Raw genomic sequence first — 132,656 nt, 5'->3', positions numbered from 1 at the left:
ACAGTTTTTCTAATTCTCAGAATTATTACGAAATGTGGTTAATTAAACAAAAATGATAAATGTTATGTGTGAATTCGCTCAAACAATGCCAACTCACTAACATGCAGAGTTTCGTACTGGGGGCTGAACGCCGGCGCTAGAGGTTCGGTAATGCAAGCATTTCAAAGCGAAGATACGCTAGCGTTCAGTTCATCTAAAATTAGATCTTCCGCTCAGGTTAATTTGCATATGGTGGGAAATTTAAAGTTGCATGGACTTTATGTTATATGTTGCAGCAAATACTTTACATTTACACTGTTAATTACACATGTCCAGGCAACCTTAATAAAGACAATCGAATTGTTATAATGCCCTACACATGAGCCCACTGTAAGGTTAATGTTCCATAAGTTTGAAAATGTATGGAGCAAACCGGTTACAAAAAAAAAACAATTTTAAGGACTTTTGCAGCCTATCACTCTGAAAAAAAGAAAAGTCTGAGCTGGCGAAGACAAGTCTGGCGAAAGAGGTAACGTTCAGTTAAATCCACATTTTAGTGAATTTGCAGAGTAACATCCATTCTCCAGAGTGAATTGTCGCCTGGCGATAGAGTGTGAATTACCGCTAGCGCCCGTCTCTTTCGCTAGCGAATTGGCGACTCCGCCAATAGTAAATTGCTGATGTGCCTGTGGGCGGTAACACTAGCAAACCTTATCTACCTGTGAGCCACATTCATATGTAAAAAGAGTTGGGGAGTAGTGATGAGGGAATTTTTTCACTAACCATGGATTAGCAGCAGAATTTTGAATTTCAACATCTGCTTATTTTTTTGAGAAATTGCAGCAAAAATCCAACACGACAAAAAAGAAAAACGCCCATTAACTATAATGCATTTGGAGAAAAAAGTCGTCATAATAAAAAATACCCATTGACTTTAATACATTTGGACAAAAAAGTCGCAGAGACAAAAAGTTGCCACGAGAAAAAACTCCCATTGACTTAAATGCATTTGGATCAAGAAAAAATTGTTGTACGCATAAAAAAGTTGCACTTTTTTTTTTTTTTTTTTTAAAGTAAGATTTTAAAAATTTTTCGCCATTTCATGAATTATTTCTACGTTTCAAAAATTTTGCAACTAAGTGAAATGGGACAGATTCACTCATATCTATTGGGGACTAATGCAAGCATAAAAAATGTTCCTGCGTGGTGCAAAATAAATGATATGAGTAGTAATTTGGTAGCCTCTATGTGGACTGACAGCCACAAGAGGGTCTGTTTGGCATTACACTGGGTTATTATGCAACAAAAACTTGCTTCCAAGCCAGAAATTGAAGCCCTGAATTATTGGTTATGTCAAATGACTTCTTGCTATTATAGGGTACCACCATGAAATAGAAATCTTTGTGACTCATATACAACAACTTGCACCATTTAGGTTGTTGTTGACTTCCCTTCTTCTTCTCAACAGTAAGCTCATAGTCTAAAAATACCTCTGTGTGAGTACTAAATCCACTTATGTATGAATACACGAGGAATGATTTTCAGGGCCTGATCTGTCTGGTTTAGACCTGCCACAGAAAGGTCTTGTTCTATTTTGAATTTAGTTTCTCTTTCATGTGCAGGACTTCATTACAAAAAAATATAGAACTTTGTTTTGCTGTGCCATGCAGATTGTACAATGTAGTATCAGTTTTAGGAATGAGCTATAGGGTTGGCCTATGACTTCTTTCTTCACTTAATGATGACTGGAAATATTAGCCACCAATATGTCAGTATCAGTTAATTACAATGAAATTTATAGAAAAATCGTGGACCAAATTATGCTGAACCATTTATTTGGCTCTCGAGCCATTGATTGTATCATAAAAGAAACCTATGTAGGTTTGCCAGGAGAGGATTTCATCAATAGCCCCAGGCAGTTCCCATCTGATGGAATATACAGACCTTCCCAATAGGTATCTGGCCAGTCCCTGACCACTTATTAGTCTCACAGCTGTTGTTTTGGACTCATGTAAACACCTATAAACTATCATGTTAAAGGTGAACTAAACCATAAAGTTAAAAAACCCCTACCCCCTACCCTACATAGACCCCCTCGCTTCTCCCCCCCAAGTGTTACTGCGGGAAAATGCCCCTAAGTCTTTACTTACCCCACCATGCAGATTCTATCCAGCGGAGTTCACGTACGCCATCTTCTTCTCTTTGGTAATCTTTGCTGTAGGCGACAATTTGCTAATGAACCATCACTAGCGTTCATTCGCACTCAGGTTCCCTGGACAAAATGTAATAAAAAGTGGCCACTCAAGCATTTGCACAAACATCTCTAATAAAGATGTCCATATGACTTTAATGTACTGCCCTATTCAAATTGACCAAAGTGTTAGAGGACCAGCGAAAAGTCGCCATATGTTCAGCACCCAGGACGCAACTTCACATTTTAGTGAATTAGTGTAGTGATAATGAATTTTCTAAGTGGGGCGAAGTGGTCGATGGTGACAACTTGCCTTTTAGTCAATCTGCCCCTATGGGAAACTGCCTTCCTGTAATTAGGCTTTCTGGATAATTGGTGTCCAGATAATGGATCCTATACCTGTACAATACATAAAACTACACACAGTTATATAGCTGTGTAGTCATTTCCAAGTGTAAAATCCCAAAGTAAAAATGAGGTATTAACTTAGGGAAAAAAGCTAAATGAATATCACTGTTGATGTTTTTGTACTGTTGCACTGTTGATGATATTTTCCATAGTTCGGTGTAAAAGAAAATATGCATCTCTTATAAAGGGTGACTTCAACTATCAGAATGCAGCGCATTATCTGATACATACAGACTCCCTTTTTTGGTGGAAAATAAATAATTATATATATGTGTACAGTTTGCTGTTTTATATCCATAATAGACTTTTTAAAAGACAGTAGGAATGCATCTTTGGCACACATGATTAAAAAACAATCTGAGTAATGTGTAACACTGTAGAAGGAGAGATTTTTGTTCAAAATTTGCATATTTTCCAGGGATGCTGAACAAAGGGATTTGCAGCTAATGACAGAAAGCAGACAGTATCTGTTTAGAGACTATATAAATGTGCTTATGTCATTATCTTGCCAGATGGACTGTCGCCTTTCAGATTTTTCCATGGATTCTCTTTGAACTTTATTTTGAGAGACCAATGAGTGTTGGTTAATTTTCCTAGTTACTCGTGTTTACTAATGATGGCTTCTGTTTAAGTTACGAATAACTATCTTCATTGTCCTATTTATCTGTTTTCAATTAAAATCCAAGGAAAGGGGACTCGCTGCTCAGGAAAGAACCGAAATAACATCAAAATAGTAAAAAAAAGAGTTGCATTTTAATGTTATTGATAAATTCTGGTGATTTTATTCAATTATTTTGCAGAAAATGTAGGTCAAGCTTGGTAAAGAATTGTGAAATTGTTAATAGAATGATGTGCTACAAATTAGGTTTTCATAACTACTCATATTAGGAAAAAGAATACAAATTATACATTTTAATTTTGTTTGTCATTTTGGTGTTAACCGAAAAACAGATGAAAAGCGAGGCTGTCTCTAAGGCTTCCCTCCTTCTTACCTTTTCAACAAATGCCAAACTGCTAGGAACAGTCGTGTGTTTGAAGGAAAATAGATTGTGATCTCCGTGATTATTCTATACACAGTACATAATGTTTCACTATGGATCAATATAAAGTCACTGTACAATTTATTGAAACTCTTGAACAAATTCTAATCTCTAATTAAAGTCAGCTCATCAACTGATCTTCTGAAAATCAGGACCTGCAGAGCATATGTGTTTATTGTATATTGGAGGTCAGGACTTCATCCTAAATGCATCCAATCAGATAAACTGAGGGTTCTGTATAATGTAAGTTTTATGTTATATAAATGAATAAACGGTCATAAGAGTGTCAATGACTCCCTGTAGGAACAAGGTTTGTACTCATTTATTTCTCCCTGGAATTAGTATTTAGGTCATGAGAAGTCCCATAAGATGAAGTATCACGGGAGCCTACAGTGCGTTTAAGCAAAGAGAAATAAAATCAATTGTGCACAGTGTGTGACTGAGGTTAGTGCTTAGCCTGCCATCCAGTTTAGCTACTGAGACTCTAGGGAGTTATTTATCAAAGTCCGAATTTATTTCCTGCTACAAACTCCGATCAAATCCACTTGGATTTTTTACGCTTATTTATTGTTACATTTTCCCGAAAATTTGCTTTGCCGGAAAAAAAATCAGGTTTTCAAAATTTTTTGGGATTTTTCACCCACATTTCTTATGCTTTTTTGCCTGAAAACTCCGGGGTACTGCACGAAACCCAACGCACATCAAAAAATCATTGGGAATTCTCCTGCAACCTTGACAGGCCTGAGTTGCAGGATTTTCTTATTTGGACTTTTACATCCGGAATTCGGAAAAATTTGTGTTTTTTTAAAAGTCCAATTTTATAAAAAAAAATGATCAGTGTAAACCAAGAGAGCTATAAAGCAGGAAGTAGAGTTCTGGCTATTATGTTAGATATCCAGTCACTCCAGCCTTTATAGCAGGCCCGGACTGGCATTCTGTGGGTTCTGACAAATGCCAGAGGGTATGCTGTAAGATGCAATAGACCAGAGGCGGGCCAGGCGGGCACCCTAGGCAACCCAGCCGGCCAACTCGCCCTTCCTTCCTCCGTCACGCAAGATAAAGTTGCGCATGGAGTGATGTCACGCGTGAGTACACAAATGCAACGTGACGTCGCGCGTATGCGAACACACATGCGCAGTGACGACGCACACATGTACACACAAGTTCAGTGGCAGGTTAGTCTGGTCTAGGGGTAGGCAGAAGAGGTATCTGCCCAGTGCCCCCCAATTATTGTGCCCTAGGCAGCTGCCTCTTCTGCCTACCCCTAGTTCTGGCCCTGCCATAGACACTGAATATTTATTGGGCTGGTGGGGGGCTGTTTGAGCCTTTATGCACTTGAAATGCCTATTTTGATTCCCAGTTCAGACCTGCTTTATTCATTAAATTTTTGGCTAACTATTTACACAGTTTTTACTTTTATACTGAACAATTCCTTTAATTCTTCAAACCCATGGGGGGAATAGAAAATAATAAATAATACACTCATAAAAAGTGGAAATATAAATTGGACCTTTAAAAAATCTCCCCTGTTTGCCTTATTATATTGGCCTCAAATTGCTATTTTTATCCCTTCACGACTACCACACGTATATGAACTTTCCAGTAATAGTACTGTACCAATGCATTGCAAAATTTTACTAGCTTTTTCACAGAGGTTATATTACCCATGTTGGGGATGAGAAACAAAACATCTCCACCGTCGTCAGCATGCTTGCAATGGATTCTGGTATATGTACAGGAGAAAGTTTTTGAAGAAATTAAGCATGAAGCCATTAAAGTAGAAATAAAGATCTATTACCGAACTTTAAACTGCACTGGCCTTGGGTATTTCCGTAGAAGCTGATCGTCGCCATCTTCTTGCACTTCTCCCCATCATTCCAATTCAGGCAGGAGCATGTGCAGTGGAGTGAAAGCCAAACCTAGAAGCAAATAAGCTTGCTTTTCCATCATACTGTGCATGCACCTGCCTGAGCCTGAAGAAAGAAGGCAAGAGGAAGCAGATTGTGGCAAATACTGTATATTCCTACTGATGATAAACACTGGGGGTGTTTAACATTTTACCATCCAACAAGGGATTATACCTTTTCATCTGCTTTAAGGATGATTCCACATTTCGGCATCTGCAAATTTTCCTATGAAACTGCGGCAATAATTTGCTGTGGAAAAATTCCCCATGACAAAAAAGTATCCAAGACAAAAATGTTGCAGAGACAAAAATGTCGCCAAGACAAAAAAGTCACCATAATAAAAAATCATTGACGTTAATGCAGTTGGACAAAAAAGTCGCCAGAAGAAAAAGTGCCCATTGACTTTAATGTATTTGCACAAAAAAGTTGTCGAGACAAAGAAAGTCAGTACAAGAAAAAATGCCCACTGAATTCAAATTCAATTTAGGGGCACATTTACATAGCTCGAGTGAAGGATTAGAATAAAAAATACTTCGAGTTTCAAAGTTATTTTTTGGCTACTTGGACCATCGAAGTGGCTACTTCGACCTTCGAACGATTCGAACTAAAAATCGTTCGACTATTCGACCATTCGATAGTCGAAGTACTGTCTCTTTTAAAAAAAACTTTGACTACCTACTTCGCCACCTAAAACCTACCGAGCACCAATGTTAGCCTATGGGGAAGGTCCCCATAGGCTTTCCTAGCTTTTTTTGATCGAAGGAAAATCGTTCGATTGATGTATTAAAATCCTTGAATCGTTCGTTTTTCCTACGATCGTTCGAACGAACGAATTGCAGTAAATCCTTCGACTTCGATATTCGAAGTCAAAGGATTTTACTTTGACGGTTGAATATCGAGGGCTAATTTTGACGCCTATTGACTTCACTGCATTTTGCAAATTTTTCACCTTTTTCACAAATTTCACTCATCAATACACATAATATAAAAGTTATAACTTTTCTGATGGGAGAGGGACATGAATGGTGAAGAGGGTTTTTTTTTTAAGGATTACATTTTTAGCCATTAGATAAAAAAACAATTTGAACAAAATGTCTGCTGTAATCAAAGAAATGAAAATATTCATCACAATCAACTGATTTTTTGAACTGGCTGTGAAGATAAACAGAATAAATGTATAATAAATGTTTTTAACCTATTTTCTTCTGGGTTTTTGATGTGGCTTGCTTCTGACGTCATCGCGCATTGGCATGAAAATTCAAATATTTAAAGCGCCGGGGTACTCTGTGTCATTGCCCAACGCAGGTCTACTCTGATAGTTCCTGGGTGCGATTTCTAGTTTGTTATTCCGTGTTTGACCTTCCCTGACCCTGATTCTTGTCCTGATTGCTGCCTGTCCTGACTCTTGCCTGTTTTCTGACCATTCTTCCGGATCCTGATTTTGTTCCCGCTACCATTGTATACCACTCAAACTGTGACCCTGATTACGCTTCTGTTTTTCGATTTTGTACTGCGCTGCATGATTTGGTATTTTGACCCTGGCCTGTGACCCCAACTAATTTCCTTTCCCTAGATTGTGTACTGCATATTATCCAGCTTGGTATTGACTCGGACTTCCCTTGACTATGCTCCTATTCTCTATTCCAGTGGAACGTACGGTTCCCTTGCTCTCCCAGAACTCTCTCCCTTTATCCCGCATTAAGACCTGGCCGCATCTTAGTAGCGGAGGGCTCCACCCGAGGCAAAAGGCAGCTGCTACAGGCAGAAGAGGGGGCATAGACCCGAACTTTGGAGTTAGCAATGGTTTTGGGATACCTAACGTCACACTGCCACTGGTGCATGATTTCAGCTTCCACTGTTGGAAAAAGTTGGTCCAAATTGACCAGTCATAAATCTGCCCACCGATTTACTTTCACATAAACATTTCATTTGTATTATCCATATGACAATTCCAGGTTTTTATCTACACTTTTTATATGAATTTCAAGGTTTTTGGATTTTTTCCGATCACTCAGAGGCTATTTTTGTTCAATTTCAGATCTTTTTTTTTTTCAACTGTATTTTTTATTGAAAATTACATGAAAAAGTAAGTGGTACATTTTCAAATCAACACAATATCAAAGACATGACACAGGTTTTGAGGTGTACAAGAGAAAAGCAAGCCATATAACATCATTGGTCAAGATATACATCAACCGTAATTCTCCATATCAGAACCCCAACGACTGACAACCTAGAGGGTCCAAGACATTCTTCGGGGGGGGAGGGGGCTAAACGGAAACCCGCTTTTTATACATAGGTGAGGAACAATTCTCACCCCCCCACCTCCACAACTTATCCATGTTAACCTTGAGATTCTAGTAGTTCTCGGTAACCGTTCCACATGAACCAGTCTTCTTCAGACTCCAGCATCTTATCATGAGCCAAGGCCGTTAAATATTCCATTCTCCTAACATGTTCTATCCTATTAACTAACTCCCACAGGGATGGGGGGGATGGATCCTTCCATTTTGCAGCAATCAAACAACGAGTTGCCGACAGTATGCAGTTCAGAATTTTCTGAACCCTTTTCCCCACCCCGCAAACTGGATGTCCTAATAGATGAGTTAAGGGATCAGCTGGAAGGTCCAGGCAAGTAGCCTTCTTTACAATTGTCCTAACTATAGACCATAACGGAGAAATCAGGGGACAGGACCAGAATACATGGACAAGATCTCCAGCAATTTGGCGACGTTTCTGGAAAGAGCCTCTTTAGGAGAGCTGGGGTATGATACCAACCAAACAGCACTTTATAAATATTCTCCTTAATGGAAACACACATAGAGGACTTTGCGGCATTTATCCAAATACGGTTCCATTGTTCTATCGAAATGCTCATATTTAAATCCCTGTCCCATTTCAACATGTAGGAGTGAGGCTTTACTTCTATGGGATAAGAGTTTAGGGTCCTATACAATTGGGATATATGACCCACTCTTTCCCCAATTTTAACCCCCAAGGTTTCAAATATAGTCAATGCTGGCATTTTCATACTAGGACATAATGACGTAACATAATGCCTTAACTGAAAATACATGTAGTCTTTAAAACCACTTAAATTATAGCCCTCAATCAATTGTTGTTTGTCCAGAAAAGTTTTAGTTCGCTGATCAAATAAATGCACAATCTGAAAGGCTAATGTGTCCTTCCATAAACTGATAAAGTGCGCCTCTTGGCCTAAAGGAAATGCTGCATTATAGGAAAGGTGTAAGGGGGGCAAGCCTATCTTTGGGGCACAGTCGGTCCTTACATCTTGACCATATATTCAGAGTAAAATGAATCGTACGGGGGGCTACGTGTCTCAGTGGCCCATAGCCCTTGGTCCATAAGAGTGTACTAGGGTGTATAGGAGCTAAAGACAATTTTTCTATTTCCATCCATTTGGTGTAAGCCAATTTAGAGGACCACTGTATAGTCTGCCACACCTGAGTAGCTAGATAGTACGTATAAAAATCAGGGATGTCTAGCCCTCCTTGTGATCGTTGCCGCTGCAGGACTTGTCTACTTATTCGCTGTCTCTTCCCCCCCCATACATATCTGTAGCAGTGATTTTGGAAACTTTGAAACGCTGGCCGTGGGACTGCCACTGGAAGGGTCTCAAAATAGTAAAGCAGGCGGGGAAGGGCAGTCATTTTCAGTGTGGCTATTTTACCGAACCAAGACAAATTGAGCTTTCCCCATCGATCAATATCTTTTGACAAAGCACTCCAGAGTGCCGCATAGTTTGCTCTATATAAAGTGTCGTAACTTGTAGTGAGACGTATACCCAAATACTTAAGACTGTCAGTCTGCCAACGATAATTAAAATTGAGCTTTAATAGCTTTAAAGTGGCCGAGGGCACATTCAATGGTAACACTTCAGTCTTGTCATTATTGATCTTATATCCCGAGTATTGGCCATAAATATCAATTTCCCGATGTAGATTGGGTAGAGAGGTGAGAGGGCGTGTCAACGTGAACAAAACATCATCCGCATATAAACAAATTTTAAACGATCTGCCATGTAGGGAAGTCCCATGAATATCCGGATTATTTCGTATTCTACTTGCCAGTGGTTCTATGCTAAGTACAAACAGCAGTGGTGACAGGGGACACCCCTGCCTGGTTCCGTTATGAATTGAGAAGGCGTTGGAGAGTAGCCCTGCTGACTTAACCTGTGCTAAGGGTTGAGTATACAATCCCCGTATAGCCTCTACAAAAGGCCCCTGAAAACCCATCTCCTCTAAGGTAGAAAACATAAATCCCCAATTTAGGCGATCAAACGCCTTTTCTGCATCCACACTTAGAACTAAGGTGCAGGTCGATTCTCTGTTCAAAATATCTATCAAATCTATGGCTCTACGGGTATTATCCCCTGCTTGTCTGAATTTGACAAAACCCACCTGGTCTTTGTGGATCAACCTGGGAAGAATCTCATTTAATCTATTTGCTAGTAATTTAGTGAAAATCTTCAGGTCAGAGTTGAGCAAAGAGATCGGCCGATAGTTAGCGCATTTAGTGTGGTCACGTCCTTCCTTAGGTATAATCGTTATGAAGGACCGCAATGTGTCCCTGTGAATGGGGTTGCCGTGTAAATAAACATTGTAAAGATCACACATAGTAGCATGTAGTTGGGTAGGGAAACATTTATAGTATTTATAAGTCAGGCCATCAGGGCCAGGTGCCTTTTTGGAAAGAAGATCTTTGAGGATCTGAGTTAATTCCTCTACCGTAACCATGGCATTCAGTCTAGATAGTTCCTCCCTAGTAAGGGTGGGCAACCTACTCTGTCTAAGGAATTCTTTAAGTGCCTGTTGATGTTGCAGCTGATAGTTCAGGTGGTGTGGCAAATTGTATAACTTCTCATAATAACTCCTGAAACACTCTAAGATCTTAGCCGGCTGCGTCTCCTGCCTACCTTTACACTGAATTATGAGAGGTCTATTGAGCGCCCTGTGATCTTTTAATCTATTCGCCAACATAGTATGGGCCTTATTGCCATATTCGTAATATGTAAGGACTTTTCCACATCTTGGACTTGGATCTTTTTGATATCATTCCTGATTTGGGTAATTCTTGCTAGCTGGTGGACAGTAGGCCATTGCGCAAATCGACGCTCCAAGGTGTTCAGTAAATCACGTAAAGTTTTTAGAACAGTTAATTTATCACGCTTTAACTGACTCGCTAAGGATATCAATTCACCCCGAAAATTTCAGATCTTTTAATACAGGGGTGCCCAAACTTTTTGCAACGAGGGCCGAATTTGGTGAGCTGAAAATGTGTGGGGGCCGACCATTCAGCCGACATTCTTTGAACCATTAACATTAAATTACAGGAATCGAGTAGCCGTAGCAGTAATATTTGGGCACATTAGTGAAATGATCTGCCCCTTAGTCTATACTGCAGCCTGTGTTCTGAAGGTGTTAACAATAGACACGTACTGGAACGTAGTGACGCCATACTTCTTTAGTTTACTGTACTGGCACGTCAGTACGTCTATTGACACCTTCAGCCCTAAAGAAGTATGTGAGATCGGTGCATCACTACGTGCCAGTATGTGTCTATTGCTAACACCTTCAGCACACAGGCAGCAGTATAGACCAAGTGGTAGATCATTTCACTAGTGTGCCTTAATATTACTGATATGGGATTCCCGTTCACACTGTGCTGGGGGACCTCATTATTATTAATTTCATGACGGAGGCTGAGGGCTGGTGTAAATTTGAAAACAGGCCGCTTTGGACATGCCTATTTTAATAACTTTCATGTCATTCATGGTTTTAGAGAAAATGAGTTTAATTGTGGTTTCAGCTCTAATAAAGAAGCTTTTGTGGTTTTTACACTCGACTTCTCGACTTTTTAGAGCGTTTTAAAAAATTAAAAATTTGTAGAGATTTGTGGGATAAAAATGGAAATTTGATTGTTAGTAAATGGGCCCCCATGGAATATATAATATGTCAAATCTATCAAACCAAACATTTATAGGTTTTGGAGAAGTTATATTATGTCTGACTGGTTCAGGCATAACATATGACAAATCGAATTGTTGAATGGATTTTGTCTAATACAGGTATGGGATCCGTTATCCGGAAACTTGTTATCCAGAAAGATCTGAATTACGGAAAGGCTGTCTCCCTTAGACTCCATTATAATCATATAATACAAATTGTAAAAAAATTATTTCCTTTTTAATAATAATAAAACATTAGCTTGTACTTGCTACAAACTAAGATATAATTAATCCTTATTGGAAGCAAAACCAGCCTATTAGGGTTATTTCATGTTTAAATGATTTTCTAGTAGACTTAAGGTATGAAGATCCAAATTACAGAAAGACCTGTTGCTCACCCCTCACCCCTGTTTATCCTTTTAGCAGCGCACCTAGAAGCAAATATATCATTACAGAGCTAATGATAATGTCATAGCGCTGTTTATTAATCTAACAACATGAATACTTTACAGTTCGCAATAATAGCACATAATTTGTCTGGAGCATAGTAACACTTCACATTATTCACAGATATTTTAAGCAGTGTAAAGAAGACATCTAATTAGAGAAATTATGTTTTATTTTAGCTTCTGTTGTACAGAGTTTCAAAAGAAGACTATAGCTAAAGTTGTCATGTATTTTATGATTAACTTAAAAAAAGAATCCCAATGTAAAAACCAAAGAAGTTTTTTTATTATTATCTCACCGGTAATACGTGGGGTCTGGGTACTCATGCTCCAGACTTAAAGCTTAAGGTGGAGGTATCCAACCAAAAGAGAAGAACGGCAGGCACTCACAGATCCCACAAACAGGCTTGTAACAGTACTGAAAACTTTATTTAAGCCACAAAAATAGAAAATGACATAGCCTTACGTGTTTCGTGCTAATAGGCACTTAATCATAGGCTGTACCTCTTGGCATGAAACGCGGAACGCTATGTAATTTTCTATTTTTGTGGACTTAATAAAGTTTTCAGTTCTTTTACAAGCCTAGATGTGGGATCTGTGAGTGCCTGTCATTTTTCTCTCTTGGATGTATTTTATGATATCTTTAAACACTTTTTTTACGCATTTATTTTTCTTTCCCTTGAAGAAGCAGCAGATACAATGTAGGAGCATGAATGACACCCTACGGTGAGTACCCTAGTGAAGAAGAGTGGAAGGACTATGACAGCTCCATTAGTGACATCAGTGTAAGCCTGTGCCAGTAGCAACAATTACACTGGGGAATGGTCTTATTGATTCTCTTGGATGGTAGTTGTGTAGCTGTTGATTGGGCATAAGTTGTGAATAAGGGCCCTGGGGAATGAGCAATATTAAAGGTTAAGGGGTGAGTTCATAAATTGGGATAGTGTTCCGTATAGCAATTAGTTGTGCTCATGTATAAGAACCTGAGCTCCACCAAGGACTGAGTAATGTAAGTACCCTGGTGATTTACATAAGCCTGGGGACCCAATAGTCCCTTGTTTACACTGGGAAGGTATGATCCCAGTATGATCCCAAACATAAAATACTTAAAGTCCCCTTGTGTAAATGGTCACATGCCTGTTCGTAGGTCCACTCTGCCTGATATTGTATGTACACAGCTGAATTTTCTGATAATCACTTGATTCTTGATACTCCTGAACACTGCCTGCTTACACTGACCTGCACCTAGACCTTGGCTCCAGATTTTGTTTACCCCTTGGCTCCTTGCCATTAAACCTTTACCAGCCTTGCCTCTCTGTCTATGCCTACCTCCCTGACTTGCTTGTACAAGTTCCTGTTTCTTGTACCTACCTTTCCTACCCTATATGTTCCAATGTCTGTTTGATATGCCCACCTTGTTGAACCTGCCTGTGCCTAAATTAAATATAAGCCTGCTTTCCAAAACCTCTTCTGTCTGTGCTCTAGTTCCTGCGCTAGTTCCTGTTTGTAAAAAGAGTAACCTTCCAGGAGATTCGGGGGAATCTAAACTGATAAGTGATGGGCAAATTTGCGCCGAAATTCCCGAAATGGGAATGGCGAAAAATTTGCTTCTAGTTTTTGACGGTGGCCTCCGTTTTTGACGGTGGCGTCCGTTTTTTTTTTGTCACCGGCACACATTCGTCCATAAAACGGACGCCAGCGTCCATTTTTTTTTTGACGCCGGCAAATTGTCGTCAGCGAATTTTCGCGGCCATTTCACGAATTTATTCGCCAGCAGCGAATTGCGCTAATTCACCGTGAATTTGCGCTTGCCGAATAAATTCGCCCATCACAAAAACTTATATAACTGTGAGCATCAGTCATTTATAGTTATTTTATCATACCTAAGGTCTGGAAGGTCAGAAAGAACCCCTTTTTTTGGGGGGGGTCTAATATTATAAATCTTCCCTTTTCACAAAGTCTTTTATTCATAAGATTTGGTGTTAAATAGAATTAAGAGAAAAAGGACATGATTCTATTCAATCTGCAAATCATTTTGGCGCAATCTTTTGTTCGTTTTTTGTTGTTGTGATGTTTTTCCCACTGAATAAGAAAAGTGATATCAATCACATTCATTACAAAGGCTAAATAATTATCATCCTCACACACCAGCACTTAGAAACCTAATCAGCTTAGACTCTTTCTCTGCAGGCATTAGGGCCTAATTCTGCCATAGGATGCCAATGGGATTAAATCACCATCTGTGTTTTGAGGTCATATGCTCAAGTGATACATGTGTAATGTTGGCCTGTGTTGTTATTTCGTTTTAGGTACTTCTCCGCACATAAATAAACAACGCACATGGCATATGTAGGCAACCAGTGGGCAGCAAGGTTAGTCTGTATTTTATAATCACAGTGTAAAGATTAAAGGGTGCAGGACTTGAGATTTGATATATAATGACATATTAAATGTTCAAGCTTGCCTGTAGTCATTGGATACCCATTGTAGTGTCGCTAAAATTACCTGGCATATGGAATCATTTTAGTCAAGTAGATGCCCATTGCAGCATCTCTCGCATTAACTGCCATAACAATGTTTTAGTATTTAAGTGCCAAGCCCTACTGGCATGTGTATAAATGAGTGGCACAATCACTCTTTGATAAAGGTCATTTACTCTTGCACATGGCTGCCCTTCTCTGACATCTCCAGTAAATAAGTAACTCCCCAGCGAATGAGGTAGAATCAGAGTGCACAGACTTGACTGGCATGTTGGGGCTATAGATCTCCTGCCAAAATTGTGGACCAAACCTGCCTGCTTGCACGTTCAGGGCAGGCCTATGAAACATTAGTGTTGAAACTCTGCATGCACCCAATAAATAATTTACCCTGCTGAGCGCTATAATTGGCTTTTATGTGATCAGGTGACAGTATTACAGAACTGCTCAGGAACTGGGGGCAGGCTTTGAGTGTTAAGTTTTGATCTCCGGTAGCTTTGGCCACAAATGGGAAATATGCAGAATGGCTGTTATCTCCCCATAGTTTGATCATCCACATTGTGGGGAAAGTTGGAGGAGGACTCACAGATCAAATTCATTTTGTTTGGAAATTATATTGTCCTGTTTGTTTCTAGCTAATGACTGAGCTATGATAGACTTTCCAGGGACTGATAGTTGGGAGAGCATTTAATGTCACCACTTCACTTTTGCAGGCATTTGCTTTTCAGCCAGCCAACAGAATATATTCCTGTAGGCATTTCGATTCCTGTAGGCGTCTGCATGCCACCATTATTTTAGACTGTAGGAGTCTTCTATACCTGCCTAGTCTTTAGGATTTAGGCAGCCTCCCACCACATTAACAAAAGAGTTAGGGCTCTAAAGAGTAAGTGTGAGGCCAAAATAACATTACAGCACTATTATAACTAATGGATCATCTCATTGCTCATGTAGCTTTCACCATAGATTGCAAAATCATCTACTGAGGGAAAAACGCCCCAGAGGTTGACCAACCTTTTGTTTTTTACACGTCATATCATGTGGTTGCAGAATGATTTCAGTTGACGGCTGTTAACCAATGACACATTTAGCATCCAAAGCTGACTAAGCATCCCTGACTCTTTAAATGTCAGCATTAGGAGGACAGGGTTTAAAGCTCTGTAATTGTTGTGTTGTAATGAGATTATATCATCAGCACCAGTTTTCCTTCTAGAGAATGAGTACATAAAAATAATAAGCAGCATTATTCATTTACACTTTTTTATTAAAATTTGATTACAAAACATGTGGCTAATATACAAATAGTAATGTTTTTGATCTGAATATAGCAAAACATTTGTTCAAAGGAACCATAACCTTTCTTTTTAATCTTAGTTGTGCTAGAAAACTGATCTGTGAACTGTAAAGCATAATTTGTTATTGTTATGCAAAGAAATACTCACGAGGAACAAGCAACAGCAGGTGGGGCAAATACAGGGGTAGACAATATGGGTCTTTTAGTTTAAAGGCTAAGGAACACTGCGTTACTTTGCATTGCTGCCAATGGAAAGTGACCCATCAACTAGTACAGCTAACTGGGAGACCTATAAACAAGGTCATATTTTTACCAACTGATGCAGTGTTTGGCAATAATTACACAGTGCTGTGTATTGTGCTGATTTGCACAGTAAAAACATTTTTTTTGTTAATAAACATGGACCATATTGCTTGACCACATGTACAAGGTTCAGGCTGACATTTGGCCTGTACTAACAGATACATGTATCGGACTTCTCACTTCTACAACAAATGTCTGTGGTTTCTGTGCCTTTAAAAAAAAATACTTATCTTCTCATTCCCTTAAAACCCCAACTCTTCTAAATAATCATCAACAGATAAGAAGTAAACCCTCTCCAGACAATTTACCCCGTAGCGCCAGTGCACAGCCATCCTGCCTTTTGAAAAACCAAAACTGTTCCCCTGTAGTAGAACCAGAAATGGCAGAACTGCACAGCTGTATTGGTGATGTCTGTTCCACTCCTGGATTGGATGTCAATTATCAGAATGAGAACTGTCCAAGGCTGGTAAAAAGCATTATTTCTGAAGATATATGGGAAGATTTTCAAATAGAATGATTGTATATCAACATATTATATATATATATATATATATATATAAATATATATATATATTACATATACGTATATAGTTGAATTCAATTTAACATTTACATATTCACAGTTTAATAATGAAATACACAGAGGTGTGTCCTTTTTGCCATATATACATTTTAGACATTATATACTTCTTTAATATTGTACATCATCTTAATGTATATACATTTTCAGCTCTAATAACAAAGGAAGCACATTGAGAGCTAACATATATATGTTGTATATTATTATTTGTTTAGAATGTATAAGGTACTAGAAGTGATCTACCAGCAGACAAGGGATCTATCTGCTTGTGGCTTGAATGGTGTCCAGTGGTGGTGTCCTTTTGCAGATCTTTATTTTCTAAGGACCATAAATTAACATTTCTAGGAAAGTTAGTGAATTTACTAGCAGCAGGAGATGCTGGAGCTTTCATTTTAATTAGCTGGAAAAGCCCTGCAAAGTATCTTTTTGTGAAAAAGGGTGACACTTCCCTTTTCATTTATCTAAACTTTTAAAATAAGCTGAAATAAAAAAAAAAAATCATGAAACTGGAATTAATAACAGTTCTTGTTTTTTAGCTTTCATCCACATCATTGGAGATGATTTTTCCAATAATGGCAATATAGAGACCATGGCAGATTTAGAAAGGGTGCCCCAATAATGTTGGAACGTTCAGGCACTAACAATATTAAACACCCTTCATATAAAATTCCCATCTGAACAACAAACAGTAAACTGCTAAACCCATGATGAAGGGTACAAACATCACAAGGCACACACACAGTATGGACATTTCATATAAGGATTTATCAGTTTTAGACTAGCTTTTTCCAAACTTGATCGCAAAAATTTTTTTCAAAATTACTAGCATATTTGCGGAGAACTAGAAACTTGAAAAACTCCATCATGCTAACTTGTGTTTTAAAATTTTGATTCCAATAAAAAAATGCATTTTCCATTCACTTTTAAAAATTAGACTTATAAAAATAAAGCTTGCCAGTTTTATTTTGCAATTTTTTTAACAGAATTTTAAATTTGTAAAATAAGAATTTAAAAAATCACTTTGTCACAATTTTCTTGAATTGTGTAAACCGTTTGATCATAGGACCTTAGGTTGCTATGGGTTATTGCCCAGGTGCAAATTTGCCCAGTGTTTATAAACGAGCCCCAATGTGGGCTATATTTTCAACATTCAACAGATTTTATTATTGTAATAGAATTTTAAAAAATGCAATTTTCATTGAAATTCATTTTTTTTCCATTAACTTAATGCAATCAAATTTCTGTATTCCATTTTTTACATAAATATGCTAGATTCTAGCTAAACATATAGATTTTCTGTTTTAATAAGTCTCCGGTGCCATTGTGCCCCATTGACTTTTATATATGGTGGTTGCCAAGGTTTTTTTTTTATTGAAAAAACCTGAAAATTAGAATTTGGAAAACTTGAATTGAAAAAACGTAGACCGTTTATTTTGGCAACGATTTTCTTGAATTGTGGAAAATACATGTTCTTGAAGTTTTATAAATAGGCCTCCTAGGCGTCAACTTTAAGGTCATTGGTACCTGTGGCTTTTAAAAACAAAACATTACTGTAACTTGTGATAGTTGAGCAGATACCATCAATACTTTTGTTCTAGCACCTGAAAGTCGACAGATGGTTTTGACGTACTTTGATTCATTTCTATACATGCTGTGCATTCTCCAGCTAATAAAATAGACCACAACATAGATCTCTAAGGTTTTTGATATGGACAATGGTACAAATAAATCACTGAACCAGTTCAGTAGTCCTTTAAGAAACATTGCACAAATGTGTTACCATTGCTTCACACACTGGCTGGAAGACTTCATATTTGTAACTGTGTGTTGGTTTAAAGATCCTGTGTTTTATAGTCAAAGTGGGTTTACTCACCATTCATCACTTACTATTGGTTAAAGTGGTGATCAATTCATACAGTAAACCTAGGATCTTTATGAGGATACCACTAGATTGTGTCATGAACTTTCACTGAAGGTAGAGAAGAGAAGGCTTCCCCCGATGGTTTTCAGTTCAGTTGGTTCATAAAATAACAGAATCATCAATCTGAAAGTCATTGGATTTTAGATCTTCAAAGGTCTCCTCTATTGTTTCACCCATTGTTAAACCACCGTCACTACTCTCTGACACACTTCCTCTTGCAAAATACTGGACAGGTCGTTGTGGGTTCAAATCTTTAATCACGTTGACTTTCACATTAAGAAGCTGAACACTACTGGGACGCTTGTCTTCTTGGTAGAACCCATTTTTTCTGATGATCTTGTTCCTTGGGGGTTTTGAACTTTTTGACTGATACTTGACCGTGTTGTCAATGAAATAGCTTTTGCATGGAAAATAATGTAACAGGAAGAGGTTCCATTGTTTCCGCAGCTCTGTACGTACCTGTTAATGACGAGGAATATGTTAGCCCAATACTTGCCAACAACTCAGTGCTACAATTTTCATCAAAGCTTTTCTTTGCATTTTCCTGTTTTATCATGTTATTTTGAGAGAACTGATGCACCCAAGAAAGAAAGACATTTGCCTGTTGCTTCTTCTTGATAAACTTTTGCTCATTATCGTATGTGACATTTTAATTGTATGGTAATTTAAAATAAAAAGAACTTTGTTATCATTAAATGCATTATTTCTTTTGTGTGGATAAGAAACTACTCAAGATCTTATTCTATTGTAGTGAAATAATATGCCACACAGGCTCTCAGAAACTCTGAGAAATCAATGTGCCCTACACAAAGAAAAGGTCTTAAGGTCTTAGCAAAAAAAGAACCCTATGAACCTTATGAAAGTGAAATGTTGTTTTAATTTGTATGTTTTCTGCAATGAATGCTAAGAAAAAGCTCCCACTGACAAGAACCAGGATTTATTCTATCCACATCATAAAGGTCAATGAGTTATATGTGAAAGAGAGTAAAACTATCAATTACATCATTTCCATAGTAGAATTTACCTTTAGAAAGAGGGCATAGGAACATTGTAGTCTAATATTTTTGTATGCTATAGGATGGTTAATTCTAAGCAACTTTTAGATTAGTCTTCATTATTTATCTTTCATAGTTTTTGAATTATTTCCCTTTCTTCTTCTGACTCTTTCCAGCTTTCAAATGGGGGAGTCCCTGGCCCCATATTAAAAAGAAATGCTCTGTAAGGCTACAAATCTTAACAAATGATAATTTTTGATTCTCATCTTTCTATTCAAACCCTCTCCTATTCATATTCCATTCTCTCATTCTGTATGGTTATTAGGGTAATTTGGACCATAGCAGCTAGAATGCTGAACCTGCAAACTGGAGAGTTACTGAATAAAAAGCTAAATAACTCAAAAACCACAAATGATAAAAAATGCTAATTGTCTCAGAATATCACTCTCTATGTCATACTAAAGGTTAACTCAAAAGTGAACTGTCCCTTTAACTGGTGCAACGATGTGCCCCTTACAGTTCATTCAAAGAGCACTTCTTTCTTGGGTATGGCTGCATGTCACACCAGACAAATAATGTGGCACAAGGTGCAGATCCTTGTCCTAACCGTCCGGTATAGGATAACACTCACTGCATGTTTCAGTGGCTTTAGCAGTTGCAGTCCAATGGGGTTCACTAACAGTCTTCAACATATCCAACAAATGTAGAACACTGCAGCAATCTGGGATATGTATATATATGTCTATATGTATTTAGTGGTCACAGCCTCATTGCACCCTCACCTAATGGCTTTAAAAATTAGTGGAGAGCACAACTTTCCCTTGTTTGTTATAGTATATACAGGAGCAGTGACCAGCTCCATGTTGTAGCTCCCACCCTTACCAGCTATAGTCAGGTGATCCCAGTGGTGACCAATAAGGGCAACCATGTTTGGGAGTTTTAACCTTGAAAGCAGCAAGTAAAGTGGAAAGTGAAAGTAATTGCTTGCCCCGCCTCCATGCCTAGGCATAGAGGAGAGGCAGGCAATATTTGATTGACAGCTGATATTTTTAAATTACAACAGCTATGAATGCATTAATAAAAAAAAGAAATTGGATTTCATATTTAATTTGAAAAGGACTTGTATTATACAGATTTTTATGTCTGGGTGACGGGTCCACTTTAAGTTGCAGGAAAAACTTAGTCCCTGTGTAAAATGTATAATGAAGCAATAGAATTCTTAATGAATCAGATGAAAATTGAGTGTAGGACTGGCCAGACCAGGGATGAATGACTTATTTATAGCCAGGAGTGCTTCAGTGTTCTACCTTTACAGGATAGACAGTAAGTACAGGGTCACATTGCATCCACAAACCTGGCTCGGTGAGAGCAGGGGACATATGATGTATTCAGTATACTCACAATGGATAAGAACTGAAGTATGTACTTACCTCTGCATTGGTAAAACAATAGAATGTGGCCACCAGAAATCCCTAAAAGAAAAAACATTATTCCCTTAGTTCTGACTTTGCTCTCCTTCCTTTTCCTATTTTACAGTGTAAGAAAAGAAAAAACTCTGAAAAACAATCTGCTGATTTCTTATCTCCAATATGTGTTATGATTGCAATTTATTATGTTTAGTTTTAATCTAATGAGTATTTAGGCCGTTACCTGAAATGAGCCAAATGTCAGCTGAATGAAGAGCCAGATATGTCGCGTCACTCCCTCTACCTGCTCATCTGTAATAAACATGAAGACAACCTGGTGCATCCCCAGCAGTGGTATCAATGCGAGTGTGGCTCTCGCCAGTCTGTGGCACAGAATAAAAACAATACAGCAACTTAACTATGTTTTTGTTTTAAATCAAAAAGCAGGAAATATCAGAATATTCCATAGTCACATCTCCATCCAACCCAACGGTTTTAGAAATATTTTTTTAAACTTCTCCAAGAACCTCTCCAATGCTTTATTATCTTTTTGTTGTTCAGGCAGAGGGGGCTGGCATTGACACAACAGGAACGACTACCTGTGGATTTCCTTATTTACGGGGGGGGGGGGTCTGACCATGGGTAAAAGATAAAATCAGAGCTCTGTACCTGGTTAAGTTCTAGGGAGCTTTGATTTATTTACCCAGAGAATGGCTGAAGTGTGCGTGTTGTATTCTCATCATTGTCTCGAAAGGTATCCAAAAAATTCCAATCCCATCTTTAAAATAAACTGCTCTTGCACCTTACCTGTACTTGCAATCCGTGTACCTCATTTGCTGAGCTTTCAGTTTGGAGTACAGGAGTTTCAAAACTTTGATAAATATAAGAAAATTGATCTGCAAAAAGAAAGGTTTCCTTAAATAAACACTTTTTTATTATTCAGAGCAGAAAGGCAGAGGGTTTTTTTTTTTACAGGTCAGACTGATTTTATTCTTTTCATCTTTCATTGGAAACAATAATAAAAGTCTTAAGCTGCATAAAACGTTGCAGGTTTAAAGAAATAAATACACATTTTGCAGATTCGTACTGTTTAGAAAATAATTAGCCTGCCCTGAACAGTTTATTTTTGCATAAATATTCCTAAGATCTGCTAAAAGAATCCTTTTTTTGTAAATGATTTTTCCAATATTTTTTTATGGGGACTGATATTTATATAGCACACATTCCTGCATCGTTTTACAGAGATGATACATCATTCTGATCAGTCCCTGCCCCAGTGGAGCTACTATATTTATGTACAATTGCTGGTTCAGTAAACAATTTTGCATTATGTAAATTGCTGCTGTATTAAGTCTTCTTTTTTTGGATGCAGAGATGGTAAGCAGGTCTATGTAAAGTGCCATGAATATTTCAAAAGGGCTGCCCCTGCATAGTTGTTACACATAGTGATGGGCGAATACATTTGGCACGAATTTGCGTTGAATTCCCGTGAACGAATTTGAAACTTCGGCAAAAATTCATTGGTTGAAAAATCTGCTGCGTCCAAAAAAATTTGGCTCGCGTCAAAATTGGCACACGCATAAAAGTTGACGCCGGTCAAAATTATTCAGACGCCCATTGACTTTAATGCATTTGAACAAAATAGTCTCACTTATAAAAATTGTCGCTTGCGGCGAAATTGACATGCGCCAAAATTAATTTGAAGCCCATTGACTTGGCGTTTTGCAAATTTTTCGCTGTTTCGCGAATATTTCGGCAGAGATCGCCCATCACTAGTTACACAGGCCCTTTGCCTACCAGCTTCTAACGCAACCTGTTCCCAGAGTATGAAGGTCATTAGACGCATAGTTGAGATTTCTTTAACAGCACCCTCTTGTCACAGGCAGGTGGCAATATCTAAGTTACTTATGTGGAGAGAGCACAGTATTGGCTCTGTGCCTTATAAATGAAGGGTTGTTCATATGTTTATGACAAAAATACTATCACGCTTTTGGGTGGAGCCAAGCGTTCTACCAGGTGATAGAGTAACACTGGCACATCTAAAATAGCACTTATCCATTATCCATACTTTCTGCCCCCATAATACTGAGCATGATGGGAAATACAGGCCGGATTAAGGTCCCTTAACTAATCCAGCAGTTTTAGTTCATACAAACTCCTGTAGTAGGTTATAAGGTTTCTATTCATTTTGTTTCACTGAAGCAATCACGGAAAAACTAGTAGAGTTTTTCCTCATGTCAATTGCATTGGAGTGGATTGAAGGTTTTTGTTCTATTGTTTTTATCATGCCAAATGCTTTGAAGTCAAATACATTCTGAGAGTCAATGGTCATTTTTGCTCATGCCACATGCATTGAAGTTAATAATAGGCAGATTTATCAAGGGTCAAATTGAAAATTAGAATTTTTGAATAACAATTTTTGAATTTGAATTACAATTTTTGAGTTTTTTTATGGCCAAAACTGTCAAATTCCACTAGGGAATTGTTAAAATTCAATTCAAGTTTTTTTTTTAAATTGAATTAGATTTTCTAAATTTATCATACACTGGCCCTTTAAGAATTCGAATTCGACTATTCGCCACCTTAAACCTGCCAAATTTCTGTTTTAACCAATGGAAGAGGTCCTGGGATCAATTTGGAGTTGCTTGCAGCCTTCCTAACATTTAGTTTGATTCTTATCAAATTTGATTCGAATTCGATTAGAATTCAATTAGAATTCAATTAGAATTCATTTCGAATTTGCGGGTCGATCCTATTCACCTTCGTTTCAAAAATTAGATTTTTATAATAAATTGCATTTGGTCAAATTTCGAGTTTGTGGGAGTTTAAAATAACTCCTATGAACTCGAAATTGACCCTTGATAAATCTGACCCAAGAGGGGTTATTTACTAAACTGAATTTTTTTTTTATAAAATTGGACTTTTAAAAAAACACGAATTTTTCGGAATTTATTAAACCCCTAGGATGGGAAAGTCAGAATCTGAAAATCCGGCATCTCAGACCTGTCGAGGTTGCATATAAGTCAATGGGAGAAGTTCCAATGATTTTTTGATGTGCGCTGGGTTTCGTGCAATTGCCTGAAGTTTTCACAGTTTTCAAGTGAAAACCCGGAAAAAATAGTGAAAATTTGATGAAAAAATCAGAAAAAATCTTGAAAATTTTTTTGCCACAAAGCAAATTTTTGGGAAAATGTAATAATAAATAAGCATAAAAAAAACAGCCGAACGGATTTTATCTGAGTTTGTATCAGAAAATATTGAGATAAATTTGGGCTTTGATAAATAACCCCCTTAGTGTTTTCTCTCATGGCAATACAAAACGAATTGCAAAATTTTAACACAAATTTGCAAAAATGAACGCCACTCGCAAAAAATGCAAATTTCACAAATCTTTTCCAGGCTAAATAATGTGCTCATCCCTAAAGGTTACTAATGTAAGGAGGCCTATTTATTAACATTTGAGATTGAAAAAATCATGGTAAAAACACCTGATCGTGATTTTTTTTTGTATATGAGTTTTCAAATGCATCTGCTAAGAAAAAATCTCAAAATTTCAAGTGAAAATATTTGGGAGCTTCAAATCAATGGGAGGTATGTTTTCAACCTTAAAATCTAATTTTTCAGGGTTTTTTCCCCAAAAATATTTGTGATCAAGAAAAAGAATCAGGTTTAATTTTTTTGATCAAAAAATTGCTAAACTGACTTACCATACTCTTTTGACTCCTCAAGGCTTCCCTTATTCCAAGATGGGAGGCTTTTTGCAGTCAATAAATATTTTCCCCCTTACACAGCTTAAGAACTAGAAGATAATGGTTTTACTTGGGCAAGTTTGAACTTGATGGACGTGTCTCTTTTTTTTTATATACATAATCTGCATAAACCCTTAAAACATCTTTGTTTCATACAGTTGCACGGGGACTCCACAGGAACCCTGAATACATACCAATATACAAAGCAGCACTGGCCCACGGATTATCCACCAGATTCCAGGACTTTCATTCATTCCCCAGCATCTACAACACATAGTAAACTATGGGGAAACTTTAATTTTACATATGCCGCTCTGAACTTTAATTTTCATAGCACCATATTATTAGAGGAAACCAAAGCAGCAAGAGGAAATTTTCACAAATATAGGAGAACATACAAACGCAATGCATATAGTTCCTTGGTCTGAACTGAGCCCAGGCAAGAATTCTAAATATACTCACCCTTTCTGCACTATGTGCACCAGCTGCCTTGCAGGCAGGCTTTGAGCCCTTTGCATACTGCCATCCTTTGGTGGATTTAAGACAGAATTCTTAATATGATTTGTAAATAGTGATGGGCGAATTTCAGGCGAAATTCGTGAAACGGAGAAAAATTATGGAAATGGCGCCGCATCTCATTTTTAAACGCCGGCGTCTGTGTTTGACACTGTTTTTTGGATGCCGGCACCTGTTTTTTTTAAGGCTTGAATTCATGCCTGCCGAATAAATTCGCCCATCACTAGTTGTTAATCTACACAGAAATCTTTGCCATGTCTCAATATCTACAAGATATTTTCTGTGCAGAAGGAGAACAGAATGGAGACAGTGCTCCTCTATAACAGTGTATTGTAGTGTACTTCTTCCTATTAGCAGGGGCGATCCGCCAATGAGGCGAGCTGAGGCGCTCGCCTCAGGCGGCATCGCCAGCTAGGTTTCCAGGGGCGGCAAAAAGCCGCTCCTGGTGCCTTTAAGAGCCGAATTTCCGGTTTTTGAACCGGAAATTCGGCTTTACTAGGGGGAGAGAGCGCAATTGCGCTCTCCGCACTAGCGTTGCTGCCTCCCCCCCGGAAATCGAATCGGGCTGGGGGGGGCGGCATTACTGGAGCCGCCTCAGGCGGCAATGCATACCGAAACGGCGCTGCCTATTAGTATCATAGGTAACCTCTAAATAGCAAAGTATGACACATCCATATTCTGCTGAATGTAGTGTCACTAAGATAGAGTATACTTTTTATTTCCCATGACACTCATTAATAGAACAATATTGGAAGAAACACTGGGGGGCTATTATGGTCAGATGATGCTGTTTGCAGTATAGATTCTGCCCACTAGATGGTGTTTGAAAGCCCAGGAACCCTCTCCCGAGTTCATACTGGATGACATGCTGAATAAGTGTATCTACAGGGGATAATTTTTTTGCCCTGTGTAATTTGTTCTCAGTAAGTAATTGTGTAGCAGATACAAGAGGTGAGACTGGGCTGGGGCCACCTTCTTACATTAAGACCCCAGAGCTCTAACAGTGCTTCTCATCTCTGTGTAATTATTTTGGGTGTGGTCTCATACCTATAGAACCACTGGGGATATCACAATCTTCCTTGAATAGGAAAACCACAAAATTAGATGGCAATTCTGTTAGTTGTAGTAAATCAACTGATGACACATAGGGGGTTATTTACTAAGCTCTGAATACCCGAAATTCCCCCAAAATTATTTTTTTATAAAATCGGACTTTTGAAAAAATCATGATATTTTCAGAATTTATTAAACCCCGAGGGCTAAAAAGCCTGAATATAAAAACACGGCATCTCAAACCTGTCGAGGTTGCATAAAAGTCAATGGGAACAGTGTCTGGGGTTTCGGGCAATTTCACTATGTTTTCTGAGCTTTTCGGGGAAAATTCATGAAAAAATCGTGAAAATCTGAGCTATTCCTGCAAAGCAAATTTTCGGAAAAATTTTATAATAAATAAACGTTAAAAACCCGAGCGGGTTAGATCGGAGTTTGTAGCAGACGAAATTGAGATAAATTCGGACCTTGATAAATTACCCCCTAGGGAAGGGACGTTATGCTCTTAAATGTACCGCCTTGATTCCAAAGTGGATAGCCTGATTGCTGATTATTTTGCTATTTCTCTAGTCTGTTGTGCCACCAAATGACTGATGGAGAAGAAGGCTACCGATCAATCATTACAACATGCAAATTATTGTATTTAAATCACAGCAACAGCCATAAATATAGATAGAGTGTAATCCTATAACCCTGAAAGTGTTGGGGAGGGGAGTAGAGGGTTTTCCCTGAGGAATAAATGAGGATCTATCAGCAACTAATTGACATATAATCAATGTGACTCAAAATAAAGTGCTCAGTCTAAGCGATATGTTAACGATCCCTCACTGAAAACAAAAAGAGCTGAATGTCCCAGGAATTTTTCTAATTGGTTGCTAACAAAAGCCAGTCAGTTGGTATGTGCATGTGACTTTGAACCCAAGTGTATTTGTGTCTTTCCCCAGTGTTGAAAGTAATAACGATTACTATTAATGCTATAATAATATATACCAAAGTTGGGTGTTTCATTTTTTGCATTCAGTGTGGGGAGGGACTTCCTCTGTTACACAGGAAGTGACCTGGCATCTGTTAAAGCTCTCAGCCTGTGCATCAAAGCACAAAGCACACTTTTAAATACTCAACAGAACAACCTGTCGGCATTTATATATCATGATCGTTTATAGGGGTCAGTATCATATTGTTTGTCTACATACAGCATAGGGATATATTTTTTTAAAATCTTTGTCACATTTAAATATGTTACATGTTAGACATTTGAATCATACAAAAAAAATCTATTATTTCTGACTTACCTGATATTTTCATAGTATAGTCTTGCTATTACCCAGGGTATAACAAAGAGGAGTGGAAATACTGTAGAGAAAAAGGGGGTAAAGTGAGTAAAAATGGTCACTCAATTCATTTTTTGTTTTTTACAGAAAATCATTTTACACACATGCCCATCCATTTTCCCCTGCAATCACATACATGTCAGGTTATGGGGGTACACAAACTAATTCTCAAAAAGTTCCTCTACACACAGATAAGTACTAAACTAGTACTAAACTAGAACTAAAAGGAGTGAGTGTTTTTATCACTCTAAACTTCACTTAAAATTGGTGAATCATTAATTTCAATAAGTCTGAAAAATCTCGAATTAGTCTCAAAAACTGGAATTTTAAAATCACTTGAATTGAAGTCCCAATGACTAGAACATAAACTTGGCAGTTTTGGAGCTTTTTGCATTTGCTTTTGTAAAACTTGAATTTGAACGTAGTCATGATAGCTGTATTTTTGGCCGCAAAAAAACTTAAGTTGCGTTAATAGTCAAATAGCGGTAACTCATCTTGAATATGTTTACTTCTTCAGTTTTGTTCAGTGGTAGGGAATTCCCTGGCATTTTATTAGCTAATATAGTGTAGAAAATTCAAATTAGTTATAAATGAAGTTGTGGTTAGCAAGTAAACTGAGGGGCATGACTTCCACTGCATTTTCATTTCACAAACTTTCTTGTATTTATGCCAAAGGAAACAAAGAATTTTTCGTAAAAATAAAAAGGCACAAAAGAAAGGATACTTGGGACCAAGTCTTGGGTTCCCAAAGCAAATGTTGCTATAGATACAATAATAATCATCATCAGTCACCAGTGCGTGATGTGGGAACTGAATGCAGCATTTTAGAGTATGCAAAGGGACAGAAGGGAGAAGATAGCAATGGCAAATGCAAATGTATATATTTATATATTAATATTTAAATGAAAATAGCAAATGCAAGCGCAATATTATTATGTTATAAATTACTAAATCTAAAAAATGTGAAATGCCATTGGGTCATTTAAGAAGATCATTTGAAGTGAACGTTTAGGGTTGTTTTGGGATGGCAGACTTATCAAGACTTCACAGGCCTAGAGGTGGTGATTGTAGTTAAATTTTTTTAGACCTGAAAAGTTAATTTATTGAAAAAAAATCCTGTCCTCCAATTTACTGCGTGGAAAGTTTATTTTTATTCCCTTAGAGACGAAACTGGCTGTCTGTCTTGGTTATGTATTTTGCTGCATATTTGCCTTCTTCAGCTATTTCTTAGATGACTTTACTGTCTACACCAGTATATTTAAAAATACATTGTATTCAATATAAATATGAAAAGTTTTTATAACTCTTCGGACATGTTTGAACTTCAACAGAGTCACTTCAATTGTAGAAGAGAGAAACTCCAATCATTTTTAATTCAATAATTACATTAAACTACATACTCCCATCACTGTATTATATCAAACAAATTAACCTTTATACAGATTTTTGGGATTTATCCCAGACTCCAAGTTTTACACTCTAAAAAAAGTTTTAAAATTCCCATGTTGCTAATAATTCATGCATATATTTGTCACTTTGTTTGAGAGAGAATATTCTTAGAAGATAAAGAGGCTTTAAATGTCAAAGGCAAATAAGACCTCTAGTTCCATGTTTGCTTGGATTTTTGTATTTGACGCACACTATTAACTCAACTCAAACTATGAGACACTATTTAGTTTCTTGCCTCTTAATGATTGTTGCCATCCTTTCCCTAGCTGTTTTCCCTTGACTTTGTTGATTCGCAGCGAATTTCCGTGTTTCGCCGCCAGCAAATAAATTCACAAATCTCCTGTGAAAATTCGCCGGTGAAAAGTCAAAATTTCAGATTTTCACAATTTTTTAGTGAAAACCTTCAAATTTCATGATTTTTGAGTGAAATCCTTTAAATTTCATGATTTTTGAGTGAAATCCTTCAAATTTCAAATTTTTTTAGTGAAAACTTTCAAATTTCAAAATTTTTGATTGAAATCCTTCAAATTTCACGATTTTTGAGTGAAATCCTTCAAATTTCACGATTTTTGAGTGAAATCCTTCAAATTTCAGGATTTTTTTGTGAAAACCTACAAATTTCAAGATTTTTGAGTGAAATGTCCGATTTTCAAGATTTTTTTGTGAAATCCTTCACATTTCATGGTTTTTGAGTGGAATCCTTCTAATTTCACGATTTTTGCAAGAAAAGGTCAGATTTGTACGATTTTTTCATTCAACGTTTCAATTTCAAGATTTTTTCGGGAACTTTCCGATTTCACGATTTTTTGGGAATTTTTTTGCAGTTTTGTGAATTTTGCAGGAAATTTGCGAATTTTTCAGTGAAACGGGAGAAATTCGCCCATCACTAGTGGAGAGGCAAGAGTTTCTGCATCAATGTTATGATTGCAATAAATGCTTTCCTAATTCTTATTTTGCACTTCACCTTACAAACCACTGCTTAACTGTCCACCACTACAGTTGTTAGTTCAAAACAGCTTCTAGTCAAATTAAAAATATTTGTCTGCAGAAATAACCAGAAATATACTTACACCAGCCAATGAAAAGATATTTCAGCAGCAATCCCTTCTCTGAAAGCACTACGGTAACTAGGATCGTGTGGAGGTAAATGCCTTCTACAAAGAGCCAATAGTAATTTGCCCCCACGAAAAAATGCATGAGGACTTGAGCAACTCTGCACGAGGTAGTCATCTAAAAAAAAGGTAAGTGCTTGATTTCATGAGAATCTTAGTTAAGATATATTCAACACAAATAAATTAAACCCAGGATTTGTTTTGGGATTTGGCTAAAGTTTATGTACATGGGTTTAGTGGTTGAGAAAACATTCAGCAGGTGGAGGTTAAGATCAAAAAAGTGACTATTGAGATACTAATTAAAATGACAGTTCACCTCTGATGAAGTGCCAGAAAGAGGCATGAAACGCGTCAGGTGACCACACATGTCATAGAGTAGAAGTACATCTGTAATTGATGCCTGTCATTTTAATTAGTATCTCAATTAAGTCACTTTTTTATTTTAACCTCCACCTGCTGAATGTTTTCCCAACCACTAAACCCCAAATACATGATATTCACTGGAATGGAGACCAGTAAGAGGAGATTTCTATACAGTGTGGAGTGGGCACAATGGAGGAGTGACCTCACGGATGGGGACATGTGAGTTTCTTTTCTCTTTCAAGTTTTGGCTAAAGTTTAGCCAGCTTTTTAGCATTCAAAGAAACCGAATCTAAAACTATAGTATAAGAAGATTATAAATTCCTGACAGCCACAATTTTTTTTCCTATAGATTTTACTTTGGTCAAACTTGAACATGCAAATTAGGGTTCTGGTTAAGTTGGGCTGAACCCAGAAATTCTGCCACAACCCTAGACACAATTACACCTTGTTATGTACTGTATGCTTTCTTGATGTAGGATGTCCCAGACAACTTTTAGCTCTTATTTTCACTTGGCTGTGGCTAAGAAAAGAAAAACAAATTCCCTCAAAAAGCAAATGGGACCTTCCAATGCCCCCTTTTTTTAATAATCTAGTTTTATGTGAAGTGTTATTGAGGTTTTAAAAAAAAAAACTTAAAAGATGGGAAGAGGTTTTCTTGATTGAAGATGAAGCTAGAAAGAGCAGAGGATATTGGATATTGCAGGTATGAGCAAGGAATAGCAATAAATAACAGGCTATTTACCTCTGGCGTATAAAAGGACATCCAACCGATTTCATCCGTATACCTTTTTGAGAAAGTATTTTTGTTGACAATATTTTTTATGAGGACAGCCAACGCTTTCATGATAAAGGAAGCAAACAGGTTCATGTGGATATAATTTCTTGTACAATGAAGTTTTCTGTAGATTTGTAGAAAAAGAATAATTTACACAAATGTGTCATCAGCTGCACTTATATTGTCCCCATGATATATTGACCCCTGAGCAAGTCAAAAATGCTCTCCTATTTATCATGTCATTTTTCTCTAAATTATTTCCTTAATTATAGCCGAGAGTAGGGGAGTTATATTTATTGCCTGTTGTTGAAGAGGAAACTATAAAATGCTCACATAATTAGGATACACTAGTGATGGGCGAATTTGTCCCATTTGAAACGCAAATGTATTCGCCAGCAGCGAAACTCTGAAATTCAACGTGAATTTGCACCTGCGAATAAATTCGCCCATCAGTAGGATACACTGAATGATCTCCTTGGGATTTTTTTCAATTCCATATTTTTTTTTTTGAAGAATTTAAAATGATTAAGACAGACTAAACTGTTACCATTATAACTATAACATACAAAATATCTTACTTTACATACTTAGCTGATTGTTAGTATATACACAGAAGAAAGGTGTACATGGTGGGCTCAGAGGTGTTCTACTGTATAGCACATACTCTGGTACTGCAGAGCATCACACAATATCCAGACAAGGTACTGTGACAATAACATGCTCCATGCCTTTCCATATTAGCATATAGTCTGGAGTGTTACTCAACAATAACCTGACACAGGCCATGGTTTATAAAGCATCACTGGAGTTTCTTGTGTGAAGTAAAATTATTATGGCGACTTCATTTCTTTGTCATACTTTTATATTTCTGATTGTTTCACAGTTGTGAGTACCCACCTGAATATAATGAGAATAACAAGTGCCAGAACCAGTGCCCCAAGTGATATGGAAAATCCAACAGTATAAAAGATTTGTAGAGCAGAAATCAAGGCATATTCTTTTTCCTATAACAGGATGAGGAAAACCTATTTAATACGCAAAACCATATAATTATTTAAGTTAAGTCTAGATTTTTCCAAATGTAGAAGGGTCGTTTGTGCAGAATTCTTATACTCTTAATGGGACTATTTTAAGAATACCTTTGACTGATAAGGACGTGTGAGTACTTGCAGTTGACAAACTTGCCCCTAGAAAGACTCAGTCTAGAGTATAAAGTGCAGTTTTAGTCTGCACAAAAATGGCTTTAAGGAGGGTACAGAGAATTTAGCAATATGAATAAAGGCAATGAGGGATCATGTTTACAAAGATAAGATGACTGAGTTGGTCATGTTTCAGTTGGATAAAAAGAGCTTAAGAAAGGATTAAATTGCTATGCATCAATATGAGAAAGTAAAAGTTTGGGGAGCACCGCCCATCCAGCACAGAGGATGGTGTGCAGGGTCAAATAGTGATAATAGTTACAAGGAGAAAAAGAGCTGACCCACAAAACTGCACCCTCCCATCCATAACCACCAAGGCTTAAGTGAAGCAAACATTAAAGTAAAACTTAACTTTTAATAAATCCTTAAAATCAAGGTCTAGACAGCAACATTAAAAATAAAGGTTAGGTATAGGAGACTGATTGACTCGGCAACACCGGGTTCGAGTGCATCAATATGTAAGGGAACTGAACAATGAACTTTCAGCACCAAAGGAGGGCCTATATAGGAATTATAGGCAATAGCTTTCGGACATATTTCAGTATGACTTTTTTTCACTCTGGTCATAGTTATTGACTCAACTACAAGTTGAATTCAGATCTGTTTCTCTTGACTGTTCATATTCAGAGAACTGATCTTTTGAATACTAACTAAGACGTTTCATTAGTCTTACAGAGTGCTGTCCAACTTCTGTAGTTCCGAGGGCCAGAATTTTTCTGGCCAACGTGATGGAGGGAAGCAAGTGTTGACAGTTCCCTGTTTTTAAACCACAGCCACTTTAAACCCAAACACTTATTACCTCAATAAGTTTTAAGACCATATCCACATTAATGGTGGTAGCACAGCAAAAAAACAAATGATTGGTGCTCACTGCAGAGATATCACTCATCACTCATATGTGAAAAATGTAAGTCATATTAAAACATACCATTAAATCCACATTCCTCCTCCTGTGGATAACACAGCACCCCCCAGAAAAAAACCCTACTAGGCTCATGTCCCACAGAGAGAGTAGAGCAGGCAGAGTATGGCACACACAGGGAGCAAAGGGCAAGCAGAGTAGGGCTGTGAAAAATAGAGGTGTCACCGGTATGAACAATGCAGGGGGATTACAGTCTAAATTTGAGGTGAAAAAATGCACGGGCCAGTCAATCTGAAGACTGATACCTTTTAAAGCTTACACAAGGTAAGCAGTCACAGCAGGCAGACTTTCATGTGGTGGACACACAAGGGGGTTGCAGTCTGGATGAGACCTGCAGGCTGTCAGTTGGGCACATACATACATCTTAAGCTTAAGCAGGCAGTACTAACATTGGTATTGTTTTTCACCATAAAAGATAGAATAAGCACACCTCCAAATACATTCTACTTCCATGTATTTTGACTGTCTAGTTCTCCCAGTCCCAACAGAATCCAGATACACTGTAGAATTTCAACAAGCAAAGCATATAGGATCTTGGGATAACACAAGTTAGAAAGGCACATGGCTTATAGCCACATTTATTGTAGAAAAAGTGTTGCTATAAGCCTTGCATGTGTTGCCAAGTTCCTATATGATTTGCTTGTTAAAAGGGTTTTCACCCCTTACCCACCCTCACTGTTTTAGAGACGTAAATAAAATCTATGGCATAACGCCATGGTTGGGAAGTATGCACTGATGATGTAAGTAACCATTGTTTACATACAATTAGCTAATCAGCAGCCAATCATTACTAGTGACGAATTCTGATAAACTTATCATTCAGTGCTCAGGCAAAAGGCATCTGCTTAATTAGCCATGTTTTTCTAACATATGATCACATTTATATAATTATAATTCCTTCCATCACAGAAATTAGACATTAAAATCAGTTTATGTAGAGGTGCTTAAAACAGTACATTGCTAACAGAACTGTGCCTGTCACAAGTGGGACTATAATGTGTAAAAGGGAACAAAATATTGGATGGGCAGTTGGGCACACTTTTAGAAATGTAAGAAGATTTTCTAAAAATTGCAGATAGGTTAAAAAAAAAATAAGAATATGTAAAATTTAAAAACTTGCTCAAAGGTCTGGAAAAAAAGTCTTGCAATATGGGCTCACATTTTTACAGTCTACATATGGGTTTAAAATTCTTATAGTTTAAAATCTAATTTCAGACAACGCTCACATTATAAATCCTCCTGGCACATCCAGACTGTATACACAAACTGAAAGCAAGAATAAGTTAAACCACTGTCAGAAATTTTGAGGCCATGTCCAGACAATAGTCTTGAGTCTAGAATTCCCTCATGACTAGTAAGTCTAGGCACATAGATTTTTTCCCCTTTTTCATCTATAATTGCCTTACCTGATATCATTTTCTATGCCAAGTTTCTATTCTATATATCAGCATATTATCTGGGCCAACTATCCATCTACCACTGAAGTAATCCTAGAGAGATGGATGTTGGAGAGAAACAAGACAGACTCACAGTTGGTTTGAAGTGAGTATTTTCAGTACATTCCTTGTCATTCCGCCAAATGCTTGTTGAGTTTTCCAACCTTTGCCAAACTCCCTCGTCAGAACAGAATCTGTATACAAGACCGGCGCTTCCTAAAAGTAAACATGTCTTTTAAGATGAAAGGTCATCGCACACATTACATTCATCGTTTATCCTCCAAATGTTCCCTGCTTGTTTGCTTGTTCATAAAAGAAGAATTTGGTCATTTTATTTAACTGGAATTTCCAGCACGGCTTTTTTTTTTTTTTTTTTTTTTGCCTCAGTCACTGGAGTGACGTATAAAGTGTTCTGTACTCAGACTTTAAAGCAAATGACATTACACCCATTAAATTAAGGCTGCTGGTTTCAATTTGCCAGTGGGAAAGAATTCATAACAATACAATGAACACATAACAGAGGATCTCCCAGTGTCTAGCAAGAACTGGTTACTAATAAGCATAACTGTTCTCATTTTTATTACCCAATTTTTCTTGGTGAATTCTACATATACTTCTATCCTTCTATCCTACATATCCTTCTATCCTTTTAAATCAAAACAAAGTCAACCTACCTCCCATCCACAAATGTAACTAATTTATCAAAAAATCAGCTAGAAAAATCAGTGCGGGAAAAGCCTCTAAAAATTTCAAATTATACAACTTTTTTTCCTCTAAGGTCAGAACTCGATGGTGCAGCTCGAGTCGACACGTCGCCATGCGATGAAACGCATGTGGCGTGTCGGATGTCCTGGAGATGCAGGAAGGGAAGGAGAAATCGCCGGTAAGAACTACATTTATCTGCATGCTGCGTCTTTATCCGACAGTCTGATAAATGTAGTTCTTACCTACGATTTCTCATTCACTTCCTGTATCTTCAGGACATCTGACACGTCGCATGTATTTCATCGCATGGCTCAAGCCTCACCGTCGAGTTCTACCCTAAAAATTTGAATTTCTCCCTGAAAAACTCAACCAGAAAAAAACTGAGGCTTCATATATAGGCCCTTAAATGTAAAAATGTAAAATGTGCATGTGGTTGGTACTTTGGGGTAAGTCTGAATTCAGTTCACTTAGGGACAGATTTCTTAAGGTTCAAATGGTAAATTCAAATTAGAATTTTCATATTTGTTTGTGTCAAAACTCACAAATTCAAATTTAAAAGCACCAATTTAAGGGGCAGATTTATCAAGGGTCGAATTTCGAGGTGATGGGAGTTTTTTTTAAACTCTCATCACCTTGAAATACAAATAAAAAAAGACCAACCGAAATGTATTTTTAGAAAATCTAATTTTTTTAACTTCGGGTGAATAGGCTGTATTTGATTGTTCGATTCGAATTTGGATTTTATTTCATCAAATTCAAACCAAAGTATTTTCCAATAAAAAACTTTGTCAAAGTCCACCAAATGACTCCAAATAGGTTAGAAGGTTCCCCAAACAGCAATTCGGAAGCTTTTAGATGGCCAATAGTCAAAGTCAAATTTTTTAAACAAAGACAGTGCATGATACATTTCGATATTTAAATTTTCGAATTTTTTTCAAATACGATTCAAATTTGGACTATTCCCTAGTCGAAGTACACTAAAATTACCTCAAAATTCAATTTAAAAATTCAAATTTCCACTTCGACCCTTGATAAATCTGCCCCTAAATGTAAATTTGAATAGGAGATTTATCACATCTTGACCATGGAAACAATTCTCATTCGAATATGCGTCACCTAAAACCTGCAGAGTTCATTTACAAGACAATGGCAGAGGTCCGTTGAATCATTTGAATATGTTAATTGCCTTCCTGACATTCAAGTTTTTTTTCTAGAGGAAAATTTGAATTGAATTCGGTTTGAATTTGATTAGAATTTTCGGGTTGGGACTATTTCAACAAATATTAGAAGTTCGAGTTTTTTAATAAATAACCTTCCATTCGAGCTGTGAATACATTCAAATTTATAAGCATAAAATAAAATTCACATGAATTTGAAATTCGACCTTTGATAACCCCCATAATGTATTAAACATATGTAAATTTAGCAATATATATTATGTTTCACAATGTTCTATAATTACGCTAAGCTCTGCAGCTCCCTCTGCTGGGAGCCTTTTTCTGTCACGTGCCCAAAATTGAACATAGAAATTAGGCATCTTGAAGACTGAACAAATGGGGGGGGTGCTGATTTACCAAAATGTGAGATTAGAGATCACCACAGAAAGATTTACTTACTTTCCAATCATTAACATGGGATTTTTGAAGTGTATTTATCAATGGGTGAAATATGCAGTTCACCATTTAAAAAATACGCTTCTAAAAATCCAATAGGAATGAATAGAAAGTGGGTGAGTTTTTTGTAGTGAGCTTTAATTTCACACTAATAATTCTGACCCTTAAAGCACATTTAGTTTTTATCCAAATTTCAGCATTTTTTTCTGTTCCTATTTAAATTTACAAATTTTGTGCAACAGAGACTTATTTAGATAGATACTGTATTGTTTTGTGAAAAAATACAAGGTTTAAGCCTTGAGTTCCCTTTGTAAATCTCTGCAGAAATGATCAATCACTGCATGCCAGGTATCTCTATAAATTATACAGACAACGGTTCTAAACTTTTATTGTTGGTTTGGGAATAGTCGTTAAACTTTATGGCCACATTGTAGAACGAAATCTATAATTTTTAAAGGCAACAATTGTTATTATTCTTTTATGGAAGATTTTAATACTTTTTCTTTATGAAAAAATTGTAACTTTATTTAAATGAAACATGAATGCTACTGGCAGTGCAATGCAAAACTTGTAATAAAGTCAGTGTTCCCGCTTGTCTAAATTTATCTTGTATGTATAGCAATCCTGTCATTTGAGTCATAGCTGGTTTTTCTTATGTGGTCACCCTGTACCTGGCTGAATCCAAGGGAGATACCAGGGACATGGAACAGATACATTTCCAGGACGAGAGTGAGGCCAGCAGACAAATTGATCAAATGTTCCATTGCAATGAACACCTAGAAGAAAGCCAACAGGAGTCAATAGCAGAGAAACAACCTTCTATATTAATAGAATAAATAACATGAGAATCTATGTTTGGGCTAGATAATTACTATGGGGCCGATGCATCAAGGGTCGAATATCGTGGGTTAATTAACCCTCGATATTCGACTGGGAATGAAAATCCTTCGACGTCGAATATCGAAGTCGAAGGATTTTGCGCAAAAAGTTTGATCGAAGGATTATTCCTTCAATCGAACGATTAAATCCTTAGAATCGAACGATTCTAAGGATTTTAATCCAACGATCGAAGGATTATCCTTCGACCAAAACAACGTAGCCAAGCCTACGGGGACCTTCCCCATAGGCTAACATTGGGTTCGTTAGCTTTTAGGTGGCGAACTAGGGGGTCGAAGTTTTTTCTTAAAGAGATAGTACTTCGACTATCGAATGGTCAAATGATTTTTAGTTTGAATCCTTCGATTCGAAGTCGTAGTCGAAATTCGAAGTAGCCCATTCGATGGTCGAAGTAGCCCAAAAAACACTTCGAAATTCGAAGTTTTTTTTACTTCTATTCCTTCACTGGAGTTAATGAATTGGCCCCTATATGTGAGGGTAGTAAGCAACGTTCCCTCTAAGTTGCGCGCTCATGTGCCCACACTAACCGGATCTGGCAACTCCCACCTGGCGCACTCCCCTGTTTATAGACCTGCGCCATGCTGTAACATCACAGAAAGGGCTGCGGCACACCGGTGCAAGTATATGAAAAAAGTGTGCGGGAGGCTGAAGTCAGGCAATAGAAGGCCCAAGATCATCATGGGGAAGACAGCCTGAACCTTGCCCGACCCGCTAGTGCTGTGGACTGGCCTGCACATCACTAGCACACATCCAAATTTTAAAGCCAGCACACAACAAGTTAAGGTGTGCACAAAAAATGTTGCACAAAAATAATTGTATTTATTCTAACCTGAGCACACAGTTTTTAAAATACAAACACAAGTTTTAAATGTGTACACAAAATACTTTTTTGTGCACATTGGCATGAAAGGATTCGAGGAAACATTGCCTAGTATCACTGCCTACTCATCCCAGCTCTCTTACTCCCTCTCCAACCAACTGTACCTATTGCAACTACATACACCTCTTTTACTACATCTCCAATCAGCTGTACCAAGTGTCACCACCTACAGCTATGCAAGCTCTTTTTACCTACACCTAAACCCAACTCTTTTACACCCTCTCCAACCAGCTGTACATAGTGCTACAACCTATACCTTATTCAAACTCTTTTATACCCTCTTCAATCAGCTGTACCTAGTATTACAGCCTACACTTAATCCCAACTCTACTATATATTCTCCAAGCAGCTGTACTTAGGGGCAGATTTAGCAAGGGTCGAATTTCAAAGCAAAAAATACTTCCAAATTCGACCATCGAGTTAAAATACTTCGAATATCCAAGTCAAAGGATTTTTTACAGAATTTGGCCATGGAACGATCAAAGTAATCAAACGATTCAAACGATTTTAGCGTACGATCGACTGATTTTACTTCGATGTGTGAAGACTTAGAAAATGGTTGTAGAAGGTCCCCATAGGCTAACATAGCCCTTCGGCAGGTTTAATTTGGCGAAGTATTAAAGAGACAGTACTTAGTTTATCGAACTTTCAAGTGCTCCTTAAAGACCCATCTGTTTAAAGAGGCTTATTCGATGTACCTTAATTAATCATTGCTGTATCAAAAATGACAAAGTGTTTATATAATCCTAATGTCTCAATTGTACCCTAACCTTTTGTTTGTAAACTCTAATCTCTAGGTCCTTCTAACCCCATTGTATTCTGTAATCCTTGTTTTTTATCCACCATTTATTCCCTGTTTGCTATAACTGCAGTAAAGCACTGCGTATCTTGACAGCGCTATATAAATAAATGATGATGATGATGATATTCAAATGATTTTTACTTCGAATTGAAGTCGGAGTAAATTCGAAGTCGTAGTGTCCTATTCGAAGGTCGAAGTATCCAAAAAATGACTTTGAATTTCGAATTTTTTACTTCGAAAATTACCTCGAATTCACTTCGACCCTTGATAAATCTGCCCCTTAATGTCACTACCTACACTTCATTCCAACTCTCTTACACCTAGCTGTAACTAGAAAAGACAATTTCCCTTGGGCACTTAGCATCAAAAGGGTAGGCAAAACATAGATTAAAGTACATAAAACATATCACAAGTATATGTTTATTAACATGTTATTCAGCAAATAAATAATCCACTGTGGTAGAAGGGATAGGGGGAATTGCAAGTCAAGAACAACTGGAAGACTGCAAGTTGCATATCCTTGATTCATGTAAATCTTCCCATTTAGACATTGCTTAGTTTTGTTCTCTGTTTATAGACTCCAGTTTTAGAGCAGAAGTTCCCAAATGGCCCCAAAGCAGTCAGATTAGTGTCCATTAAGACTATATTTTCATACATTTATAAGCCTGCATTTAGCTAATAGGGAGATAATGAGAGTTTTGGAATGCAAATGGGGCTTGGACCACAAATATTTTAAAAAGTTAATTACTTATTTACCATGGACTGTATTATACAATTGTTAAAAATGTATATGTTACATGCAGATCTGTGGATATACTATCAGAAATAAACCAGTGTTTATTGCTCTCCTAAGCCCTAATGCATTACATTGAAAATAAGGACGAGTCGTCTTTGTCTCTTCCCTGTCTGAATGTAACATTTCAACTAGACAGGCTGCTGCTAAGAAAAATGGATAGACCTTGGTCCACTTGGAAAATAAAAGCCAAAACTGTCCCACAACTCTTTAGCCAACAAATAACACTGATCTGTAGAATGAATTAAAGACCCATAAATATAGATATTTTTTTCTCTAAAATAATTTATTGCAGAGAAACTAGACCAGATGTCTGAACAGATGTCTGAACTGTATTTTATGAATTGTGTAAACTAAAAAAAAAGATGATTGTGTGCATTAAAACATCAAGAGCATATATATCTAACAATTGATAAAAAATTGTAAAAAATTGGGATAAAATGCAGTCCTGACATTTCCCATGGTTTTTTTTTTTTTGTAGTTTTTGTAATTCTGTGGTCATGTTTTATAAAAAAAAAACATTGCCTCAAGCGGCAGTGAGTGCGCAGTTACCAGGGGCGGTAAAAGCCCCCTCTGGTATCCTTACAAGGTGAATTTCTGTTTTTTAAAACTGAATTTTCAGCTTCGCTAGTGCAGAGAGCACTATAGAACTCATTGCACTAGCGATCTGGCACCCCTTTGACCTGCTCCGACACTAAGTTTTAAGCACGGAGCGGGATTGGGGGCAACAAAGGCAGGATCACCATAAAGGACTTTACTTTAAGTTTTTATATACAATGCCAGCAACCCAACTTCCCTTGGAGCTAAAGTACTTTAGGCCAGGACTGGGTATTTGGGTGTCTGTACTCCCCAAAATACCATGTTTTTAAATGTCAGAATAAATGTCAGAATAAAGTATGAACATAACACAAAAATTAAAGCATGAAAAGAAAACAAGCAAGAAACAATTTGTCTTTGAGCTTAGCAAAAAGATAGAATTGCAGTTTTAACACAGGAGAACACAAGAAAAAGTGAATGCAATTCTGACTGTCCCGTTAAATGGGAGTTATTATTTTTTTAAATATGTTATTGATATTAAAATACTGTTAATATTAAATTGTTATTCAAGCTAAGAGGGGTTATTTACAATTTTAAATATTTTAAAAATATTTTATTATTATGAAACTATTATAACCTTATTAAAATATTTTTTAAATATTTTAAACATTCAAAATGAAATTCACCCAACTATAGCAGTTGCTTTCCAAACCAAGTGAGAAAAAAAAAATCCTAAAAGTAATAAAATTGCATAATGAAGTCATTGTCTACATCATAATATCTTGCATTTCATTTCTTTTCTTCTTTTTTTTGTGTGAATGTTCTATAGATCTATTCGATCTATTTATTCATCATAAAAAATATGCCAGGTTCCATTCTAAGTCAGCTTCTCAACTTCTAGAAGCATATTTACATTAACAATGCTTGTGCAGAATATTTTAGGGACATAGAAATTCCTTGCACGCACAATGCCCGGCCAAAAATGGAAGCGTAGGGATTGTTTGTGCATTGGAGAGGAACCTTTTGTTTTACTGAGGGGTAAACAGATTGTTAAATAAATGAGGGGATTATCATCTGTCAGAGTGATGCACTTTATACAAACACCAGCAAAGCACCTTTCCATGTATAAATCAGCACAGGGATGAGATCTTGGAGTGCTAATTTATTCCTTTAATGAGTATTCTCCCATAGTGACTCTTTGTATCAACACAGAGAAATATTAATATGAGTCGCATACTGAAAGAGCGGAATTGAACTTCTCAGCCAGTTCAGATATCCGGTACCAACTTTCCATTTGAAACTCACCATAGAATTAAGCTAAAATTGCTATACCTTTATGTTTGGGGTTCTGTACCAGCCCTAGCAGTGAAAATCCCATTTTTCTAATCTTATTAGGCCATTTTGTGTGTGTCAATGACACCACACATGCTCAGTGTACGCATCATAAATTACCTTCAAAAGTTAGAAAACGAAAGTAGAGAAAAAGCAAGAAAAATTATTCTGTAAATGTCTAGAATACAAGTATTTCTCAGTACAGAGTTTAGCATTTGAATAAGTTCATTATTCATGCAGTAAAATAGCATGTCCCTACTCATATCATGCGGCCATGCAGAAAATTCCCACTATATTTGTTGTTTATTTTTTACAAATGAAATGAAATGTGCATTGGTTTGAATGGCTTCCATTCCCATCAATTATCTTTTAATAATACATTTCTATCTCAGACAGTGGCATAACTATAGCTGGGGGGCTAGATGGGGCCAACTCTGTCCCACTATTCACTCTTTGCCTGACTGCACCTGTGGGCCCCCACGACCCGAAGTTTTGCCTGTTTTATCAGAGGCAGCAATTCACAGAGCTGTGCGTATCAGAGTGAAGGCTGGAATGCACAGACGTAAGCAGAGGCCAGTACTCACAATATTTATAGTCTGTTTTCTAAAAGGCTAGATAAGACCAAGCTGTTTGCAGATAAGGATTCTTTATCCTCAAGGAATCTGCAGGGGAAATAGTGCATAGAGATGTAGGGAAATAGTGCATAGAGATGTACAAGTATACATGTTTATGCTTTCTTGTAGAGAATGTGGTTACTACCTGTAAGATCACCAGGCCCTGATTTGTGGGCAGGCCACAAAGGCCCGGGCCTAGGAAGGCAAACTGCTGGGGATGGCATGCTGCCAACTAGCCACATCTGAACTGAGGACTGGGTGGGAGATTTTGACATTTGTTTACTTCTCCTGCCATGTGTCCATGTGAGCGGGTCAGGAAGAGGCAGGCCAGGAGTAGGGAGGTGTGTGAATGGGTAGGGACAGGAGGAGTGTGCAAGCAGGTCGGGTACAGGTGGGGGAGAGCAGGGCAGGAGGTGAAGCGGCCTAGCGGCACACCATTTTTAAATCCAGCCTTGAAGATAAAGCTTAAGTAGCAAGATGTCTACAGCCTGGTTTCCTGTAGGTGGCTTGGTGAAACAAAGACCCCTGTATTATCTTACTGAAAAATTACAAGTGTAATATGATTGGACACTGGACCAGTATTACTGGACTGACAAATATACAATGATATCTGCTCACTAAAATGACTTCAGAATGACTTATCTGTTTGATGAGCAGTAGCCTTGGCTATATTTCAAGCCTAGGCTCTGCCTCTTTCTGCTCTTGTTAAATTAAGGTCTCATTTTCCCTTATCAGCAAGCTTCCTCCTCCAGACACACGGGGTGGACCCTTTTGCCCTGTCTCCTTCACACTTTTGAATATTGTAATGGTACCAACTGCTATCAACATGCAAGATGTCTACCTCCATTTATGTAGGAAGGTGAGTGCTGATTACATGCACCTTCTCCCTTGCACAAACGTTATAACCAACAGAGGGTAAGGTTCTTTCACAGTGTCTCTGTGCAACTGAAAAACTCTAAACATGAGGAGTAATTTTGTGCACATTGTATAGCTCTATAAATGAGCCTTGTACTGTACATTCCGCTCTCAAACACTGAAACAAGAGCTGCCTGATGTGTGTATGTTATTGCTGAAGCATGGATATTGGAAAATGGCTTTTTAATTTAGTTCCTGACATGCAGATATTTGGCGTGTGATGGATTTTCAACTGATTGTTTATCAAGAGCCTGATAAACAAGAGACTAATCCGCCATATTGGCTTGTTTTCGTGCAGAAACTCAAGAGGGATTTTTTTGAGCTTTGCCTCTGTAATTAGATGCTGTCAGAATATAAAACATGCTATTTACATAGTGTACTCTTGTGCAGACTAAGTCTGATTCATACAATTTAGTCAGTTTTCGACCAATTACATCATCTGTACGTGTGATCTCCTGAAACCTCTGGTGTTCTGGTTGACTGGCCAAATGAAAATCTGTATCAGACATGATCCCGTGTACTTCTCAATATCTAGCTGGATCCATACAAGCAGTTCAGTATTAAATATGGTTTGACCAAACATTTAGGCAGGATAGCTACATTTCCACCAAAGTCCTAAATGCACACACACACTCAGGAGAGCCTTACTACAACAGATTGTGAACAGTTATTGTTGTGAATTGACTGGGGAGTGTTGAGTACAGGTCAACCAAACATTTAAATGCAGGAAGCCCCAATTTCTACCTAATTTCCCAAAATGCTCAATCTACACACCAGCCCCATCCAGAAACAGAGCTTGTCTGTCTACAGAAGATAATAAACAGTTACTGTTGTGAATTGACTGGGATACATGGCTGCTGTTCAACTATATCAGTAATGCAAATTGTTGTGGAACAAATCCAGGGCAGCAAACTCAACTGCAATATTCTTTATTGGGAAGCAGAGTTACACAACATGTTTCGGGCTATGCCTTTTGTCAAGTGTAAAGGGTTTACAATTGACAAAGGGCATAGCCCAAAACATGTTGTGTAACTCTGCTTCCCAATAAAGAATATTGCAGTTGAGTTTGCTGCCCTGGATTTGTTCCACAACAACTGATTGATTTGGGATATTGTACACAGGATAACCTGTGGAATTAAACCAACAAGGACTTTTGGTGAGCCGCACTTATTCCCTTATTTGCTGTTCAACACTGTGAACATGTCTCATTTAAAGTTCAAAGTCTGAAAGGCTAGACTCAGGAATTTCCAACATTTTATTACCCATAAGCAAGTCCTGTAATTGGCTGTATGTAGACCATTAGCCTGCAGGAAACAAGAGTCTTGTTTTGAACTAAACACCAACGGTGAGTAACATGTCTCTTGAACCACTAGTTGGGAATCACCGGGCTAGTAAAGTCAAAAGAATTGCTGTCTTTCCGGGGTTATTCATTGTCAACATGTCTCTGTTATTTGTAATCATGTTAAAGGAATTGTTCAGGGTAAAAATAAAAACAGGGTAAACAGATTGTATGTGCAAAATAAAAAATGTTTCTAATATAGTTAGTTAGCCAAAAATGTAATGTATAAAGGCTGGAGTGACTGTATGTGTAACATAACATAACAGAACACAACTTCCTGCTTTTCAGCTCTCTTGGTTTCCATTGATTGGTTGCCAGGCAGTAATCAATCAGTGACTTGAGGGGGGCACATGGGTCATAACTGTTTGCTTTTGAATCTGAGCAGAATGCTGAGGATCAATTGCAAGCTCCCAGAACAGTTGTGTCCCATGTGCCCCCCCTTCAAGTCGCAAATTCAGAGTTAGAGAGCTGAAAAGCAGGAAGTAGTGTTCTGTTCTGATATGTTAGACATCCAGTCACTCCAGCCTTTATATATTACATTTTTGCCTAACTATATTAGAAACATTTTTTATTTTGCATATACAATCTATTTACCCAGTTTTTATTTGTACACTGAACTGTTCCTTTAATATGCAAAATGACTAAACACAATGGTAATAACACCCCTTCAACTCAAGTATTTGCTGCCTTCTAATACTTGTTTTTCTTTGCACAAGGACAATTTGTCTCACACTGAATAAAAATGTGCCTTTTATAAAACAATGAGGCTGGGAGATCTGCCATGCAAAATAAGTAGCATTTGGCATTTGCTTTTCCCTAGTCCTCTCTTTTGTACTGCTCCCACTCAGACAGGTGCTCCATGAGATTTTTTGCTAAAGATATGTAGTGTTTATTCCAGAATGGTATTACTGACTCATTAGTTCTTAATGTATTCTAGCTAGCCAATTCCCAAAAGATTTTAGACACGACAAATCAATGGAAGCCATGAGCAACATTGGAGTCATGATCGATCAGACACTGCAGGGTAGAATTTAGCATAAGTACGGATGGTATCATTGGCTGGTCTTTGACCAGCAAAGGAAAAAGAAAGACCCACTTGAGATACATTTGTTCTTTATCGTAGATCCTAAGATAACCATGACATACTCTAATGTACCTCTCCTGTTTGATCATGCCATACAATGTTAAACTTGTACATCAATCTTTTAAGGATAATTTAAATCCCCATAGGACTACATTTGTCATCAATTGTTTTTGGGAAATGTGAACCTTTCTTCTCCCACAGGGTTACAGTTGCACATAGAGAACTTTGTTGGAAAGAAGGTATGGACAGGGTTTACCAAAAACATTTTAAGCATAAAGCAAATATCACTCACCAAAATAGAAACGTGGCCCAGGTGCTCCAGCCCCAGGCCCTCAGGGAAGAGGACAATCTGTATCCAAAAGCGTAAATGTTGGTGCAGGGCACACTGGCAAACTCACGTATTGATCAGACAAAAAAGTAGTAGATAAAAAATTGAAAGCTTTATTATATAGACATCTCTCGCCTTACGCTTATGCCTATGATTAAGTGTCCTAGTGACACGAAACGCGTCAAGCTTTCAATTTTTTATCTACTACTTTTTGGTGTGATCAATACATGAGTTTGCCAGTGTGCCCTGCACCAACATTTACGCTTTTGTATATGGACAGAGTTTTTGAACAAAGTGCTACTTTGTGGTCCAACGTTATTTTGAGTGGACTGCAAATAGGTTGGTTGCATTGGTAGGTTGGTTTTGTAAACAAATGTATGTGGCAATAAAATATCAAAATAAGTTGGCTTTTTTTCCTTTTTCAGTGAAGGTTTCTGCACCCAATGTTGGCTATACATGGTCACATAGAGCATCTCACTATAATTAGGCTGCTTGATTTGGGACTAGTACAATAAAAACATTTTATACAGTAAAATATCATAACTGTATGGTAATATATGGTAAAGGCAGAGGTTTCAAAAGCATCCATAAAGGAAACACCATATTTTTTATGCTGAATGTGCTAGAGGAGGAAATAGCTGGAACAGCCATATCATTGTGATCTTCTAAAGCTTTATAACTACATACACATATTGGCAAGAACAGCCTCAGATACCCGCACTTCAGACATTAAACAGAATATCTATCGAAAGAAAATAGAACAGCCGCACACCCTTAACATGATACACCTGGTGCTCAGTATTAGAGGATCCGGCAACCTCCTAACAATTAGGAAAGATACTGTCATACAAGACATGAAGTTGCAGGGAACACCCTTGCTTTTTTAATTTGCAGAAATGCAAAGTTTCGGGGCCACGCCCCTTTGTCAAGCATGGGTGTTTCCTGCAACTTCATGCCTTGTGTGCCGGTATCAGGTCCGGACTGAGAATTAAAATAGGCCCTGGCATTTCAGGTACACAGAGGCTCAATCAGCCCACACTGAGGCCCAAACAGCCCCCACCAGCCCACTAAACACTGACTTTCTATGGCACCTTATAGCAGCCCCTCTGGCATTTGCCAGAACCCACAGATTGCCAGTCCGGGCCTGGCCGGTATCTTTCCTAATTATTAAACAGAATGTGACATATAAAGAAGTTCAATTTCTTTAAATTAGGGATGCACCGAATCCAGGATTCGGTTCGGGATTCGGCCAGGATTCGGCCTTTTTCAGCAGGATTCGGATTCGGCCGAATCCTTCTGCCCGGCCGAACCGAATCCTAATTTGCATATGCAAATTAGGGGTGGGAGGGAAATTGCGTGACTTTTTGTCAGAAAACAAGGAAGTAAAAACTGTTTTCCCCTTCCCACCCCTAATTTGCATATGCAAATTAGGGTTCGGATTCGGTTCGGTATTCGGCCGAATCCTTCGTGAAGGATTCGGGGGTTCGGCCGAATCCAAAAAAGTGGATTCGGTGCATCCCTACTTTAAATACAATACACTGTACATTTTGAAGCCCTGGAATACAAAAAGTGTAAGGAGGTATACATTGGCTGTATGTTCATAGACCCCAATCTCACTGAGCAAAGGAAAATGACAGCCAGAATTGATCATATGAAAGATGAAAAGATTGATGTGGTTTTTGATCCAGCGCTGTCTTTGAGGGGAGAGGGGCAGCAAGACTTAATAGTGGTAGTAATATTATCATGTGTACAGGTTACCACCAATGTATAATAATATAACACGTAGAGGCAATGACCATTCCAACATAAAGAAATCAATTTAGTTCATTACTCTCATTACATAGAAGGCAGAAATGCAGCATAGCTAATGGCTATAAGGGAACGATCTGTGTCTGTCTACAATATTGCTTTAGGAGACCTCTGGCTATACCTACATGGGAAAAAATACCTTTATACATAAAAATGTACCTTGAAAATGCAGTGAAGGAAGAAAATGAATTATAATGTGCATTTGGAAGATTTTCAGACACAGGATAACAAAGACAAATGCCTGGAGAAGGTCATTAGAAATGTGTACATAAGCTTAATCCTGGGGTTTTAGAACATGTCAGAGATACAGGTAGTGGAGAATGAGTCTAGAGAACAGGATTCAAGCAATTGTTTGTCACTGAAGGATGAGGTGCGTAGAGATAGAGAACTGCGGCAGACCGAATAGTGGGAGACAAAGATCTATGTGATAATAAGCAGGCACAAGAAACTTCAACATTAAAAGAGTCATGAAAACTGTTACTGTGGAAATAGTGGAGTGTAAAAAGAAAGGTGGACACATCACTTATTATGGGAACAGAACCAGAACGCAAAAATGTTAAATCCTCTAAGTTCATGGTAAGTTTGAGCTGTTTTATGTTTATAGCCAGAATCCTCCCTTGCAGTTGGTATAGTCTCTTATGAGACTATAGGAGGATTAAGTACAAAGAATCTGTAGTTGGATTGCTTTCTGCAAAATAAGATGGCCCGTAGGTGAGACATAACAGGGTAGATCAGCTTCACCTTGACCTCGATACATTTCTAAATAAGGGATAAATTTAAGCAGTAACGTAACTAGAGGGGGGCGTGCCCTGGTGCAGGACGCGCAGCCGGGCCCCCTCCGTACGCCCGGAACTGCGCGGGATTCATTGTGCGCGAGCTGCCGGGGGGCCCTGAGGGGGTGCGGGCCCTGGTCCAATCGCACCCCCTGCTCCCCCGGTAGTTACACCACTGATTATAAGCAATACAATTGGGATATAAATAATATGCTAGGGATTATGTCCAGTAAGAGTCATTGCTGTGACCTTGACATCCTGCAGGTGGGAGAATGCATAAGCATACATATGTATAAGATGTTATGTGTTATGCTCAAAGAGGTCAGGTTTGTGGTGGGGTTGCTTTGGGGAAGGAGAGAACTAGGTGAAGAGATAATCTACTTCTCAGAACATTCACCTCCTTCTTTAATATACTGTAGATATATTTTTACATCCTATCACTTTATTGCAACCAAAGTATAAGATAAAAGTGGGTTTGTGGATATCAACAACTTGGATATTTGTAAAGCAAAGGCATGATTTGTCTGAATGTTTGGATAAACACAGTGTCAGATTGCTAATCTATGACTTTATCTACAGTAATGTTTTAGGCAAAGAATAATATTTTGACAAAATACAAAAAAAGATTGGCATGAAAGCAAGTTCCCAACCAAATCTAAATTGTGCAATGGGATTTCTGCTGTTTATTTAGAATTTAAAGTGAGTTTAATTCAAGATTAATTGTAATAACACTTTATGATCAGAAAGAGAAAGGGAACATAATGGCCCATCATTGTAGACTCTGCAGCTATGAGAGGGCAGGGTTAGGGTAAGAGGTTTAAGAAATGTCAAAGATGATAGAGACAGGCTTACTATGATTTCCCTGATCCACTTATCCAACACGCTGTCTTAGTGGCCAAGATTTCTTTATGGACAAGCCCAAATCAGTTGATAGGGGACAGGTTAAACATAATTTGGCTTGAGGGGTTCCTTCCTGCTCTCTAAATATCAGTATGTTATGTATTGTCCTCACTTATAAAACATGACATATACAAATAGAATTATTGGTAAGGGTATGAAGTCTCTAACAAGTTCTTGTGATGTTAGGGAATTATCTCTTATCAACCATAGCTCTGACCAGTTAGCAGGCCCCTCTCAACTTCCAGCCGTTTCATGCAGTCTTGTTTATACTGAGACCATGTCTTCAAAGTGTCCTCCAGCAGAGACCCCCTGACCTGCAACACAGAAAATATCTTTTAAGAGACAAACTCAGGAATGTCAGGAGGCTAATTACTGAGTTGTGACTCTGAATCTTCATGGGCTGAATGTAAATAAAAGCTTGTTATAATGGATTAGTTGAAATGAAAACTTGGAGTAGAAAGTAGAAAGAAGAAAAAGCTATTTTAGCCTTGTTTCCCTGTGGAACAGAAGAGATTATGTGTGCAATTTAGTGTGGATTATACACATAGGTTAAAAAAAATCAGAGTTAGCACGATCCTCTTTCCTGTACATCCATTAGGACAGGGGTCAGCAAACTATCAAAAGAGCCATTTTGCCCCCTCTTCCACTAAAGAAAAATAGTCTGGAGCCGGAATACATAAAACAGTTTATAAACTTTAATTTATTTTTTTTAAACTATAATTGTTACAGAATACAACAAACAAAAGTGCAGTGTGTATGTGTAGGCCTACTTTGAATTAAATAAAACACTGAATAGCCCTATTAAATGCTAGTGTTCTCATCGGTTTAATGTGATTTCTGTTTCTGAAGCTCTATGCTTATCTTCCCTCTCTTGTCTTGAGTATGTGACCACGGTAAGGACCATGAGGAATCTTGCTGTGGCTCGGTCTTGACTGTCACTCCTGGGACTTCTATACAGCCCTCACACCTGCTGGCGGCTTCCTGAATGTGCGACTGCTGTAAAGCTAACCGTTCGCTTACCGTGGTCACACACTAAAGAAGCCACCAGCAGGTGTGAGGGCTGTATAGACGTTGTGACAGGCAAGACCGAGCTGCAGCAAGCAGGATGAAGAGCCACTGGTTGCCTACCCCTGCATTAGGATCTGTGCCAAGGGAAGTGGATACATGAATAATATTAAATTAGGGAAGATCAGTTGGCCCAGCTCCAGTTATTTGATTACCATAAATCAGTGCTGTCCAACTTCTATGGTACCGAGGGCCGAGATTTTTCTGTCTTACATGGCGGTGGGCCGATAATGGAAGCCAGTGTTAAGCAATCCCTGTTTTTAAACCATACCCATGTTACCACAAGAACTTTTAAGACCATATCTACATTAATGGTTGTAGCACACCAAAAAAAACAAATGGTTGGTGGTCACTGCATGGATCATATGTGAAAAGTCACATTAAAACATACCCTTACATCCATATGCCTCCTTCTCCCCTGTGGATAGTACATCCCCCCAGCACATGAGTAAACATCTTAGAGTCACCTAACAGCAATTTCCAAATTCTAACAAACCCCCAGAACAAACCCTACCAGGCTCACATCCCACAGGGAGCATAGGGAAGGCCGAATATGGCACACACAGGGAGCATAGGGCAGGCAGAGTATGGCACACACATGGAGCATAGGGCATGCAGAGTATATAGCAAAAAACGGAGCATTCGGGGAGATATGGTAAAATCTTCAAATTTTAATCATCAAAGTTAAAAGAAATAACAGCGTGTCAAGTTACATCAGATCATCCGCTTTACGCGTTTCATGGCATCTCGCCACTTCATCAGAAGCGTATAACTGATCACACTCCATAGCCACAATTAAATAGCACCTAGTCCCACCCATAAAATACATTAACCCTTCCATGATACCATGAATTAGATCACATGTTAATCAAATATTCGTTTTGCTAAATATGACTATATATAAGTAAATCCTGTAGCACGAGAATAGATAGTAACATAATATATATCATGTAATTTTATGATTTTGTAATTTAAGCTGTCACATTGATTATTATTGCATAAACATATGGCTACGATATAAGGTATATTTCAGCAAGAATCAGGGCTGTCTGGAAATAAGGAAATACATTAAGGCATAATGGATTTACTAAATATCATCGTACATCCTTATTTCTATATATCGGTATAATAGTTATTGACATTCAAGCTAATCCATTTCATTTGTAATTAGAAAAAACACGACAATTCCCAATCCTTATTCAAACCCCCTTCCCTTTCCAACGTTTGTAGACGATAGATCCAGTATGCTTCATTTCTCAATAACCTTTTATCCGCATCTCCTCTTCTAGACTGTAAAATTGGTTTATCAATAATTTGGAAAGAAACATTTTTTCTCCCCTCATGTTTTTCTAGCAAATGTCTAGAGATTGCGGACCTCTTATCATTTCTATCCACCGCCGCAAGATGTTCTAGGAACCTAGTTCCAGCTTTACGGACTGTCTTCCCTACATATTGGGCACCACATTGGCAAGTTGCCAGATATATTATGCCCTGTGACACACAATTAAGATATTGCTTGATCGGGAAAGAATACCCAGTCCTCGAGCTTATAAACTCTTGCGATTTCTTAATATATTTACAGGAACTATCGTCTACAAACGTTGGAAAGGGAAGGGGGTTTGAATAAGGATTGGGAATTGTCGTGTTTTTTCTAATTACAAATGAAATGGATTAGCTTGAATGTCAATAACTATTATACCGATATATAGAAATAAGGATGTACGATGATATTTAGTAAATCCATTATGCCTTAATGTATTTCCTTATTTCCAGACAGCCCTGATTCTTGCTGAAATATACCTTATATCGTAGCCATATGTTTATGCAATAATAATCAATGTGACAGCTTAAATTACAAAATCATAAAATTACATGATATATATTATGTTACTATCTATTCTCGTGCTACAGGATTTACTTATATATAGTCATATTTAGCAAAACGAATATTTGATTAACATGTGATCTAATTCATGGTATCATGGAAGGGTTAATGTATTTTATGGGTGGGACTAGGTGCTATTTAATTGTGGCTATGGAGTGTGATCAGTTATACGCTTCTGATGAAGTGGCGAGATGCCATGAAACGCGTAAAGCGGATGATCTGATGTAACTTGACACGCTGTTATTTCTTTTAACTTTGATGATTAAAATTTGAAGATTTTACCATATCTCCCCGAATGCTCCGTTTTTTGCTATATTTCCATGGATTGATCCGGATGGGGACGGATGCTACGTGCAGCATGGAGGTGAGAATGTGACTGAGTTGTGATGCTCCCCGCACCTGGCTCGTGTTCATTACAGTTTACCCCAAAGGGTGCAGCACCTTCTCTAAACAGCAATTCAATTATTGTGAGTATTTCTAACAGTGTTTATTCAGCGTGATCAAAGCTAATTATCCACAGCTGGTATATGATGGCGGAACAGCAACGCACACGGCAAGCAGCGTGGGTGTTTGCTGAAACCCTAGATACTAATCCCTTGCCGGAGGAACCTGAGGATGTGGATCCGAGACACCTACTTCGGGGTCTGGAACGTGCCATGAAGAGAGAGGTACGACTTTGGTGGGATGTCTGTTCTCTAGAGAATTATTTAAAATGTGATCGGATCCCGCGGGGACTTAGATTAAAGAAGTTCACTGCCTTCTCTGATGTATCCCCGGAGTTTATTAGCTCTTGGAATAGCATTTTATCAGACTGTTCTAAGAAGTTAATGGAACTGATATTGCAATACAACAAACAAGAGCTAGACCGTGTCAAAAAGGACATATGTTCGATACAACATACTCTAAAGTCACCAATTTTTGAAAATAACGATTTTATTAATTTGGAGTCATTGTCTTCCCAGATTAAACAGTATGAATATACGGTCAAAACCATTAAGAGGGATAAATTCCAACGTGATAAATCCGACTATGATAAAGGACAAGTATATATTTGGAGAAATATTGATCATCCCTTTTTCCCCAAAAGATATAAGGGCCAGTATGATAAATCTCAACAATGGATACCACGATCGATTCTCAAGCCGGGGAAAACGGTACAGTTTATTAAGGAGGATGATACAAGGCGACCAGCTCACTCTATCTCTCCAGGTTCTTTTTTAATGTCGGAGACAGACTTCTCAGGCAGCGATCAGGACGAGGAACAGGATTACCGGAAACGAGGTCCGGACCAGATGACCCAATCAACCCCCAAGAAAGACCCGGTGGGTACCCGTTCTCAAAGCCAACCAAAGCGAGACGGAGAGGGGGCCGTAGGTCAAGGCCCTCCCACCTCATCCAATCATGGGAAATATCCCAAAGGGAAAAAGAAGAAGACGCGGTGGTGAGTATGAATGGGGAAGGCCCTACTGACTTTGTTACTTCAGACATTGATACTGCAATTCCTATGGCTAGTAGTTCGGCCCCACGGAACAATGTAATTAATTTGTCTACAAGGGAACTGTCCACTGATGAACTTAAATTACTATCGCGGGGTCTTAACTATGTGCCAGAGACGAATGGGGATGCTTTTGAGGCGATTCTGGATCTGAATAAATTTGTGAGACTTTTGACACTAAAAAGACACTTTGCTGATAAAACGTTACTTGATAATGAGAATGATACTATGACACATGATATTATGTGCACAAGTTTGGATGTAATTATTACACCGGTTCAAGATGAGGTGGAACAAGCCACATCTGCAGGTGATATGGGTTTGGTGGAAATTGGTGTAGTTCACTCTAAATCAGAAGCATCTTATGAGATGCAAGTCTTGGATTTTCAGGACCTTAACACTATAAATATAATGAATGATCTATTAGATGAGAATGTGACGGAAAGGGATAGATCAGAGGTGATGATAAGGTCAGGGAAAAAGAAACAGTCGGATTTCTATCCTATACATTCTAAAAGTATCCAGATTGACCTTTTTCAGAAACTGGTACAACAAGATATAGATTCTAGTCTGGGCAAACAGGGTCCCAAAACTTGCAGGAATCTGACATGGGGGGAACGTAAGGCACTACAGAGCCTCAAGGAAGACAAACAGTTGGTTATCAAGAATGCTGATAAGGGGGGCTCTGTGGTGGTTATGGACTCCCCGGTGTATGTAGCTGAAGTGATGAGACAACTTAATACTGATACCATGTACAGTCCCCTAGAAGGTGACCCTACGTTCATCTATATGAAATTACTAGATGACCTTTTACAATACGGTATTGATCGGGGTGTCCTAACAGCTGCAGAAAAAGATGGAATGGAGTGTAAAAATCCGGTGATCCCCATCTTTCATGTATTACCAAAGGTTCATAAGTCCCTTAATAATGTACAGGGTAGGCCCATTGTGGCAAGTATAGGTTCTTTGAGTGAAGGATTGTCACAATATGTGGATGTCCTGTTACGTCCGCTAGTGGAAGCACTTCCCACTTATTTGAAAGACACAACGATGTGTATCAATAAAATACAAGGGACGAATTGGAAATCCACATATCGCTGGTTTACTATGGATGTGATATCGTTGTACTCATCGATCGATCATAAAGTGGGTGTGACGGCTATTCAATATTGGTTAGATAAATGTAATTTGATTTCGGAAGCACAAGGTGATTTTATTATTAGATCTATTAAATTTTTGTTGAACACTAATTATTTTATGTTTGATGGCAAATTCTATCTCCAAAGATGTGGGGCCGCAATGGGGGCATCCTTTGCTCCCACTTATGCCAACCTAGTCATGGGTTGGCTTGAGAGACTCCACATCTTTGGAGATACTAATCCTTTTAGTTCACATATAATACGTTTCTTTCGTTATATCGACGATTGCATAGGGATTTGGGAAGGGGACGAATTGTCCCTGACACAATTTGTACAATATTGTTCTCATGTGGTGGAAGGGCTTGCCTTCACCCATGAAACTCATGAAACCAGAATAGCTTTCTTAGATGTTACATTCTTTATAGACCAGGGCCACATTGAAACTGATTTATTCAGGAAACCAATAACACGTAACACTCTATTGCATCACAAAAGCGCACACCCGGGAAATTGCCTGAAAGGAACTCCAGTGGGACAGTTCCTGAGATTACGTCGGGTCTGTTCCACTTGGCAAAACTTCCATGATAGGGCAATGCAACTGTGGGATCGCTTTACTGAAAGGGGATATGATGAGTCAGTAATTAAGGCAGCCTACGATAGAGCAGTATTGAGTAACAGGTCCGAATTACTTTCCAATAAGAGTAATAGAAATAAGCCGGAGAAAGCAGCCCCCAGACTACGATTTTGCACTACGTACAATAGAGGAACATCCTTTATAGAACGAAGTGTACGGAAACACTGGGATATTCTCTTACAGGATCCAGTCTTGAAATTACAACTTGAAAAGAAACCGTCCTTTGTATATAAAAAAGCCAGGGACCTAGGTTCCCATATATCAAAAAGTATTTTTAACTCAAAAGAATCCAATTCAAAAAACTGGCTAAAACACAGAGGTAATTACAAATGTGGTAGGGATAGATGTGGTTCCTGTAAATATATTAAGAAATCGCAAGAGTTTATAAGCTCGAGGACTGGGTATTCTTTCCCGATCAAGCAATATCTTAATTGTGTGTCACAGGGCATAATATATCTGGCAACTTGCCAATGTGGTGCCCAATATGTAGGGAAGACAGTCCGTAAAGCTGGAACTAGGTTCCTAGAACATCTTGCGGCGGTGGATAGAAATGATAAGAGGTCCGCAATCTCTAGACATTTGCTAGAAAAACATGAGGGGAGAAAAAATGTTTCTTTCCAAATTATTGATAAACCAATTTTACAGTCTAGAAGAGGAGATGCGGATAAAAGGTTATTGAGAAATGAAGCATACTGGATCTATCGTCTACAAACGTTGGAAAGGGAAGGGGGTTTGAATAAGGATTGGGAATTGTCGTGTTTTTTCTAATTACAAATGAAATGGATTAGCTTGAATGTCAATAACTATTATACCGATATATAGAAATAAGGATGTACGATGATATTTAGTAAATCCATTATGCCTTAATGTATTTCCTTATTTCCAGACAGCCCTGATTCTTGCTGAAATATACCTTATATCGTAGCCATATGTTTATGCAATAATAATCAATGTGACAGCTTAAATTACAAAATCATAAAATTACATGATATATATTATGTTACTATCTATTCTCGTGCTACAGGATTTACTTATATATAGTCATATTTAGCAAAACGAATATTTGATTAACATGTGATCTAATTCATGGTATCATGGAAGGGTTAATGTATTTTATGGGTGGGACTAGGTGCTATTTAATTGTGGCTATGGAGTGTGATCAGTTATACGCTTCTGATGAAGTGGCGAGATGCCATGAAACGCGTAAAGCGGATGATCTGATGTAACTTGACACGCTGTTATTTCTTTTAACTTTGATGATTAAAATTTGAAGATTTTACCATATCTCCCCGAATGCTCCGTTTTTTGCTATATTTCCATGGATTGATCCGGATGGGGACGGATGCTACGTGCAGCATGGAGGTGAGAATGTGACTGAGTTGTGATGCTCCCCGCACCTGGCTCGTGGGCATGCAGAGTATGGCACACACAGGGAGCATAGGGCAGGCAGAGTATGGCACACACATGGAGCATAGGGAAGGCAGAGTATGGCACACACAGGGAGCATAGGGAAGGCAGAGTATGGCACACACAGGGAGCAAAGGGCAGGCAGAGTATGGCACACACAGGGAGCATAGGGCAGGCAGAGTATGACACACACAGAATCAGAACAAATTTAAAACTTTTTTCTTTAGAGTTTAATTGATATTGGAACCTAAGTAACACACTTTGGGTGGCTTTCTCTTTACCTGCCACTAAAAAGTGGCCTTCCTGAGAAACTAGAAGGTTGTGCATATTATACATTTCTATAGAATATAGAATATTTATAAAATATAAATATTCTTAATTAAACACAGACTTGGTTTCAGCCAACACTACCTACCCACATGCCCATCCAGACAAAGACTGTAATCAGTTTCCCTTGTAGCTCACATCAGCTGCCAAGTGCTGAGCAGGGTATGAGATTCATTATCTGGAATATGTCCCTCTGTTTTCCATAATGATACACGTCAATTATTAATGGTTGGTAATGTACAGGCTGACTTACTCTGTTTCTCATTAGTAGCTTAGAATTCTTCTGCTGAGCCTGCCAAATGCTGTTGCTTTGAGTTCAACAGCTTACAGCCTCAAGAGAATGTTTTGTTCTGTACCAATAATTGGCAAACACCACCTTGCATATTGATTATGAATGACCCCCATAATGCTTGCTAAAAATCTATTTACAGTAAGATTAAACTTTCACAGTAGAAATAAGGGAGAAACCTGAAAAGTGGGAAGACAAGTTTCACTATAAACAGGTAGATTCCTCATTGATGATGAATGCAAATACAGTGCCAGCAACAGCGGGAAAAACAATGGAGAAAACAATGTCAGCCACGGCCCTTGGCATCTGTCTCAAGTTGGACCAACTAAAGACTTTCACCTTCCATTGGAACCAACTGAACAAACATTCTACTCCCTTCAGCTTCCTTAGTCTCAATCATATACAGTAAGCATCTCCTCCGCAATGAGCTGGCAAGGGTGGGTTTGTATAAGCTAGAAATATTAAGAAGAATCTTTCCAGGTATTTAGTTCTGTTCAACATCTTACCCCTGAGTCAAGAAAGAATGATAACTGAAAAGTCTATTGCAGCTCTGAAATGTATATACTTTCATATATTTAAATAACATTAATATCCTGCAAACTAAAAGGTTCCTTTGCCATGTGATTTTGTAACATTTTCAGTTAATGAGGCTTTCCAGAAGCTGTTCTCTTTGTTGTGTCAGTTATGGCTTCTGCATTCCGATAAACAGAATTCTGAAACAGATCTCTAAATTACCAGCTACAGTGCTGCTTTTTGAAGACTCTGTCAAGGAGGTTAATATGACAAAATACTCATTTTGTACATGAAATACACTAAAAGGTGCCTAGCAGATAACTCTAATTACCTTTTTGACAGCCCAAGCTAAGGTGTCCATAAATGGTCTGGTTGGTTATTCTTACCAACTGACCCACAGGTGGAAAAAACAGAGATTGTAGGAGCTATTGTGCTGCTGCTATTACTGGAACTGGTGACACTGATATTGCTGATATTGTTCACGATCAACAGGCCACTGTACATATATTAATAATCATACATTGTTGATATGTATATGGTCAGTTTTATCCAGGGCCTACTGATTTGGAGGGCCTACTGTGCCCCTATGTCTTAAATTTTTAATTGATTCTTTTTTTTTTTTTTTTACGAACTCAAGTGTTCAGTACATATCAGTAATGTGTCATTCATTCTTCTGTATCCCATGTTTTGGATCTGTACTACCTCTTGAGCATTGTAAATTGTGGGCCCTGGACAGTTTTAGAATTATAATATATTAAAAACTAAAAGGGTCATCTTAAACACAAGAAGTCTTATTTGCCCTAATGTATCCAATTCCTGAAGGCAAAGTTGAGCCATTGACCAGTCATCAGGACAAGGACTTACTGTGTGTTGGGCAGCAGGCAATGTGCTGCCAAGAGTTGCCTTTTTGCCTTATGTAAATAACAGAAGCTTTATGGTTTGAATTAAAGCCACAGGATGTTTAAGAACTACGCTTCTGCTTTCATTCCAGCTACATTCTCCTTGAACCAACAGAGCAGCTGTACCCGCAGACTTGTATTTATGTAAGTATTACACAAAGTACTGTACATAACATTTGCATTACATTAGCTGTCACAAGCCTGTGTTTTGGTACATGATGCATCGACTGCGTGTGTGGTGTTCCTCTTCCACTATTTGACACATATTTTCACCCACGCCAGTAGAAGCACATTTTACATTAATCAAGTATTTATAGTATACATGGGGCAGGGGGAAGATTCCTATTTATCAATAGGAATACAGAGATCAGAACAGTCACAACGGCAAAGCAATTTAAATCAATTAAAATCAATTAAAATCCAGTCTTGAGATTTGGATGACTAGTGTCTTTTCCAGTGCATGGAATCCAAGATTTGATTTGTCCTTCAACCATAAGCACAACCATAAATGAATTGTAGAATTCAGGTAACTTGAAAGCACATGATGACTAAAAACAACAAAAACTTTTTTCAGGGGATGCACTTTTCTGCCTTTTTCTCAATGTTCTGGTTGAAGCTTGGGGGAGAATTCGGTACTCGTCCATTGTAGAACTGATTGATGCTTTACATTCCCTAGCTAAACGAATCAACATCTTCAACCATTCCACCAACTACTGAATGCTATAAAATAGGTCCAGTTGCTCATCGTATTACAAGTGGATAAGGGAAAGTTGGCATAAAAGCCACAGGGAAAAGTATCACCAACTTTGGGTAACTGTGAGTGTAAAACTGTACTTGACACTAGGAATGTCCTAGGGTGCTAGATTTGGGCACCACTTTGAATTAGTTGCTTATTAATATCAATCTAGAGAGTGTGACTTGAAGGAAATGGTGATGTAATGAGCAACTCGTTCATCCTTATGTTGGTAAGAAGAGCCTGTTGTTTGCATGTGAGGGTGAGTAAAGTTTGGATAAGGTGTGATTTCAATTATATTTCTCATTTTCCTGCAATCTATCATTTTCATTCCCCTCAATTCTGTGATTATCCTCTACATGTTGCAAAATGGATAATCTTGCACGTATTACCTTTGGTTTTTAAACCTTGAATCTATGTCCTTTACTAATTGCCATACAATGTGGAATAGGTATGGGACCTGTTGTCCAGAATGCTTGGTACTTAGGGTTTTCCTGATAAGGGGTCTTCTGTAATCTGGAACTTCATACTTTAAGTCTGCTAAATATAATTTAAACATGAAATAAACCCAATAAGATTGTTTTCCCACCAATAAGGCTTAATTATACTTTAGTTGGGATTATTATTATTATTACAGGCATGGGATCTGTTATTCAGAATGCTTGGGACCTGGGGTTTTCCAGATAACAGATCTGTCCATAATTTGGACCTTCATACCTTAAATCTACTAGAAAAATATTTAAACAGTAAATAAACCCAATAGGCTGGTTTTGGCTCAAATACAAATTAATTATATCTTAATTTGGATCAAGTACAAGGAACTGTTTTATTATTACAGAGAAAAAGGAAATAGTTTATAAAACTCTGGATTATTTTAATAAAATTGAGTCTATGGGATATGGCCTTCCCGTAATTCGGCACTGGACAAAGGGTTTTCGGATAACGGATTCCATACCTGTATTATTAACAAGTATTTTTAGATACAAAGAAATCCCATGAGTTACATACATAACAACCAGCATTGGTACAAAAGATGAGGAAGGCTTCTGCAGAAGAGTTTACAATCTAAAGGGAAGGGAAATATGTTTTAACATTTTGAGTTGTTAAATTTAAATGGAGTCTATGGGAGACAACCTTCCTGTAATTTGGAACTTTCTGTATTTTAGCTGTTTATCTACCTACCATTTTCCATGACAGTTTCTCAGAACGTTTTCCATGCAAAAGGTTAGCCCTACTCATGTTACATTAAACAGACCGCCAAGCACTTAGCTAGTCCTGCTCATTGAACAATATTCCCATGGTAATCCCAGCAGCAAATAAATCTGGTTTCAACTTTTTCTCCCTCACTATATTAATATTTAACTGGAGCTGTCGCCATGTTGGATGACACTCTGTGACTTGTGCTTGGTGAGTATCAGAAAACGTCTTCTTTTAATTCATAATCTACTACTCACTTTCGTCTCCTCCCCAGTGTGGAGCAAACTCACGATGGTAACTTGGACGTTGGCCATCGGCCATAAAATATTTAAACAGTTTACTAAACTTGTAAACTCCTTTCGGAGCCTGCTTTTCATCAAACTTGAGAAATTTGCTTGCAAAAAATTAAGCAAAGAAAAAAATTCTGGAGGAAGACAATTTAACACAACTGCTACTGTGTAATATTAAACAACAAGAAGATGTGCTGGGGGCTCTGTAAATTTCAGAGACTCTACTGTTATTTATCAAAGGTTGGATTATTTATCAAGGGTCGAATTTAAAGTTTATGGGAGTTTATAAAAAGTTTCATAAACTGCCATAAACTCAGAGAAAAAAAAGACCAATCGAAATTTATTAAAAAATTAGAATTTTTTAAATTCGGGTGAATATAATCAAACTGCAAAGATTCGAGTTTTTTTGACCAAGGACGACTCCAAATTGATTGTAGGAGGTCCCTCATAGGCCAAAATAGCGAATAATCTAATTCAAATTCTTAAAGGGACAGTACATGTAAATTTCGAAATTCGAATGCCATTTTTTTTAAAAACTGGAATCGAATTTGGATTATTCCCTAGTCGAATTACACTAAAATAAATTCAAAATTCGATTTTAATAAATATGCCCCTTAGAGTGTTTTGTGAGCTTTTTTAGACCTCGAATGAACTCACAACTTGAAAGTTTCTAATTTAAGAAAAAACTTGAATCAGCGAGTTCAGGGATTAACAAACCTGAAAACTCAAATTGATCGAGTATTCCATTGGAAAAAACTCGAATCACTCAATTCAAGCAAATCCCTACAAAAAAACTTGAAGACCATGAAGGCTATTAACATCTTCAGATGGTTCATGGGACCTCTGCCATTGACTTCTACATGACCTCGACAGGTTTTAGATGGTGTATTTTCGGATTCCAGCTATTTCCAGGGTCGGTATAATAAATCTCAAAAAACTTTTGACTCAAAAATACCCTTTAAAACTGGAATTCTATATAAGTTTCAAAATATATAATAACAGGATGGGATTGGTAAAAAGTTACACCTATTTCCATCTCTGAACCAACTTTCAAATTAAAAAAGAAACATAAGAAATAAGAATAAAGAAACATCTTTATTTGTTCTTGAATTATTTTCTCACATATGTTTAATATTATTTGAGCCATTGGTGAGCTTCTTTAAATACACCATACATTACATACAGCTGCAATGGATATTTATCAATTTTTTAATAATGGTATTGATAAACCCATGTTTTTACTGCTGCAAACAAATGATGCTGCAAGTCTTTGACTGGCACCAGGAGTTATTGATTCTAGCCTGAGGGAGGAGGTACCAGTTAGTAATATATCTTCCTGGTTTAACTAACTGATTCTTGCACCAGTCAGTGGTTTGGAATGTCCAGCTGTCAAATGACAGGGTTAAGTTATCTGCAGCAGGGTGGAGTTTTTTGGAGCAAGACTGAGCTGTTTGCTTCAGGGTTAAGTAGTTTGGAGCAGGATTTTGTTGTTTTTAGTAGGGTTGAGTAGAAGTTGTTTGCAGGGAGAAGCAAAATATTAAGTTGAAAAAGTTGACTAATAAACCATTTGATATCTTAAAAACATGTTGTATTTCTTGGCTATAAGTCTTTGACAGAACTTCCAAAAATGGTAATCCAACAGCGCCTTTACTTTGTGCGCTGACATCATCCAGGCCAGGAGATAAGATCCATTATGTGGAAATGGGACACATTCTATTTTAAGTTAAAGAGTGGCTGTTTATTGTTTGATCTTGTAATAGTATGAGAGGAAAAAGGATTTCCTTAATGCCTAAATATATATGTGTTGACAGCAGATGATTTATGGTCTGGTTTGATTAACACGCTGGCACAGTGTAAGTTATTTGGCTCCCTGACACTTATCTATGCTCTAGTCAAATATAAAATAATGAATGAGGCTCCAATCTTTGTAATATAAAAATCAACCATGGTCCTTAATTCACAGGGAGGGTAGGGTTTCCTGGGTATCTGGGGTAGGTACTTTCTGTACAGGTGGGAGAGGGGTGGGGATACACAGTTCCTCCCAGTGCAGTAGGTACAGTGGGTTCCTGGGTATCAGGGGTAGGTACTTTCTGTGCAGGTGGGAGAGGGGTGGGGATACACAGTTCCTCCCAGTGCAGTAGGTACAGTGGGTTCCTGGGTATCAGGGGTAGGTACTTTCTGTGCAGGTGGGAGAGGGGTGGGGATACACAGTTCCTCCCAGTGCAGTAGGTACAGTGGGTTCCTGGGTATCAGGGGTAGGTACTTTCTGTGCAGGTGGGAGAGGGGTGGGGATACACAGTTCCTCCCAGTGCAGTAGGTACAGTGGGTTCCTGGGTATCAGGGGTAGGTACTTTCTGTGCAGGTGGGAGAGGGGTGGGGATACACAGTTCCTCCCAGTGCAGTAGGTACAGGGGGTTCCCAGGGTATCAGGGGTAGGTACTTACTGTGCAGGTGGGAGAGGGATGGGGATACACAGTTCCTCCCAGTGCAGTAGGTACAATGGGTTTCCTGGGTATCAGGAGTATGTACTTTCTGTGCAGGTGGGAGAGGGGTGGGGATACACAGTTCCTCCCAGTGCAGTAGGTACAGTGGGTTCCTGGGTATCTGGGGTAGGTACTTTCTGTGCAGGTGGGAGAGGGGTGGGGATACACAGTTCCTCCCAGTGCAGTAGGTACAGTGGGTTCCTGGGTGTCTGGGGTAGGTACTTTCTGTGCAGGTGGGAGAGGGATGGGGATACACAGTTCCTCCAAGTGCAGTAGGTACAGTGGGTTCCCTGGGTATCTGGGGTAGGTACTTTCTGTGCAGGTGGGGTGTGGTATGCAATCACTTTCCCCATTTCACTAGGGATGATTGGTACCCTGGTTAACAGGGGGAATCATAACTGGGGGATAACAAGTGCTTGACGCTATAGAGAAAGCAGACCCCATGTCTGGGCCACCTCTTGCCTGGGCTTCCAATATACAGTAGTTACGGCACTGAATCGTAATCAGTCCTTTTCTTAGAGAACCACTTTGCAAACTGAAAGGGAGCAGATGAGAATACCAATGTTTGTACCTGATAATTTGTGGCTCAGTTTGAGAACAGTGTATCCTGGGACGATGTATGAATATGACTGTCCATTTGTGCAGACACAATAGCCCAGTTTATCACTTGGTGTCACTGCTTGTGGCTCTACATGAGTGACTCTACCACCAGTGCAACTGGAAAGAACTAAGTCAACCACTTAATTGCCGATTACTAAATATCAAGAGCTTTTCCAAATAGATTGTAAGATGAAGTAAATGCAGCAGTTTCCTCTTTGAAGCATCTTATTTTGGACTGGTGTACTGATTTTTATTAAACAAGCTTTTTCAGTTGGTAACTCGTATTCTGTTTAGTATAAAGCTGGGTGAACTACAACCCCCAGTGTCTGACCTTAGGTTTGGATCTGGGAGTTCTGGATCAACAACAGTAAAGAAGCTCTAGGTTAAAAACCCATGATGTAACAGTGAAATTAAAAGAAAAAGAGTCATAGTACACCTAACATTTTGTTTAGGTGCTGTACAGTTGATTCTGCAGTGAATTATTTCAGGTCATGCAATTTGTACTGGATTTACTAAGGGTACTAGAGAGATTTGCTCCCCAAATTATAACAATTTAATTTATGTGTAACCTCAAAAATCATTCTTTCCATATATGCTTCTTAATAATTTTTAAGATTTTCTTTTTTCCCCAGATCTTTATCTCTACAAATGCCATATCATGTATGCCTGCCCCTAGTTCAGGGACCTGGCGGATGCAATTTTTGCTGTGACAAGCAAGGGGTCTGGACTTGTAGACACCCACTCATCACTCTCTAATCATTATGCCATCCACTCATGCCCCACTTTCACAAGAGCGCATATACACACAATCATGGGAGCACACTTGTGCATGCATTGGGGAGTGAGGGTGCACCTGATCAGCAGTTGTCTCTCCCCTCTTGTCTCGGCACTGCTTGCCATAAGTAGAGATGTCGCGAACTGTTCGCCGGCGAACTTGTTCGCGCGAACATCGGGTGTTCGCGCTCGCCGGAAGTTCGCGAACGTCGCGCGACGTTCGCCATTTTGGGTTCGCCATTGTTGGCGCTTTTTTTTGCCCTCTCACCCCAGACCAGCAGGTACATGGCAGCCAATCAGGAAGCTCTCCCCTGGACCACTCCCCTTCCCTATAAAAACCGAAGCCCTGCAGCGTTTTTTCACTCTGCCTGTGTGTGCTGAAGAGATAGTGTAGGGAGAGAGCTGCTGCCTGTTAGTGATTTCAGGGACAGTTGAAAGTTTGCTGGCTAGTAATCGTTTTGATACTGCTCTGTTATTGGAGGGACAGAAGTCTGCAGGGGTTTGAGGGACATTTAAGCTTAGGTAGCTTTGCTGGCTAGTAATCTACCTTCTACTGCAGTGCTCTGTATGTAGCTGCAGTGGGCAGCTGTCCTGCTTCTGATCTCATCTGCTGACTGCTGCAATAACAGTAGTCCTTGTAAGGACTGCTTTTATTTATTTTTTTGTTGTTTTACTACTACTACTACTACTACTACTATAAGAGCCCAGTGCTATTAGTCTAGCAGTGTTGGGGAGTGGGACTGGTGTGCTAATCTGCTGCTCCTAGTAGTTCAGCAGCACCAACTTTAATTTTTTTTTTTTAATATTCATTTTTTTTTATTTTACTTTTTTTTATTTTACTACCGCTGTAGTAGTGTATAAGTTGACCTTTTAGGCATTATTTGCCCTGTAGGCATTATTTGCACACTGTTTTCTTCAACCCGCCATCGAGCTGTGTGACCTTGTTCACATTCTGTCTAAATATCCATAATATTACCGTCTCCAGAAAAAACACCGGAGTCACTTTTTTCAAGCAGCCATAATATATTTTACGTAATCCGTATCCACCGCTGTAGTAGTGTATACGTTGGCCTTGTAGGCATTATTTGCACACTGTTTTCTTCAACCCGCCATCGAGCTGTGTGACCTTGTTCCCATTCTGTCTAAATATCCATAATATTACCGTCTCCAGAAAAAACACCGGAGTCACTTTTTTCAAGCAGCATTCATATATTTTACGTAATCCGTATCCACCGCTGTAGTAGTGTATACGTTGGCCTTGTAGGCATTATTTGCACACTGTTTTCTTCAACCCGCCATCGAGCTGTGTGACCTTGTTCCCATTCTGTCTAAATATCCATAATATTACCGTCTCCAGAAAAAACACCGGAGTCACTTTTTTCAAGCAGCATTCATATATTTTACGTAATCCGTATCCACCGCTGTAGTAGTGTATACGTTGGCCTTGTAGGCATTATTTGCACACTGTTTTCTTCAACCCGCCATCGAGCTGTGTGACCTTGTTCCCATTCTGTCTAAATATCCATAATATTACCGTCTCCAGAAAAAACACCGGAGTCACTTTTTTCAAGCAGCATTCATATATTTTACGTAATCCGTATCCACCGCTGTAGTAGTGTATACGTTGGCCTTGTAGGCATTATTTGCACAGTGTTTTCTTCAACCCGCCATCGAGCTGTGTGAGCTTGTTCACATTTTGTCTAAATATTGATAATATTATCGTCTCTAGAAAAACCACTTGAGTTACTTTTTTTCAAGCAGCATTCATATATTTTACGTAATCCGTATCCACCGCTGTAGTAGTGTATACGTTGACCTTGTAGGCATTATTTGCACACTGTTTTCTTCAACCCGCCATCGAGCTGTGTGAGCTTGTTCACATTTTGTCTAAATATTGATAATATTATCGTCTCTAGAAAAACCACTTGAGTTACTTTTTTTCAAGCAGCATTCATATATTTTACGTAATCCGTATCCACCGCTGTAGTAGTGTATACGTTGACCTTGTAGGCATTATTTGCACACTGTTTTCTTCAACCCGCCATCGAGCTGTGTGAGCTTGTTCACATTTTGTCTAAATATTGATAATATTATCGTCTCTAGAAAAACCACTTGAGTTACTTTTTTTCAAGCAGCATTCATATATTTTACGTAATCCGTATCCACCGCTGTAGTAGTGTATACGTTGACCTTGTAGGCATTATTTGCACACTGTTTTCTTCAACCCGCCATCGAGCTGTGTGAGCTTGTTCACATTTTGTCTAAATATTGATAATATTATCGTCTCTAGAAAAACCACTTGAGTTACTTTTTTTCAAGCAGCATTCATATATTTTACGTAATCCGTATCCACCGCTGTAGTAGTGTATACGTTGACCTTGTAGGCATTATTTGCACACTGTTTTCTTCAACCCGCCATCGAGCTGTGTGAGCTTGTTCACATTTTGTCTAAATATTGATAATATTATCGTCTCTAGAAAAACCACTTGAGTTACTTTTTTTCAAGCAGCATTCATATATTTTACGTAATCCGTATCCACCGCTGTAGTAGTGTATACGTTGACCTTGTAGGCATTATTTGCACAGTGTTTTCTTCAACCCGCCATCGAGCTGTGTGAGCTTGTTCACATTTTGTCTAAATATTGATAATATTATCGTCTCTAGAAAAACCACTTGAGTTACTTTTTTTCAAGCAGCATTCATATATTTTACGTAATCCGTATCCACCGCTGTAGTAGTGTATACGTTGACCTTGTAGGCATTATTTGCACACTGTTTTCTTCAACCCGCCATCGAGCTGTGTGAGCTTGTTCACATTTTGTCTAAATATTGATAATATTATCGTCTCTAGAAAAACCACTTGAGTTACTTTTTTTCAAGCAGCATTCATATATTTTACGTAATCCGTATCCACCGCTGTAGTAGTGTATACGTTGACCTTGTAGGCATTATTTGCACACTGTTTTCTTCAACCCGCCATCGAGCTGTGTGACCTTGTTCACATTTTGTCTAAATATTGATAATATTATCGTCTCTAGAAAAACCACTTGAGTTACTTTTTTTCAAGCAGCATTCATATATTTTACGTAATCCGTATCCACCGCTGTAGTAGTGTATACGTTGACTTTGTAGGCATTATTTGCACAGTGTTTTCTTCAACCCGCCATCTAGCTGTGTGTATTATCGTTTCCAGAAAAACCAACTGAGTTTTTGTTGTTGTTGTTGTTTTTTTAAAAATAATGCCAGGCAAAGGCAGGCCGCCACGCAGAGGCCGTGCTAGGGGCCGTGCTGCTATGCAATCCTGTGGCCCTAGCAAATTTCCCAGTTTTAAAAAGCCAATGACCCTGAACTCCCAAAATGCTGAAGAGGTAGTTGACTGGCTTACACAGCACACCCCATCCTCTACCGTTTCTAACTTTACCACAACATCCTCCTCATCCTCCACTGCTATGGCCACCCCACGTAACACTTCCTCCACCACCGGTGCCCCTTCTTCACTGGGGTCAGAGGAGTTATTTTCCAATGAGTTTCTTGAACTGAGTAATGCGCAACCATTATTGCCAGAAGAAGATGAAGGAGATGAGGACCTTACACCAGATTTAATTCTGGCAGAGAACACGATAGAGATGGACATAATGAGTGATGAGGAGGAGGTCCCCGCTGCTGCTTCCTTCTGTGATGTGTCAGAAGAAATTGATGCATCTGAGGAGAATGATGATGAGGAGATTGATGTTTTGTGGGTGCCTAGTAGAAGAGAGCAAGAGGAGGGTAGTTCAGATGGAGAGACGGAGAGTCAGAGAGGCAGTAGGAGAATAAGACTTAGAAGAAGCAGGGAGGACAGCCCGCAGGGATCAGCAGGGCAACAACATGTATCGGCACCTGTGTTCAGCCGGCCAACGCACCCCCATTGCCGCCAATACCGCCAACTCCGCCAACTTCTACTGTTACCGCCAGATCGCACACTTCCAAAAAGTCAGCAGTGTGGGATTTTTTTAATGTGTGTGCCTCTGACAAAAGCATTGTAATTTGCAATGAGTGCAGTCAGAAACTGAGCCTTGGTAAGCCCAACAGCCACATAGGTACAACTTCTATGCGAAGGCACATGAGCGGCAAGCACAAAGCACTTTGGGAGCAACACCTCAAAGGCAACAGGCAAACTAAAAGCCACACTCCTTCTGGTCCAGCATCTTACTGCTCTACCTCTGCTCTCCTTGACCCGTCTGAACCACCCTCCACTCCGCCTTCCACCTTGACCACCTGTTCCCATTCCCAGTCATCTGCCACCAGCCAAGTTTCTGTGAAGGCCATGTTTGAGCGTAAGAAGCCAATGTCTGACTGTCACCCCCTTGCCCGGCGTCTGACAGCTGGCTTGTCTGCACTCTTAGCCCGCCAGCTTTTACCATACCAGCTGGTGGACTCTGAGGCCTTCCGCAAATTTGTAGCAATTGGGACACCGCAGTGGAAGGTACCCAGCCGCAATTTTTTTTCTAAAAAGGGAATACCACACCTGTACCAACATGTGCAGAGCCAAGTTACCGCATCTCTGTCACTTAGTGTTGGGCCAAAGGTCCATATGACTACTGACGCATGGTCCTCCAAGCATGGTCAGGGCAGGTATGTCACCTACACTGCCCACTGGGTGAACTTGGTAATGGCTGGGAAGCAGGGAATGGGTAGCTCAACAACAACAGTGGAGTTGGTGTCACCGCCACGGATTGCACGCGGTTCTGCCACCACCTCTACTCCTCCATCGCTCTCTACCTCGTCTTCTTCTTCTTCTTACTCTGCTGCTGGGTCCTCCTTCTCCTCCTCCACACCTGTGCACCCCCAGCTCCCCCTAGGCTATTCGACGTGCCAGGTACGCCGTTGTCACGCTGTCTTGGGGATGACGTGCCTGGAAAGCAAAAACCATACCGGATCTGTACTCCTGTCATCTCTGCAGTCACAGGCCGATCGGTGGCTGACCCCACACCAACTGCAGATCGGAAAAGTGGTGTGTGACAATGGAAGCAATCTGTTGGCAGCGTTGAGACTAGGCAATTTAACACATGTGCCCTGCATGGCACATGTGTTAAATTTAATAGTCCAACGTTTTGTCTCCAAGTACCCAGGATTCCAGGACGTTCTCACCCAGTCCAGAAAGGTGTCGGCCCATTTCAGACGTTCCTACACAGCCATGGCACGCCTTGCTGACATTCAGCAGCGCTACAACATGCCAGTCAGGCGTTTGATTTCTGACAGCCAGACTCGCTGGAATTCAACGCTCCTTATGTTGGAACGTCTGCTGCAACAACAAAGGGCCGTCAACGAGTACCTTTTTGAACTGGGTGGTAGGACTGGATCTGCACAGCTGGGGATTTTTTTCCCCCGTTACTGGGTGCTTATGCGCGATGCCTGCAGGCTCATGCGACCTTTTGAAGAGGTGACAAATATGGTCAGTCGCACCGAAGGCACCATCAGCGACCTAATACCCTTCGCTTTCTTCCTGGAGCGTGCCGTGCGACGAGTGACAGATGAGGCTGTAGACCAGCGTGACGAGGAGCTGGAAGCGCACGATTTCTGGTCGGAATCACCAGAACGAACCCAGGCACCTGCTGCAACGCAGGGAGAGGTGCCAGAAGTGGAGTCAGAGGAGGAAGGTGGCTTTGTGGAGGAGGAGGAGGAGGACCAACAGGAGCAGGCTTCCCAGGGGGCTAGTGGTGACCTTTTGGGGACCCCTGGTCTTGTACGTGGCTGGGGGGAGGAGACCGTGGATGATGCAGTCCTTGATAATGAGGAAGCGGAGATGGATAGCTCTGCATCCAACCTTGTGAGAATGGGGTCTTTCATGCTGTCATGCCTGTTGAAGGACCCCCGTATCAAGAGGCTTAAGGAGAAGGACCTGTACTGGGTCGCAACGCTACTAGACCTCGGTACAAGCATAAAGTGTCAGAAATGTTACCAACATACCACAAGTCCGAAAAGATGCGGCATTTACAAACCAGCCTGCAAAACATGTTGTACAATGCTTTTAAGGGTGATGTCACTTCAGGAACTCATCAACATTCCAGGGGCAGAGGTGCCAGTAATCCTGCCACGAGCACACCTGCAAGGACAAAGCCCTTTGGCCAGTCTGTAACGTCAGACATGCAAATGTTTTTCTGTCCAAGGCAGCGCCACAACCCTTCTGGATCCACCCTCAAAGAACGCCTCGACCGGCAGGTAGCGGACTACCTGGCATTAACTGCAGATATCGACACTCTGAGGAGCGATGAACCCCTGGACTACTGGGTGCGCAGGCTTGATCTGTGGCCAGAGCTGTCACAATTTGCCATGAACCTCTTGTCTTGCCCAGCCTCAAGTGTGCTCTCAGAAAGGACCTTCAGTGCAGCAGGAGGGATTGTAACTGAGAAGAGAACTCGCCTAGGTCACAAAAGTGTCGATTACCTGACCTTTATTAAAATGAATGAGGGTGGATCTCGGAGGGTTACTGCACGCCGGAAGACTTGTTCTGACTTCTATGCAGCTGTCCTTCTCTTCAAGCCTCATGACTCCACACACAGCTGTCCTTTAGCGTCCTCCTCCTCCCTCCGCCACCGTTACAAACTAGGGTGCAAACCCTACTGGTTTAATTTTTTCTGGCCTCTGTGCTTCAGTGGCTGCAACCAAAAAAACTGGGCAAACAATGTCTACAAGGTCAACGTATGGCAAAAAATGACTATTTTCAGCATTTATATGGCATATTTTTTCTGGCAACTGTGCTTCAGTGGCTGCGTCCAAAAAAATGCATATTTTCTGCATTTATATGGCATAATTTTTCTGGCAACTGTGCTTCAGTGGCTGCGACCAAAAAAATGCATATTTTCTGCATTTATATGGCATAATTTTTCTGGCCTCTGTGCTTCAGTGGCTGCAACCAAAAAAATTTATATTTTCAGCATTTATATGGCATAATTTTTCTGGCCTCTGTGCTTCAGTGGCTGCAACCAAAAAAATTTATATTTTCAGCATTTATATGGCATAATTTTTCTGGCAACTGTGCTTCAGTGGCTGCGACCAAAAAAATTACTATTTTCAGCATTTATATGGCATATTTTTTCTGGCCTCTGTGCTTCAGTGGCTGCGGCCAAAAAAACTGGGCAAACAATGCCTACAAGGTCAACGACGTTGACCTTGTAGGCATTGTTTGCCCAGTTTTTTTGGCCGCAGCCACTGAAGCACAGAGGCCAGAAAAAATATGCCATATAAATGCTGAAAATAGTAATTTTTTGCCATACGTTGACTCAACGTATATGGCAAAAAATGACTATTTTCAGCATTTATATGGCATATTTTTTCTGGCAACTGTGCTTCAGTGGCTGCGACCAAAAAAATGCATATTTTCTGCATTTATATGGCATAATTTTTCTGGCCTCTGTGCTTCAGTGGCTGCAACCAAAAAAATTTATATTTTCAGCATTTATATGGCATAATTTTTCTGGCAACTGTGCTTCAGTGGCTGCGACCAAAAAAATGCATATTTTCTGCATTTATATGGCATAATTTTTCTGGCCTCTGTGCTTCAGTGGCTGCAACCAAAAAAATTTATATTTTCAGCATTTATATGGCATAATTTTTCTGGCAACTGTGCTTCAGTGGCTGCGTCCAAAAAAACTGGGCAAACAATGTCTACAAGGTCAACGTATGGCGAAAAATTACTATTTTCAGCATTTATATGGCATATTTTTTCTGGCAACTGTGCTTCAGTGCTGCGTCGTCAAAAAAAACTGGGCAAACAATGCCTACAAGGTCAACGTATGGCAGTTGTTTAAAGAGAACAGTAGATTACTAGCCAGCAAAGCTACCTAAGCTAAAATGTCCCTCAAATCCCTGCAGACTTCTGTCCCTCCAATACAGAGCAGTATCAAGCAGATTACTAGCCAGCAAGCTTACTATCATCTGTCCCTGAAATCACTAACAGCTCTCCCCCTACACTATCTCTTCCAAGCACACACAGGCAGATTTTTCAGATACATTTTTGCCCTTGATCCCCCTCTGGCATGCCACTGTCCAGGTCGTTGCACCCTTTAAACAACTTTAAAATCATTTTTCTGGCCAGAAATGTCTTTTCTAGATGTTAAAGTTCGCCTTCCCATTGAAGTCTATGGGGTTCGCGAACCGTTCGCGAACCGCTCGCATTTTTGCGCAAGTTCGCGAATATGTTCGCGAACTTTTTTTCCGACGTTCGCTACATCCCTAGCCATAAGCTCTATATACTAGTTGGCAGAACGGGTGCCACTAGCAAGGCTCCCTTGGTGTGAGAGCAACTACCCTGTCTCCCTCTCTCCTGATTTATGACCTGGATTTTCTAAATAGCTCTACCTATTTGTATAGCAATAAAGCTGTGACATTTATGCCTCCATCCCATGGTATATTTGCTGTCCTAAAGAGTATGTGGTAATAGGACTTGTAATGAAAACAAAATAGTGTATGGGCACCACCAATAAGCCTTCCCAACATCTCACTATTCTTCTCTGCCACCAACCCAACACTTAATTTGTCTCCTTTGCTCTCCATCATCTAAACATCTACCTTGTCTTCTCTTCCATCGTATAATGCCTTTCAGACACTTCACTGTTCTCCAAAACATCTTACTTCACAGCAGTGAATACTAAACCTGTTTGAACATTGTACTAAATAAAGTAAGTTTTATATATATTACATGAGGATGTGCATTAAACAAATCTGATGTTGGATTTACACATGGGTGGAGTTTAATGAAGGCTTTGGGGAGGTTAAGCTTCCCAAAACCAATGGCAATTCATTTTCTACAAAGAGGATGGAGATATTGTACATGGATTTGGCATTGCATTTATCCTGCCATGTGTCCCAGAGTTATTATACAAGAAACTGACACTGTATTTATATTATCATGTGTTTTGTGAGTGTTATATAAAGAACCAACACTGTATTTGTCTATCCATGGGTTCTAGGATGTTTTCTGCTGCATTTATATTTTAATATAATTTAATATTCTGGGGTACTAAATATGAAACTGCTGCAAAATGTTCTGGGAAGTATTTTGCATGAACTTGCCACTGTATTTATCCTTCCATGTGTACTGGGGTATTATACATAAATTGACCCTAGGATACTATGAAGGACTGTGCAGAAAACGTCTTTATTTAGCCTCCCCAAACACAAAAATCTCCCTCCAACTATGGGTTAACATTCACTTTATCTATTAATGCCCTGTATATTCATATATGTGTATATTCATGAGCAGAAATAACCATTATTGTTCAGAAACTGTAGTGTCGTCCTCAAACTCTACAAAAGTAGCGAGTGAGCTCTGTTGGTTAGATGTTCCTGAACCATATAACATATAACCCATTGTTGTCTCTCAGTCGGCTTTGGATATGCTTAATAGGTAGGTATAATGTCTCTGCAGACTTAACTGAACCTCATATTTTTTTTACATTTTAATAATTAGTTCAAATGAGGTGTTGATATGAAATTCATGCATCTTTTCTATGTGTAGCAGCCTGAAAGGCAGTTTGATTAGATTTTAGCATTTCTTTTTTTCTTCCTTGGCTGAATTTAGATCTTATCTCCTGTACATTGTCGGCAAGTGCTTAATGTGAGCTCATGACAGCCTGACCTTTGGAGAGAGGGAGAATATTACACTTTCTGAGCTGTACTGTTCCTGTCAATCAATTTTGCTTTTGTCAATGCTCAAACATAAAGCTAAAGACCCTGTCTAAATCATGTAATCTGTTGTTACTTCCATGAAGCCAGGACAAATCTTTGGAGATGATACCCAGAGAAAATTATTTTGAAGAGAAGAATCAGATGCCTTCTACAAAATGTTTACCAAGTACTTTGTATTTATTATGAGCAACAATTGACATCTTTTTTGGGATTTGGCAGATCAGGAGAAATACTGTAGAACATCACACCTTATAATGAGAGCCATAATATACCGGTAATCAGTGACATTTATGACCCACCCATGGCGTTTAGAACTAAAATTAAAGTCTTATGATTTATGAGCCCAAACACATCACACTATTATCTTTGTAAGGTCTACTAGGCCTGTTTTCCTCCTCATCTTGTTTTGTATTGGTAAGTAATCTCCCAGATTAGGAAGAAGCAAAATACAAAGTAGATTATTGATATTTTTACATTACAAACGGGAACCATTATTCTATATACAAGCAGGGCTATTAAGACTATACATAAAACCGACTCCTACTTAGAGAGTGGAAGTAGTTTATGCCATCAATTTTGAACACTGCCTAAAAAGTCCTTAGGTCCTGATGAAGAGGTGTTTTGGTTATTTGGTCACAATATATTGACTCCTAGGTCATGGTATTTGGGTGTTTTACAGTAATCTCATGGAATATGGTCTGTATGGGTCTCCCATGTTATCGACTTGACTGATCAAACTCAATTCAACCCAACAAGTTTTAACAAATACTTAACATAATTGGTCAGTCAGTCACATTGGTTGGAAAATGTATTGACTCAGTTTGGATCCTGTAGTAGAAAAGGGTGACATCTGTCTTATGGACTTGGCTTATAGAGTAAATTCATCCATAGTAAATCCAGCTTCATCTGTTACTGTTAGCCTAGAGACAAAGTTAATAGATATAGTCCAAACTTTGACTCATCACTTTCATGGTGGATGATAAACCAATACTAAATTAAAGGGAACCTTAATCCAAAAACAGCTTTTTGCACAGTAAAATAAACTATTCTTGACAAGTTTCTAATATATTAATTAGACGTGTCAGTGGTTTCAAACTCTGTGTTGTCTTGTAACCAATAAAATGTGCAATATTTTATCCAAAGAGCAGTGGTTAAAGGCTGCCAAGTCTCACAATATAAATACCATCCAAAACAGGAATTTATATTTAGTTCATTTCTTTAACACAAGAGAAAGAGTTTTGTAGTGTCATTGAAATGATGGCTCTTTCTATTAAGAGCTGCATATAGCTAATAGGGATGTAGCGAACCGCCGAGTATGTGTTCGCGAACGCCGTTCGCGAACACCGGCAAAAAATGCGAACAGTTCGCGAACAGTTCGCGAACTTCGAACATCCGAAAATCGTTCGATTCGAACGATCGAAGGATTTTAATCGTTCGATCGAACGATTTTCGTTCGAATCGAACGATCGAAGCCATTCGATCGAATGATTTCATTCAATCCAATGGCTTCGATCGTTCGATTCGAACGAAAATCGTTCGATTTTAGCGATCGAATGGTCGAACGATTTTGACGCGAACGCCTATTGGCGAACGTCGCGCGACGTTCGCGAACTTGCGGCGGACGCGAACAGCCGATGTTCGCGCGAACAAGTTCGCCGCAGAACAGTTCGCTACATCCCTAATAGCTAACATAACAGCAGTCTGCTTCACTGCATACTTGAGATGTATAGCTTATCATATAGATGTAGCCTTGCTTCTGCTTCTGTCTGTGTGAGTTACCAGTATCAGTATCACCAACCCAATCCCTAACTTTAGCTTGAAGTTGTCTCAGGAGGAAACTTCAAGTGATTTTGGAAGACTGAAGTGACACACGGGTTTTACCACCAATTATTCACATTATTGCCTATGGGAAAGCTTTTAAAGGAGGTAAGTTGCCTTCAGAAGCAGAGATTTATCACTGATGATTAATCTCTTAGCGTGCCACAGCCCTATATCTATCTGATATAAGTGTGTAGAAATAGCACAATATAGAGGTGAATTCTAGCATGAGTCTCAGAAATACTGTATTACACAAGGCCAATGCATTATAATCAGTATACGCAGGGGTGATCCTGGCCCCTCCACCGCCTGAGGCAGCTTTCTGTTGCTGCTGCCCCCTCCCCCGTGCGCTCACCTTTTTTGCACCGGAGGGGGTCCGCGAGGGCAGCGGGGAGGGCCAGAATGCTAGCTAGAAGAGCTGAATTTCCGGTTTGAAAACCAGAAATTCGGCTCTTGCGGGCCCTGGCCCAATTGCACCCCCTGCTCCCCCGATAGTTACGCCACTGGGCTGGTGGGGGGCTGTTTCTGCTGCTTTGTACCTGAAATGCCAGGGCCTATTTTGAATCTCACTGCATCACAGCGAGACAAAGGTGAAATAGACCTTTGGTCTAATAGACCTTTGGTTAGAATACAAGAGAGTTTACCACATGCCACAGCTCCAAGAATCTGTTATAAGCCTTTGGCTATGGATAGAGGGCCAGAATTGCTAAGAGTCTTCCAAAATTGCAAATTGCAACTTCAGAAGCAAATAGTAATGTTTTTACCCATAAAGGACCTCAGTCTGTATAAAAACATTTGGAGAAACATTTTCTCCTCCCCAGAAATCCTTTTGCAGAGAGATCAGTGAGATTTTTCCATATGGCTCCTGTCGACAGGCAGTTTATCATTCCCTAATTTTAACATGAAATAATCCCTGGCAAGATAATTCAGCAGGACGACTACATCCCTCCAGAGCCCCCCTGTCCCATGGCTGTAGGTGTAGAGGTTGCCATCTGTCCTCCCATTCACTATTTAGAGAAGTGGGTGGACAGATGGCAGTGATTACAGGGATAATTGGCAAATTATATTTGTCATAAAATTAATATTACAATAATTTGGGTGCCACAAAGGTTACTACAGATACATATCTCTTCTATTTATGTGCTACCTTGTTTATACCTATCTGACAGATCCTCACTGTGCAAGAGCAAGGCTTCTGGGGCTGCTATAGCCTAGCAAATTATAGGGGCCTGTAGAATGGCAACAGGGGCCCTTTGGTCCAGTGGGTCCACTAGTTGTTACTGGGCCCCATAGCAAATTCAATTCAGGGCCCCAAAATATTTATAAGTTGGCCTATTTTACCAAGATATATTAAAATTGCTAATTAATTAGGGTCTCACTGGGCCCCCTACACTCCTGGGCCCCCCTGCAACCGCAGGGTCTGTTTCCTCTATAGTTACGCCCCTGCTTTGGTCCCTCCCACTCCTGGGCAGGCAATGCAATATCTTTATTAGTGCTTGCAACAGATACAGTATGTGGCCCCCGAGATTTCTGATGATGACCATGTGCAGAGGCCAAGTGTTTTACTGAAAGGTAGTAGCAAGAGAAAGCTTTTAGAATTCCCTATAGAGCAATTGAAATAAAATCCCAGAGATAAAAGAATTGTAAAGTATAGTAGGACAAAACTAGTTTCATGACCATAGCATCCAATGTGTTAAAGCACCTCCCTCACTTTGCAGTTCGAGAAAGGTAATAATTTGTATCACGTCGGGTAAACATAAAGTTCCTCAAACACAATAATACAGTAGCAGCAGCAAGTCTATTCACTTCTGATTTCCTATAATATAGAAGCTGAATATACATGAGTTTCTCTTACCTGTATATTCAATTTACATTATTAAAGGACAAGTAAAATCTTGGAGCATTACTACCTGACTGATATGATAAGTGTGACCATAATGACCAGAACACAAATTGCCTTAAAGTGAAGCACCCCTTTAACATCAAGCTTTCCTCAACAAGGTCCTTGACCCCTTCCAAACAGAACATGTGCAGTGTTTTGGGTGCAAAGAACTGCCCTGAGGAGGTGCCCTACACATATTATAAGAAGCAAAAAACAAAGAGGAGGAAGAGGGCAATGGTTATGAGTCAGTAATACATATTTTATGTATCAAATTAGTAATCAAATTTTACAAATACAGAATGAACAGCTTTAGATATAGAGCAATGCTGAAACAGTAAGAATTAACTATGGAGAAAGTTTAAACATTACCTGGTTCAGATGTAGGAGCATGATTAATATTAGCACCAAGTGAAGGCACCAGGTATCCGAGGAACTGCAGAAAATTCTCATGTTGGGCAATAAATACTGACGGTGATTCCCGGAGTACTATTTAATTTCCAGCTCACGTGGAGTGTGAAGGACATTTGCGAGTGACACTTTTACAACCATTTAGAATGTTCTGTTGGCAAAGTCACTTCACATAAAGAGAAACTTCTTCCCGACTTTCTCGTCCTTGTTTGAAGTTGTAGAGATCTGTAGACACATCTGCCTGTCGGAGCAAGGGAGGGTGACGCACAGCTCTACTAGGAGTCTGTGCATCCCAGAAATGTTTCCTAAGGTTTCCACCAGACTGAAAGCTCTGCAGACAGATGTTTCTTTTTGTTTTCCCTGATGTCTCTCATCCAATAAGAGTTCATGCATTTGTGATTTCATAAGTTACACATCTTAGAGGGTATGATCTAAAAACATTAGCATTTTGCTGCTTAGATAAATATCAGGGTTTTTGGCAAGTGGGAAGAAAACCACATTTTGTATCAAAGCAGAAGCTCTCAGTGTAATGGATTAGGGTCGTTGTGATGTGACCCCTCTGTATGATCCACTGGAAGCCTTGACACAGTTACTGGTGGACTTCTGTTAATCCCTAAGCCAACAGCTCTGTTGAAATGTCAACTGTTGATAGTATGTATGGTAAACATAAAATATTGTCTTGTCTTAAAGAAATGGTACAATTAAGTATCTGTAAACATTCACATTACAGCGCATATTTAATAATCTCAGCCATTTACAACTCTCGGATTAACCCCTATTAAAGAGAAATTTATTTTAGGGCACTCGACATTATTTAAGCATGAAAACACTGATATTCCAAAAAAAAGTAACAACAGATGTACCATGTCCAAACACAGGGCAAGATGAACGGTACATATAGCTTAAGTAACCACAGATGTACCCTGCCCAAACAGAGGAGAAGGTGAGTGGTACATACAGAATGAGGAACCACAGATGGACCCTTCCCTGAGTGAGTGGAAGGTGAGTGGGATATACAGAATGAAGACCCACAGATGTACCCTGCCCAGACAGAGGGGAAGGTGAGTGGTACATACAGAATGAATAACCACAGTGGGACCCTGTCCAGACAGACTGGGAAGATGAGTGGTATATACAGAATGAGGAACCACAGATAGACCATGACCAGATGGGGGGGAGGTGAGTGGTATATACAGAAAGAGGAACTGCAAATGTACCCTGCCCAGAAAGAGGCTAAATTACAACCTAGATGTCTTAATATTTACAGATTTGATAAAGAGTCATTTCAACACTCAGCAACAGTGATATGTTTTTCTACTTGTGGGTTGCCCTCCTACCACCTTTAAGCTAGAAAGTATGGGACTTTCATGTTACATTGATGGGTCAAATGTACCACAGATGAACTCTGCCCAGACAGAGTGGAAGGTGAGTGGTACATACAAAATGAGGGACCATGTCCAGAAAAAGGGGAAGGTGAGTGATATATACAGAAAGAGGATCTACAAATGTACCCTGCCCATAAAGAGGCTAAGGTGAGTCTTACATTCCAAATGAGGAACCACAGATATACCATGCTCTGACAGAGGGGAAGGTGAGTGGTACATACAGAATGAGTAACCACAGTGGGACCCTGTCCAGACAGACTGGGAAGATGAGTGGTATATACAGAATGAGAAACCACAGATAGACCATGACCAGACGGGGGGGGGAAGGTGAGTGGTATATACAGAAAGAGGAACTACAAATATTCCCTGCCCTATAGAAAGACCTAACAATTCAATGTAAGAGAACAGTCTGGATCTTGTTGTAACATACAGTATACTTAACAAATAGTTATTCTTTGATTTTATAGACTAAATACCCATGTTACAACCTTGTTTCTACTTGTGGGTTGTCCTTTTACCACCTTTCAGAGAGAAATACTAATACTAAATAACTCCCTAATATAATTACCCAGTAGAATATAAAAAAAATATTTAAAAGAATCAGTGTGCATTCTAAGGAACTGTAGCATAGATGAAATATAACAAATATGAGACATGACTCTACGCTGTAACTGTCGTTTAAAAAGGAATCTGAAAGGTGAGGTTTCAATCACGTCTTATAATCAAATGTTTGTCCTACTCTAAATATTTACAGTGTCTTACAGAATGAGGGAGGCACGCTTGGGGTCCATGCTATTTTGTCCCTCAAGTCTGGTCTCAAGTGTTTATAGAATAGATTTAATGGATAAATATAATTTATTTGATGGAAAAAGCAGAAGGAAAACAATTCTAATGCAAACAGAAGGGAATGTGCCCATCCTAAAGACAACTCAATGGAGAATACTGAGATTGCTAAGTGAAGATACTGTTTATAGATATCTAAACAACCACAACGCCTAACCAAATTCCAACTGTATGAGACATACAAATCTATATATCTATATCCTTAACACCAAACTGTTATACTCTACTCATCCTCGGCTACCCAAAACATGCCCCCCACCAGGAATCCATGTTCATGCTTGTACCCACTGTCCTCCTGGCCTTCTGAATTTTTTCCCTCGGGCCCCATTGTCATGCCAGGGCCACCTTGCACTGGCACTTTTAAAGTTAATACTGTAATTACTCAGTCTCAGGCTCACACAGAGACCCTTAAGGGTAGGGACACACTGGGCGATTTGGGGAGATTTAGTCGCCTGGCGACTAATCGCCGCGACTTTCCACGACCAATCTTCCCCGAATGCCTCCCCTCACTCTGCGCCTGGATAAAATGAAAAATCGCCTGCGCTAATCACACGCGGCGATTTGTTTTCCAAAGTCGCCCGAAGTTTCCTCGTGAGGCAACTTCGGGCGATTTCGGAAAACGAATCGCCGTGTGTGATTAGCGCCGGCGACTTTTCATTTTATCCAGGCGCAGAGTGAGGGGAGGCATTCGGGGAGAAAAGTCGCTGCGATTAGTCGCCAGGCGACTAAATCTCCCCAAATCGCCCAGTGTGTCCCTACCCTTATTGTATATCTCACCAGGGGGCTGTGGAAAGGTGACATCCATATCTGTCATCTGAGACGGTCTGGAGCCACACCATTTGGGCAAGGAAGCTGGGCCAGTCTGTTCTTTGATCAAAGAACAGAGCTGTGGACCTAGAGCAGCAGGGGGGGATAGCTAGTAGAAAATTATGAATTATAGGAAAGTATCCATATCTCCTGTGTCATAGGATTCACAACCTCATAACTTACATATTGGTTATGAGGAGGTCACATGCTTCCTAACAATACCAAACAGGGCTAGCCTATACCCACCTGTTAGGAGGGCTGGTTCCTGGGGGACTGGAAAGTGGGAACCTATTAGTGTTTGGTATTGTTCTTCTTGCCCACATATGGATCACAGCCTGCCCATGTTTTTATTATAGTATTGGGTACTGGTAAGTACCCATATTATATTAAGGGATATTGGGGAATATTGCCTGAGAGTAGTAAACCCCCTGCAGGGGGTCGTAAATGACATGTTCCTGGGCACTCCTACCTCATGCATAAGGTAATGAGGGGAGTGTCCCAGCAGGAAATAAAAAGGTGACATTCCCAATATCACATTGTCATACAAGGAGGCTCCATTTTTTCAGTGGATTGTATGTCCAGCTTCCAACTCGTGCCTCAGAGGAAATACACTGACAACTTCAAAACTTGGTAAAGTAAGGGTTTTCTTTGTGTTTTTATTCCCTTTTATTTTATTTACTGTATTTGCAACTGTGTGTCATCTTTATAATATCATTTTTATATATATGCACTGTTTCTTTAAAATATTAAATATCATTTAATACGTTAGTCCTTGTGCTCTAAACGAACTCATTGCCCATATGAATGCTTGTGCCTACGTGTATGAACTCTTCGTATGTGTGGAAAGGGAAAGTTGCCTATTTGTATGTTGGATAACTAGTACGGCTAGCAGGAAAGTGTGTTTGAATGTAGATTAACTCTTTGGCTGCTGGAGTGCTTGTTAGACTAGTAGGATCTTACCCTGAGTAACTACCATAGGAGAGAGTGTTTGATGTATTGTGTAGTGTGAGTTATTACCTGTTATAGAGGGCAGGGGAATAGTGACATTAGGTTTCTATCGCCTGTTAATGATAGATGGTGGCAGCGAATGAACTTTGTGGGTGTTGGTGTGTTTTTGGGGTGTCTGATGTTAGTCTAACCTGTGTGTAAGGTGATTGAGAGACGGATTGCAACCCCTTGTAGCCAAACCCAAGAGTTAAGTGTGGTTGAGTGAGGCGGTTTTGTGACACCCATGTTTTCCTATTTATATATTTTCTTGTGTTTAGCTCACATTAAGGAGAAGCTGTGCTGTATTTTCAGCAGTAGGCGAAGGCAATTCCTTATTGTTGTCTCATGTCTGATTGCAACCCCTTCAAAGGACTCCTGTGAAGGCAGCTAAAAGGATTTAAAAAATTGTAAATCCAGTCAACTTTGTTTGGTTGCACCTTCCTCTGGATGAACTTCTGTTAAACCCAGATTTTAATTGAATTATAGAGATAATTGATAGAGATGTGTCTTTAAGATGGTGGTACCTGGAGCAAAATGTTCTACAGTGCTAGGTGAAAAAATGTATCTTGTGTATGTTATTAGTATATATTAAACATAGCATATATGGGCTAAACTCAACTTCTGAAGCATCTGAATTCAGTCAGTCACAGCTCTCTAGTGATATATTTTGGCTTATGACAGGAAATAATAACAGTTATGGGACCTGTTATCCAGAATGCTCGGGACCTGGGGGTTTCCGGATAAAGGATCTTTCTGTAATTTGGATCTTCATTACTTAAGTCTACTAGAAAACCATGTAAACATTAAATAAATCCAGTAGGCTGGTTTTGCTCACAATAAGGATTAATTGTGTCTTAGTTTGGATCAAGTACAAGGAACTGTTTTATCATCACAGAGAAAAAGGAAATCGTTTTTAAAAATTTGGAGAAAAAAATGGAGTCTATGGGATACGGCCATTCCATAATTCAGAGCTTTCTGGATAACAGGTTTCCGGATAACAGATCCCATATCTGTACAGGGTTGTCTTGTCCCCTTCAGCACTGTGCGCTGCACCTCTCACCAGGACAAACACCTGCTTGGGGTAATTTAAAGGGTGGTTCATCTTGAACTTAACTTTTAGTATGTTATAGAAGAATGCTTTATTCTAAGCAACTTTTAAATTTTTTCTTTTATATAGTTTTTGAATTATTTGCCTTTTTCTTCTGACTTTTTCCAGCTTTCAAATGGGGGTCACTGACCCCAGCTAAAAAACAAATGCTCTGTAAGGCTACAAATGTATCATTATTGCTGCTTTTTATGACTCATCTTTCTATTCAGGGTCTCTCCTATTTATATTCCAGTCTCTTATTCAAATCAATGCATGGTTGCTAGGGTAATTTGAACCCTAGCAACCATATTGCATATTGAAATTGCAAGCTGGAGAGTTGCTGAATAGAAAGCTAAATAACTCAAAAACCACAAATAATAAAAAATGAAAACCAATTGCAAATTGCCTCAGAATATCAATCTCTACATCATATAACTCAAAGGTGGACAACCCCTTTAATCTCCAAAATCAGTGCTCTCTTGAAAGCTTTAGAACAATACTGGGGAGTACATTAGTACTTTATAAATACGTGTTATTAATAACAATGCTTGATTTTTCCCAGGAATGACTTTTTAACTAAATACTGCTCAATGTTCTCATTTTACTGCACAAAAAGCCAAACAATGTAAGTATTTTGTCTTCCGTTCATATTTTTTGTATGTAATTTACCTTGGTGATTGTTTTCAGTATGATGTGGAATCCATTGTGTTCTGCACCACCTATCATTAGTAATTTCACATTTTTGCTTGGTATTTGCATTTTCTTCTTTGTGCTATTAAGACAAAACCCATTGTGTGACCATGCTCCTAGGAGTCATTGTATAAAGGCTTGTGGAACGCCTATTATTCAAGATTCCATATGAATCCCTTCTGATGAGCAGAAGCTTCACAGGCAAAAAATATTGCAATTGGGGAGTCTGTCACTATGGATTTATATTAATAGAAAGTATTCTAAGATCATTCTAGAGGTGCCGGTCAGTAGAGTGCAGCTTTAGCTTTATAAAGCAGATAAGGAAGGGCTGAACGTTCAGCCGTTCATTAATACCAGTACAAACGTGCCAGAGCCTTGGCACAGATGTTCATTAATGATGCTGGCAGCATTCCGCAGGATTTAACAAGGTAAAACCAGGTTACAGGAATGGAAAATTAATGAACAAATCAAATTTACTTTATAGAAAAGGGATAATGGTGTCGGCACAGAAGAATGTTCACTTCACTTGTGCCCAAAGGAAATGTGTTATATTATGTAAAGTAATGAGACCCTCATCCTCAGCTGGACCCTGGTGAATTAGTGGAGGAAAGAGTTTAGAAAGCTAAACTGCAACACTCAACACTGACTTATAAACTGACTGGGCACAGTGGTTCTTAACCAAATAGCAGATTAATTTAAGTGTGCAAAGTACAGTTATAGTAGGTATAGTACACATTTCATAATATACAATGGTTCAGATAATACGTTTCCGACACAGAACTTATGAAGTGGTCAACACTTATGCACACCTATATGTAATGGATCCCCTCCAGTGGAAGCCTCTCACGGACACACTAATAACACTAGCCTAAGTCCCTTTCCAATCGCTTTGGAGTTGCTTTGGACACCTAACTCCACACTACTACTCATCGGTGGAGCCCGATACTGCTGTTTCTAAATTGGCCTATCTAATTCACAGCCTCTATGGTTGTGCTGAGACAGAAGCTGCTATCCAGTGCCCGACTTCTCGGAAGCTGATCTCCTTGCTAAGCTCAACATTTTAGCATTTCCACCCCAAGTAGTAAGTAGAAATGGGTGAACCATTTGTCATCAGCCCTATTTGGCCTAAGGATCTTGCGCAGTGTCGGACTGGCCCACCGGGACACCTGGAAAAGTCCCGGTGGGCCAAGGTGTCAGTGGGCCCTTATGCTGCTAGACATGTGGCCTATTTAATGGCCATTCCCTATTTCTATGAGACCAAAGTGGCTAAATAGATGGAATAATAGATTTTAGTATGTAAAGATAGAGACTAGGAGAATAGAGGTTGAGTGAGGAGAGGAATAATAATAGTACTGAGTGGGCCCCTGATCTAAGATAAATTGGTGGGCCCCTATCAAACATTTTTGGGTGGGCCCCTGGTGTCCCAGTCACATCTTGCGACCAGGTCCTGTCCATAGGTTTATGGCACTATCTGGTCACACATGTCAACCTTTTTTTAGGCAGTCATCCTGATTTGTCACCCACAGTAAAAGCACAGTCACTCATGTGAAACACACAGAGCAGGGAGCATGGTTGAGGGTGTATCCTGGGTGGGATTAAGGTGTCTGTGGGCTGAATGTGCATGGCAAAGACACACCTGGTTTATAATACAAGCAGGTTGGTGTCTCTGACTGGTCAGAGTACGGACCAGAACACAGGTCACAGAACTGGAACTTTAGGGAATTAAGCCTAAAAACACATTGGCCAGTTGCAGTTACCCTTTATCAGAAGCTTACAGCACTGCTGCATGGAGATACTGGGATGAATTAAACTATGGGAATGGAGATGATAAAACTGCTCAGTTAAGATATCATGTTATCACAATTGCCCCTTTAGAAACAGGTTATTAGAAGTTATCTCTATCACAGGGGAAGCTTGTGGATAATTAATAGGCAAGTAGATGAGGTTAATGCAGTGCTGGGTACCTAACATATACACTTTTCATTGGGAAAATCTCTGACTCCGTGGTGAACCTATAAAATAGAAAGCAGGTTCCTGGCATGACATGGGATTTACACAGCGGCCAAACAAACATCACTTACAATAAAAGCGTTTATAAGATATAAAATTAACATTACATTCCAGATCCCACCTCTGGTGTCATGAACTGTCCAAACACCCAGCAAATTAATGGACTGGGGGAGCCTGGAGCAGTGAGCCTATTGGGCAAATAGTGTGTGAATGTGCGTGGGGGGGGGGATACAATCCTTTAATAGAAATGTTAGAACTGATAAGAAGTTCCCAGTTCTCCTGTATGAGGCACTCAGATTTATTTTAATCTTAACGGCACCTGCCTCAGGCATTCCAAAACTGACTCATAGTGCCAAGTATCACCGCTGAAAGAATGTCCCACATATCGACTACTATTTTAGTTAAAGGGAAACTATATCTCTTTATAATCAGAATGAGCAACATTCTGCTTCTAGAAGGATGCTCATTTGGAACATAATACTTCTACTAATACTTATAGGAGACTTCTCCTATTGCACATCCTTCTTTCCCTTGGTTTACCTGTGTCAATTCAACCAAGTGTCCTCCTGGACTTTCCCCCTGCTGTGTTACAATTATTCATTTACAGTTTTCTTTGCTGATGTAGGTTTTTCCTCAATTGTTAGGCGATAAGTGGTCTCTTAATTCAAGATGTCACTGTTAAAGGCACTGTTAAGGGAGAACTAAAGCCTAACTATGAATATGGCTTAAAATGACACATTCTATAAACTGTAGTGAACTTATTGCACCAGCCTAGAGTTTCAGCTTCTCAATAGCAGCAATGATCCAGGACTTAAAACTTGTCACAGGGGGTCACCATCTTGGAAAGTGTCTGTGACACTCACATGCTCAGTGGCCTCTGAGCAGCTGTTGAGAATCTAAGATTAAGGGTCAGTACAAATTATCAAGCAGAAAATGAGGTTGGCCTGTAATATAAGCTGATGCTATAGATCTGATTATTAAATTCTGATGCTAATTGCACTGGTTTCTGTGCTGCCACGCAGGCCCGGATTTGCGGCAAGGCCGCATAGGACCGGGCCTAGGGCAGCAAAAAATAGGGGCGGCATGCCGCCCAGCCGCATTATGGGGACGTTTGCGTCCCCGTTCAACTACACCAGCTGCGCCTGAGTTTTTTCGCTGGGAAGGCGGGCGCTAGGACCGTGCGGCGCTGCTGCCATGTAGTAATTATCTGTATTAATTATTAATCAGCCTTATACTGGGACATTTCTATTCTATGTGTACTGTATATTGTGAGTGGATCCCTAAGGTCAGTAAGTGACAGCAGCAAAGAGCATGTGCAGTGAATCAGCAGAAAAGAAGATAGGGAGCTACTGGGGCATCTTTGGAGGCACAGATCTTTACTGCTAAAGGGCTGTGGTTGCCTTGGGCTGTTACAGAAGCCCAAAACATAATGTACAACATTTCTAGCCAACTTCTTTAGTTAGGCTTTAGTTCTCCTTTAAGGGATTCTTACTTTAACTTATCGCTGTTCACCAGCTGAGTTAATTATTATATAATTAAGTATACATTAGCCCATTGCGTCATTAGGAGTTGCCCTACCACCTGCATAATTTGTTGTACAGGTATGTGACCTGGGGTTTTCCAGATAAGGGATCTTTCCGTAATTGGAACCTCCTAATTAATTATTTAAACATTAGGATTGTGTTGCCTCCAATAAGGATGAATTATATCTTAGTTGGGTTCAAGTACACGGTACTGTTGTATTATTACAGAGAAAAAGGGAAATTAAAATGTTGAATAATTTGATTAAAAAGGAATCTATGAGTAATGAGCTCCCATAATTGAAGCTTTCTGGATAATTGGTTCCTAAATGGATCCTATACCTGTACTGTAGTTGGAAAAAATAGAGAAAATAAGATTAGATTGGGGCAAGATGGAGACAGTAAGGAACAAGGAAATATTAGGACAAGATGGAAACAATTTGAAAAGAAGGCAACAATAGGGTCATTTGGGATAAACAGCAGCCTCAGACCTTGTTGCCATTTTTTTCAATTATTTTTACTGAATGGACAGGGGCGGGGACAAAAGGGGATTCATCATGATGTAAATAGGGGCGTGACATGGGGCGAATGATATTAAAGGGAGCAAGGCCACTACACAAGAGAGTGGATCGATAGGAGATCTGGGAAGGGAAAAGGCAAGATCTGGGTGCTTTGAGGGCTTAGGTGTGGATATACATAAATATATATACATATCCACATGAAAAAAATGGAGCACTCACGGGACTTACGAATGAGTGGGAAAAAAAAATTTTTGCCAATGTTTCAGACCTGCTAAGAGGACCATTCTCAAGAAATCCTGTAGCAGGACCAAAACATGAGTCCTCCATTTCTTTCATAAGGATATTCATTTCTCCTGGATGCACCTGAGACATTTTCCCAAATATTGGGAGTGGTTACAATCACTTTGGCTTATTTCCTAACTATATGTATATATATTTATATATATATATATATATATATATATATATATATATATATATATATATATATATATATATATATATATATATATATATATATATATATATATATATATATATAGATAGATAGATAGATAGATAGATAGATAGATAAATATATATAGAAACCCAGGCAGGTCTCTGCACTCCCTTCAGGGCAATCAGGACCGGGTGCTGCAGCAGCGCTTCTCATACATCAAATCCACAGTTGTAAGCAGCCCACACTGGAGTTTAAAAAAATTTGTTTCTTTATTTATCAAAAGATTAAAACCATAGTCGCAAGGATCAACGTTTCGGTCAGGATCTAAGACTGTTATCAAGATCCAGAATCACATGTTGTGGTACAATTTATAGTCAAATTTACATAATTAATTGAACACAGGGAATCAGAAGATACACACACTGACAAGAATAATCAAGATATGCAAATCTGTATCACAGAGTATCCAAACTACCTCTTATCTCTCTGTGTATCATTATCTTAATAATAAAGTATCTGTCTAATCTGGCAACATTGCAACAAAGTTAACTTATATCAATAAACACATCAGAACAGAGAATAATGGATACATTCAAAAAGTATTTTATCTTTGTGTGAGGAAGCATGTAAGGGACAGTTGTTCATTAAGCCCATATGGTGCCATTGTATTAAGTTTATTGATCCAAAAACATTCCCTCTGTAAGAGCATTTTGGATCTGTCACCACCCCTTTTAAGGGGAGGTATATGATCAATGCCAATGTATTTAAAAGTGGGTAAATGATGCCCCTTTTCTAAGAAATGTTTCGCCACAGGTTTCAATGATTTATTGTCCCTGAACGCAGTGCTGATAGCGGATCTATGACCATCCATTCTGAGACGCAAAGTTTGATCGGTCTTACCAACATAAGAGAGACCGCACGGGCAGGTAATCAGGTAAATAACATGTGTTGTGGTGCAGGTGATATGTGACCTAATGGAAAATCTTTTACCCGTATGAGGATGCACAAAACTTTGTCCTGGCGACATATATCGGCATGATGTACAACTGGGGCATCTGTAGCAACCCATCTTCAGACTTAGGAAACAGGTAGGATTCTTTTTTTGATAACATTTCATGGGATCTGTTTTAACCAGCAAATCGCGTGAATTAGCGCCCCTCTTATACGCCATCAGTGGGGATTTAGACACAGACGGCTTTAGACTCTTATCAGCTTGCAAAATATTCCAATTTTTATATACCACATCACGAATAGGTCCAGATACACCTGAAAACCGAGAAGCAAAAACCAATCGCTGTGTGTCCTGACCTCTATGTCCCAAGCCTTGGACATTACGTCTTGCTATAAATAATGCCCGTTTAAGTAGTCGCCTAGGGTATCCTCTCACTAGAAATCTCCCCTCCATCTCACACAGTTGTGCCTCCACTGATTCTGCAGTACAATTGTTTCGTAATACCCGACAGAATTGGGAAATAGGTAAAGATAACTTTGTGGAACTGGGATGTTGACTATTGAAATGTAATAAAGTATTGCGATCTGTTGTTTTACGATAAAGGGAATACTCTAGCTTCTGACCCTTTCGTGTTATCTCTAAATCAAGGAATTGTACAGAACAACTACTGGTGGTGGCAGTGAATTTTACTGGGCCGTCAAGATTGTTTATAAATATATATATATATATATATATATATATATATATATATATATATATATATATATATATATATATATATAGTTAGGAAGTAAGCTAAATAAAGTAATTTAGAACATTAAAGCTGTTCTAAAGATAAAGACGTTAATTAAAATTCTGTTCAAAATCAGAAAGTTCCATGATAAATGACAAAAATCCTGCCAAAGCTTTGGAACTAAACGCCTGCTTCAATGCCTTTCTTTAAAAAAAAAAAAAACACAAAATTTTCTTTAATTAATTAAAACCAGGCAACCAAAACAGCAACCTGCTTCTTTTTATTACAGAAGTGAGGGCCTAGCAGATAAACTCGGGTGGAGGTTGTAGAAGTTGCAGTTTATGTACAAATCTCATAATGGAGGAATATTTAGCAAAGTATATATTGCATATAGAGGAAGCCATAGAGATAAGATAGCCATTTTAATAAGAGATAAAGATCAAAGAACACATTCTTTGTTTTCAAGGATTCTGTGACCTACAAAATAATTTCACACTGATAAACAGTACAGATTGCCAGACAAAAGGACAATAAGTAATGGCATTGAGACAGAGAAAGCAACTTGATAGTGTCCTTGGAGTGAGGCTGGTCCAGTGGTATAGTGGTACTTTAAGTTCCTGTTGTGGTCTTGACCAAGATTAGCAAAAGTATCTCAACTGGCATATTCTATAATGTATATTCTTTTAACCTGATGTTAATTGTATCTAAATCCTCCTCCAACAACACAACAAATACTTGACTAGTCACAGCACAAATACAATCAATACTTTCTGTGTCCCCTAATGCACTAGATACGGCTTATAAATATACTTTTCCCCTGTGCTATAATGAAATAGCTCTCTTCTCAAATCTAGTTTGTCTGAATCCTTATTGCAGCAGAGGCTGATTATTTGCCACTTTTCCTGATCCAGTTCCTTGGTTGTCCAATAATCCAACAAATGATTATGATTCAACAGATTCTATCTGTTCACCCATCTATAAAAGTCCCAACCCTGTAGGAACCTCCTCCAAAAAGGTGCCATGATTCAACAGTTACCTATTATTGGCTGATGCGGGACAGAGATTTCCATTAAGAGATAAATGGGGCCACAAACGTGGGGTATCATATTTAAAAGTTTATTTGAGGTTCATTGGCCTTGAATTCACTTTCTTATTCATTCATAGAACCTGCAGTAAAACATTTGTAAGCAAAACTCTCAAAAACATCTGGATTTTCAGCTTGGCCGCATACGGGGGGGGGGATTGCTCCAGATGAATGCCATTTTGCGATTCACCCGTGAATGTTTATTTTTTTCTAGAATGTTGCCCCTGTGCTTTGCAGCCAGCATGGAGCATATGGGACATGCCTTGATACATTACATCAACAAACATGATTCATCTGCTCTGATCCTTGACTGTTTCATCAGGACGCATCCCTACGTTTCTTCTGCATCTTGCAAGGACTTTTTTTGTTGAAGCAATCTTTGCCTTCGGTTCTTTCATGGGAAAGCAAAGCAGCAGGGAGCAGTCACACAACCAGAATCTGCCAACAAGTCAGTGGCTGTCATATCTACATACAATTAGTCCGAGCTCAGATATCCATCCATATGTGATTGATGCCCTGGTCACAGGATGTAAGCTTCTGCTGGAGCCTTTCCCAAAAAAGAGAAATTGCCATTATTTGCTCCAAGTGTTTAATGAAGAAGATGCTGGGTATTTATTTATACTGGAAGTCTCTGTATTCACTAAATAGATGTGTGTGTGTGGTCTGGCTGATTAAGTCACGCCTAACCAAAACAATCTGCACATGGACCTCGCTTGTGCTACGGATGCACCCTTTACAAACTGCCATTATCAGGCTCAGAATTCTATTCTAGCCATAAGACTTAAGCTCGCCATACACAGGTCAATAAAAAAGCTGCTGACCCCGGCCCTCCATACCAAGTTGAGAGTTTATTAGCCTGTGTATGGGTCCTATCAATATCAATATTCGCCAGTGTGACGTAATTTCGTTACTTCGCCAATTTACTAACGGCCGCTGACGTAAATTCGCTAGCGAAGTGACCTACTCTAGCGCTACTTCGCACCCTTACGCCAGGCGAAGTTGCGCTATGGCAAATGGGACGTAACTACGCTAATTCACTAACTTGCGCATTTTACTGAACATTACCTCTTGCGTTAGACTTGCCTTCGCCACCTGAGACCAGGCAAAGTGCAATAGAGTAGATAGCGATTGCTTCAAAAAAAGTTGAAATTTTTTCTAAGTCCCAAAAAACGCTGGCGTCTTTTCCTTTTTTAAGGGTGATAGGCTGAAAAAGATTGTAAATTTTTTTGGGGGTACCCTCCTTCCCCCCTACATTTCCTAACATATGGCACCTAAACTATACAGTGGGCACGTGTATAGAGCAAAATGAAGCTTTCTCAGGCTTGTGTAGTGTAATGTATTTGCTTTAACTTGGCGCCATATGCAAATTAGGCATCGCTAGCGTAACTTTGCTTTGCTTGATGAATTAATGCGAGTGCAACTTCGGATGTTAGTGAATTAGCGGCCCCCTGGTGAAACTTCATCTGGCGAAGTGTGGCGAAGCCTGTGCTAGCGCAACTCCACAGGTTAGTGAATTTGCCCCTATGTGAATTGCATGGCCTGCAACATGCTGTGGTGCACTTGATTCCCACCACAACCGTCAAATCCACCCAAGCAATTGTGCTGCTCTTTCCTGAGGCTCCTCCAGTGACCAATCATTAATTCCAGACCTGATATTGACTCTTCTCTATCCTCAGTCTGGTTGATGGCTTCTTCATTTGTTTAGTAATTAAAGTCATGGCCGAGTCCAAGCAAGTGACATTAAATGCCTTGATTACTCGTCCTGGCTTCATGGTTGTCTGGCTTTATACAATTACTGATAGCTTTATATTGTAAAGTAAACCCATTAGCCGCCGGTTTATTCACTTCATTATTATTGAGCTGCCTCTGCCTTGTACATTTATTATTGTTTATTTATACAACATCTCTGTGATATAAACCAAATAAACTTTATTCGTTATAATTTATACTTTGTTAAAATTAAACTCGATGGGGAAACTCCTTTTAGACACAAGCAGCCCAGGGGCTTGTTGAATTTTAAGCTCTTGTGAGAAGGGCCCTTTAATCCTTAAAGGAAAACTATACCCCCAAAATGAATACTTAAGCAACAGATAGTTTATATCAAATTGAATGACATATTAAAGAATCTTACCAAACTGGAATATATATTTACATAAATATTGCCCTTTTACATCTCTTGCCTTGAACCACCATTTCGTGACTCTATCTGTGCTGCCTCAGAGATCACCTGACCAGAAATACTACAACACTAACTGTAACAGGAAGAAGTGAGGAAGCAAAAGGCAGAACTCTGTCTGTTAATTGGCTCATGTGACCTTACATGTGGTTTGTATGTGTGCACAGTGAATCTTACGATCTCTGGGGGCGGCCCTTATTTTTTAAAATGGCAATTTTCTATTTATGATTACCCAATGGCACATACTACTAAAAAAGTATATTATTATGATAATGGTTCATTTACATAAAGCAGGATTTTACACATGAGCTGTTTTACTCAGTATCTTTTAATAGAGACCTACATTGTTTGGGGGTATAGTTTTCCTTTAAGGAACATACCTGCAACTTTGGGTGCTCTAAAAAGGAAACAATGGAGAGTACACATATCATTAAGGTTTGTGTTGCCACCAGTCTTTTTTTAAAATGGGTTGTCCATATTTTAGTAGCCATTGCTTCCATTCTGTCTCTTCTGGTAAACAATGTGCCTACTGCCACCCTGGGCCTGGAGTTAGCAACAGGGTTCCCACAGCAGCTTGTGTCAATAGACACACCAGACTTGCACCCAATGAACTGAATGAGTGACGCAACCCCTACTCTAAAAATGCTAGATGCAACTGATTTTCACCCCTTTTGACGCATTAGATGCAACTGAAGCAAACACAACTACAGTGAAATAATGAGGAAAAATGCTGCATTATGGGTATAAAACGTCCCAATTTGCATCTGAAATTGCACTTTGCTCTTGCCTTTGTAAATTACTCCTGTTATGTTTCATTCAGTAGACCTATGCTTGTTACTTCATTTCATTTCCATGAGGTAATTCCAACTAAATCCAGCAGATGGTGCAATATAAATGTTCCTTTACTCATTAGGCCAGTTCTTTGTTGGCTGGTCAGTGGTAGGTGAAAATCCTGAGTGTATATATAGAGTAATTACAGACAAGTTTATTTTCAAATTGTGTAGAAGTTGCACAACAATTCAACCCCTTAATTTGTGTTCTGATGCAGCTGTTGAACTGAACTTCTACAACTGGCCATACACAGGCCAATAAAAGATGCCGACAGCTTATTGACCCTTGTGTGGGGGGCCCTTGATCGAAAAGTCAGGCAGAAGTCGATCGGGCAGGTTAAAATTCCCGTTGGATTGAGGCCGCATCTGTTTGTTGATGTGGTCCCGCTATCCGAGCGCACATATTGGCTGCATTATGATCTGATCGTTGGGCCCTGTCGGAGACAGATCCGCTCGTTTGGAGAAATTGCCAAACAAGCGGATCTCTACCTGAATGGCCACCTTAAGGCAAACCTCTCAATATTCAAGAAAGCGAACAAATTAAAAAACATGCGCATGCAGAGGAGCGAACATTTTTGACCACGTCCCAGATGTGCCATTATAATAACTAAATAAAATGGATAAAGAAATATTAACATCAGATGTGCCTGTGCAATCACTAAATAAAATGTACAAAGGACAAATTTACCCTAAAGTTCTAGTATAATGACCAAATAAATTGGATAAATAGCATATTCACCCCAGAAGTGCCAGTATAATCACAAAAAATGGATAACCAGCATATTACTCAAATACATTCTAGTATAATTTTGACAGAAAATGAATAATCAGCATATTAACCATAAATATGCCAGTAAGATCCCTATTGAAATGGCCAATGAGCACTCTATTAACCCCAGACAAGCCAGTAAGAGTACTACAAAAATGGACAATGAGCACTCCATTAACCCCAGACAAGCCAGTGAGATCAGAAGCATTAACTCACCAGGGCCGGATTTTCATAGCGGGCACCCCTAGGCCTGCTGTAGTTCTTCGCCCCTGCCCCCTCCCTTTTATTTGCTCAAATTTTTATCAAGACCAGAGCAATGAGGAAAAAACTAAAAAAAAAACTAAAATGTAAAAAAATATTGTATCTCCTGCGCATCCCCAGTGTTTCTGAACCAATGTGGGTGTGGTTGGGCAGGATGGCACTCCCAAAAATCCTGCCACCCTAGGCCTGGGCCTGAACTCACCTACACTTGCAAAAACCTGAGCTAAGGCCATACTGCCCCCCCCCCAGATAAGGGCTCACCACTCAGACGCCCTCTTGCACACCAAATTCCGATACCTCCCAAAATGTATAATATGTAAATACTACGCTCATTTTACAAAATTTGCCAGGTTATGGAAACTTTGAACACATTTCTGGGAGTTTTAGGTGCATGTTGTGTGCGTTATTACAATTTTACAAATGAAATTGCTCTTCAAGCCACAAGTCTCAGTTCCCCCAAGAGACCTGCCTATCTTATTAGTTACAATTGTATCTAAGTGCAGGTGCTGAGTATTCTGGGATCTCTGCCAAAAGCATATTACTTAATTAAGTTTCAGAAATGTTGTATATTTTTCTGGCTGCTCAGTGCAAAGAAAAATGTGGGACATTTTAATAAGAATCCGAGACTGCAGGCTAAGCTGGCAAAACCGAGACTATTGCGAGTTATGCACCCCCCATGAAAATTACCACTGGCGCCAATTATCACAAATGCATTCCTGCACTCCACTGCACAGTCTTCCCATATGCATGGGCCGGTGGGGTTCAACAAGACCGATTGCCATGGCAGGCCAGTCTCCGTTGCCCTGAAAGGCCTGTTTGACCCTACTTGGCTCTCTCTGCTTCCTGTATCTGAAGAAAAAATCCAAGATGCATTCCACAATGGAAAATTGGATTGTTTTCTGCAGATGAATGAAACAAAGAGCTATCTGGGAAGAAGAGGATCCAAGCAATGCAGGGCATTCACATTATAATCCAGGATGTTCACTCAAGATCAGAACTGTTCTGCAAAAGGAGGACAGTTGGGAGGCTTTTTCTGCCAAACGTTCCAGGCAGGGGTGTGGGCCAGTGACATTATGAGACATCATGGGTCCATGGGACCAGGTGATATCATGGGATAGAGCTATGACTTGGCGATTGCCTGACCGCCATGTCAATCTAAGAGAATCCTGCACAATTTTCCTAATTTGGCAGTTTTGACCCAGGCTGCCCAACTAAAACCAGGCTGTCCGGGTCAAAACTGGACAGGTGGCAACCCTACTTGGAATTATTGTGAAGGTGGATGGAAATTCCCAGGTTTTCCTTTGTTATTGTGCACACTTGCATGCAGTACATCTGGATAGACTGAGGGACACACTGGTACCCACCATAGAAGCATATGTGGATGAAGTACCTGCATCTCTGGCTGAAATAGAACTCAGGGTAGTGAATGCATGCAAAGGTTATAAAGAAATTAAAGCAATGCAATGCCACAATTTGGACTGCCACAATTATGTCGCTGTGCTCTTACTGAGAGTGGGACTAAAGGGAACAGATAAAATGTACATTTGAGACAAGACGCTCAGTACCAGTCAGCTAAGAGCCTGTCAGCCAGCTGGTATATTTTTGGCAAGAGTCACCTCACTAATTGATGCCTGTTCCAGCTCCACTTGTTCTAATAATCTGCCTCTCTGCCTGTTTTTATTCTTCAGTCTGGAGTGCAGGTGCCCATGATTCTTATACTTTGCTTTTTTTTTGCCTGAAGGATTTGTACAGTTTAATTAACTTAGACTGTAAGCTCTGTGGGGAAGGGAACTACATGTGTACATACATGCATCACTGTGTCTATTGACAGGTGCAACTACATACATACATGTGGGAGATGTTTATTGTGATGCATTATATGTTGGTATGTATCTCACTTGTTAATGAGATAAACCTCTCTGGATTTTACCTCACTACACTGCTGATATTAACAGGTTTATCTTATTTCCCCTTTGCATTTGTACATTTCATTTTTTTTATTAAAGGGGATTTCATAATAGATATAAAGAGACCTTGAATGCAGGATAAATATCATTTACAAGACCAAGCAAGATGCATGCATAAAAGATATGTGATGTCAACAGCCAGTCAATTAGACCACAGGACAATCATACAATCAATTGAGTTGTTATTAAATGGGCCTCTCTGGGAAACCTACCACATATATTCAGCTTTTCCCTCTTTGCTGATTATTATATTATTGATTATATTATTGGTTGCTGTTTGGTAGAACAAAATGGGTGATTTGTGCCCAAAATGCATTACTTGTGCCTTGGCCTTTTAAATAAGGTGTGAAAATGCAGCACATTAAGCAAACAAGGGAGCTTGAGTTACATGGATATATATGGGATGCTGAAACCTAATAAAAGTATAGTGATGGGTCAGTCATTGAGAAAGTATTGTAACTGATAACATATTCTCTGAAAACGCTGTTTTCTGTTTTGTTTTGCTCAACTTCCTGGTTCCTTTAACTGGGTGGAGCTAACTTTCTGGCTTCTGCCAGTGGAGCAACTTCCATTCATTAGAGGAAGAATAAGGAAAATTTGAAAGAGCAGGAGCTCCTCCCTCATTTGGAGGAGTTGAACTTGATGGACTTTTCAAACCAATTTAACTATGAATCAAATATATGATGTTTGTATTTGGAAAAGGGAACAGTAAATGACAACAGTTTTTCCTTTCAACAAAGAAGTTAATTTGCATTCAAAATGGCTCCTTTCAAAGCAAATCAGCGAACCCATTATTTCAGGCCCCAGTGTTAGCAAAACCTGAAATGATTGTTTATGAACAGACTTTTGAGTGAGTAGAATACTGAGCAGTCAACTTGTCTAGGTATTGTCTTAATTGCAAGTGACTTTCCCATACTAGTCCCATCAGCTGGCCCTTCTGTCTGGCCCTGTCACACTTCTGTGACCAATATCACCCTCTTACAAACACAGCACATACAGCCAATTTCAGCAATGGACAGGCCACCGGGAGCAGCCAAACTGTTCACCAGGACTGAGCAACAAAATGTCATATCCTTGTCATGTTCTAATAAACCAGCAGATCTGTCTTCTCTTCTTACTTTACAGTATTTGCCAGAGCATGGATAGCTTACATAATGAGATTTTTTATTGATACGGCTGCTGCTCTTTCCCTAAAATCCTTTATAAGGTTAGAGTGAATTGTAAAAGTATCCATATGTATAAATGTAAGTATTGTTTCCCCTAAACTGTACAGTATGAAGATATAGCTTATTGTGCGCCCAGCAGAATCCTTCACTTTATATTTGTATTTGTAAATATGGGAGAGAGGTGCCACATGTTTTCCCTTAGACAGTGTTGTATGCAGATATAACTGATTGTGTGCCCAAAACATTCATCTCTGTATATTTGTATTTATTAGGGATGCACTGAATCCACTATTCTTTCCTTCGTGAAAGATTCGGCCGAATACTGAACCGAATCCTAATTTGCATATGCAAATTAGGGGTGAGAAGGGGAAAACACTTTTCACTTTCTTGTTTTGTGACAAAAAGTCACACGTTTTCCCTCCCTGCCCCTAATTTGCATATGCAAATTTGGATTTGGTTTGTCCAGGCAGAAGGATTGGGCCGAATCTGAATCCTGCTGAAAAACGCAGAATCCTGCCCGAATCCCGAACCGAATCCGGGATTCAGTGCATCCCTAGGATTTATATATATGTGTAAAGAGGGTACAATTTATTGTATGCCCAGCCCCAGAGCATTCAGTCTCTGTATATTTTGTAATTATACATATGACAGGGAGCAGGGTCGGATATGATGAAGCGCCGCCCAGTGGCCGCATGGTCCCAGCAATTTCCAATCAAACAAGAATATGAAAATGAAAGTAATGGGAGTTCATCCGCATTCTGCAGAACAGGAAGTGACAAGTGCAAAGGAACATACAATGCTGTTAACCCAATATACAATTATTTTGCATTAAAGGGGCAGTTTGCCTTTAAGCAGAACAATTTCTGCAATGTGTGCTTCCCTTTTTCTAAAACCTGTTTTAACTTTTCTTTATTTTCTATTTTGTTTGTTTATTTGAATTATCATTAAATATGGAAGTTTTGGCTGGGAGCTTCAGGGTAGAAATAAAAGTGCAATCAGGATTCTACAGTTTCACGGCTTTAATTAACTTTCCTACATTTCTGCTCCTGTGCCTCTTCCTGCATAACTGCAACCTTAGGATTTTTATGCCCCTCCATAAAGTTCAAGTGATAAATTTAATGTAAGATGCCTCTGCTCTTATCTAGAGACACAGAAGGAATGAAACCTCAGAGGCCCATTTTCTCCACTTGGGTAGAAATCCTTTTGCTTTCCTTGTGGTGGTGGTGGTGATGGAATCCCTTGAAAATGGTTATATAATTAATTGTATGTATGTCTAAACCAAATTATTATGTGTGCTGTTTGGTATCACGTCTATGCACAGTGGGTGGTAACTGAATTTATGTGAGTGGGTGGTGCCTCTTTTAGTAAAGTAATGGAGGGCTGATTTATGTGTAGACTTAGTCCTACAATCTATGAAGTGCTGGAACTTGTCCTGAGCTCAAGTCAGACAAGCAAGGAAATCGTTTTTTGCCCCATTTAGTTGTTGACCGTTAAAGAATTCCAAATGGCAGTAGTTCAGGTTCCAATTTACCTCAGGGAATATTCTGGTTAGTGCTGGTCATTAGTATTGATCTGCTGCAGGCAGGGCTTTGGGTCGGTGATCCGGACTGAGAGGTTTTGCTGACCTTAGATATGAGTCTTAGCTGATTAATTAGAAGTCAGTCCTTACAAAAGAGGTTTTTCATTTTAAAGCGTCAGTGGCTGATTGAAGCAATTCTCGCTGACTCTAATAATCATTGATAGTTTTTAAATGACAAGGAACAAGTTCATTAATGGGGGGGGGTGTGGCAATGGGGTACCTCAGAGTCTGGACTGTCCCATATCTTTGCTAAAAAATTGCACAGACTGGGGTATTGTTGTGCACTGCAGAGGCAGCCTTGTACATAAGTGATCAGAAAAAATAATAATAATAGGAGCAAATTCTGAGCTGTTTATTGTTTCTGTCATAAGGAGAACCCGCCTGTGTGTAACAAGGCTAGTCATTTACTGTACATTGTTTTCCAGAAGCTATGTTTTTTTTACAGTGAAAAATACCTATTTTACAAGTGGTTTACTTCTCCTTTAATAGCAGTACTACTTTAGTACAGAATCGGATTTGTGGATCAATCTATGTCTGCCTTTATTGTGTAAGTAATAATAGAAAGGGCTGCTACAAAGATTGTCATGGACAGCAGCTCCATGTGGATTATGCCAAGCCTCCTGATGTCTGATTTGTCAGGTTATGGAAAGTTTAAACACATTTCTGGGGGTTTTAGGGTTGTGTTTTATGTGTTATTTCAGTTTTGGTTATGAAGGTGGAACTGCCCTTTAAGCTGCAAGTCACAAGTTACACTTGTATCTAAGTGTAGGTGCTGGGTATTCTGGGCTCTCTGCCAAAAGACTTTTTTTTTTGGCATCAGTGCAGATCAAAGAGAAATGCGGCACATTTTAATAAGAATCTGGGACTGCGGGCTGAGCTGTCAAAATTGGGACAGTGCTCTTTGAATGAGCACCAAGGGGCAGAGTTGGACTGGAATAACTGGGTGCCCACCAGGTACCCAACTCTAGGGCCCACCACCTTGCCACCAAAGGGTCCACTGGCCCTCTCCATTCCAGCTCAGTCTGGTCCCACTCCCTGTGATACTTACTTTGCTGTTAAAAATTAAAGATGACCATGTGTTCTGCAGCAAGGAATGGTGGTGGCTGGAGGTAACTGGCTTGTGGGCAGGGGCCCATATAATGCAAATGCTTTAGCACTTACATCAGAGATCATAGTAAAGGACCCCTATATATTTGTTTTTATTTATACCTGCAGTATTAGTGGAGCGTCCTTTTGTGTCTTAAACAAGTCTTGGCCCCCTAATTTGGCAAATGAAGGAGTGTAATAGGATAGAGTTTTATGGTTGGTTAATGTTCACATTATATAAGGTTTGTTATTCAAATGAAAATCCTAGTCCAAAAGCCACTGAGCTCGCTCTCCTTTCTGCTCTCTCTCAAGACACAAGAGGGCACGTGTCGAATGGTTAAAATTCACAGCTTTTTCTTTCTTACAAAGGGCTTTATCATGCAAATCCAAAGCTTGCGATTGTGTTTGTCCAGCTCCCTCTTCCTTCTTTATTCTGTAATTAGAATCCTGGTGAATTTTAATGAGCTTAGCTGCAACCTCCGCTGATGATATGATCATATTTATTAATCTGAGGAACCAGAGAGGAAAAAAATGACTATATTTCAACAAATCCCCTAGTAATAAAAGATTTTCTGGCAGGTAATCAGATTATCAGATAACCTTTAACGGAGCCGATTCATTTTCTCTCGCCCAATGTAAAATTGAAAAATGTGCAGAAGCCACAGAAATTAATCGAGCACGGCTGGTGATTTACAGTGTGCACTGAAAAAAGAAGCTATCATGGCATGGGTTACTTATAGGGATGCACCAAATCCACTATTTTGGACAGTGTCGGACTGGGCCGGCGGGACACCGGGAAAAACCCCGGTGGGCCCCGGGCTCTTGTGGGCCCCGCCGGCCCAGATCCGCTACTTAGTGGGGCGGCGCGACCCCACTTTGTTTGGGGTCGCGGTAGAATAGAAGGGCTGCGCATGCGCACAAACGCGGCGCCGCGCGCATGCGCACAAACGCGGCGCCGCGCGCATGCGCACTAGCCGCCTGCAGCACTCCGGAGCGGCAGTGGCGGCTGGAGGGGGCCCTGGGGCAGTAGCCCCGGTGGGCCCCATGCCTCCCAGTCCGACCCTGATTTTGGATTTGACCGAACCCCCTCGAATCCTTTTCGGATTCGGTTCGGCCATGCAGAAGGATTCAGCCGAATCCGAATCCTGCTGAAAAAGGTTGAATCCTGAACTGAATCATGGATTAGGTGCATCCCTAGTTACTTGTATACATACAACTTTTTATACATCACAGGGGCAGCAGATTGGATATTTCGTATAAGTATAGTGAATTATTCACAAAAGAAATGTTATGATATGAATTTAGATTGTAAGCTCTGCTGGTGCATGGAATGGTGTATAATCTCGGTAAAGCACCGCAGAATACATCAGTGCTAAATACATAATTTTTGTGTCTTTGGGAACTGCCTAGAATTCTGTTTAACAAACAGGACATATTTCATGTTTTATTATGTGATATAGATCTGATTTAAGAACACCTGAAATAATTCTAAATATCCAACACGTTCAATTTGATTATTAGTATCGGACCTGGGGACTGCAATTATTTGGTATATCAGAAATATTTTTAAAAAATGTCATTATAATTGTAAAAGTATAAATATATCATTCAATAGTAAATCATGATATTGCATGAATAAATATTAAATATGTTTAGCTTCATATAAAAAGTTTCAGCAGCATTTTACGCATAAATTAAATGTAATTGTTTCAGTTTTACTTAAAAAAAAGTTTGATCTTCCTTATTGTTTTTTTTTTTTAATATATTCAGCATCTGACATGCCGGCTGTGGTCCTGATGTTAATAATCAGACAGCTTCCCCAGCCCCTCGTCCATCTGCCTGTCAGACACACGCCAGCCCAGTACAGAGTGGGAGAGATCAGAATCAATGGGCTGCCTTCTCATTGGGTGCCTTGCACTGCTGCTGATGGAAAGGAGTCGGGGGAATTGAAGGCAGGTGTTCCTCCTGACTCCCCTGTTCACATCCAGAGGATTGGAGGGATTGAGATGGACAGACGGAGAAGGGCTACCGTGGCTCTCACACTCAATTTCCTCTCTCTGCTCTTCTCCATCACCGCTTTCAGCAGCAGTTATTGGTGTGAGGGGATTAGGAAGGTCCCCAAACCTTTCTGTACAGGGAAAGACGGGGAGAAGCCTGGATTTTGCATCCGATTTAACAATTCTGACTCCAATGCCAGCAATGTGGTTCAGTATACTTGGGAAACCGGAGACGACAAATTTATTGAGAGGCATTTCCATGCTGGGATATGGTACTCCTGCGAGGAGAACATTAGCGGAGATGGTAATTATTAATTTGTGATCTGCCAGTTAGAAAAGAAGCCCTTTCAGAAGAGGCTGGCTCTGAGCGGATGCTGGGAGATGTAGTTTAATCATTTGTTTTGTGAGGAAATGCATTGTCTATTATCTACTGCAGATATGGTTGAACTGTGGCTCTCCTGATGTTCAGCAACATCCAGATTACAACAAGTTGTTCTTCCTTGATTAAATGTTAGAGTAATTCCCCAACTGTAGGGCTGCCCCTCTAGAGGGGGCATGGAGTTATGGCCAGGGGGCCAAGTCTATCAGCCCGTTAGGGTGAGACTTGGAGAAAATGCCTTCTTGCACTCTTGGAAACCCAGTCTGAAGTCCAATAAGGGTAAGATTTGAACACTTTTTTTGCTTAGAACTATGGCTGACATTGCAGTGTTTGTGTCCTTATAAGCTATTGGGTACAGACCATATGTTTGACCTCAAAGGGGGGCTGAAACATGAAAAGTCCAAAAATGGTGCCTTGGCAGGTAACAAGTTGCATTGATTGATATATTTAGACATACACCCCCATAAGTAGTAAATAGCACAGAGGTTGCCCATGTGCAGTAATCCATAACAACTAATACAAGCTTTGCTTTTAAACTAGTGACCAGGAAATGGTACCTGCTGTAAGGTTGCTATAGGCGATAAGAACTGTAGCAAACTTTGCACCTTATATTACTTTACCCGTTAATGTCATATACTGATAGTGATGATGTTAAAGGAATTAAGCTATAGAAAGAAAGTTATATTTTACATTGCACAGGGGATGGGTATTAGCACGGCACAATCCACTTCCTGCTGCAACAGACTATAATTCTCTGCGTAAGACACAGCAGGAAGTAAGGCATGTGCAAGAGAAATTGCTCCCCCCTCGGCCATATAGGGATCAGATGCCCTTAAAAACCTTAACTCCTTGTTGCCAGCAGGTTCATTAATGCGTTTAATTGCTGGTAGTGCTGCAAGTAAAGGAGTTAAGTGTAAGAACAAGTAACAGCAGACTCTTTAGTTGCTATTTCCAAAGTGTAGTTAAGAAGATATATTCATTGCTTAATTCCTGTCATATTCCATCTGCCCTGCTTCTCTGGTATGACTAGGTGGCACCAGTGATGCATGACCCTCTCAGTGTGGGTCCCGGGGTAGATGGAGATGACAGAGAATGATCTGGTTTCATTGTTGTTCCGTCAAATAAAACCTACAGCACATTCATTTATCTCTGGTCCAAATTAGACAGCCACAACATGAATCCTGACATGTGAGATGCTCTCCTGGCTCGCTGCATGGGCTAGCTAATATCCCACAAGGGCTGGCCCCTGCCTGGGACTTTATTGGGTGCAATCTGCCTCGTTATGTTGCTTATTAGCTCTGGTGTGTTGAATAATTACCAAATACAAGATAAACACAGAGATGTTATTGTCTATCCTTGAGTACATTTACAGTCTGCGTAGAAAGCTGCTGTAGTGTAGTGTTAAATATTTAGACCAAACCTATTTTAGAATTCAATGTCCCTTTAACCCTCTGAAAAGAAGTGTTTGACTTGTTTTTCTAGGAGACATCTAGGAGGATATTTCGCTCCCGTCACTTTATAATCCTGCCAATTGCGCCCCTTATAATAAGGTGCTAATGGCTCCTGACACTTTAGTCTACCCCTTGTTCTAACCCAGCTGTTGGGTGCCATCCTAAAGGTGTCATAGCTATTGGATTATGCTATAGGGCTAATCCCACTCCTAGTTTATTGCTGATTATTGGTGAGTTTTTTTTATAAACTGGTAGATACATGGTTAAATTAGCCTGGGGGCTGGGGGGCAGACACCCTTTCTGCTTTATGGTTTTGTGTAACCTCTGTGCTTTACAAGAGGAAGAGACAATGTAGGAAGATTTATTGCTTGCCCCGTGCCAAGGAGAATAAAATCAATACATATTATTTGTTGCCTTGCTGAGGGAAAAAAGAATAAAATGTGCCAGAAGGCCGGGAATAAGATAGCTGTACTGTGAAATGACGCATTTTGGAACAGAGAGTGATATATCCCTTAGAGCTTTTGTGACTGCTGCAACAAAGTGGCGCAACAGAGAAGTGAATCCATTCTCAGTGTAACAGGTTTCTGTCTCCCTCATTACTAGTGACCTGGAATTCTGTGAATGTCACTGGTTTTGGGCCTCTTTTAGTATCTATTTCAACAACAAGTTATAAAATTTTTGGCCGAGGGGGTCTATGGGAATAAGAGGAGTCTATTGGATAGGATGAAAGTCCTCAGGCTGAAGGAGTGAATACTGATCCTCGGGAATGAAATAAATGGTACTGTCCCTGACCAAATATACATGGTTTCTCCTGGATTCAGGAAAAACATGACATGGAAATTTAGTTTGGGCTCATTACTGAGTTTCAGAATTTCCTTCTGCTTTGTCTTGCCAACTATTTCAACTTGCTTTTGGGCTCCATGTGGAAGGGACAGCTTTGGTGCAGAGGAAGATAAATATAGGGGAAATCAGTCCTCTCCTCTCTTTGCAAACTTTATAGATAATCCCAACAGGGGTGAAACTGCACAGCCAGCAGTTAGTCTCAATGCCTCATTATCTTTATTATAATACACAAGAGCCATGTATATCCTGTAAATTATATCCTTATAAACGGTGATATCATCAGTTATAAACGGTTAGTAGTGATGTCATTTTTGTCACATAAAACTTGTGTATTACAATAAATAAAGTACCCCTTGTTGGAAAATATGAGGATATTAGAAGTAAACTCAGAGTTCTAAAGCATTTATATGGTCATGGAACTCCTCGTGACTTATAATATCCTTATATTTTACAATAGGGGGTACTTTATCCACTATATATAGAGATACATTATATATTTATATAGAGATACATTATATATTTATATAGAGATACATTATATATTTATGTCATAAATAGGACATGCTGTGGCCACTAAGTAAACCTGTATGGTACACAGATACACAGACGGATGAATAGATACAGAGCCATCAAGAGATGCTAAATAGATTTGGATAGACTGATGGATAGATAGAGAGAGAGAGAGAGAGAGAGAGAGAGAGAGAGAGAGAGAGAGAGAGAGAGAGAGAGAGAGAGAGAGAGAGAGAGAGAGAGAGAGAGAGAGAGAGAGATAGTTTGTGTCTGTTAGTTTTTATGATTTCTGTTTAGGGGATGCTGGGAATTGTAGTTCAATCACAATCTGCATCAAGATTTAGCTACTTGGATTATACTTCATATGGTATTTGAAAAGAGAATAAAACCGACAAAATGATCTTGACCCCTGGCTTTAACCCTTGACCCCAAGTGTTATCTCCATCTGAGAAATAAAAATAACTCATTATTATTCTGTCGGGCTGATTCAGGGCTATTAAATTATGGATTTGGTCATACAACACCAGTGTGCCGATTATTTCTGCAGTGCTGGCCAAGATCAGACCTTGGGAAGCAGAGAGAGAGAGAGAGGGGCGCGTGAGATTTCCTTAGAGACTGGAATTAATTTACAAGAGGGGGATTATTGCTTAACCAATTTGCTATACAAGCTCAACAGTTCTCAAGTTACTCGCTGCTATGGGTTTTTCAGTACAGGTTGGGCGAGGGTTGCCAGTACCTTCTGCTTTCAGTGTTGGAGTTATCCTTCCGAATATCAGCAGATTTAATAAAGGAGTTTGACACCCCTCATATTTTCAAACTAATCCTTCCAGGAAAACGTGAGCATGATTTGACATCCCCTTCAGCTATGGTATTTGTGATGTATAGACATAGGATTGGATGTATCTTCTTTCCCCTGTAAATTTATTGGGTGGAAGATTCTAAAAAGAAGGAGTTTTTACTGTGTAGTAATGGTCTGTTCTCCTTCATATGTGTAAGTTACTCCTTCTGTGTGTACCTCTGACCTTCCCCTCTGTCTGGGCAGGCTCCATCTGAAATTCTTCTTTTTGTATATACCTCTCATCTTCCCCTCTTTTTTTGAATACAGTGTGGGGCCAAATTGTACAATATCCCTCCAACTGATTGGACAACCCATAAATCTACCTGTGTAGTGGCCTTTAAAGTATTGAGAATGGAACCTTGTTTCCACTTCAACAACAGAACATTGTCTCTACTCATCCAACTGAGGGGCTTGAGCAATTGCAGATTTTACTAGATTTTTAACAAAATTTGCAGCTCCCCCCCTTTCCTTTCTAGATCGCTGAAATTTCTGGGAAATTGTGTTCATCTGAGTGTTGGGATTCTGTGAATTGGAGTTCTGTCTGATAGATCAAAGGAAATGTGTATCCAAAATGTTGTGTCCATTGATTCTGGTTTTATGGCATCGGTGCAGTTGTGGTGGGAGCAGAGTGACCTCAATTAGACTGGAACTGCTGCATTATAGGTAAAAAACATGATGATTTGCATCTGAAACTGCAATGTGCTATCCTATTATAGGATGTTTTTGCAGGCCTTTAGTTGACCTAAAGACAAACAAGGAAGTTTTCTGGCAGCAAGTAAGCCCCCAACCAATTACAAGAACTTCAGCTCTTATAAGGGTCCCCCTTACTCTATCTCCTTAAATACCAACTGTTTTAACAAAGCATGCCAGGGGATTCAGAGGAATTTCTCACTTGCTTGCAGATACATTTGTCCTGCTCTGTTATGGCCTGAATCCTACCCCCCATGAGGCTAGAAATGTCCAATTTACCCGCAATAATGACTTCACTTTAGGGCACCCCGAGGCTTTAAACTAATAGCAGAACATTGGGTCTTATTTACAGGGATGCTCGTTATTTGCTTGCTGCCATGTGGCCTTCAGGAGAGAGATACAATTGTCAGTAGAATTATATATATATATATTTAATTTGTCATTTTTACCCGTGGAACAGCAAAATTCCACTTAATGTAAGTCCTCTGCTGAATGGAAGTTTTCCTGGTTTGTTGCAGTATCTGCCTTGTCGTTAATAGTGATGGGCAAATTTCTCCCGTTTTGTTTCACTGGAAAAATATACGAATTTCATGGGAATTTCGCAAATTTTTCCGGTGAAACAAAACGGGAGAAATTTGCCCATCACTATTAATGACGAGGCAGATACTGCAACAAACCAGGAAGACTTCCATTCAGCAGAGGACTTATATTAAGTGGAATTTTGCTGTTCCAAAGGCGAAAAATTAGCAAAAAAATCCCAAAATTTGCCGCCCGAGTCAATTTTGACGCCCGCGACAATTTGGCGTATGCCTATTTTCTCCAAATGCATTAAAGTCAATGGGCGTCCGAATAATTCTGACGCGCATCCATTGCGCAGCAAATTAATGCTGGCAAATTTTCGCAGTAGTTTTGGGAATTTATTCAGTGGCGAAATGTGGAAATTCGCCACAAATCTGATGCGTCTGATGAATTTATTATCCCATCACTAGTCAGTAATAGAGAAAAATGTACGTATGTCCTTTAAAACAGACATGTTGTAAAGTGAATTTACCATGCTGTAAAGGCAAGGTTGCTGTAGAAAATGGTAGGAAACCATAAAGGCCAACAAAAAGGAATTTACTGTACTCATGTGGCTGCCAGTACATCCTTTCTTGGAAAAACAACAGCAGTTCTGCCTTGCTGTATGGTAGTCTAACAAGTCACAGAGCAGGAGCAATAACATTTTAGCTTTCATTCTTCTTAGTAAAAGATAAAACCACACAATATCAGCCCAGCCAACTGATCTTTGTTTCCTATAATTCCTTTTTGGCTATGAGCCCAAAGAGATTCTTTTGTGTGCCCATTTTAAACTTGTGTGCACATTTTTAAAAACTCTCTGCTCTGAACAGAATAAATACAAAAAAATGTTTTCACAATTTGTTATGTGCACTGGACTCAGAATTTCTGTGCCCACACATAAGCTCAGAGGTTTGAAGGAACATTGGTTTGTAGTCCACAAACACAGAAGAAGAGAATACCTGTATGAGTAGATACTGCATCGAATCTGAGTTTGGGTGGCTGTCAATAGTAGTCATTTCAGGGGCTGAGAGAGTAACAGATTGTAGGGTACCATGGCAGGTAGTAAATTACAAACACATGCACAGGTAGAGTCACACTAAAATACATCCAAATACAATCCTTGCACTTCCATATAGTTGTACTAAGTAGCATTGCATTCCTCCTGCCTCTTTAGCTGATGTGCAATTGCCCCTATTAACACTGGGCAACCCTGGATGCTACTCAGGGGCAATTTGTCCTACTTGCCATGGCTCCTGCTATGTTGCCCCCCCCCCCCCACACACTCCCAGCACTTAACTTTCTGAGCAGGTCCAGTCAGACCTCATCACTGTACTAAATCCAGATTTTTGTCGCCTATGGTAACTTACGGGGTGCCAAGTTTATATGTATGATAAATTTTGTATACATACTGTCAATAATGATGATGATTAATGGTTTACGCACTGGGAAATTGAAACTAATTCTCATAAGTCACTATGACATTGTTTTAGTTGGCCTTTAGTGTAGCTGTGAACGAGCCAAAATCCATAGCTTAGTGATCAAAACAACCTGACAATGCCACTAACCAATCTACTGTATGTGCCACAGTTTGTGTGCTCTGACTGATCTGTCATTTTGTTTTTGTGTTCAGGTGAGAAATGCCGGAGCTTTATTACCCTCACACCACCTGCAGATCGAGGTAAAAGCATTTGAATGTTTAATATGTATCTTTTTTTCTACAAAGTTTGTTTCTATACATACTGGTATATATACAGTAACACAACATGAAACTTGTACAGCTCTTTGTCAACATTCTGTAGGTTGATCCAGAGACTGAAAATACAAACGTCACATCAACCTCAGGTTCAGCATTACATATTCTGTAATCCCCCAATAAATCACTTATTAACCTCCTCTTGGTATGGAATCCTTCCTTTAAACCCATACCTTTCCCCTGATTAATCTCCTCATATCTTTCCCATGATTAATCTCCACACCCCTTTCCCCTGATTAATCTTCTCACCCATTTACTCTGATTAATCTCCTCACCCCTTTCCCCTGATTAATCTTCTCACCCATTTACTCTGATTAATCTCCTCACCACTTTCCCCTGATTAATCTTCTCCCCCATTTACTCTGATTAATCTCCTCGCTGGTTTTCCCTGATTAATCTTTTTACTTCTTTCTACAATTTAAATCTCTTTGTGCCATTCCCCTGATTCATCTCCTTACCCATTTCCTCTGATTAATCTTCTCATGTTATTCCCCTGATTCCTCACCTATTTCCTCTGATCAATCTCCTCACACTTTCCCCTAATTAATCTCCAGGCGCCCCCTCGGCGGGGACGCCCGCCACGAGGCTCTTCTGCCTCCACGCCTGCCGACCCTTAGGGCGCGCGGTGCGCCTCTGCTTCTTTTATAGGCGCTTTTACGCTGATGAGTGACGTCAGCGCGCTGGGGTGCGAGATTTAGAGGGGTATAAAAGGAGCATTTTGTCTGCAGATCTTTGCCCATTATAGGTTTGCCTCTAGCAAGTTCTAGGTGCTTCTGATTTGTATCCTGTCTGTTATTTGAATACCTGTTGTAACCTTTGCCAGTTATGACTATCCTGACTTCTGGAATCCTGACCCTGCCTGGTGTATCCGTAACCCTTCTGATTAATCTCCTGGTTTGACCCTTGCCTGCCTGACTCCGCTCGTATTCTGCCTGCCCCGGCCTGTCTGACTTTGCTTTCTGTCTACGCCTTGTACTGTGACCTTCTGCCCAAAAGACTTCTGCTTTACCGTCGTGCCCCTTTGCTCATTCAGAACCCTTCGCTTGGCACCTCTCTTAATAAGACCTGGTGGCTTCCGATTAGCCGAAAGCTCCTCCCGAGGTGAAAGGCGACTGTTAAAGGCGGAAGCAAGAGCTGAGAACAGGGTGCTTAGCATTGGTTCTGAATTTAGGGTGCCGACCATGACACCCCTAGTTAATCTCCTCACACTTTCACTGATTAACCTCCTCATACTTCCCCTGATTCCTCCCCATTTTCTCTGATTAATCTCCTCATGCCTTCCCCTAATTAATGTTCTCACACCTTTCCATGATTAATCTCCTTACACATTCCCCTAATTAATCTCCTCACAATTTCCCCTAACTAATCTCCTCACACTTTCCACTGATTCCTCCCCATTTCCTCTGATTAATCCCCTCATGCCTTCCCTTAATTAATGTTCTCACACCTTTCCATTAATCTCCTTACACGTTCCCATGATTAATCTCCTCACACCTTCCCTGCTTAATCACCTCACATCTTTTCCCCTGATGAATATCCTCACATTTTTGCTCTGATTAACATCCTAACATATTTTCCCTGGTTAATCTCTTCACACCGTCCTCTGATTAATCTCCTCACATATTTCCCCTGATTAATATCCTCACATCTTGGCTCCGATTAACATCCTCACATATTTTCCCTGATTAATCTCCTCACACCTTCCTTTGAATAATCTCCTCAAATATTTGCCCTGATTAATCTCCTCACGTATTTCCCCTAATTAATCTCCTCACACCTTCCTTTGATTAATCTCCTCACCCCTTTCCCTGATTAATCTCTTAACCCGTTTCCTCTGAGTAATCATCTCACATCTTTCCTGTTTAATCACTGACTAATCAATGAGTACCTTTTCTCAGCTTGCCCATGCATTGTCAATATATCTGCTCCAAGTTGCGCGAATGATGATTGTATTATGATATAAAGGGCACAGGGAATGGAATCTCTGTGAAGCAAAACTACATGCATTTGATTCTCCAGTGCAAAAAGGCAGCTTCTGCTCTGATAAAGCTGGAACCTTTGTATGTGCTGAGGTTCCCTCCTTGGGGGGCGGCAGAGACATCAGATGTAGATAAAGCAGCTATTTATCTACCAGTGACGCACTTAGCCGTATACTCACAGTGGGCTTCCTGTGTTTGGTGAATGAGTCATAGGATTCCCAAAATGGGTTTTCAGAAGGCACCTCATTAGAGTTAATGTGGGGCAAACTCTACTCTGCTGAATAGTGTAACAATACAGACGAATTCAGAAATATCACCAACTGTAGCCAGGGATACTTCCACCAGCAGACACAAGCATAATAATTCATCAAGAGACAAGTCTAATAACAGGTGCAAAGTCAAGAATCCCTCATAAACCAATCAGTTAACAGCATTTACTAGCTATTTAGTCAGCTATTATAATTAAACATTGTGCCTTGTATTACATTACTCTTCTAGATTTAACTGAATTGGGGGTTGTATGGTTTATTTAAATGTGTGATGTCTCTTCCTCCAAAAATATTTGCAGTTACCCCTAATCTGGCCCTAAGTACCGTTTAGACTGCCTCCAATGCTTCAAAAAATCTCCTTATGGGCCGCAGGTGCCAGCATTATTTATAGCATTTTAAACATGGACGCCTACACGTGTAGAGGATTGTGTCCATGGCTATGTTACTTGAAAGCCTCTTGTTGCTTTCTCTCTCGACTGTGTTTGATGTATTGAATCCTATGTGGCATTTCATTACTGGTATGAAGCTGTCTCAATAAATCATAGTGAAACCTATTGATTCGTGTTGCTCTGCTTTCTGATCTTACATCCTCTTGTTTACCTGGAAGATAAAATAACTGGGGTAGATAAGACAAGGGACCTGAAAGTTCATTTTACACCAAAGGGAGGATTAGTCATTAATATGTGATCATAAAAGACCCCAAGTTGATGGTGGTGATCCTAACTACCTCTGCTCACCATTACCTGACTGCATCACCTTGGAGAGAGTGTCTTGTAAATCTTTTCTGTTCAAAACAGCACTCTGAGCAATTTTACATTAATTTGTTAGGAGTGATAACAACATTACAGAAAGATCCTCCAGGCTCCCTGATAATAGATTCCATATATGTACATAATTCATATACCATTTATAATGGGTTCTAATGATACTCCAGCAAGACTTGTGTTTGCAGTCACTTTGCCTATATTTGTTTCCATGTTTTGGCTGGTGGCAGCATTGTTCCAGGAGCAGTAAGTGGAATGTCAAAGACACACAGATGGAGCTTTGTTTAATGTAGAAGATTTACAGGCACATTCTTTCAGCTCTGACAATATTTCTCCTCTTATCAACATGCCGGGGGCCTGGGAAATCTTATTTTTGTTCTGAAATTAAACACTGCACTATGGGAGTGTATCCTGGGGAACACCATGTAAAGGGCAAGTGAGAGTCTGCCAACATTCAACTGAGAGTGATCTGCTTGTGTGTATATTAGGGATGCACCAAAGCCCGAATCTCTCATGAAGTATTTACCTGAATCCTGAACTGAACCAGTGCCCTTATTTTATGAAAAATCTCAATTCCCTTGTTCATGTGATCACAAAAATAATGTGATTTTTAAGGATTTGGATTCAGTTTGATCAGGCACCTGGATTTGGCCGAAACCCCAAAAAATCCTTGATTGGTGCGTCCCTAGTATGTATATCACAGAGCAAGAGATCTACTGAGCATTTACAAGTGCTGAGATTATTATTATTATAACCATAATAAAACTTTTTGCATTCTGACTGTCAAAATTCCATTGATTGTGTAAAATTCTGTCACAGACAATCAGATTGGCCAAGCTTTTTAATCTGTGTTTATGTCTATCTTTCAAGATTAAAACCTGATAACGTTATTCACCATTGAGTAAACTTTTAGGGACACGTAGAGAGTGATATTCTGAGATAATTTGTAATTGGTTTCCATTATTAATTATTTGTGGTTTATTAGTTAGTTAGCTTTTTATTAAGCAACTCTCCAGTTGCAATTTCAGCAATCTGGTTGCTAGGGTCCAAATTACCCTAGCAACCATGCACTCATTTGAATGAGAAACTGGAATATGAGCAGGATAGGGCCTGCATAGAAAGATGAGTAATAAAAAATAGCAATAACAATACATTTGCAGCCTTACAGAGCATTTGTTTTTTAAATGGGGTCAGTGACCCCCCCCCATGTGAAAGCTGGAAAGAATCAGAAAAAAAGGCAAATAATTAAAAAACTCTAAAAAATAAATAATGAGGACAAATTGAAAAGTTTCTTAGAATTAGTCATTCTATAACATACTGAAAGTTAATGTTAATGTGGACAGATAAGTAAGGATAAATAAAACCCTGTTAAAACATATGTAAATCAATGGGGGCAAACCCCATGACTGCAACAGGCCCACAGATAGAGGGGGGCAGAGGGGCGAACAACAAGATGGAAAAGCTTGGTTTGTGGGTCTTGAGAGGAGCAGGGCTTGTGATTAGATGGCAGGTGTTTAGGAGCATCACGGGCGGAGCTTGGTACAATTGGTAAGTGGGTTGGTGGGTAATTTGGCATAAATGGGGCTGGCTGAGGTGGATAAATCTTTGGCTGTGCATGTGAAGCGCATTTTTTTGGTGCCCAATTTACATGTTGCTAGAGCCTAACACCCAAGGGGGGGGGGGTAGTGGGCTTATCAATTTTAGTATAGGGCACACCTGGCTGCCCTCTGCCCTGGCACTAAGGTACACCACTGGCAAGCATGTATTCAAGTGATAATCTCATAAATTGCTCATTGGCATTTTCATGTGATTCTGAGTATCCAAAAAGCATCCCATATACCTGCACCTATAGTTGTGTTTACTTGGGAATATAGGACATATATGGAAGATGAGGGTGGCCAAATCACTTTAAAACCCACCTTCCAACTCTAGCTTTCTATTTTTATCCCCAAATACAGACTATAGGCGAGAGTAATGTTCTTGATGATTTATCAGTCAACCTGTCAGACAGAGAATCTATTCCTGCCAGCCAACCACTGTATCGGAGGGTGTTGCTGTGGTGCCCATGGCTGTGCCTTTGTACTGCAACAAGAAGGGAGTCTGACAGCTAAAGTAATTATTATTAAGTGCCATTTCAAGGCATTGTATTAAAGTTCCACCAGGTGGTCAGCTCCAAAGCATCCCCCTGATTAGAAGTTGTCTCACGGCATACGGCAGTGGCAGGATTTTCATAAGAAACTGGAGTTTAATGGAAAATGATTACACGCCATAGTATTAGGTATAAAAGTGACCTTTGTTTCAAACATGGCATTTCCCAAAAGCACAGGCTGATCTGTGGGTGAGGCACGTTATCAACCAAGCTACAGGGTGATTTGCATCCAACATTGCACTTTGACCACTATTTTTTCTATCACAGAGACAGTTCCCCTTTAACATGTTTGGAAGTGGATGGATCCGCTCGCTGGGCTTTCACAGGATCATGTGATGATGGGCCCGCTCTGACTTATACAGAATAAGTCGCAGCAGAATATAACAAGGCGGTTAACTCAGAAGATCCATTGGGCAAGAAAGGCATATGAAGAGGTTCCAGCAGGAATACCATGCGGAATAAGACACTGATTTTATGATACAAATTGGCCAGTCTTGAAGCATTTGGCACCGATGTCCTGTAACCGTTCACTGCCTGCCAATAAAATATGCATCCGTTACAGGAGGATTCTGGGAGAGAGCAAATATTGCTGTCCTGATATAACAATCCCTGATTTGAAATCATATAGTATCATTCCCAGCCATTCATAGAAACAGTAATTAACACATTCTGCAATATTCTCTGTGTATGGGGGGGGAGAATATTCAGTGTTGGACTTGGGTACAGGACCTCTAGGGATCTTCTGCTGGCCATCTCCAGCTCCACCACACACTTCAGTCAATGCTCCACCCCTTGGGGATCCTCATAATTGGTGGCAAGTAACAGGTGTTCCCAGAACCCTGGTGGGCCCAGAAGATGCTGTAGTGTAACTAACAGGGGGTTGGGAGGTGCTCCAGTCCTGCTCCCCATGGGGGCTTCCGTGTGACCTTCATCACTTTTTCCAGTAGTGAAGCCCTACTTCGGTGCCAGCCCTTCATGTCATCAGCTTATAGTCATAAGCAGTACCACTGGCATAACTATAGAGGAAGCAGACCCCGCGGTCGGGGATGGCGGCCAGGGGAAAAGGGGGGCCCAGACCACAGGTCCTGTTTTCTCTAGAGCGTTGAAATCCCCCTCCCTGCCATTTTCTTTAGCTATAAATTTATGCACTCACGCCTAACTGAGCACGCTTGCGGCAGGGGGGATTGTAGGGCTGTGTGCAGGAGTCCCTATGCATACCTCCCAACTGTCCCGTTTTTCAGAGGGACAGTCCCTCTTTTGACAGCTCAACCTGCAGTCCCTCATTTGTACTGGAAAGTCCCAATTGTATCTGCACTGAACAGCCAGAAAAAGAAACAATGTTTCTAACCTAATTGGCTTTTGGAAGAGAGCCCAGAACAGCCACGAGGTTCAGATAAGATACTTTTATAACAATTTTGAGATAAGCAAAAAAGTAATTGTTACAATATAAAATAACAGGTCCCTTGGGAGAAGTTAGACTCACAGCTTTAAGGGTAATTCACCTTCATTAGCAAAACTGTAATAAGTGGGGGGAAAAAACACAGAAATATGTCCAAACTTTCATAACCTGCCAAATTTTTTAAAATGAACATGGTAATTGGGGGTGTGGCCACAAAAATGGGCGTGGTCAAAAAAAATTGCCGCGCAGAACGCCAAATTTGTTGGGAGGTATGCCTATTTGCACCAGGGCCTCCGAATATTATTCTGGCGGGGGAGCCCAGCGCGCTGTTGTTACCTCCCTGAGCAGTACTTGCTGGGCTTCAATGGCTAATGCATTTGCACCCCCTGCTCCCCTGGTAGCTATGCCACTGAAGCTGATGGCATGGAAGGGGAGGCTTAAGCAAAGGTGGGGCCCCAGTGCACATTTTGCCCTGGGGCCCATAAGCATTTAGTTACACCAAGCGGCACTTTCTTCTCTCAGATAAATTCACTTTTTTTAAATACATATCTTAGCCAATGAAAAAGTAAAAAAAAACCTTTGAAATTGAAAAATGAGTATATAGCGGCCCAGCATGGACTGTGACCGGACTGATAAAGAGATATGCTATTACTATTAATAAATGTGTCATTTCCTTGCTGGGAAGATAAATAGGCCTGGCGCACACAGTACCCACAGCCAATCGCATTGAGTTGCACGCCATCTATTGAACAGAATTAAAAGTTCACAGGGAATCAGAATTCTTTACTTACAAGTAACAGCTATGAAGAGCAGGCATCAGAGATGGATCAAGTAAATGCAGCCTGCAGTCCTCCAGCTATGGTCTAACTACAAATCCCAGCATTCCCCCCTATACTATATATACAAGTAGTATTATATAAATACATACATAACATTGCTGAAGATTTAGAGGCTGTACATACCTGGATACTTATTGTAAATCAATATATGTTCTCAGTAGTTTTATATGTATTCCTCAATTTACCCTCCACTCCACTTTGTTCCATTCAGTGGTGTATCTAGATGTTGCTGGGCCCACAACAAATTAATTTTAGGGACCCCAAAACCCTCAGTAGGGAGAAGTACTTTACCACTAGCCATTGAAACTGTTCATTAATTAGGGGCCCCGTCTACAACAACTGTGTTTGCCCCCTCAATATTTACTCCCCTGGATGAGGAGTCCCATCATGCATTCTCACATGACATTGGGGCGGGGGTCTCAGAAATGTATCAGGATGTTTCTTAGCCAATAGCAAACAATTATTTCAGCCCCCTCCCACCTTAAGAGCTGGCTATTCCTAAGTACCAATCCAATGAATGCGTGGGGGGGGGGGGCTAGTCTCTATATTGTCTGCGCCATAGGCCGTTCATGTGTGAGTCAATATTTCCCTTTTAGACTCCTCTGTGCATTTATTGTGCTATTAAAATAAAATTTGTCCATGTATTTTGCTATAAAAATTGTCCCTTCAGATTTGTGCATTTGCTGAACATAAGTGAAATGCAACGTGTAATAAATACGGCAGGAGCATTCCCAAGGTCGACGTGCCAAGTAACCTGCGTGCAATCAGGCGCAACTGATACAATTTCACTGCATAACGATTGGCTGTAGGAATCATTTCAAGTTATTGGATAGGAGTCTGCATAATAAATGCCTAGCTCTCTGGGAAGGACTTTCTACAGGAGCAGATGTGATTGCACTGCTGGAAGTAACTTGTCCTAATAGATTTGCTTTGAGTGCAAATTATTGCTAAAGGTAAAATTATTGTTACCTTAGCATCAGAGTATTCTAGTCCAAAGATTTCTTGGGTTAGGAGTTTCCCTGCCTGTTCCAGTATTCTAGTCAACACTCCTTGGCCCTCCTCCTGTAAACTTCCATCATAGTGTTCTAGTCCCACCCACTGCTTGAGTCACAGACTCCCTGCCCCTCCCCATAAGCTGCTGTCAGTCGAGTGTTCTAGTCCCCATGGAGCCATATTATGGGATACAATTCCCTAGCAGTTTGAAAAATGTATTTTATAGGCTTTTATGCCTGAAATAATCTAGGCAGCTTGTTAATGTAATTGAAATATGGCAGGGAGGGGCCGCCTTTGCTCTGAAGTGACCAATAAAAATGATTATGTTGCTCAGACTTTGACTGTGCATCTGTGCACATATTAATGGGATTGCGCAGTTCCCTATAGGACGTTCAGTAGTGTTTATACAGCGATCTGCTAACAATCCACTGTGCAGGCGAGGTGGCCAAAATGTCATATGCCCTATTGCAGTTCCACTGCACTTGCATTGGGATATCTGCTTTATTGCCCATACATCTTGCCTGAAACAAGCCTAATTAACCCATGCAATTACCAGGCAAACAGAGTCTGACATAAGCACATCTGTCTCTTCAGGTCCCGCCATCTGCTCCAGTCTCAGATATATCTCAGGCAAATAAATCTGAATGCTATGGTATGGCAGAGGCAAGTAAGGGGAAAATATCAGTGTTTATTACCATACTTTAAACTTATAGTAAAGATACTCCAGCGTAAATAAAATCCAACAAGCTGTTCAGACTCCATTTCTAACATTGTGGGACATTAACAGGGACAGGGTAGCCCTCAAATTTCTTATCAATTACATATCAATACCAATCAGCCCTTCCCCCAGCACCCACTCACCTAAAACTCTAGGAATGTGACCAAAGAATGGAGCCCGAAACACTGATGAAATGGGATCACATAGGGTCTTATTTAAAACCCCCAGGACCACACTTTGCTGATTTAATTTATTTTGGTTTAGTTCAGTTTCAACCCAATGCTGATAATAACCATATCCCTATCTTTATACAGGGGTCCTGTGGCTCTCAATCGTGGCCGAGGTTTTGTACATCACGTTACTTCTTACAGGCGTGAGCCTCATGTCGGTCGAAGTCTGTTATTATACAACGGTAATCGATGGGTTAAAGTTGAACGCCTTTGCGGCAATATTCACTGTGTTATCAGGTAAGGAAATTAACTCCAAGGCAGGATAACAATATAATAATATGTAATTTGGGTTAAACAAAATGGGGGAGAAGAAGGGCCGCTGAGTTAGAAGGTCAGACAAATGTTTGGCTGGAGGGTTGAGAAGAGAGGATTTGGATCAGAGAGAGGGGCAGAGGCTGTTTGTCAGTCTCACAGCTGGAAAATGAGAAACAGCAGCCTTGATGCAGTAGCCCAGTCACCTGATTTATTGCTGTTGTTTTGGGGCTGGGGTTTCTGTCTCTTTCCTTGCTTCAGCATTTGGAATTTATTTCCACATTCAGTAAAATATCCCATTTATTTACAGCAAGGAAGAAACAAACTGATCCTCTTTCAGGCTTCTCCTACGCTCATGTCTGCTAATTGTAACATAACCTTTTCCTATACAGTGGTACAGCTGTTTTCATTTATACTGATCTTCTGTTTGTAGCTACTTTGTTGCACCGTTATTGCATTTGCAGCAGGGCACACAGGAGTCCCTAGGGAAGCAGGTTGCATTGTGGTTAGAAGACGACACATTTCCCTTGTATAATAAATAATTTACCGTATGTTCGCATTCTCTGGCAGGGCATGCTGGGAGATGTAGTTCTCGGTAGGCAGCTCTTGGCAGGGATGCTGTTTAGCAGTGTTGTCTGATTTAAGCAGATGCTACATAGTTGCTTTAATTTTATTTGCTGGGTTCAGTTGATTCCCATAACCCTGTTAGTTCCATCTTTATTGTTACTGCACCCACTTGGACCCATTTAACCCCCTCCAGTTTAACAGTTCTTATTGCCTTCCTGATAGGAAAAATGCAGCTCCAGCCAGCTGTAGCACCCTGCCACCTACAGACCAAATATATAAATGCACCAGCACAGAGTAAAACATTTTTAATCCTTCAGCAATCACTCTATACTCTATACAGCAATAACTGTGGTTTGATGCTGCCATGTCCATGCATATACATTAGCCTGTAAATGGTCTAATAGATCTCTATTTTTTATAAACAGTGTTTAGTTAGTGAACCCTAAACCTGACATTATTTTTCTGCTGCAAGCCTGCAACTGCTCCCTCATGCTGTGAATCACAAACAGTAATAGTGACTGATTGCTCCAGCCGGGGATAATTGAGAAACTGACTCTGCCTATTATTGATTTCCCAGCCTAAGAATATAATTGGAAGTGTCTGACTGCCAAACACAATGAGTTGCTTCAGAATAAAAGGAATGTTAGACCGATACATAAATATGAAATCATGAAAGTGGCTGGAAAAAAAGATAATGATTGCATTTCAGTCAGTGAAGAATTACTGTATTCAGCAATCATGATGCTGTATGACAAACCCTCGGTATCTCCCCTACAGGGCTGCTCGGGATGGTGGCTCACATGATGTACACTACTGTGTTCCAAATGACCGTTAATCTGGGCCCAGAAGACTGGAGACCGCAGAACTGGGATTATGGATGGTCTTACTGGTAAGTGTTCATTCTTAAACGGAACAAAGTCACACGATTGGTCATTGTGAAAGAGTTAAATCTCCCATTAAGGAGCAGAGGTAAATTAATACCTGGTTTTGTGCCAAAAGTGTGTCAGATGCAACACCGCTGCTTCGGATTCAGCGTATTGCTTGTCGTCTTCTTTCTATACCCCTATATATGTCTTATTTGTCCTCCTCTTTTTATATCCAGCCTCTCAGGAATCTGAGAGGCTGAATATAAAAAGAATATAAACTCTGCTTCAACCCCCGGTGCATGTATTGTACAGCATAATGGCAGTCAGATTGTGCCGCAGCCTTTAGCAGTGATATTGTATCAAGAGCACTGAGCGAATTTCCATCACACAAACATTTCAGAAAAGGGAAACATCTGCCATAGAATCTGTACAGGGAAAGCTGAAAGCAACAGCTGCTTCGTCAGACTCTGAAACCCTTGAATAAAAAGAACATTAATGCCCCCCGGTCCTGCCATTGAGCAGACGCCAGGCAGCGTTAAACTTCGGAACCTTGGCACAGATCTCTCAGTCTCACAAGAAGTCGGCCCTGTACTCAGCATCTATTCCTGTTGTCTCCCCTGCCTTTCCCTCTGTATGCCTGTGACTCAGCCATTCCAACCCTGCACCCCCTACACATTGAGTGTCAGGAGATGCTTTTCCACTTAAGAGAAGAGCTCTCTGTGTTCCATTACTCAGATGTTCTGGGCATATAAAAACCATCAATACACCATTAGTAATGTACTATATAAATGGTAACTAAAGTGTTCACATTCCATTTATAAACATATTGGGGCAAATTTACTTACATTTGAATTTTTGCTTCGGAAGGTTCCACCAGACTTCGTGCAACTACATCAGATCTTATTTTGTGGTGAATATGTGTATTTATCAATATGCAAAATTTCGTCTCGGCAAGAGAACGCTGGCGTACTTTCGCCATTGATAATTCGTCAGCATGAAAGTTTCTTAGCGAACTTTCTTTCTAGCGAATCTCCGTTAACATACTTATGCTTCAGTCAATGGCGGGTATATAAAGGTCATATATATGTCTTTATTAATGATGTTGGTGAAATTACAGGAAGTGGCCACTTATTATTAAAGGAAGCAAAATAAAGACAAAAGTGTTCCTCTATTGTCCTAGACATGAGCCCACCCTAAAACAAATGTGGCATGAGCTTCACATGGTATAAAAAGTGCAAATAACATATACAGTATTTAACAATTACAATTTGTAAACATAATCCCAAATGAATATGTGAAGAAACGCCAGCGTTTTGTCTTTTTTATGACTTTTTTGGAATATAGCATATGTCACTGACATAATAATGTTGAGGCTTCATCCTATAAATTCAATAGACTTTGGTGAAAAGGGTAACATATTGGAAGGTTCACACTTTGATAAATTTGCAGATTACTGGCGAAACTGTGGAAAACTTCTCTAGCGCTGAGCTTTTTCACTAGAAAAATTGTCTTATTCGCCGTTTAGTAAATTGCCGATGTCCCTGCGAATTGTAATTTTTGCCAAAAAAACACACTTTGCTCTTTAATAAATATGTCCCATTGTGTGAAAAACAAGAATGTGCCAGTGCATTTTACTCTTTTAAATAAAGAAGGGATGTGCTTAAAAAACTAGTATTTGATTTATTGAAAATTTCTACGAAAACCATACTAATCCTGCACATCTAAAAAAAATGTATCTAATATAGTTAGTTAGACAAAAATGTAATGTATAAAGGCTGGAGTGTCTTGATGTGTAACATAATAGGCAGAACACTACTTCCTGCTTTGCAGCTCTCTTGGTTTCCACTGATGGGCTACCAGTCCGTAACCAATCAGTGACTTCAGGGGAGGGGGCACATGGGTCCTAACTGTTGCTTTTAAATCTCCGCTGAATGCTGAGGATCAATTGTAAACTCACTGAACAGTTATGTCCCATGTTGTTGTTCCCCTTAAAGTCGCTGACTAACTCAGAGTTAGAAAGCTGCAAAACAGGAAGTAGTGTTCTGGCTATTATGTTAGACATCCAGTTACTCCAGCCTTTATACATTACATTTTTGGCTAACTATCTATATTAGAAACATTTTTTATTTTGCATAGCCTATCTATTTACCAAATTTTTATTTTCACACTGAACTGTTCCTTTAAGAAATATTGAATCCTCTTCAGCTTGATTTTCCTTTACTATTTTTCCGGCAGCCAATATAAAAAAAAACTCTACAGGTTACTTTCAAATAAATTTTTAGCTGAAAACTTTGAGAATCCCACGGGTAGGGCAGGGCAGGGCAGGGGGACACTGATGGCAGCAGCACCCCGGGGGAGAATGCTGGGATCTATATGCCTGAATGTGAAGCAGCAGGTGGAAATGGGAATAACAATGTACAAGAGAATGTAGAGTAGAAGAATGCAGCAAATCATAATGAGGCACTGTTTGCTTATGTTTTTTTAAATCCCAGACCAAATCTTGCATTCAGTAGCCTCTCCATATTCATTACTTTGGTGCAGTGACATCTAGTGGGCATAGTGAAAACTACTACATACATACATGTACACTAGTGATGTGCAGTTTGACAACTCATTACACTCCCTGATCTCAATAACTACTGAAAGGTGCCTGATGAAAAATCCAATAGCCATCTTGCTGTCCTCTATTTCCATAATAGTCATCTTACCCTACAGTTCCCATCTTACACTACAGTCTCCATCTTATGCTACTTTTCTTCTGCTCACCCTACTGTGTCCATCTTGTCCTACTGTCTCCATTTTAGCCTACTCTTTTCATCTTGTCCTACTGTCTCCATCTTGCCTTACTCTCTTTATCTTGTCCTACTGTCTCCATCTTGCCTTACTCTCTTCATCTTGTCCTACTGTCTCCATCTTGCCTTACTCTCTTTATCTTGTCCTATTGTCTCCATCTTGCCTTACTCTCTTCATCTTGTCCTACTGTCTCCATCTTGCCTTACTCTCTTCATCTTGTCCTACTGTCTCCATCTTGCCTCACTCTCTTCACCTTGGCCTACTGTCTCCATCTTGCCTTACTCTCGTCATCTTGTCCCACTGTATCAATCGTGCCATACTGTCGCCGTCTTGTCCCATTGTCTCCATCTTGCCCTACTGTCTCCATTTTGCACCTTGCCCTATTATCCCCATATTTACATATCGCCTTACTGTCTCTGTCTTTTTCAAATCTCTCAATTTTGCCCTTCTTTCACAATGATATTTTGCTGTCTTCATCTTGCCCTACTCAGCAATTTATCGGCAACTGTCCTGGCTGTGCTGTGGGGTCCCCAGTGGGCCCAGGGCAGTCATTTCTCAGCTCTTATGATAGTTGCAGCAGTATCTTGTACAGAGTTAGCCATTTTCATATTTGCATAGTAATTCAGTAACATGTTCATTTTATATAATATATTTAATATAATATGCATAATATAATTATGCAAATATTCATTTGCATAATTATATTTATCAGTTAAACCTGTTTGTTTTCCTTCCCGCAGCCTGGCATGGGGGTCATTTACCTGCTGTATGGCAGCTTCAGTGACGACAATAAACAGATACACAAAGACCATTCTAGAGTTTAAGCAGAGACGGAGGAACCTGGAGAGGAGTTTACAGCATAAACAAAAAGTGGGGGATCAGGGAGGAACGCAGCCAGTGTGGGATATTTATATTAACACCCTGCAAGGCAACAGAGAAGGATTGGTGGATTTGGCAAGCAGTGGGCAGAACTCCTCGATATATGGAAATATGAGTAACTTTCCCTACACACAGTGTGATGAGTACTGCTAGCTTGTATTGCTGATTCTATATTTTTTTTTAATAAACAAGGTCAAAAGACAATATGGTGTCATGTGCTTTATTTCCAGATTCATTATACGAGTGCGATCAGATTCATTCAGTCCCATTAGAACCAATCAGAGCTCATAGTCGTTATTTATTAACCCTGTTTGCTTCTCCATGGAAGAGATATCAATGAATATCAATGGAATAAATGCAAATAATACAAAATAGCCATGAATACCTGTATCATGTTTCCTTATAACTATATAAGGTACAAACAAACCGCACTGCTGTTGGCACTTTTGATATAAACAGAGCAACAACATACACAGGGCAATCCAACCCCCGCACATCAGTGCATTTGTGCTCACTGCTCTAGAAGAGCCAAAATTACAATTCACCAGACGCTTTTTTGGCCAACCTGTAAGTTGCTGCCACCTGAGCTGGGTTTCTCACCTAGCCTCGTGGCAGCAGCACCCCTGGGCATACCTTCAACACACTGGGTCCCCCACAAAATATCTTTGCGGGGGCCTGGATACTCAGAGTTCCCTGTATAACTCAGCCTGCAGCCCTGTGCCTTAATATGTTCACAGAAACCTCCAGTAACTTCTAATATCCTTATAATTTACAGTTGGGGGGTACATTATGCCTTAAAATACATGCGTAATGCCCAGAGTTGCCTTGTGCTTTAATATGGCCATAGAACTCACCAGAAGAAAAATCTTTTATGCCCTGGACCAGTTAACAACTTTGTGCACAAGGAACCTCAAGAAATGACAATAACGGCAATAAACGTCCATGAACTAAAACTGGTGATTATTGGATATATTTTCCTTACTACTTTTGATATATTTTCCTTATACAATGTGTGCGATCAGATTCATTCAGTCCCATTAGAACCAATCAGAGCTCATAGTCGTTATTTATTAACCCTGTTTGCTTCTCCATGGAAGAGATACCAATGAATATCAATGAAGTAAATGCAAAGAATACAAAAGAGCCATGAATACCTGTAACATGTATCCTTATAACTATATAAGGTACAAACAAACAGCACTGCTGTTGGCACATCTGATATAAACAGAGCAACAACATACACAGGGCAATCCGATCCCCGCACATCAGTGCATTTGTGCTCATGCACTATCACACACTATACTTTTTTATGGAACAAGGTTGGGTTTTACAAGATAATATAATTTAATATGTAACTGTACCTTGAATGTAAGTAGGTGTTAAGGTCTCAAATAGGTTTTAAAAATTGAATACAAAGGTAAATCTGTCTTCCTCCTGCTTTCAGTGATGGTGGTAAAACAGGTTAAATCCAACATTGATGGAAACAGACAAATACAACTCCTATTACCTAATATTGTTTGGACCAGGGCTGGAATTAGGGGTAGGCAAAAGAGAAACTTGCCTACGGTGCAAAGCTTGGGGGCGCCAGGCAAGAACCTCACATGCAGCCTACCCCTAGTCCGGCCATTGTTACCTCAGTGAAAAGTGGGTGCGATGTCTTGTCAAAGTGCATCCTCGGTTGCGCAACGTTGCGTATGCCCGTCCCCGGTTATGCACAGTTACACACGCGCAACCCCGGTTACGCACGCGCGTACCACTAGGGGCCAAAGTGGCAGGCCGGGTTGCCTACAGCGTTTGGACTTTATCTATAATAGAGAATAAACACAGAAACCAGTACAAATGCTGTTTTTGAGATGGTGTTTTGTTGGCTAATCCCTTATAAATTCTATTACTGGGGCATGACTGAGTACCTATTACTTTCCTTTTATAGTCAGTATGCATAATTCTGTGCTGGATTAATAAGAATCCATTAGAATAGTGATCCCCAACCAGTAGCTCGCGAGCAACGTGTTGCTCACCAACCCCTTGGATGTTGCTCCCAGTGGCCTCAAAGCAGGTGCTTATTTTTGAATTCCAGGCTTGGTGGCAAGTTTTGGTTGTATAAAAACCAGATGTACTGCCAAACAGAGCCTCTTGTAGGCTGCCAGTCCACATAGGGGCCACCAAATAGGCAATCACAGCCCTTATTTAGCACCCCAGGAAGTTATTGCATGCCTGTGTTGCTCCCCAAATCTTTTTATTTTTGAATGTGGCTCAGGAGTAAAAAAAAAAGGTTGGGGACCCCTGCATTAGAACAATAGCATATCTACTCATAATAGTCTCTGAGAAGGGTCTGTGGCTGTGGGATAGCAGGTATAGTAGGGAGAGATGGTGCCTATAGTAACAATGGGATAATAGTCTCTGGGAAGGGAATGTGGATGTGGGATAGCTGATATATTATGGAGAGATGGTGCCTATAGTAGCAGTGGGATAATAGTCTCTGAGAAGGGACTGTGGCTGTGGGATAGTAGGGAGAGATGGTGCCTATAGTAGCAGTGGGGATTATAGCATCTGGGAAGAAAAGAAGGGAGAGACGATGAATATAGTAGCAGTGGAATAATAGTCTTTCGGAAATGACTTTGGCTTTGGCATAGCAGGTACAGTAACGAGAGATGGTGCCTATAGAAACAGTGGGAAAATAGTCTCTGGGAAGGGACTGTGACTGTGGGATAGTAGGTATATTATGGAGAGATGATGCCTATAGTAGCAGTGAGATAATAGTCTTTGGGAAGGGACTGTGGTTGTGGGATAGCAAGTATAGTAGGGAGTGATGGTGCCTATAGCAGCAGAGGGATAATAGTATCTGGGAGGGGAATGTGGCTGTTGGATAGAAGGTATAGTAGGGAGAGATGGTGCCTATAGTAGCAGTGGGATACTACTTTCTGAGAAGGGACTGTGGCTGTGGGATAGCAGGTATCATAGGGAGAGATGGTGCCTATAGTAGCAGTGGCATAAAAGTATCGGGGAAGTAAAGTAGGGAGAGATGGTGCCTATAGTAGCAGTGGGATAATAGTCTCTGGGAAGGGGCTGTGATTGTAGGGTAGCAGGTACAGTAGGGAGAGATGGTGCCTATAGTAGCAGTGGCATAATAGTCTTTGGGAAAGTATTTTGGCTTAGGCATAGCAGATACAGTAGGGAGAGATTGTGCCTATAGTAACAGTGGGAAAATAGTCTCTAGGAAGGGACTGTGACTTTGGGATAGTAGGTATATTATGGAGATATGGTGCCTATAGTAACATTGGGATAATAGTCTCTGGGAAGGGACTGTGGCTGTAGGATCACAGGTATAGTAGGGAGAGATGGTGCCTATAGAAACTGTGGGATAATAGTCTTTGGGAAAGTACTTTGGCTTAGGCATTGCAGGTACAGTAGGGAGAGATTGTGCCTATACTAAAAGTTGGAAAATAGTCTCTGGGAAGGGATTATGACTGTGGTATAGCAGATATGGTAGGGAGAGATGGTGCCTATAGTATCAGTGGGATGATAGTCTCTGAGAAGGGACTGAGGCTGTGGGATAGAAAGTATAGTAGGGAGAGATGGTGCCTATAGTAACAGTGGGATAATAGTCTCTTGGAAGTGACTGTGACTGTGGTATAGTAGGGAGAGATGGTGCCTAAAGTAGCAGTGGGATAATAGTCTTTGGGAAAGGACTTTGGCCTTTGCATAGCAGGTATAGTAGGGAGAGATGGTGCCTATAGTAACAGTGGGGTAATAGTTTCTGGGAATGGATTGTGACTGTAGGATAGCAGGTATAGTAGGGAGAGATGGTGTCTAAAGTAGCAGTGGGGATATTAGTCTCTGAGAAGGGACTGTGGCTGTGGGATAGCAGGTATAGCAGGGTGAGAATTTTTATTAAAATATTAAACAATTACTAAAGAAGTACAATTACATTTCAATCATATCAGAAGTAAGCAATAAATCAATAATACATCAAAAAGGAAAATAAACATTCCTGCAAAGCATCCGACAGATTTCTCAGTTTCCTTTTGTCTTAATGAAAAGAAGTTTATTCACAATACTTTTTGCAACATGTTCTGCATGATCTTTTGTCTGTCCAAGAGTCCATTTGCATCCCATGTGCCAGAGATGATACCTTATCACCATTAAAATTATATACAAAGTTTCCCTTTCCACACCATTCTCCCTCCCTTCACCCATCAGCCCATAAACAAAATTTAACATTCTGGTTAGGTTTATAAAATGCATATCAACAGCCATCTTTATGTTTCTTATTTGAAGACTTGTCTGAACTTTTGCTACCTGATCTTTTCATCTGAATCCTTACACATGTCTCATGGCTCTCAATCCCTCCTTCCTCCTCCTCCAGTGATTCCCAATCCGCCTCCTGGGATTCAGAAGCCTCTTTCCTCTTACTTTTTTTCCTACTGGAGATAACAGAAGAGAGACTTTTCCTTTTCTCATGTGCTTCCTCTATTCTCGCCTCTTCTTTCTCTGCCAATTCCCCCCATGATTTCCCCCCTGGCAAAAGAAACCTATTTTCAGTTTCAATGGTAATTACGCCAGGGATCTTATTCTCTTTAACTTTCTTCTTTGATTTGCTTCCCACCACTTTCCACTCATCCCTTCCTCTCCCCTTCTAATGGGACATCGGTACCTTTGTCTTTTTATTCTCTTTATTCCTCCCCTTGTCACTCTTCCTTCCATCTTTCTCTGCCTCCTTCCCTCTCATCTCTGTTTGGTGCCCCCTAGCTGTTTCTCTTACCCCTTCTGCCCTTTCCTCCCCCCTTGTCTCAGTCCGTGGCAGGTTCCAGGTCCCCTGGCATTGGGGTCAGGGGCGATCCTGGCCCCTCCGCCGCCCGAGGCAGCAGCAGTTGCTGCCGCCCCCCTCCCCATGTTCTTACATTTTTGCCCTGAGGGGGGGGGTCCACCAGGGCATCAGAGAGGGCCAGTGCACTAGCGCAGAGAGCCTAACTGCGCTCTGTGCTCGGTTTGAATACCGGAAATCAGCATTTTTGCAGCCCCTGGTACCTAGTGGGGCGCTGCCGCCTGAGGCGACAGTCTCAAGTCGCCTCATTGGTGAAGCACCCCTGATTGGGGTGCTCATCTCCTGTGTCAAATTGGGACAAGCTTGCTGAATGTTATGCAAGGCTTCTGGGCATGATCTATAAGCATGGCCTGACTTCTTGCACAGGTTACACTTTATTGCTTGGGCAGATTCTTTGCTTGGGTGCCCAGTCTCCCCACACAAAGCACATTTCTGTATATTATACTTCATGGCATAATACCTGTTGGACCCGCATTTATAGCATAGTCTGGGCTGACCCACATAGAAGCAGACACCCCTTATTTTCCCAATAAAAAAAGAATTTGGGAGGTGTCTCTGAACATTGTGCTCTACATGCAGTTTAACTTGGACTTTATATCCCCCAACCCAGAACCCCTCCTCATCAAACAGTCGCACCAGGGGGATAAGACAGTGCACTGGCGCCTGAGCCATATGAGGACGTCCGGCTCATGCACCGTCTCATTCTTCATCATTATAGTCACGACTTTAGTTTCAGGTTTGGAGACATGTATTACCCTAAACCCCTCCCACTCCTTGGCCTCTTTCTTCAGATGATACCTCCTCCAGAATACCTTTAACCCTTGGGATAATTTAAACGGACGTCAAATTCAGTATCTGCATAAATATCTTGTGGGGTGAAATCCAACAACTGTTTTATTATGTTTCTGGCAACAAACCTGCACCCTGGGAAATCCTCTCTCTCATTCATCCACTTAATTTTAACTACATTTATTCTCTTATCAATCTGATCATCAGATTCATCATCCCTCTCACGTGCAAAGAACCTCCTCCCTTCCCAAACATTACCCACAGCAGCCCAAGCAACCCTCTTACTCCCACCTTGCACATTGCTCACCCCAGCAGACTAAACACCATTTTTTCCCTCCCTTCCCCCACTCACTTGTATTGCATCAACCACATTCACCTCAGCTGCACCTCTCTCAGCAACTTGCTCCACACTGCCCTTAGTACTCACAGCATTCATTGCACTCACTCCACCTCCCCCTTAGGCAAAGCAGCCCCATCACTCACATGCATTGCATTAACAGCAACTTCAGTTCATGTATCAGTTTATTAATGTCTCTGTTTAAACAGTTTTTTTTATCTTTCAAATGCCTCAAGTCCTTCAATGCATTAATAATAGTGTCATACTGAATCACAGTCTCAGTCACTTTGTGAACATTCCCTTCAATCACTTCTGCTTTCCCCATGGGGGTCACAGCCATTACCTGCTCAGTCTCCAGGGCCACACGGCTTCCATGCTCCTCACTAGCAGCAGCCATTTCCAGGTCACTCAGAGCACTTTCTGCAACTTCTAGGGCCACACTGCTCCCAGGCTCC

The 132,656-nt window shown here is 39.8% G+C and overlaps 2 protein-coding genes and 1 long non-coding RNA gene across 4 annotated transcripts; 2 read left to right on the top strand and 1 right to left on the bottom strand.

Moving 5' to 3' along the window:
• Positions 1–15,665: 15,665 nt before the first annotated feature.
• On the bottom strand, positions 15,666–122,498 carry glp2r.L (glucagon-like peptide 2 receptor L homeolog). Of its 2 annotated transcripts, none has more exons than XM_018235488.2 (13): positions 121,693–122,498; positions 50,353–50,449; positions 37,804–37,908; positions 34,909–35,030; positions 32,155–32,261; positions 31,225–31,381; positions 30,078–30,237; positions 27,520–27,580; positions 24,856–24,925; positions 21,720–21,808; positions 21,157–21,295; positions 20,937–20,978; positions 15,666–18,970 (listed from the first exon to the last, which is right to left on the bottom strand). In XM_018235488.2, exons 2-13 carry the CDS (start codon positions 50,387–50,389, stop codon positions 18,611–18,613), a joined length of 1,449 nt encoding a protein of 482 aa, XP_018090977.1. In that variant the 5' UTR covers positions 50,390–50,449; positions 121,693–122,498; the 3' UTR covers positions 15,666–18,610. The 2 variants fall into 2 exon arrangements, with proteins under 2 accessions (XP_018090977.1, XP_041432144.1); XM_041576210.1 differs by lacking the exon at positions 121,693–122,498 and adding an exon at positions 79,604–79,936.
• LOC108701190 lies at positions 90,026–94,642 on the top strand. The gene is made up of 2 exons (XR_001933123.2): positions 90,026–91,019; positions 92,915–94,642. It is a non-coding gene; the product is annotated as an uncharacterized LOC108701190 (long non-coding RNA).
• On the top strand, positions 104,311–126,454 carry LOC108701189 (germ cell-specific gene 1-like protein). Its single transcript, XM_018235489.2, has 5 exons — positions 104,311–104,835; positions 111,431–111,478; positions 120,978–121,130; positions 122,490–122,601; positions 126,112–126,454. The coding sequence occupies exons 1-5, from the start codon at positions 104,313–104,315 to the stop codon at positions 126,401–126,403; spliced, it is 1,128 nt and encodes a 375-aa protein (XP_018090978.1). The 5' UTR covers positions 104,311–104,312; the 3' UTR covers positions 126,404–126,454.
• Positions 126,455–132,656: the final 6,202 nt, after the last annotated feature.

The sequence above is a fragment of the Xenopus laevis genome, chromosome 9_10L (assembly GCF_017654675.1).
Source record: "Xenopus laevis strain J_2021 chromosome 9_10L, Xenopus_laevis_v10.1, whole genome shotgun sequence".
NCBI lineage: Eukaryota > Metazoa > Chordata > Amphibia > Anura > Pipidae > Xenopus > Xenopus laevis.
Note: the sequence above shows the minus strand (reverse complement) of the source record. Positions and strands in the feature narration are given on the sequence as shown.

Bases quoted from the DNA above. Each gene is read 5' to 3' on its own strand.
- glp2r.L (XM_041576210.1), bottom strand. From the start codon at position 79,684: ATGAGAATTTTCTGCAGTTCCTCGGATACCTGGTGCCTTCACTTGGTG. The intron at 27,581-30,077 runs GTAAGTATATTT...TTTTCTCTACAG, and splicing joins ATATCTTTTCATTGGCTGGT to TATTTCCACTCCTCTTTGTT. The intron at 21,809-24,855 runs GTATGTATTCAG...TTCTTTTTGCAG, and splicing joins CAGTGCTGCTTTGTATATTG to ATCAATTTTCTTATATTTAT.
- LOC108701189 (XM_018235489.2), top strand. From the start codon at position 104,313: ATGCCGGCTGTGGTCCTGATGTTAATAATCAGACAGCTTCCCCAGCCC. The intron at 111,479-120,977 runs GTAAAAGCATTT...ATCTTTATACAG, and splicing joins CACACCACCTGCAGATCGAG to GGGTCCTGTGGCTCTCAATC. The intron at 122,602-126,111 runs GTAAGTGTTCAT...TCCTTCCCGCAG, and splicing joins GATTATGGATGGTCTTACTG to CCTGGCATGGGGGTCATTTA.